This window comes from Pieris rapae, chromosome 19 (genome assembly GCF_905147795.1).
Source record: "Pieris rapae chromosome 19, ilPieRapa1.1, whole genome shotgun sequence".
Taxonomy (NCBI): Eukaryota; Metazoa; Arthropoda; class Insecta; order Lepidoptera; family Pieridae; genus Pieris; species Pieris rapae.
Window position 1 is genome coordinate 7,786,506 of NC_059527.1, and position 144,179 is coordinate 7,930,684.

The window sequence follows — 144,179 nt, forward strand, 5'->3', positions numbered from 1 at the left end:
TAAATAACCACGTAGACTTATGAACGTCACTAGAAAAGATTCAAGGACGTAGAACAGGCAAGAACTGGCAGGAAACTCTTCACCTACTTTTTTTTAATTTCAACATTTTTTTTATAAAACTTATTGGTTTATTATTTTGTACATTTAAGGATATATATGGTCTTTGAAAATAAATTCCAGGTTTTTTTTAATATGCTATATATATAGCATATTAAAAAAAATATATATAACCAAATATTTGCGATAAAAGTGTTCTTGAATACAATATTCTTCTTAGAAGTTTAATACTTATTTAGCAGACTCTAGCACGTAATACTATGAATAAATTTTAGTACATATAAGAATATTTTATATTTATCGAAACATCTATTTGCCAATAAATTTAACAGAATAAATTCAATAGAATCATTACGCAAAGACTTAATTTAAAACAGTACTTAATTTATTACTTAGTAATCTTACAGCTAACATACATATTATAAAACAAAACATCTCACAACTAAAACAATATACAAAACCCAAACAGATAACATTGATAAACAATATAAATGAATCAGATAAATATAATAGTCCGATCATTATGACCAAAAAGTGAGTAAAAGGTACATAAAATGCCAACAAGCGGAAAATTTGTATAATTGATCAAAACATAATTATAAATTATAGAATTAAACAAATGATAAAATTTTTCAACATATAATATATAACAACTCTAAAGATGTTTATATACGTGGCGTACTCGCACATATTATAACGATCGCAACTTTTACAACTTTTTGAATCTCAGAAACGATGGCTCGTAAAAAAGTATTAATACATTTCTATATATAATTCTATGATCTACAAATACAAGGTACATGTATGATAAAACTTACTGTTTTGGTAAAAATTACGAATAAAAAAAAACCATACACGGGGACAATGAGGAACTTTTAAACATAATATTTATTATTAAGTTTTGAACAATTTTACTACTTTCATCGGTGGATCAAGCAAGAAATTTATTCATATGCACATATTGTCTAGTGAAATTTATCTGTATGTTTAAAATTTTGTTTTTAATTTAATTTTACATTTTCCATACAATCCTTAATATAACGGCCCGAAAACTACTATGAAACGATGCACACGCTTTAGACATCTCTTTTAAGGAAGCCTAAAAAGAAATATTTCATAAATTGAAGTTAGTTGCAATCCATAAGAAACAAAGTAGCCTTTGTTAACACAGCATTTCTACGTCATATAAACACAAAATGTACGAGTTTCTAACGCTTTGGCTTGCAAATTCTACCCCACTTAAGCAAGTTCTCAGAAGGTCCCATTAAACTATTGCAAGTAAGTATTGTATCTAATTTCCGACCCTCAAAGGGATTAAGCAGTCAAAGTATAAGAGCATATTACAAAGACGGAAAGACAATGTTACTTTTAGTTAAAATGGTAATGGAAACGGAATATAATCGAGTATGGAACTTGAAATACATGTTATCCACATGATAAATGATTGTGTTTGAAGTCACATCACAATTCGTTAGAGTAAAATAGGGTTTTGATAATTTAGTTTTACATTTGTTTGTTGTTCATTTAATGCTCTTTTCTCGGATCCGAGTGGAGCGGGGTCATAGCAGCGGTGCCATCCACTCGGATCCGTGCGAGCGTCCTGTACATTTTTTAAAGCATAACCATCCCTAGCTCTGGGATCCGAGTATTCAGCACCCAATGTGCTGTATGCTGACCACTCGGATCAGAAAAATGTTTTAAAAAATATATATATACATTCATACATATTTTCAAACATTCATATTTACTTCATTTTTTTTTCGCATATCATAGACATTTCATGGCATAGCGTTGTAGGCTAAGTGATTTTAACGTGGGACTATCTTGGGGTGGTATTTTGTGCACTAATGATCTGAATTTTCTACCTATGTGCCTTTTACGTACGATGAACATGGCATTGGGAGAAAACGCAAAAAATATAGTGTTTTTTTATAGAACAGGGGGCAAGAGGCTCATCTAATGCTCGGCTAATGTTAAGTGATTCCGCCGCCCATGGAGACTGTTGTGCCTTTTGTCCATTGTTTCATAGTTGTTGTGTGTCGGACATTGTTGGTTACCTACTTGTCTATTAGAAAAAAAAATGATCCCGAGAAATATGTATGATACAAATGGTTTCAGCGGTACTGGTATTAGCCATTGATATAAATGTTTCAGACAATGACTATGAAAATCAAAGCAAATTTTGTATTTTGTCTAAAATCTAGATCAAGAATTTATACATACGGAATTCCTATATATTTTTCTTCTTGGCCCTTTGAGGACCATAAACTTAATATATTCAAAAATCCCTTTCGATCCTTATCCGTAAAACGAAGGGGGCGCAAGTAATGATATCGTAAACATACCGTGAAGAGAGAATATATAATATATAGTATATCTGAGCAAGAAAATAAAAAAGGGAAACTGGTGAAAGAAGAAAAACATATTATATTTGTTTACTCATTTATATTTACTTCTGTTTATTTTTAAGATTTCAGAAATTTTCGTATACGTAATGTACACACATGTTACGCGAAGTGTATTGTCTCGCCTCGCCCTCGCCATATTTTAGGGAATTTGTCTCTCTCCCTAAAATATAGCAAGGGGGCCGATGGCTGGCCATGCGTCATACTCGTGAACGGGTGCTACTTGTGGTGACTGGTCGTACTTGAATTCATACGTATTTGCGTGTTGTTCTCACGAGTATGTAAGTACGTGCTCCTATTTCACCATGCCTCCTGCTGATAGAAGATGTTTTTAATTTATTTTTTTATTCTTTATTACTCAATATGTCATATGGAACATGGTGTAGCGGTTGCAGCTCCTTACAAACACTGTGTAAAAAAACTTGGCGATTAAAAAGAGTGGCGGAGAGTTTATTGCCAGTTCATCTCTTCCGTTCTGCGCCCTTGATTTGAGAACTGGCAGTAAATGTAAAATTAGATTCCTATATGTTCCTATATGATCAAATAAATTTTGACTTTGACTTTGATTACAGTATCAACCACGCATGTAACATAAAAATTTATAAAGTCATAATATTATACAGTATACAGAAATTCCTACAGAACCTTTCGGATTAACCTAGAGGCCATCCATAGAGACGAGAAACTATCTCATTACTATTGTAGTTGAGTCTATGAGTCACATTCTCTTGCAAATGGAAAACAAATGCATTTAGAAGCGGTTGCGTCTCGCCGTACGACAAATTGTTTTAAAGGACCTTGTTTGAAGAACTCTCTAGATGCTCTTTAGACGTGCCCAGAGTGCCTACACTCGGGGAAAATGTGATATTTTTACTGAAACAATGCAACATGGATCAAGTGATATAGTGTTCTATGTTTGGCTTAATTGTGAAGCAGACTTTGAAAAGTTTTATTGTTTAAAAGTCTTTGTCTTAATATGACTTATGCAAATATTAATTTAAACATTTTTAATAACTTTAACGTTTTCTGTTTTATATACATAAATTGTTTAACTATATTTATTTAATACAGAAAGCCAAAACAGATTGTAATCTGTTTTGGCTTTCTGTATTGTCTTAGTGTTTTGTATTATATGTATAAGTATAAGCTGTTAGATTACTGAGAATTAAATGAACTGTTAAATCTATACGGAGAATAGATATTTAATATAAACTTGTAGTATTACTCGCAAATCTAGCTGTTGTTTAAATATTATTTTTTAATTGACTTTATTAATTAATAATAAGGTGTATTTAACATGAAATTGATTTTAAAGTAAGATAGTTCCACTCTACGCCCTTGACTTGTGAACTGGTAGTATTTTTTTTATAGAACAGACTCATCTGATGTTAAGTGATACCGACGCCCATGGAAACTCAATGCCAGACTATTTATTATCAAATTATAATCTTTTCTGTATGAGTCTACTAGTTTAACTATATGAATAAAATTATTTTTTAGTTCGAGTAATGTCCATACTAGCTCTGAACAAAATTAAATGATAATTTAAATTAAACATTGTTTAAGAATGTCTGTTAATAATTATGGCGCATTACAAACTAATCAAGAACTTAGATACTAATTAAGATTGTTCTAATCAAGACTTAAATCAATAGTTGAAACTTCTTGTCTATGATTATGAAATGTTTGAGAGTTTGTAAGTAAATACTGTTTTGCAAAGTAATAAAGCTATATTTAAACCACATTTTGTTTCAAGAAATTCGCATGACAAATCACGAAGATTATCTTCATAAGCTCAAAGCATATTTGTGACAATGGTTCGAACAATGAATCATTCAAAACTTTATATGGTTAAACTTTTTACGGTTAATGCACAAAAATAATAAAGCTCTCATATATAAGAGAATTTTCACCAAAATCGATTTTGATCTCTTTGCATTTTGGGCTGTGGCCATCTGTATTTAGTTCCCCGGAGTTGATAACGACTAAAATTTAAAATTATCTAAAATAATTATATCAATAATAATACAAAGCTTCAAACCGTTAAAAAGTTTTTTTTAAGTTAGTGTTTTATTTAAATTTGTAAAAGTTATGTTAATAAAAGACAATAGTATTGTAAGATATTTACTTCCATCTTGCTCCTAGAAACCTAGAATGAAACATAATGATAAATACATTTACATATATATATATGTATAAATATAATAATTAGTAGGCATGACGAAGTAGAAGCTCGCACTGATTATAGTGAGAACAAAAGTCCAACAGCTAGGTATTACGTATATAAAGTCGACAAAATATTACGATTCGTAGAATATCGCCAACACAATGTCTTCAGAGACTGAAATTGAAATAAACACTGGATATCATGTTATTCAATTTCACGCGAACATGCGCATTATTGCGGCATGTCCCTTGTCGAAAGTAACTGCAGTATTGTCAATAAGACAAGGTAAATATGTTATATGTTGGTATAATAGCACTAGATTTATTGTCTATTTAAACACACCGTGTATACAAAGACGTTTATTTAAAGTTAGTTCCATTTATTAAATATGATCTTTTAATGCAACGACGCTGGCTTGGTTTTTTTTTTGAAGTCGTGGTGTCGACATACAAGAATCGCGACTAGAGTGCCTGTAGCCGGATATGGGAGGCGGCACAACGAAGACAACGCTGGCGTAGGTCATACATAGTCGGATGCATGATACAGATTATAATACGTTTTTACTTCGTAAATATAAAACGTGTGTCATGAAGACATAATTCAAGAGAACAGGAAAAGAAATAGAACAGCGCCTCACAGTACAATTATGTATCACTTTAATAAGGGCTAGAAACCATACCGAACAAGGGAGTGGCAATAACAAAACGACATCGGGATCCGATTGATTGTGATTAGTCAATAGCGGCTCTACTTCAATACGTGTTGACACGCGATATGATACATATCTGTTTGTCCAATAACAACCAAACGTCTCTTTCACCTGTCCACAATTAACAGGCAATTCTTTATTTACCTTCTTTTGTTTTTAATGTAGATGTTTTACGTAATAGTCTCCTCTCATTTTTTCATAAAACAGGAGACTCATCTGAACAGATACATGGACGCTCATTCTGCCTCGACAAGGGGTGAGAGGCGAGAAGGCTCGCAAATGCGTTGCTAGTCTTTAAATAGGTATGCTCTTTTGTTGAAGAGACCAATTAATTGTCTTCCAACAATACGAAATTCGAGCGTACTCGAAAGACCGGCAACGCACCCACTAAAAATGGGTTTCTATGGGCTGCGATAAGCTACAAAGACGCCCAAGCATCTCCATATATTGTATTATCTTTTATTTATGAAATAATCAGTAGACAATTCCACTTAAAATGTGGAAGAAATCCCAAATAATTGAACCGATCAACTGTAATCTTTTCATTACGGGCGCTTCTCAAACAAGGTAAAACCGCATATTAACCCCCAAAAACTCAACTAACGCACGTAAAATAAACAGTGAAATAGCTACACTTACGGGGCACGGATTTTCGCTTTAAACTTGAACAATTCCAATAATCCCGAAAGCCGTCTTCAACCTTTGGTAGGGTTCACTAATTTCCGTGCGTCAGGCAAATTTACATGCCCACATTAATAAGACCTCTGGTACTCGGTGGGTCTCAGGGGTATGTATGGGCCTAAAAGGGAACGTGGGTCATGATATACTGGGGACTAGGTCTACATCGATATCACCTGTTTCCTGTTTAACGATAGATTGAGTTACGTTAGTTAGAGATGTATATGGATCTTGAATTACGTTTTAGTGAATATTGGTTGGGGCACGGGTTTAGAATTTTAGCGTCTATTAAAATGTGGTTATGGGAAATCTTACTCAATAGTATAAGAGACATTATACGCTGTTTTAGAAGTACAGTTTGTGGCATTTTCAATTAGCCTTCAATCACAATAAGTGCCTCTAATCTAATATATAAAATTCTCCGGTGTTTGTAATTAAACTCGTCCAAAATGGCTCGACCGATTTTCGTTTTGTTCGCATACAACATTTCTTTTTCATGTTAAGGGTGCAAAAATACATACTACCCTTTTCACCCCTCTATGATGAACCCCTATTTTTTATATGTGAAATAAATACTTATGACTTGAACTCTGAGTTAATATAGAAAAAAAATGACGGGAAAACCTTAAAAGTTTTCATTCCAAAACCAGTTTCTGGGGTAGCATAGAAAAATGTTCCATGCTGGTATGTACTAAAGAGGTAGGTTACTTTTTTTTGTAATAGAACAGGGGGCAAACGGGCAGGAGGCTCACCTGATGTTAAGTCATACCACCGCCCATGGACACTCTCAATGCCAGAGGGCTCGCGAGTGCATTGCCGTAAAATCATAATAAGAGAAACGAAGTTCGCGGGGCATTTAGTCATTAATATACAACTACATAGTAACAATAAGAATAAATAAGAAAATTAAAAAAAAAATTTCGTCCCGTAGCCGAGAACCTTTATCGGCATCATTTTCATTACGATACTTTTTTCTTTAAGCGAGGAAAGCTATGGGGTCACCAATATTTATTACGATAAAGCTAATAAGTAGATGGTATAATAATTCATTATTTTACCATATTAGATCGAAATGATGGCAATTTATTCCATTGCTATTGTCAGATGGGACGATAGGTCTGCACCAGTCTGTGGTGGGACTAGACCATTCAAGCAAATCGGGGTATGACTTGGCATTTTCCCATTGTTCCCTTACATTTTTAAACCCCCCCCCCCCCCCCCTATTCATCCGTTTTCCAAATAAAAAGTAAAATCGCCGCCTCCCATCCAACAAAGCGTCGTCAAAGCGATTAGTTTTAATCGACGCATATTACTCTAAACAAATTGCGAACCATTTTAGCCGCGGTAAGCCAATTTGGCATTTTACCTCCCTCTGCCCGTTACACGTTGCACATAAATCTATTCTATAAATTATTTATTCCCACAAAGTGCATATTATTTTATGCTGTAATATTTCATAAAATTTTATGCTCACGCGTAAATAACACTTATTGCAAGGGTTAGAAATAACTTTATGTGATACGTTTTCTATTTTATTTGTCGTTACTAATTTATTGGATTTCTGGAGAGGTGATTGTATTTTTAAAAAAACGTGTGTCTGTAAAGTCGGTTTACTGACAAAAGAACATTTTAATTTTATTTGTTTGATAGATATTTTGTATAAATGGAAATCACAACTGAATTGATCTCTACTTTACTAAATACATTTATGTAAATTTTTTAACGAACATTCCTTGTCGCTCATTCCGCGCTCTCGCTTGCACTTCAAGCCCTAAACTGAACAGAGGTAACGCCGCACGCCTCATAAGCGAGGTAACGCCGCATACGTTATGTTTTTTCATGCCTGCAGCCGGCTCCATCGAATGATAAGACGATGTCACGCCAAAAATAGATGCATAATATATTTTATATCGATAACGAATTACTTGCCTACGTTTCATAAACACAGCATCAGTCTTTTGTTTTAATACTTGTCTATTGTTCTTCTAATGAATGCACGCTGTAATGAAAACAGATAACTTCAAATAGTTTTTAAAGACATGTTTTTTATAGAAACTGTAAACGGCCTCCTGGATCATTTGATATTAAATGAAGTTGAAGGTCCTTCAAGAAAAGAGCGAACCAATTTTTAAAAGGCCGGCAGCGCGCATGCAAGCCTCCTGGCGTTCGAATGTGCATGGTCGGCGGTATCAATTTTTTTTCTTTTAGGAGGTATCTCTAATCCATACGGGTGGCATTTTTATGTTATTCTTACACAAGCACTGAAGCTATAAAATTGTTCTGATAGTGTCGCACAACCATCTGAAGTAAATAGAGAAGTGAGGTATTAACACTTATATAAATAAAGCACGTGGTAACAGGCTGATGCTACTTCTCTTTAAAGAAAAATGATCACTCAAATGGATGCCAAAACCATCATTCAGGCTTATAGAACAATTGTTTTAATATCTTAAAATATGTTAATTACTTGTCACGTTATTTGTACACTATGGACTCCTAAACTACTTAACCGATTTTAACAAAATAAGCACAGCCTGTGCAGCTTGACTTAGGATAGCTTATATATAAAATTGTACTGTGCGTGTGTATGTCACTGAACTCCTCTTAAACGGCAGGACCTATTTGAATATAGTTTTTTATGCGTTTCGGTGGCTCCGTGGATGGTATTGCATTTACAAATCAGCCCGGCAGATGGCGCTGAAGTTCGTACTTTCATACTATGTTTGATATCCTTATCGCTTGAAATGTCATGCAGGGCAACGTCTATCGGGTCCACTAGTTATTTATATAGAGCTGGTTCTATGTAAACACGAACTAAAATAGATTGAATCCTTTTAACCCTCGGGGATTAAAAGTGTTTTGAATTTGGAATGTGGATTTCGTTAGTAAATTACCAAAGATCGAACCGATCAAACATTTTATGAAAACTGGCTATAATATGTTACCAGCTGTCAAAAAATAATCCGAACACAGAACAAATTTTAAAAACGTTTCGGTAAACGTTAACGCTCGTTTATTTGTTTGTTTGAATTCGAATTTCGAACACTTGTTAAATATCCATTGCACTCCCTTTGCCCCGCAAAACTAATACCGGTACCCCTCTGACACAATACCGAATAAGGACATGTACAACATATTATACCAGTAGCTTTGATCGGATACCTAACATCGGACCAGCCAAATCTCAAGTAGTATTAAGTATAATAAAGATAATTGTCGTGCACCTACTATCGGGCCGACTTAATTGTCATATTTAGTTAAGTTATTAATTATTGTAGAAATTTAATTAAAATATTTAAATACATTTTTTTTGGGATCCACCGCTGGCCCTCACTTAATTCACTCGATAATGAAAATAGAAACTGTATGTAAATAAATAAACATTTTTACATCATCAGTAATTTTTTAATCCCTGTGATCGTAATTCAAACCCGACTGTGCACCAATATACTTTTATCTAATGTGAGCATTTAACACTTGCTTGCTGAAGGAAAACATCGTGAGGAAACTTGTCGGAAAATCGGCTTGCCTTAGACCCAAAAAGTCGACGGCGTATGTCAGGCACAGGGGGCTACTACTTGCCTATTAGATTGGCAAATGGTGTTTTAACAGATATAAAAATGTGGTCCAGATCTAAAAGGGTTTTAGCACCACTGATTTTTATAGAGATGATAAAAATTACGGGATTGTCTACAAATTTTTCATAGCTTACTCTAGATTCAAAATACCCTTAATAGTGTAAGAAATGGAATGGTTAAACTTGTTATTTTTACACAAATGCAGCAAAAACTAGAGTAATATGAAAGAAGAAAATCTATACGTCTTCTATGTGACAAGTATCGTTTTGTAAGATAAATCTGTTACTGTTACTCCAACTCCCCAGTTTGTTATAAGAAAATTATGTGATTAAAAAGCAATTGGGTTAAAATGCTTCCGAGGAATCACAGGAATCGCTAATACTGAATTTGCTCTTCTGTAAGGGTTGTCATCTGTTTTTCCTAATTCATAGTAAATGCGGATCAAATCCTTAAACTCCCCAATTCACGAGATTTAGCTGAATATGTTGGGATATTACTGTATTTGAACTCTTTCAAATATTCAATAGGTAGGTACTGCCATTGCAAAATTTGCGATCTTTGTTTAGGGCATTCGATTTTTTCCCCTAACTCATAGGTAACGTGTTTTTTTCCTTCTATTGTATTTGTAATATGTATTTTTGTCCTTCTTGCCTACCGTATGTTCTTTAATCCATGTTTTTTTTCCTTCCTTCACAGTGGTTGCCTGGAAGAAATCGCGCGAAAGCGATAAGGCCGCCAGTTGCTTTTCAATAAATTATGTTTCATATTATTTTTCTTTTATGTAATGCAACGAAGTGTTAATAAATAAATAAATAAAATAACGTAACCCAGAGCACCACGCGATAGAGTATTATATAAAAATCCACCATCAGCCCCGTCCGTTTTCACCAATATCTAGAATGATTCAATGTTTACGCATTATCGCTGCCTAATCCCTATGCGTTAGAGGTTAAGAAACAAATCGGAGATACATGATTGTACTTTATTTGCTCGACACACTCCTACAAAATTAACTATTAAAAACGTACATCGTTTCTGTGTATTTCTATCCACCTCAAAGTTTCTTTGTTGACCTTTTGTTGGAGTATAAAAGCAACACAAAATACTCTGAGTACTTTTGTAGGTTGGCAGCGCTAATGTGATTAGATACTGCCACTTCCAACCATTAGCACTGAGAGATATGACTCGAGTTGAGACTTCGAAGTTTTTAAAAGTTTAAGCTGACTCTTTAAACAAATATTCTGTATAAAATTTACTTATATTTAAGTTAATTTAAATTATTTTAGTACCTGGGTACAGAAAACAAGATTTTAATCTAAAATATTTGTAACTATGCCGATCGTCATATTTGATACTAATTTTTTTACGGGTTTTGCTAGATGCGAGTTGAGTTGCTTTTATATTTTTAGCAAATATATTTATTAGTTACGCCCTCAATTATATTATGTTCTTAGTGCGTAAACTGAACGTGAACTATTTTGAGGCAAAGTATTTGTATAGTATTATGTATAGTATATTATAAGTCTAACCTCTTACTGTTTTCATACCAATTTCCTCGTTATCTGAGCATTGTAAAAAAATATACCAACCGTCACCGAACCATCCCAAAGGATTCCATCAAACCTGAAGGACATCCCATTCCACAAATGGTACAGTGAAACATAGTTCACTCGCCGAAGAAAACTTATTTGAAATTAGAATATTAAAAATAAAATACTGTATATTAAAATCTTCTTGTTCTGGTTAAATTTTTAAATTTAATATTTTTGTGCCCTATATCAGATAAACCAAATAATTCGTTGAATTGAAAAGTCAGACTGAACTCAGTGTACAGTCTGATAATACAAAACTCATCAGATACTAAAGTCAAAATCAACAAATTACGTACAAAATAAATAATATGCCAATGAAATTGCTTATTAAACTATACAGCTTTATAAAATTCCATAAAAAACTTGAAAATACTCCACAATCCTTAAGTGAACCGACAAATTCACGAAATAGATTTCGATTCACGGAAAGTTACTCTTATAATCATTATGAAACTCATTTCGGCAAAAATTGAGAAATTCACGTTACGCAAAAATTGCTTATTTCGCGTAGTCGAGGTGAAATAACAGTTCCCGGGCCTCTTGTACTGTTAAATTAAACCGTTATGCCTCAAATATACGATTTTCGGTCTTTAAATGCTAGCCGTTTGTTACAGAGCGTGTGATGGAAATGTACGCAGTTTGTGTTTTAAATTTAAACTGTATTTTACATGTAAAATGGTGTGTTTTAACGATGCTGTTTTTAGCATATCGCACTGATAAAATGTTTTGTTGCGCGTTCCATTCATATTCAAATATTTAAATTTCGAATATTACCAAGAAATTCATAAATAAAGACATGTATTGTATGCAAGTGTGTGTACGCAATAGAGGCACAAATTTACATATTATTAATTTATTGGTTTTGTTTTTTATTACACATACTGATTTCATAGACACTCATACCTGAGGTCGTAGATTCGATCCCCAGCTGTGCACCAATGGACTTGCTTTCTATGTGCGCATTTGACATTTGCTCGAACGGTGAAGGAAAACATCGTGAGGAAACTGACATAATATCTTAGACCCAAAAAGTCGACGATGTATGTCAGGCACTGCAGGCTGATCACCTACTTGCCTATTACATTTAAAAAAAAATATCATGAAACAGATTCAGGAGTCTGAGGCCAAGGCCTAAAAAGAGGTTGTAATGCCCCTGATTTAATTTTCTTTTGATTTCATAGATGAAGTGTTGTTAATTTAAAATATGAACTGTCTTTAACCCATGCCGACGTTGACAGAACTTTCCATTTTAGCTAATGTAATACATTTATTTTCGTAATTTTAAAATCTAATTATATTCTAAAGGTGATATTTGAAACCATTTTGATTTAAATAGTCACTACATCTCACAGAAATGAAAGAAAATTTTAGCTAGGATTTTACATTGTAAGCAAAATTGTAATAACAGTTAAGATACTTCGTTCTACTTAACACTGCGGCTTTAATTTGATCCCATGAAACACAGGTGTAGGAACTCGTAAATAAAGCCTTTTCACACGTATCGGGTTTCCGCTTAATATAGCACGTACTATTATTATTATATTTATTTTTACTTTTAGTTATTATTGTTTTTGTTATTTATTTTGTGGTTGCTTGTTTAAGTTTCCTACCTTGTCTTTGTTCTAATATAATTGATGATGTGTATGTGTCTAATATATGTGATGTCATATTTTCTTATATAATAATATAACAAGAAATTAAAAAAAGTAATAACAAAAAGTTTCAGAACTTATAAATAAACTAGCAGACTTGGCCAACCGTTGCTGTGGCTAAGGTTTTTGTTAATTAACATAGTTGTAAATTATGTAATTATTAAATGCAATAGGTATATACCAACTGTTTCGATATAAACCAACCATAAATATAAATATTTATTATGGTAAAAGTAGCAACGTATTCATTTTATAATTTTAGAAACCCTCTGAAACTGTGATCTCTGATTTTTAATATATTTTCACTACAGTTTATCTCGGACTTCAGTGTGACTCTTGTCAACAGTCTCCTCTAACCTATGTCATAGTTCACTTTCCTGCCATCTTTTGCGTTTTCGTCCTATTATTTAGTTTTCGTCTCTAGGGTAATATTTTATCAATATTATGATATCATAAATAAATACTTATATAAGAAGTTTTTGGTGAACAAAATCAGCCTTCATGTCATTTGACATCAATTAGCTTAGAAGATAAAATAACTTCGCCAAGGAACATTTCTATAAAACCGCGGCGTACATAAACGGCCTCTTATCTGACGTATCCTTACTCCAAACTCCATAACTGCTTGAGTGTTTCATCCATTATGATATAAAGGTGCGGAGTTGGACAATTTCGTGGCTTCATTTATGCCAACTAATTAAAATGGTGTTAAACTTAGGCCCTTGGGCGTCGTAAAAACTTCTGTGAATACTTAAAGTGAGAGTGCAAGAGAAGGTTTTGATTTAGTTCTGTGTTGAAGTATGTTGGCTGTCGTATTAGTTACTTGGATTGCACCTAAGGGCTTCGTGAAAGTTTGAAGAAGTTTACGTAGAATTAGCTTTAAAGCAAATTGGCTTTCTTTTTTAAAAGTTACAAGTGAATCAAAGCTTCGTTTCGCCGAACATAACGTATGTTTAAAATGTTCTTAGTAAGTAAGAGGTAAGTTGCGCCGAAGTTATTAAAGCTATTTTGATTGGTGTGTTTTGTTCATTTGGTCTCGTTCTCTAAGATGATTTAGTGAATATTAAAACATCGTCGCTATAGATAGTGTTTAAATATACGTTTTAATAGACTAGAATATCTATGTTTTTTAATATAAAGGCGGCAAACAGGCAGGACGTTCACCTGATGCTAAGTGATATCGCCGCCGATGGACACTCAATGCCAGAGGACTTGCGAATGCGTTGCCGGCATTTTAAGAATTATTATTATTGATTAGGGTGTACATGTTCTCTAAGATGAATCAGCCAATATGAAAATATTGTAGCTGGAGGATTTTAATATGATATTTCAATAGACTTTGATAAATCTGTCATCCTTTTGTATCAGTCTTTTGTTTATACTTTTTAGTCTTTTGATATTTTTAATACTAAGAATTTTAGCATTTTATTACGCTACTCTATGTATCGTAGTTTACGGTATTTCAAATGTGGATACTTATAAACCATTGATATGTTAATTTATATAGATTTTACTAGCATATTGTTAGTTATTTTATATCAATAGTTAAAATAACCCTGATTTTTGCAAGGTTATTAGACTCCAGTGCCTAATGAACAAAGCATCCATTTGTTTCTTCCAAAGTTTCTAAAAAGAACCTTACCTTCAGTCATCGAATAACAGCTAACAATATGTCTGAGTAATATATAAGGTTTCTTGTAACCAATAATATAATCTAGAAAAATCAAACTCTGCACCTACACAGACTTGTGTAAAGACAGCAGTCTTTATTATTTTGTTCGTAGCATTAATATTGATCCTTTTGATGTATGTAGATCTGGTATTGAATTGTATGTTAAACCGTGGGTTTTCGGTACAAAAACGCAATATAGAAGTCATAGCCGGGTCTATTCTTGTAAAAATAAATCAGTGGCACTACCCTTAGGTCTGGGCCTATGATTGGAAATAATTTGTCAATCGAATACGCAGTAGGTGATGCCTCCTCTGACACGCCATCTACTTTTTCTCTCTAAGGAAAGTTGGTTTCCTCACGATATTTTTCACTATTTGAGCTAATGTTAAATGCAGACAGAATGTTCATTAGTGCACAGCAGGGAATCAAACCTACGACATCAGGGATTAGTGTCGCTCGCTGAAACTCGCCCTTATCTGTATGTGTGAATCTGTTCTCTGTTTTGGTAGGTTAGGTGTTTTGGTAGGTCGTTATAAATAAAACAAACTCTTCTTAACATCAACCTTTATTTAAATTTATAGAATACATTATACGAGTCATACCGTATGCCACAATATACATTATAACTAAATTAATATGTAAAATAATATGCGAAACAAATTTAAATAACAATATTAATAAGCCGTATTATCGCTAGCCGTAATATTATGTACGAATCGTTAAGTGGTTTACTGTTAATTTTTCCGCTTAATCATTGTATAAAAGCAACAATAAAATGAATTAAAATTGCGTAACATGTGATTAATAACTCTATTAACCTAGGTACTGTAAACTGATGTTCCATCATCTCTATTTGGTGATGAAAGAGTATCTCCTACACCAATGTATAGCAAGATTACCGTCAACGTTATATCTCTGTCCCTGTGGAATTATAGTGTAGCTTTTATATTTCTTCTTAAGTCAATAAGAGGAAACGTCTAGTTTAATAAATATTGTAATGAAAGCTTTTATTAAATTTATTTATTAACATTGACGAAGGTTGATAGCCGAGCTTTTCCATTGAAAATTCTCAGTAATTGCAAAGAAAAGTCCTACGCATTAATGGCTAATCCCCAGCAATAAACAGTTGAGTGAATTTTATTACGCGGCCATATTTTAACACACAATGTTCGTTTCGTAAAAATGTTAGCAAGGAAGGTTAGTTGCCATGGTAACCATTAGACGTCGATTAGGTCGTCAAAGACAGAGACGGTCGTGTTCAAAATGTGGAATGACAGTTCTTTGGTATTTGCTGCGCTTACGACATTTTATTCCATAAATAAAATGATTGTAATTATTATTATTAATAGAGCATTGTAATTATCTGTGGCAAAATTCTTATAAACGTCTTCATTTTTCGTCAACGGCGTCGTTTGATGATACATTTTATAATACTGGGTGTATTATAAATGTTTATTTATTTATGTTTAATCATCCGTGTTAGTTACAGTTTAAATAATATTAAATTTGAAAATCGAATTAAAATAGGTGAACCTAAAATATATTGTAAAATATTCAAACTATTCTAAACTCTCAGTTAAGTGACATATTCGAATGGACAAAATTTTAATTTTGAATAGTCTAAGTTGAAAATAACTACGAAGAGGATTTGAAATGAAAAAGCGATTGTGCATTCACTGATGGAAAATTTATTCTAAAATTACCACAACCACAGAAACGTTAATTAAAATTCAAGTTTAATTTGTAATGGACGTTTTGCGATCGTTTTTGCGGATTGAAATAACATTTTACTAATACTGTTTCTATCATTGAATATTTAAAATTGTTTTGAAAGTCTTTTAAAACTTGATAAAACATAAATAATCTTACTTAGCGGCCATCTTTTTTTTTTTGTTTGTTTCGGTAGTTAATTATAGCCAAAAATTAAATTAAAGACTCAATGGTATACTCAGATTTGTGTCTTAAATTTCTTAGCGTCCAATGAAAAAAGTATCTTTGTAACCCTCTTTACTTGGGTTAATTATATCTTAATCAATAATTCCCAGGGCAGATGTCAGACTCCTTTTTGATACATGTTTGATTTGAATTTCAAGTTTTGAAATAAATCCACTCTCTATGCTAAAATAGTACAACATAACTTTTCCCGTTTTGTAGGTTGTAGTGTGAAAAGTTTTTTTCATCACGAGGTCAAATGGCAAATAAAATCAGGAGTTACGAGAGCTCCGTTTGCCAGATATTTTGTTATTTGAGATAAAATCTCTAAGCGTCGGGAGGGCCTTTTAGTTAAAATTGCCTGCTCCCTAGGAGGTCACGCATCTCTCATTATCATCACTAACTGCGATAGTTTGTCCTTTAATTTGGTCCCCTTAATTCTCTTCATAAGGGTACGGGTTAAAACTATTACGATGAAGAGACATTTTTGAAATTCGTGCCGAAATATTCGCTTTAATTATGAACTGACGAACATTGAACGAAATATGTAAGTAATTAAGAATCCTTTAGATAAAAATTGTTTAACACATACAAACAAAATGTTTTTGGCTATCGTCTTCAGAAAATCACAGTAATAAACGATTGAAATCGTGTAATATCGTAAAAAAAGTCACCGTCATATCCGACATAGAATTTGAATGTAAAGTGCGTTTACCTATAAGGTATTTTACTTATTATGAATAGAATTAAATTTAAAGAAAAACACTTTTTTAACGGATTATGTTAGTAAGACAATACTATAGAAATAAATAGTTTTTTTCGGAGTCATTTGATACATTACATAGAATTTAAAAATAATTAATTACTGTATGCTGTCTAAGTAGACAATAATAAGACGCGTATTATATTTCAAATCTAAGTTACGCTATTCCATAGATAATAATTATTTATAATTTGATAGACAACTCTAAAGACGACTGTTGCATACAGATGACTCAAAATATAACATTATATGATATATTTACAATAACTATGCTTAAGAATTTATTAAGTCTTAGTACACATCTATTATTTACAAAACGAATCTATAACAAGAAAGATAAATGTTGAAGTTTCTAATAAAAATAACATCCATGATAAAACAAATATATCTTACATTTATATCACATTTCTTTACAAAATCTCTATATTATATTTACAAAAGATATACATACAGATAGATTAAAATATCGATTATGTACATTTTCACAAAGGGCAATTTGTAAGGAACAGAGCACAAAGAATCTCATTTATAACTTAATCTATACAATAATGCGGTGAACGCAAATGACAGGCTATTTAATTCACAAAGCCATTCAAGTTATTGAAACTATAATTTTTCCACCTTTAATAAAATATTATAAACCAGTGAAATACAATGCAACAAGAATCTATCGCGGAAACGTAACAAATATCTTTACCCTAACAATAAAAGTAATGATAGGAGGAAAACTGAAATATTTACGCCGATCGTCGATATAGACGATGTTGTGATGAGATTCCTATAATCCTTCGCTTCGTTTTGAGACGGGTAAGTGTAGGTTCTATCGGTTACGCTCTTAACCTCGGCGGGACAAGGCAATAATTCCACAGGAATTTGTAATAACGTTCTTTCGTTATCACCTCTCACTTTCTTGGGTTCGTCTAAGTAACTTTCATCGATTTCATCGTGAAACTCTTCTGTATTTTCGGCATCGTCTTTTATTTTATCGCTATCTACATTATTTTTCGTATCAATTCTCTCGTAGTACGTAAAATGGGAATTGGGTAATAGAGTTAAGTTGAATTTACAGAGAAAATTTTCTAAAGACGTTCTCACTTTAATACTTTTTGCCTCATTACGTAATTTGTGCATCCAAGCCAGGTGGCAGTCGCAATCAAAATCGTTACCTGTAACAGATAATTTCGTTTTAATTTTTTCTCCTCTAACAAGCATTAAATTACTATTTCCTTTACAAATTAAACATTACAGTTGGAAAAAATTTCACATTTTAATTTTTTAAATTGCCTACTGAAGTACCAATAGACGCTACAAAATATAAATTGAAAATTTACTTCGTTGATTTACTTTTTTATAGTACTGTATTAAATAAAATTCATTCGTTTATAATTCTGTCTTACCTTCCAAAGAAATTTCACTTTTCTGTAATTTGATGTTGTCATAAATTGGACGTAGATTATCAAATGTGAATCTCTTTAATTTATTATGACGCAAGTTGAGTGCTGATAATCCCCGTACTCCTTCAAACAGCCCATCAGCTAAGGTTATTAATCTGTTATAACTTAAGCTTAACTTTTTCAACTGAGATAAACCATCAAAAGTCCTCTGAGCTAGTTCATAAATATCATTATAATCTAATAAGAGCTCCTGTAGATTCCATAATTCGATAAATGTAAATGAATTCAATATAGCTATCTTATTTCTTCTTAAATCTAATCTTTTTAAATTAGCAAGTCCGTCGAAACATTCCTTTTTCAAATCGCTTATATTATTTCTATCGAGTTCTAATTCTAATAAATTAACTAGATGTTTGAATGCACCATCCTCTATTACAGTGATATTGTTACTAGTTAAGAAAAGTTTTTGTAGTGCTGGTAGTTCGTAGAAGGTTTCTGTCTCTAGTTTTTTAATTTTGTTTTCATCTAATGTTAGAACTGTTAGATTTGGTAGGTTGTAAAATGCGTGTCTATTCAAAACGACAATTTGATTTTTTGTTAGCGTCATCTCGTGTATGGATGTTATGTTAGTGAATGTGTAACTTTCTATTCTAGGTATTGAGCTATATTTAATGCTAAATTGTGTTAACTTTCGGAGGTATCTCATAACTCGGGTAGGTACAAAGCTCAAGCCGCCATCTGCGCGTACATTGAATGCGAGAACTTCGATATTCATTTGCGATGTGAAACTTGCCCACAAAGGGTCCGTTTTCTCTATTCCACCATTGAACACCCAACATTCTGTTTTTGTTGCTTCGTTGATATCGGGACTGTGTTCGCAGTAGCAGTGTACTTTTGAATCTCTGTCGCTGATATCGCAAATATTTATTGAGGTTTGAATGACTTTTTCTTTTTGCTTTCTTCTATTTGCGTGCAGAGAATCGATTGCGATGAGCAATAGTAGCAAGGCAGCGGGTATCCTTTGAGCCCGCATACCTTCTATCTGAAACAAGAGAATTTGAAATGTAAAACACATCAGCGTCGAATGTTTCTATACATATTGTGTGTGTTAATTTTGTTACATTGTTTTTTATCTGACATTAAAAAATGACGTCCAAAATTTACAGAATTATGTAAATAAATAAAAATAAAACAAAGCAAGTAGTTAATTAAAACATAAAAATAAATCACTCCCTTTCATTGTTTAACTTTAGTTTACTGACTGGTCCAATTTAATACAGCGTAAATATAATATTCAGAGAAAGAAATCTAAGCTAAAACAGGATATTAAGACTATGTTTACATACAACAGATTCAGATTATAGAATAATTGATAAATAAGATTTTGAAATTCCTTTCAATGAATTAGAAAACTCTTTATTAAAAAAGAAATAAAGCTAAATGTGGTTTAGAGACCGAAATAACTATAAAAAGTATTAAAATGATCCCTGTTTGTGTTAAATGATTCCTTTTCACGTTTAATAGATTTGTATTCGGATGGATAATTGCATTAAGATTTGTTTAGATTTTTATTTTGACTATTAACATCTAATTAAGGTAAATTAAATAGGTACATTAGAGGAAATTAAAAACATAAATTAACAACTAGGGTCACAAGACTGAGCTGAATTTTAATTGCAAAAAGGTTTAACCAGAGTTAGATGGACTACAAGGGGTCTCTAAGTAGCTTTAATTAAAACCCTAATTGAAAATGAAATTTAGTGTTTTTATTAAAGTGGGATTTAGTGGAATTAAAATATCTACGCTTTAGTAAAAATAGCATTTAATTACAATCCTTAAACAAACATTTAAGGTAATTCAATTAGCTAAAACTAATTTCAATCTGATAAATATAATTAGAATAGTGCGATTTTATATGCAACAATAACAATTTTTTTCTTATTTGATGAAGATTATAAACCTCAAGTATAATTTTGTTCCTTTTGGAGTAGACTCCTGGGCCGTAGGGTTCAAGTGCACAGGCGTTAATTAAAAATTAAAGTTGGTGCCTGGTAGATAGTATCAATGACCACAGCTGGCACATTCCTCGCTCAACAAATAATAAATAATAAATATTAATAATTTTTTTTATTGTTTCTCAAATTTTTTTACATCATTAAATGAGTATGAGACAACCCCCGTAAGTAGTCAAGAGACACTTGTGTTGGGGTTGGCTCGCTACTTCCCTTAACTAAACAAACTTTAACTAAATCTAAATTAACTTAATCTATGAATGCGTGTATGTGTGTGTATGTGTGCATGTGTGTGTATGTGTGCATGTGTGTGCTATGTGTGAGCGAGTGTGCACGCTGTTAATTACACAATTCGGCCCGCCTCCAACTAGCGAATTCGCTAAAATAGGTATCAATACAGCGAGGAAATGCTGCCAGCGTTAAAGGACAGCACTACCACAGAGACCAAATTTTTTAAATTTGTTTTGATTTTCGTTTTAATTATTTCTATTATTACTTTGTGGGTTAGGAACATTGTAAATACTCTTTTTACAAAGAGAAATTAATGAGACGTTAACATTAAAATCACACATTTTGGAGAAGATATATGTACGATAGTTGATAGGACTGTCTAAAATCGTTCCGAAATTTATTATAATATACAAAAATATAAAAGTGTAAAATAATAATTTTGATGTATTTTATGTAATAGATAATGTCTATAGATTCATGATGATGTTGTAATGTATTAGCCATTGGACCATATCATCTTGTATGTTTCCGTATATAGCTCGTTTTAGCCGACACCCTTGGGTCAGGCTGAGTGGTTTTGTTAAGCCTAATAGACCGGCCTACGAGCAATTTGATAAAAACAACGCCTCGCTGGTTTAAAAATTCTTGCTTCAATTTAATTTTTTTATTTCAATTTTTTAATGGTAACAAAGTCGTAACTTTTTTGCGTTTAATTACATTGGATTATAGAAATTTAATTTAAAATTAACGAAATAAAAATCTGTTAAAAAACTGAATGAATTCATAAATTCAGTTTTATATGTTAAATTTTATTATTGTTCTAAGGAATTAGATTTAAATTAAATACTAAGTTAAAAGGTTTACGTGCAGTACTTTTGTGTTAATCCGATTTTTTAAAATTCTTAAACTTAAAAACAGTCTAATTGCGGTACAATTCGACTGTTTTAACTATTTAACTTTCTTTATTCTTCACAGCATGAGAAGAATAGTGAAACACAAAGGCGTACTTAATATATAACTTTGTTTCCTTTTATGAATTAAGTGTGACTATTAATACCACGAAAAGTGTCCTCTTAATACGTTTTCAAAGATAATACCAGTAGGTAGACTATTTTTATTTTATTTCTAATGTGCATTTCCTTAATTATTAAAAAAACTTGAAGCATGCATGCTTCGGCGATCTGATCAATTTGAAACTGGTTTACGATTATTAATAATTCATTTGCGCTATATCGTTGTTTTAAGAAACATAGATCAGTGGCGCTACAACCTGAGGTCGAGGCCTCGGAATTTGTGTATTTGTTTCATGATCCTGTCTTATACGTGATCAGCCTTATGTGCCTGACATATGACATCGTGTTGGGTCTAAGGTAAGCCCGTTTCCATAAGATGTTTTCCTTTACTGTTCGAGCTCACATTGACAACATTTTAACATTAGTTAAAACGAAAATTCCATTGATGCACAGCCGGGAATCGAACCTACGAGTTTAGGATATCGTTTTACTACTATAATAATAATAATAATCAGTGGCGCTACAACCTCTTTCAGATCTTGGGCTCAGATTTCTGAATCTAAAAAAATAAAATACGTTTATTTTGGAACATAGGATCATAATGGTATCATGTATTCCACGTCATGAAATTCGAGCCTGTTGGCATTCCTACTCATCGGCAAAGAAGACAGAAGCTGTTGGCCGAGAGAAAAAGCCGGCGTAAAAAACTCTCGGTACTAAATCTGTTTCATGATCGTTTATAAATCTAATAGGCAAGTAGGTGATCAGCCTCCAGTGCCTGACACACGTCGTCGACTTTTTAGGTCTATGACATGTTGGTTTCCTCGTTGTGTTCCTTCACCGTTCGGGCAAATGTTAAATGCGCACATAGAAAGAAAATCCATATACTAACTCACTCATAATTTAAACTGTTTGCAAGGTTCACCCAGTTTTTCCGCCTGTCACAACATTTTATTTCACCGAACGAGTAAAAATGCAATCTTTACAGTAATATCAAAGCTATAAATGACTCACTAATTACCGTTTGAAAACTGCACAATGTCAATTCCTTTGTAGTCAACCCCTCGGAGTTGTGGAGTTAATTAAGGGGCCATTCCCAAGTTAAATAGTTAGCTGATGCGCAAATTGGTTAGATTTCATAATAAATTGTGTTAGCGCTGACGCCGGCTAACTGTATTACGTGGAAATTGTTGGGTTTGTCGGGATGTTTTATTTTGTTGAGTCCGTTTTACTGCTACTGACCGGGAAGCTTAAAAAATACCTGGCTCGGTCTTTTCCTAATATTTGAGGTAACGTCGTATTCAAAAAGAAGGTTTTACTGATGGTATTTTTATTACTTTGTATTTTTTTTGCATGATGTATTAAATGTGGGCTGGTTACATAAACGCTCTTTGACTTAAAAAACAAAAGATGGGTTTGACTTGTTTATTGTACGTTATGCATTTGTATCGTTCTTGATTTAAATGGTCAAATATTTATAATTTATTTTTCAAATAATCAAAAAAAAAATTTTATTATATGCTTATGAATGTCAAAAACACTACGCCATCCGTTTGCAAAACTCCCAGGCGGCCTTGTTCTGAGAAGAACGGGCAAGAAACTCGGCAAAATTTTACCCTCCCTCTACATTACAATTATTTAAAGGAAAATATCATAAACCACAACGTCCTTAAAGTACATAAGTAAAAAATAAAATAAAAATCTGTTCTGTGATTTACCCAATCACCATTACACACATTTTTACCTTTACACATTAATGTTTTGTTCATTACGCTTTTGTATACATCTTAAATTATGGCTTATTTCTTGTGTTGATATATTTCAAATCGGATATCAAAATTTAAAATTCCCAAATAATTGAGAATATCGATAATGAACGTCTTGATTTTACGCCATATCTAATCGCCAAGCTTTTTGACCACTTGTATATTTTCACCAACCCGAAAAAACCATTGATTAAACTTATATTCAATGAATTTATTAGTGCAATCCTAAACCATTAAAAAAAGTTTTTAAAAGTCTCGCGTTTCACTGTACTGCATAATTTGTTAGTATCCTGTCGCTGCCTGGTAGGCTTAGCCAGGATCAACTAAATGAAATATTCAAAGCGTACACAACTAGGTAAAGAAACTGTCAGATATAAGAGGCATGGACGTCGTATCGTAAAATCGCATGAGGCTAAGCTTCACTGCAGGCAAAATGGCTGCCATGTGTTGGTATTTCAGTTTTAGATTATACAGGAGGCACACGACAGGCGCAGTTTAAATATTTTTTTATACATGATGTGTATGATTCGTTTCTTTAGTTTATTATAATACTAGCTGCCCCTGCGAACTTTGTTTCTGCTGGCCTACCTTTTTACTACATACCAACATGAACATTTTGCTATGCTGCCCCAGAGACTCTTCGGTTTTCCGGAATGAAAACTTTTTAGGTTGTTTTGGGAATTTTACTATATGAACCTCAGAGTTCATGTCATAAGCTTTTAATTACCAAATTAAAATAGAGGTTTATTGTAGAGAGGTGAAAATTAAGGGTTGTATTTTTGTAAGCCGTATCAAAAAAAAAATTAAAACAATTTTTTTAAGTACACAATTCGTCTTTTGACCAATGACAGCTCAACGAAACGCAACATTGTGTCGTTTTATTTTACGTTCCCATTTCTACAAATTTTTACCACGATGAACGTCAATAAAATTATAAGATTTTTACTTTAGTTCTGTATACAAAAACCCACCCTGTAGTTAAGGCATATAGAAAGGTATTCTACGGTTATTGCTACAATTTAATGTGAATCGACGTAGCGAAATATATAGAGCCTACAGTCTAGACTTTAAGGGTGGAGAGCTGAATTTGCCTTTTATATGTGATGTCGTTTGTAGTACTTATTATTAAGTAAGAATGTTTTTTGACTGTGTTTTGGAGCTATACTAGTGAATACGACAATTTTAAAATGTATTTTCACACATCGCCTGTTTCATGTCGGTTGTAGTATTTATAATTAACTTAGAATGTTTTTTGACTGTGTTTTAGAGCTATAATAGTATTCACAATTTTAAAATGGCACGATTTCGTACCATACATATTAGATATTTTTTACAGTAAGTATATCTGTCTGTATCTGTAATATATCGTGCATATAACAGCCACAAAATAATTATTCTATTGTTTAAAATCGAACCTTCACAAATAACTGTTAAGCACCGATAATCGTATCGTATTATAGATATAAAGTATATCAATCGTCAAATGCAGCAGCCAGTCTACTTAAATGAAAATCAAAGCTTTCAATAATTGAAATATAGCCGGACATTTGATTCGGCATCGAGCGCAAGCTTTCCTTTACGGTTTCATGAAACAAATCAAATCCGTATACGCAGTGTCGCAAAAGAATAAAAAAGCGAACGGGCTGCAAATTATTTTTTTCGAATCGAAAAACCCGAGCACAAACGCTTCACTTTGCTCCGTGTTTTCTGGAACGTTTGAAATCGAAACGCTTTTGAGGAATGCTTTATATTAGTTCCGTGCCAAACTGGAACTAGGAATTATTCTTACGATGACTCGATTATTTGAATTCATCTGTTTAATTGATTTCTATTTACATTATTTTAATCAATTAAAGTACTTTGCTGCCACACTATTAACGAGGCCTAAGGACGACTCTCCATTCCTCAATTTCCATCTGAATCTTTAAACTTTTTCATATCTTTATTTATTTATTTAATATATCTTATTTATATTTATTATATCTTTAAAGGAACTGCCACTCACATCACTCTTGGCGAATCTTTCAGGATAGATAGTAAGAATATTTTGTTCGCAACCGCTTAACACGTAAGTACTCTATTTTTGACGTGACAACGTTTTATAATTCGATGGAGTCTGCACGCACGAAAAAACATAGCGCATGCGGCGTTACCTCGTTCTGAGGCATTCCATTTAAGGCTTGAAGTGCAAGCGAGAGCGTGGAATGAGTGACAAAGAGGCACAATCGGCCTCCGCATTTGTTCGTTAAAAATGGACATAATTGTATTTATGCGTACAAATAAATGCAACTTGATTAATTCAATTAAAATTAATTTATCACTTAACATCAGGTGAGCCTCCTGCCCGTTTGCCCCCTGTTCTATAAAAAAATTGTGATTCCCATTTACCTCCTTCTCTATATCAATACAAAATATCTATCAAAGAAATAAAATCAAAATTTACTTTTGAAAAAATGCAACCTCAGTATTTTTTATGACGTTGTCACGTTCAACTATTGCAGTAAACTGACTTTTTTCCATAATTTATTTTAATTCAATTAGCACTACTTATACATATAACATTCATGATTCATATTCATTTTATACATGTTTTAGTATTTAGTTTCGCACTTCTTGCACTTTACCAAAGTATGTCCACGGTTTGAGGCTGATAGTTATAATCTAAGCCAAAATTGGTAATGTGCAAACAACTTAAACTGGTTGATTATAGAAAAGAATAATGGGGTTTAAAAATAAAACTTTAGGTTTAAATATTGAACAACAACTACTATTATGCCCAGTAGTTTAATTCTGTCTACAATAATAGCACAAAGGAAGATCCCTTCTACCCAAGGAGCTTCGGCAAACTACTAGGAAATTGCTTGCTTGTTGGAGACCAAATCAAGGCACGCTTGATTTCCTTGCAATATACGTACTCTACCAAACTGCCCTTTATGTGGCAAGACAATTGCCTTATAAAATTCGTCATGAGAGGTTTGACTATTCCGCCAGACAATTAAAACTCATAAAGGTTACAAATAAACAATATTTATTATAATCTGCGCTGCGATTAATGCTGCGGGCATAGAACCTATATTGTGAGAGGAGAATACAATAGCAAGTTGTTCAGTGCCTGAATAGTTAATAGATATGTTTTCTGTTATACCAGCTTGATAGCTGTGAATGATTTCCTGTATCAGCTTGGTGAATCAAATAAACAATTAGGTAGCGAACCTTTTTGTTTTACGTAATATATTTATAGATATAATCGAAATAAAAGGATTTTTTTTCACCGGTGCAACCAGTCAACTCCGTTCCCAGTGAGAGTGCCATGCTGTTGCTTTCGTACTCCATTAAAAGGGTAGATCTCAATTATTAACTATATTTTCTTAAAACCATAGAAGAAAAAAATACATTAAAACATATTTATTTATTGATCTTTATAGCTTTTTTTTATAGAATGGGGGCGAACAGGCAGGAGGCCTGATGTTCAGTGATACCGCCGCCCATGGACACTCTCGATGCTAGAGGGCTCGCGTGTGCGTTGCCGGCCTTTTAAGAATTTGTACGCTCTTTTCTTGAAGAACCCTAAGATTATTATTATTTTATCTATGTGATCCTTATTTAGTCTAGAAATAATTGCAAATATTATGGTAATATTATGCCAGAGATTAACTATTAAATAAGGTGTTAATATTTGTTTGTACATAAAGCCAAGACGGCAAAGGCTTGGTATAATCTGGGAATAATTTATGAATATTCAACATTTCAGTTTTGACAGTACCAATTCATACTACGTATAATATAATCTTCAATGACACATAAATTATTTTGAATAACTTTAAAATTTTGGCATCTTAGAGCGTGAAATACCTTTCATCGTCCGCCATTCTATTCAATGGTCTCTAATGGTCTCTTACATATCGACAACATTACTAGGAAAAGCTTTAAAACTCTAGTTTTCGTCCAATGCAACTAAAAAGTTTTCAAAAACCCCAGCACTTTTGCTGCTGTTTCCTGTATACAATGCTCTTGTGTAAAGTGAGTGTAGGTACTCTGGGATATTGTAGAGTTGTGTACACTTGTATATACAATATGCAAAAAAAAATGTGTGGCACTCGGGGACGCCCGCGGTAAAGCATCGCGTTCTTTATCAACTTGTGCAATTATAATTATCAATTATTTATTTTTTATTTATGCAGTATTCTTTTTCTTTGATATTAATTCAATCTACCACTCGTTTACAACACGTTTATATAGTACCTATGTCTCAATCTAACGCATACCGGCCGCGCTTACGCTACGTCACCGATCTCGTCAGAGAAATGCGAATACACAGTACGCGTCCTGTCCCACTCTCACACACCTGTGCTACATCACCGATTACGCTAGTCCGATCTGAGAAACAGTATGCATTCTGTCCCGCTCTAACGCGTATTGGGCGCGCCTATATTAAGTCATCGTGTGGTAGATTTATTTTCGGTATATAATTAATAGGTTTAAGAAGATAATAAATGTTAGAACAAAATATAGCATAGCAAGTGATAACAGAATTTCGTTCTTGTAATCGGATGGGTGATATGAAAAAATAACAAGATTGTATACCCTGCACACGATTGCACATTCTAGCCATTTTGTTAAGTCGAGTGTACAACCCCAAATTAATGTGCTCCATGGAAATAAAGATATCCGCTCTTTTTGCAACGTATCAAACCTTAAACAAACGGTGATTCCGCCATATTATTGCACAGTTTATAAAGCAACAGAGTATCCAGTGAATAAATAAGAGACTAACTGTTAATGAATTGTATCTCTTTCTTTGATTGTAATTTAATTAATAATATTTCTTATTATTTGATTCACTAGAACATTTTTGATATTCACAATTAGTAACATTAAAATATACAATCATTACAATTAAAAGTTTATAAACAAAAATTAAATAATAATAATTTATCTAATGCAAGAATATGGTACAAAATGTTACGTTGGTACAATCGTATATCGCATATCTGCCACACACAATGGCCCGCAAATTTATCTTAATATGTATACATTTTTAGTCAAAGTCAATTCTTATATTATCTGTACCGTACATAATATCTTCGTTCAAGTTCTTTTTATGTAATGTATGTTTATATTCAAGTTTAAATGCATTCATTATTTGTTTATAGAGTAAGGAAAGTTTGTATATAAAGCAGAAATGTAAATGTAATATAAATTTCAAATGTATACGAAATGTATGCATGCGACATGACAAAAAGCCAAACCCATTCAGTTAAAAGCAAGTTGTGGTTAGCCAGTCTCCGGATGACATACATCAAATGCATATTCAATTATTAAAATCATTGACTTGGCGAAACTCCAGCGAGATGTTACTCACAACTTATATTTTAAATTATTTTGATTTGTTTGAGTTTGCAAAATATATGTAAAGTACAAGGATACTTTGCAGTGGAGATAAGTTATTTATTTAAGTAGATGTATTTTAAATTACATAATTATATATATTGAAATTGACGTTGCAACCAGATTAAAAATTAATCATTTTGTCGTAGCTTGTATAGTATACACGACTTGTATTTGAGGAACGCGCGTACATCGTGTACAAGGGTTAAAGTTTTCGATGTTTTTGTATATATACACACACTGGCTGTTATCTCAAACATATAATGATTTCCAGAATTGCAATTTTTAAGGCATGTTTTGCCGCGCATCGCCACTATGTGGAACCAGCTGGACACTGTATTTTTAAAAGTCCGGCGACGCACTCGCGAGCCTTCTGGCATTGAGTGTCCATGGAGGTCATCGGTATCATCAGATGAGCCTCCTGCCCGTTTGCCCCTGTTAATAAAAAATATCTAAAGCATCGCTCTGACTTTACGCTTGTAAAAGGCTTTTCCAGTCGCAATTTTTTTTTAAGAATAAAAAATAGTACAAAAGAAATTTAGGTAATTTTAGCAATCGTTTATTACCTTAATAATTCAAAAGAATACAATCTCACTGTACACGCGTTAGAAGTTATACTTCTTCGGCGTAAACAGGATAAAAATATAAAAAAAAAATATTCTACGTTAGTAGAAAAATGACACTAACGGTAGAAAAAATGTATTTAATACATACATATTTAAATATCACAAAAGAACTAAAATGTTCACTATAGCTAACTTCAGAGTGTCGGGTTTTAATGACGGTATGCGCGCGCATCGTAAAAATTACCTCCTATAATTTTTCCTTAATGCGCCAAAAAAAGTAGACTAACTTAAGAAAGGTTTTATGTTTATATTAATCTATACGGCACGTATTGCACACTTCTTGGTCACACACATTAGTTATTAACTTTGGAAGTTGAAAAATACGTGGTTTGGTTTAGTTTAGTATAAGTTTCTAGTTTGATACTTTGTTTCTGAATTGAATGGCGGAATTAATAAGACTAATTATTTTAAACCAAAAATAAATTAATCTACAGCAAATAAAAAATATATGATTTAAGCTAAGCATGGATTTACGGAAACGTTTTTGAATTTATACTTCTTTTGGCCCGATAGAGAAAAAGAAGACAGTGAATTTTTACGATGCCCGCACACCGACACCGTTATAAAGTTAGTAGACCGAAAATCGATTACTATGTTCAAATTGTATATAATAGTAATTTTATATTTAGGACACGTGTTTCGTAAAAGGACAATTAAACAGTGTGAATAACTAAATATTATTTTGGATGTTTTTAAATCAATTTCATTTACGACGGTGATAGTATTAACTAATATGTAATTTATTTATTTAAATAAAATCTTTTTGATTAATTTTAATATTTATCTTTAAGCACCACTGCATTTTAGTTTTTTTTCCATACACCAAAGAAGTATAACTTTTAACGCGTGTACATAAGTACACACACTCTTTTTGTGTGTTATTGATTTATTGCAGTCAATTCGCATAACATACAAAAAAATAACCCTACTCCTGTTACACTATCCAGTTCATAAAGGCAGAAGCAGCCATTTGGAGGACTTGTTATATGATGTGTAGGCGTTATACGATACTTCTTGTTGCATTCTAGTAGTATGCAACAGAAAGATATTATTCATTTTATTTCGTTATTTCTTAACGTTGACTTTTCTCGTGTTCTTTCGTATTTTTGTATATTATTGTTGTTTGTTTCTCCTTAATGTGATTTTACTTAGCTCATCTTTTTAGTATATACCAACAAGAAAATTTTGCTATGCTACACCAGAAACTTCGGTTTTCCGGAATTAAAACTTTTTAGGCTTTTCCATTAATTTTTCTCTGTAGAATATTAGGGTTGCCTGGAAGAAATCGCTTGTAAGCGATAAGGCCGCCCTTTGCCTTATATCTTTTGTTACTGTTTTTTTTATTTTTTATTTTTTATTTTTTTTGTTATGTGTGTTTTGTATAAGGCAATAAAGGATAAATAAATAAATAAAATAAATATAATCCTTAGAGCTCAAGTCTTTAAATAAAAAATAGGGGTTGATCGTTGAGTGTTGAAAATTAAGTGTATATAATATATTTGTATGTTATATCATTAAAAAAAAATTAGGGATGGATCGGATCACTTTTAGGCCTAACCAATTACATATTTCACGAAAATTATTCGAGCCAATTTTTAATTACAATCACCGTGCTCAAACTGCAGAATATATATAATTTTTTTTACTAATATCCTTAGTTATGAAAAATTATTCAGGCCGAATCAAGGATGCGAACATAAAGCATGAAGGATGTGATTTACAATCTCATTTGTGAGTGGGCCAGACGTTTTAGAAATGCTGCCTCGGTGCCTGCCCCATGTCTGTGAAAACAATAAAATTGAATGATAGCCGAAGCAATAAACTCTAAAATTATTATAATAACATCTGGAATGACCATTGAATACAGTTGGAATCGATAAAGTTTTGTTTTATTATTCAAAGTAAGTTGGGAATCGGCAAAATGCAGTTGGCGCGCACTGTGGGTGAATTTTAGCTAGTGATACAAATATTGATAGTAAAAACCTATATATTCTTCATTTTTAACTGTAGTTTGACTATTTTCTTAAACTTCAATCATTAATTAGCTGAAGTGTAACTTATAGTGACTGATGGTACTTGACTTCGTGTATTATTTTGGTTATGTCCACTATGTATTTGCATGTTGTTCCCACGAGAATATATGTACGTTCTCCTATTTCACCATACTGCTGATAGAGGATAAATCTTTTTTTTTAATTAGTATAGTTAATTACTTATAGATGTCACGTGGAACAAGGTTTGTTAACCCTAGTAGGTGAGATTTGTGTTAGGATTAGGGAAACTAGTAGGATTATAAGTTAGGAAGTTAAACATAAGTAAAGTTGGTTCAAGTAAATGTTAAATTCAAGTGGGCTTTTGTCATATGCTGTAATGATAAATGATGATCGGAAATTAAGATTTGAGTTCCTTGGCTTATTACTCTCAACGCTTCTGAGTACTTTTTTATCTCTCTCTGATAAATTGAGTTTACGCTGTGATGAACAGAGACAGATTATATTTTAGATGTTGCTGAATAATATAATGTATGGTTAGTTTTAAGCTTGTGATTAAATGATTAAATATTTTGATTTTGATCGAATTTGGTCCTTTGGAGTAGTTTGCTACGTAACACGTAAAAATGCAGTGCGTGCTAAACCTGTAGTTGGCAAATCGGACCGGGTAACTTTTGGCGCGACCCATCTAAGTCAGGAATGGGTATAGTTGACTGACTTGAATAATTTATGACTTGGTACGCCACTAGTCTTGGTTAAGTCGAAACAATCTGTTGTATATAATAATGTCGTTATGTAAAGCTGCTTGTGGCGATTGTGCTTTGTTTTTTGATATTTAAACATAAATCTGATGTAGTTAAAATTTCATTTTTAGATTTCTTAGTATATTTACATTTATTATGATAACCAACACTTGATAAGCAAATGAGTATTCCTTGATGATTCCTTGATTAACGATTATTGCCTAAAAAGTTATTTTTTCAATTTAAAATCAATGAAACTTCTAATCTATTATTATTAAGGTTTGGAATTAAAGGCTATTATTTTTGTGATATGATATTTGATGGATACATTTGTACATGATAACATTTTACATGGATTTCTAATCGTCTCAAGTCTCGGATACAAAAAATTGTATTGAAATAATTATGTTTCTTCAGCTTAATATACAAATCTCATTGGAGTATAGTGACGGCTACGTTGTAGTTTCCATCACTTTGATGGCATACCCTCAACACGCTGACAAAGTTATTCCGTCCACGAAGAATACAGCTTCTCGAAATTTGCCACTGGACCTTCAGGCCATTCACTGATCAAGGTCTGCCTTTTAGGTCAGAGAAGCACCTTCCTTTCTCTACAAGCGCATTAGATTTCTACTTATAATAAGTCAGAATTATGTTTGACCATCTTTTTCTATGTATTTTACTAAATACGTTCTTACGGAAAGAAGGCTAATAATCATCTGGAGTAGATATTCTTGTGCCGCGAATCGTGATGTTTAAGCACACAGGCGATAGCTAAAGATTTAAATTACCACCTGGTAGATTGTGCTGGTGACAAAAGAGCTCGTGCTTTCCTTGCTCAATATATAAGTATTGCACATGAATGGAGCGTATCGATTAAAAGAGGAAACGCTGCCTGAATTAAAGAAATACTGCTACAAGGCCAAACGTTTAAAATGTTTGAAAACTTTAGGTTTCCAATTCATTTATGTTTAATTATTATTATAACTCATCAGGTAAAGACTGTATCATCTTTTTATCTTTAAACATCAAACAGTTAAACCATAATTCCATACATAAATGAAGTCAACCGTCACAATTTTTCGACATTATAATTCAAGCTAAAATAGCTAGTAATATTCCCGATACACTATCAATAGTGGTTTGCCAAAATAGCTTCTGTTTAGACCTGCGGGAACCACTGATTTGTGGTCTGGGACGTACCGTCTTCACCGATCATCTATTGATGTTAACTGAACCGGAACTAACTGGTTATTTAGTAAGTTTCATTTTAATAGTTCAGTGATTTTAATGGCTTACATCTTTGTAGTATAAATTAATAAATGACTCAGTGATGCCTTATAGATGTTGTGTCGAAGGCGCTTATATCAGAAACTATTTTGAATTTATAACTTTAGTGGAGATTGTTTTATTACATTCTAGGTATGGCATGGATTTGATTTAATGTAATTTATCGAAGGCAGCATAAATAAACGATTAAATCAGTAAATTAATGAAATGATAACGTGATTTCCTAAAACGCGCTAAGTAATTTCGCTCATGATATATACTTTAGCTACTGGTCAGGAAAACAGCCATCATAGCCCAATGGATAAAGATCCTCACGCCACTTCGACATGGCTAAACACCATCCCAACCCATTGCTGTGTAAAAGCATCAACTACTGCCCCATCCCGAACAAAAAGGCTCGAAAGGACTAACGGATCCGGCAATCACCGTAGCTAATAATAAATTAAAACGCGGCCTATAATAATTATAGCGAAAAACAGATTAGGGTACACCGGGGAACGCGAGAATTTTACTGCGTTACTCGCCAGTGAGCGTCCATCCTGCTCTTCAGGCGATTGACCACCCCATCCAAGCTGAGGTTCGAGTCTAACAGAAGACGGCCATGTGCAGGAAAAAGTCTGCTTCGGCCGAGTTACGCTCAGTAACCTGTAAGGCTGAGTTGTCCGCCACCTTCTGACCAGTGAGAGTGGGAAGAGTAGTCGAGAATTCTCTTTTTAGGTTTGAAGAACTGTTTCCTTCCACCGCATCATTGATATGTTAAATTTGTTTATAAATAAATCCTATTAATTATAGATGTATGTATAATGAAAATCGCGCACCTAAGTCAGGTGTCATAATAGCTGGCAACATTCGAGAGCCTTTTGATATTCGATAAACGACAAAATGAAGAACTGAAATCTTTAATGTTTTACTAGAACCATTTATAATAATAACAAATGCATTTCATATTGAAATAATGCATTTACTAATAGTATATTAAAAATAGTTCCAATACCTGTATCCATTTCGATACACTCAAGAAAAATGAATAACTTTTTCACTAAAGTACAAAATTGAATAAAAGTATTCACATTGTTGCAGCGGAATAATGTTGAGCTTTCTCTGGTCTGATTCGCGAAATGTTATTCTAAGCACGTACATGCTGTTGAGAGAGACATTAGTTAAATTGTTACTGAAATTACAGACTACTAAAACTTTTCGAAATATGCTTATTTTCAATTTTATTATTTTTATTGATTGTTAGCTCCATTCAACCTATTATGAATTTCTTGATTGATGGGAAATCAAACGAATAGTATAATATCTAAAAATATGAATCATGGGGTGAATTTAATATATATATATTTATTAAACTGTTAATATTTATTTGATAAACAGTGGTAAATCACAATAGTACTTAGTCACATTATAATTTTTACGTACATACGTTGTACGATTTTATTTTTATTTCATTAAATTTGTATTTTGGGTTTGTTATTTCCCAGGGAAAGAAAACTTGTTTTTAATAAAAGGTAACGTACATTTCTTTAATATCAAACACGTAAATGCAAGTTTAAAAAAGTAAAATAGCTGTTTACACTACGTTTTAAAAAACAAAAGAGAAATAAAATAATGTTTTATTAATAGTTCATCATCACCTTCGTCAATCTCTTTTGTAAAATATAAAAAATGGTTGTCCCTACTGCATTTCAGAAAAGTATTGATACTAAAAAAACAACAAAACCACAACGTAAAACAATACAAACCACAGCGCGTGGCTAGAGCTACAGCTAATTTCAGTTAATTAGTTCTAAACGTATACAGCTTTCAGCGATAAATGTACTATTAAATTAGGGAATTTGATTCAAAATAGCAGTTCATGGTCAATCTAACCAGACCTTTAACATTCATAAAAACTCAGGGTCATCAACATCAAAAAAGCTGTACACCGCTTGTGGGCCTTAGAATCTTTAAGTCGTCCCAAGTTCGTACCCCTTTGGAGGTCCATTTCCACCTATGAAGCCTAGAATCTGACGCCCACCATCGGTGGAGAACGTTGGCATCGTCAAGGATGTTATAAAGTTCTTCCCTGTAGCGAATACGCCAAACACTGTCGTGGCAAAAACTTCGTCTATTGCATCATTGCTGAAGTACCTACCCTCTCGTCTTTTCCATCAACATTTTGATCTCGTAACGAAAAGAGATAGGTGCAAACTTAAAAATAGTTCGATATTCAAATTATTATAGGTCTAAACTTTCCAGTAAATATCGCCGTTTCAGCACATGTTGAGTATGCTTAGCTTTTATTGAATCGTACACGAAAAATAGAGCTGTGAATTCAGTTCGCAGTTTATATAATGTTTTGTTTTTTGTTTGTGTTTGCGTGAGTTATGTAACATTAGTTAAGTTGCATATATTTTAGTTAATAATTAGGTACAAGTGCAAACCCAATGTTAGCATCTTACACTTGCAGCCAAGAAATTATAAAATGTCAGTTTTGCTAGTAGCAAATGTTTACATACATTCATAAATTATAATGTAACATTCTCGTTTCTGAGAATGCCTAATACCTCGACTACACTTATATTCTTTATAGGTAACAGATGTGTAACCTAGATTTAAGAATCAGAACTGGATTCAAGTCAGTTTTTTGTAAGTCTAGCGGCCAACCCCAGCTTTATGTTACTTGCAGCTTGTTTCAAACAATATAAAGCAGTTGACATTTAGCTTCAAAAATGTGTTTCATTTATTTGAAAATCTGTCCAACAATCGCCACGGAATTTGTGTCGTGTTAGAAAAAAGCAAATTTTCAAACTTTTGAATTCACACCTTGTGTGGGAGAGTATTTAGGCCATTAGGTAATGACATTATGATATTTATGGTCTGTTTCACAATGTCCGGATAAGTTCCAAATAAGTTATTTATCACTTATTGGTAGGATTAACTAGTGTTTGTTGCGTTTCACGACTGTCTGATAGCGCTATTCGTCATGAAACGCAAGTTTCTTATTTGGAACTTTTATCTTACATCTATGTGTTGCATAGCTATTTGGTACTTTATCCGTAGGTACATTGTGAAACAGACCCTTAATATGATGTTAGTATGCCTAGGTTTTTTATAATTTATCAATCTGAATTACCACTTTCTTTGCAAATATACGATATATTTTATATATCTATTTTGTTTTAATACAAGCTGTATGCTGTATTTCGCTATACTTAACTGTATAATAAAAACTGGGCAAATAGAAAATAGTGGAATTTCTTTACAGTTCATCATGCTCGTTATACGACGCCCTTGATTAAAGAACTGTGAACGTAAATTCTGAAAGCAGGACAGTCGAGATATTCTGAACTTCTTGAATTTATACATAAATGTAACTGAACGAATTCAACTTAGGGTCCTTCAAAAAAGGGGGGTACCAATTCTTAAAAGAGGCAAAGAGAGCTGGTAGGACTTGAAGCGAGGTGAAAGATGAGGCCCAAGACAGAATGCGATGGAGACTCACTGTGGACGCCCTCTGCCCCACCTAGGGGTTAGGTATAGGACTAATTCTTAAAAGGCCTGCTGCACTCGCAGCCCTCTAGCATTGTGAGTCTCCTGCCCGTTTGTCTCCTGTTCTATAAAAAAAAACAGAATGTTTTAACCCATTCAATGACGTCAATTTCACAATTTCATTCTTCAAAAATAGTTGCTAAACACTCACAATAATAGCGTACTATTCGCAAATGATAAAACACTATATTTTTTTTGGCGGATATTTGGTCAGACATTCACAGTATAATTGAAACCGCGTTGAAATTGTCGGTAAACTAATTGCAGTTTTCATGTTTCAAATAGTGGTTTGTTTGTAATCCGGTATTTATTCAATTAATTATTGGGTTGTTTTAAGAAAAATGTTAACAATACTTTAAGGAAATGATGTCTGAGTTTTTGAATATTACACTCATAAAATACTTTTCTAGGCAGTTTTTGCCGCGCACCACCACTTTGTGGAACCAGCTGCCCACTGTGGTATTTCCGAACCAATTCGACTTAGGGTCCTTGGTCCTTAAGAGCGTACCAATTCTTAAAAGGCCGGCAATGCACTCGCGAGCCCTCTGGCATCGAGAGTGCCCATGGGTGGCGGTGTCACTTAACATCAGGTGAGCCTCCTGCCCGTTTGCCCCCTGTTCGATAAAAAAAACTTAGCAATCTTTCCTCTATCGCTCTTGCGAGCCTTTTGGCTGTGTAAATGCTGCCCTGTTTAATAAAAGAAGCAACTAAATTAGAAATTCTATACAATAAAAACACATTCAAAATAATAAAACTTCAACCAACTCCATTAAAACACGTGGATACATTAAGTTTTTCCTATATCACTAAAATGTTGAGCATTTAGTCTTAAGTGCTACGCTCCACATTCAGACGGAATACGAAATACTTCCAGACTAACTGAGCAACGATTATAATTCTAAAAGGCACCCTGTTTACTTTAATGAGATGAAAAACTTTCACAAGACGACTGAGTTAAAGTTGAAAGTACATAAACGTGTTTTTTTTGTATTAACATGTATAAGACCTATCAAGCATTAGAATCTTACTTTTAGGACCAAAGAGTAAAATAGTGGTACATTCATAGGCCATATACTATTTAAGATAGCTCGTAAAAAATTAAACCAATTTTCATGAGTCACACAATTAGGATAATAAGACTTGTAAAATAAAATATGAAACTCTGTGTTTAGTTGTGATTCGAATCATGTCGCCATAGAAAGAAACCGCTGTTCACGACCCAGTTTATAGGTGTATTGCAGGCATTTGAGGGAAGAGTATGGTCTTTCTTAAACAATGTTTAACTTTGGACGATTAAATGGAATGCACCGTCATTCTGATTTATATTCTCACCGTGAGTTTAATATTCATACAAACGTCTTAACGTCGCCGTTACATATACATATGAAATATCTCACACTATATTTTTCATATAAATATGAATAAAAAGTTGTAGACTACTAAGATTATTACAGAATTTCATTAATTGTAATAAGTAAAATTTTTACAATCATTGTTATCCCTACTATATATTTTTGTAATTAATAGCTTATGGTAACTGAAATATGAAATATATTGTTTACAATACAAAGAGTTTAGTAACCAAGCAAAAACTCCATCAATTGTGCCGGATTTTGTCAAACAAATACCACAATCACACCTAAGTATTAGAAAGAGAGATATAATAAAAAAAATTTCCGAAATTTACTGGACTTACAATTATTTTTTACAATAAATACAATTATATTCAAATAACAACTACATCAGTGTAATTGTACAGTTTTAACTGGAGTCCTCATCAATATCACAACATTAACACAATGTGACAAAAAGTGAGAAAATATTTTTTTTAAGGTTACTTACTACCTGTCTCTATAACACTGGATCTAATATACAAATATCTATTTACATTTAGAATTAATTTATACAATTTATGAAGTCATGAATTACATTTTCTTTTAAGTAAATACAAGTATATTTGCATACCTTAGAGATTTAGGACAAGTTCACAAATTACTTCAGAGTATATCTCCATAAGAAGACAATAACTCAATATCATATTCTTCAGGTTTATCCACTTCCACATTAGAAACTGTGAATGGTGAAAAGTGGCAGGTCCCATTTATAATAATCTCACTAATTGCTGATGATGGGGGTGCTTGCATCACCAACATGGTAATGCTTCATTATTGTTTATAACAGGTACAATATTTTTTCATTCTGCACTGGCTCAGCTTGAGAAAAGGCTGTTGTGAAGACATTGGTAGGTTTCAGACTAAATTCACTTAACATGTTTATTTTAACATTAAATATTACATCTTGTATTCTCTTTTACGCAAGTATAATCCAATATATTATCAGTTCTTGTCTTGATTAATTTAAGTGGTGGCGATAAGGCATAAGTTTTTGCCTCATCAGATGATTATTATCAGTAGATGTATTGTTCAATGTATAAATATCCTGAAAAGTAATAGGAGATAAAGTTGTCTTTAAAATGTCACATATTTCAATTGGGCAATAGCATATCTATTATTATACTATTAAAATACAAACTATTACTAATTACCTAAACTTAATTACAATTTAGGCCAATTAGCCTATATAAATACAATTGTATAATTGCTGTGGCAGTAATATGTTTCGTATAATTTGTATAGAAATACACCTTACCTAAGAAACAAGTCTGTATGGCTTATTTGAGCCCTTTAAAAAGTGTAAGTAATCATAAACATACATTTTATGGTTTCAGGTTATCATTTGGATCTTGAATGCCTCTCGAGCTGATTCTCTGTTATATTGAGTCCTCAAATGCTGTAGGTATTTTTTGTTATACCGAAAACCGATATTCTAAATGCATTTGTAATCGAACGAAGCTCTTGTTTGCGTTTTTGTTTTTCGCGCCTACTTTCACAATTCCTCGCCTTCATTTACTTGAGGTAATCCGACTAATTTCAAGGTTTCCTCTCGAGACCATTCCATTTCAAAACATTCAATAAAACATCTGATTCAACCTGCGATCTATCAAGTAATGTGTACCTAGTCGTTATTAAATAATTTTAGTTTAAATTGCACAACACAGTTTGACAACTTGATTCTGCGTCCTGCTATTTCGGATAAACTGGTATACTGGTTATTGATTGGTTGCAAGATTTGTTGTTTGTGAAGTTTGCCTAACTCAGATTATCATTGCACTGAGTAGTTTGAGTTTTTACAAAATGTCATTAATTGTAATAGATTACTATATTAATTGTTATCGTTAATATATAAATATTTTCTTTTTGTTAATATAAATATAGAAGAAAAAGATGGTGCGTAACCAAAAAATGTGACGGTAATTTTTTTCCAACGCCGCCGATAAAGAAGTTTCACTACAATGAACACGGTAGTTTCGCTAAATGTGTAATTTAATTTTTAGAGAAGAGAACAACATTTAAATAATATTCGGCCAGGCTGAATCTTCAAACCATACCGCCTTGTCTTACGTATATTTTTGCTTGCAAACTCTATAATCGCGTTGGAAAATATTTAACAAAAGCCTTAATGCAGAAGTGATTAAGTTTTCTTTTTGTTCTTATTGTTAAAAGCTTTGTCACAGACTATATAGTTTTATAGAATCGCGACAGACTATAAATATTCTTTTCCAGACAACCTGATTAAAATAAAACCAGCGATACAAAAAAAGTTAAGATGTTCAAATACTATCTAACATTAAGATATAATCCAATCAAAAAAGTTACTTAAAAAAACTTACTAATTATTATTTAGCTAGATATTCTTGCTTATTAATACCTCAAAAGCAGTTCAATGGAGATTATTCCATAAAACTCAACGAGGTTTAATCTCTTTTTACGGTTAAATATATTAAAATTAATTTACTAATTTTTAATTTCAGTAAAAGTATTAGATTCATTAAATACCATGAAGAATTATGGCGGAATCAAAACGACAGTTTAACAAAGGAATTGGATTCCGTTCTAGATTTGTGGCTGGGATATAAGACAATTTCTAGGAAAAATCACGACGTGGAAGAGAAAGATTCGGAGAAGCTTAATGGGTGAAATTGTAACGTTATCTGTGTTATTCCTATTGATCGCTTTGTCTATCTTTATTATCCCCGATTAGTTTCCTATATCTACTTTGGCAATTCGGCAATCGTACCTACTACCTGATACATATAGATTTGGTGAAATTAGTGATGTAATGTACTAGGCGGAATATAAGCAATGTTTTACTTGACGTGTTAGGCGACAAATATGAAAATAACATGATTTTGTAACATTGGGCTTCTAAAAGTAAATATAAAATAAATTTTATAGAATCTAATTCAAGAAATCTTAAATTTCCAAACACTCGTAGTTTACGGCTTTCCGGGTGCATGCTGGCAAAGATTATATTATATAAGACGTTCTCTTTCAAAAACACAATAAAATTCTGGAGGAAAAGAGAGAGTTATGTTAATTACAAAAATATCAGCTACATACTAGGTGATGTTTTTGTTTTATATTAATCCTATGAATTTTTTATTAGAACTGTTTATGCGAGGCTGTCTGCAGTTTCTTCTTTCTTTTTTATAGAATAGGGGGCAATTGGCAAACGGATAAAAGGCTCACCTGGTGTTAAGTGATACCGTCCATGGACACTCTCAATGCCAGAGTAGTCGCGAGCGCGTGTAACACTTGCTTGTAAAGTGACGAAAAACTTTTCACTGCCAAGTCATAAAGCCAAAAATCACAGATAAAACTCATGAATTATTAAAAAAACGTCGTACATAGCTACGTCCTACTAACCAAACTTAGTCAGATAATCGGTGATTTTATGCGATACAAAAATAATTTTCTAAATTAACGTTATTAGACCCAAAAATTGATATAGAATGCTAGTCACCTTCTTGCTTATTGTCAAAATCTACTGTTGCTGCTGGCATATTAATTATTATATATAAACAAGTAATTAATACAGCGCTTGATAGTGTAATCAAACCACATTAAACAGATTACAATAAAACGGTTTAATGGTCATTTAATTCGAGATACAATCCTAAATGCCTTATCTGGGTCGAGTCGATTAATCTTTGACCTTTTCAACCCTCAGGGCAGAGAATAGCGCGATACAAACAATTTGATACTTTAAACCTCACACACGTACCAAATAAATGCGTTTCATTTAAAGAGAAGAACAAAAGAAAAGAGGCCATAATTCAAACACTGTTTGCGCTATATCGCTGACAGTCAAAAAGGTTGATTATTGTTTGTCAGATTTTGACACACATAAGTCCAAGTGACTGACAGTTGACATCCCAGTTACGAAAGACGTCGTTACTGAGCACGTGCACAATTTTCGTTGTATCATTTTTTAGTGTGTATCACAATACCTTGTCAAGGAAAATTGGGTTCGGATCACTCTTGGTTATCACCATCGCCACCTAAGCTTAGTAAATCATATTTTCATCGCCATTCCTTTGTATTTTTATAGCACAAGAGGCAAAAGAATAAAAGGCTCACCTGATGTTAAGTGATAGCGTCGCCTATAGACACACAAAGCCTTTCTTGTTTAAATACGGTTAGCGATTAAACTGCTTCCTTTCATAATAGTGTAAACACACTTTGACAGATACATATAATATTAGCGGATCCGACAGACGTTGTCCTGTCTATACGTCTTTAATTTGAAAATTTCAAACTTTTTTTAATAAGCTAAAACATTCTGGACCATTTTGATGAAAATTATTATTTAAATGTTATGACAATATCTAACGATCCAGCACATGGTCTACAATAACACAATGATAACAAAACTTTTTTTTAATTTGATCGCAGCGCTAACTGTCGGGACAGACTAAAATTAAAATTCGAATATTATTTAAAATTTGACAGTGCGATGGTAGCGCCGCCTGTCGGATCCAATGTAAAACATTCCAAAATCAACAACTACTAATTAATTAAAAAAAACATTGTCCAGCGGACAAAATTGTGAATCTAAACCATTCTCGAATCTCCACGAACACACACAAAAAATTTCATCAAAATTGGTCCAGTCGTTTAGGAAGAGTTCAGTCACACACACGCACACAAGAAATATATATATTAAGATAGAGCAATTTGTGAGTAGCTCCTTTGAATAAATTTTTTTACGAACTAAAGTTTTTGTAAATACCCCCTTCCATATTCCAGGTTAAATATAATGTCTGAGTAATATCTAAATTTTTATACCCAAAAGGTTTAAACATTTATAATATGCGATAAGTATGTACATTACGCGGGTAAAAAGTAACACTAATGTTTCATTTATAATATGAATATAATTAAATAAATAAATTCGTGCATAAAACATAGTCTAAGTAAGATGTTGTTAAGGTAGTTTTGTTGTATTACAATTCTTTTTGTATAAAAATATATTGTAACCATATCAGACCATTCTAATTTACATTTCAAGGTGTAAAGGTCTTGGCCTGGGATAACGTTGGTTTTCTAACATTAATTTCGCAAATAAAGAAACATTCAATAATCCCCAACCGTGATTCGAAGGCATGCCCTCAGAGTGAAGGGTCCATTAAACCACTAGGGTTACTATGATATGTCTAGTCCTGGGCTAAAGTATTCACACAAACTATTTAAATTAATATCAAGATGGCGTCGGGAACGAACTTTTCAGAGATGAAATAAGAACTGCTTTTTAAGCAACAAAAAAATTTAATAAAGTTGTTTAAAGCCGTTTCGAGTATTCCTATCTCGAATAATAAGAAATTGGAATCTGAGGCCACAGTTGCGCCATCCAACCCAATAAGCAATTCGATTAAATCGCCTAAATTGCAAATATGATTCAGATATCTAGAAACGCACATGTAAGTGAATTCGAATGTAGATACGGTAACACTAATATTATTCATATGAAGCGGGTTTGATGCTAAATCTGGCCAAGGTAGATCTAGATATTGTTTAATTGAAATGATTACAAAATCTATATCGACTTACTCACAAAGTATAAAGAGTATAAATCTAGATTTTTAAAGTTTTCGAACGCTAGCATCCTTGTTCCGGCAGTTTAGTCAAATACAAAATATATATAATTCGGAGGAAGTATAAGCATTCTTAAAATATCCGACCAAAAACGATCATACGAGAGAAAATACGGTTGTTTTCTTGTGGGCAATAAATATAAACAAATATTTTTTTTAAATTAAAATAAAAAATAATCACACTTAATTTTCTGTATGGATCCATAATAAAAGACTTTAAATATTATCTTAAATATCATACATATGTTGTCTTAATTGACGCGAGTATACCTGTAAAATAAACTTACCTGAACGGATAAAAACACAAACTTATTAGATTTTATATACAACATTATAACCACTAATCCCACCAGAGGCGATACCACCATGTGGTCTGGATCTCACAGGACTTTAATCTTCAAAGCATCAGTTTTCGTCATCTTTGACCTAAAGGCTGGTTTCACATATGGATAAGCCGAAAAGGTGATTTTGGTGAAGTGACTTCTGTGCTTCTGGAAGGAGCTAGGCTGACTTGAGTGAGCCAGGACTTTACATAACGGACTAGGTACGAGTCTAAGTGCGAAAACTACGTCACCATACCATACCATGGCACACAGCTGGGAACCGAACATAGGACCTCAGGGTTATCCCTTCTCTTCTATCCTACTCTTATGAGTCGCACTGTTGCCCACAACCTCGAGGTATGTAAATAAATAAATAAATTCCTGTTTATCAATGTATCATGTTCAAAATTTATTAAACCCATACAAGGGTGAAACTTTTAAGCAAACGTAATAAACACAATTTATTGAATGGACATTCTACGCTCTCATTACATATACCCAATATTAGATTTTACCGTGCGATAAATACTAATAATGTCATAATATGGAGCGAACGTTTTCGGTTTAATGAGGGTCTTCATATTTACCAAAATTGTCACATTATGTTAAATAAATACGCGGTATTCCCAATGTTTGTAAATATCTACTTTTGTGGACGAAATGTGATTTTTGTCGGATTTCATCTTGTTTTATTTTTTTATGTCAAGTAGATATAAATGTTTCCTACGTGCACCTTTTAAATAACTCCTCTTTCTTTTGCATTACGAATAGATGTTTTTCATTCATAATTCATTAAAATCTATTTTAAATTAATTCAGTTTTGTTATTTAGACAAGACAAGATAGTTTTGTTGTCAATAATCATAATTCGAAATTATGACATTATTATATAATTTTAATTTATTTTATAATTATTATATTAATATATATATATAATTAATTTTCAACAAAAATAACTATCTTGTCTTGTTGACAAAACGGACGCACGATAACAATATACTCAAGTCATACACAATTCTTTTACATACAAGCATATTAATATATACATCCATTACGTATATATTTAAATTATATCGTTTTTATTAAATTTTCTGGCACACGAGTTTGTTAATAAATACTATTTTGATGAAACAGTATGAGTTACAGTTTTTAATAAAAAAAATTCATGTAAATATTATATTTCACCCAAATTGAGAGTAAATAATTAATACCCAGATAATATTGTTTGTTTTATACTGCGTAATGATCGTAGTGATAGCTATAATATTTAATTACCCTTCTGTGAATCATGTAAAGAGTTTTGAGTAAGAATAAATTGACTCGGATAGAGTTTGGTTTGAAGTTTAACTTCAATAGGGGCAAAAGTTAGAATGTATACAACCAAATATCTTTCTAAATGTATTCTGAGGATGTCGTGAAAGCCTTCTTACGTGAAAGAGCGACGTATTGAGCTTACACAGACTAAAATGAACAGCTTAGCTGGAATCTTAAACGAGTCCATTCACTGGAATAGGAACCGGAAATGGATTAGTAGATTGTATAAACAATACTAAATTCTATGCAATTTACGTGTCATTTTTATATTACTCTTTACAAGTTCAAAAACAAGAACATGACTTCTGTCGATATTTTATTAAGTTAACCGTAATTAGTGCTTGGTTGCATTAAAATCATTATCAATATGTATACATCATATTGATAATGATTTTTGTATAATTTGTTAATGATTTTGTATATTAAAATTGATGAACGTATGTTTGGTTTATATTCATAGGTTTGGTATCTTTGTATAGTTCTTTAAATAATCTTAAGAGAATAGTGTCTTCAATGACTTAATTTGCATTATATGTATTTTATAACGATTGTAGGCGCAATCAAGTTTGGAACATTGCTTCTTAATCAAATTCAAATATTATTTATTCATATAGGAACGTCAGAAAAATACATTAAATGATTCTAATTTTACATTTACTGCCAGTTCTCAAATCAAGGGCGTAGAACGGAAGAGAACTGGCAATAAACTCTTAACAATCACTTATCTATTTACCGCAATTGAAATTAAAACACCTGCCACAATTGTTTAAACTAAATATTTAATATCAAACCAAATTATGTACGCTACAATGAATATAAGTTTGATTACCGATATAATATTACCTAATAAATAGATTGTATTGAAACCCATATAAATTAGGGACCTATTCAACTGCCTCACATTAATCGAACGCAAAGGAATTGCTATCAAAGGCTACCTGGCTATTATTCAACAGTATCCTCAAGAACGGGACACGGTTTTGCTCTTGACATGCTTTTGAACGCTTCGATTTAACTTACGATCCATTATAAATTGGTATACCTGAATAGATGAGGGCCAAATGGAATCCTAATTGAGATATGTGCCATTGAATGTTATATATACAGGTTGGACGTTATTGAGTATTTTTTTAGTAAATTAATCAAATTTAGTAATTTAAAGTAACAGAAAGGAACTCGTTAGTGGAAAGACAACACGATTTTTTACCGATTTTTAAAAGTAAAAAATATATTTAACAATAGTTAGAGTCGTGAAAAATTTTTTGGTCTGGAACTCAGATTTCAGTGTATGTTTCATGATCATATGTCAGCCTCCTATGCCTGACACACGCCGGTGACTTTTTGAGTCTAAGGCAAGATGTTTTTCTTCACAGTTCGAGCGAATGTTTAATGCGAAGATTGAAATAATGTCCATTGGTGCACAGCCGGGGAAAGAACCTACGACCTCAGGGATGACTGAATCCACAAGGCCAACGCTTCTCCAAGATTATAATAATGATATTATAAAATTGAACAATTAAATAACTCTTGAAATTAAATTATTATAATTATATTACTTTAAAAGTTAAATTAGAGGAATTACATTGATTTTAATTCTAACTCTAACATGTAATCTCTAGTATATATGGAGTAAATCTAGCGTGAGCAGTGAGTGTATTTAGTTTTCTTTTTTTATACATACGGCATGAAACATCTCGTTTAGCCATCTTCTTTTTCTAATCACTACATAGTATAAAACAAAGTCGCTTTCCTGTCCCTATGTCCCTATGTCCATTTGTATGCTTAAATCTTTGAAACTACGCAACGGATTTTGATGCGGTTTTTTTTAATAGATAGAGTGATTCGAGCTTTATAGGTATAATAATATCCATTAAATAGTGGAGAAGTACTGTTATTTTTGAGGGTTCTAATGTGATGTCGTAAATAATTACATTTTTTCCGCTTACATTGCAAACGCAGGCTGAACCCTACGAGTTTTATCAAAATAATGTACCTACTAAGTATTGTACACAGTTTTTCTGTAGTGTATTTAGTATCAGCATTGCACCTGTGCGAAGCTGGGGCGGGTAGCTAGTCTATACTAATATTATAAAGAGGAAAGGTTTGATTTTTTGTTTGTTTGTATGAATTGAATAGGCTCCGAAACTACTTGGCAGATTTGAAAAATTCTTTCACTGTTGGAAAGCTACATCATTCCTGAGTGACATAGGCTATATTTCATTTTCAAAAAAAATAGGCATCCTTACTAAAATTACGATAACATTAACATTTGTTTATTATTTGATACAATTCTAACAGATGGCGCTGAGTTAAAGGTAGTTTAGTTTAGGTCCGTGTCGTGGTACCAACGTTTCATATAAGTTCTCCTACGGTTTCCCTTGATTAATTTACTACTATGTAATATAACAAAAACCTTAGCCACAGCAACGCTTGGCCGAGTCTGCTAGTTATAGATATAACTGTAGTGTGAAAAGGCTGCAGTGAATTTATCATACTCGGTGTCCCATATTGGTATATTATATATCATTTTGTTTTAAGACTTCCTCTTCCGGTTCATGTTCCCGTTCTCGCCTACGATGTAATGACTTATGTGTGACCCTAATAAATTTGTACTTACTAAATTTATAGTCATGTGTTTAATCATGGTTGATTAACAATGGAAACTTCCTCATATATACACAATAAACATATGTTTTGAGGGAACTGGCTGGGTCAAAAATTAACTTTACATGTTAGGCACAGGAGGCCTTTTATCCATTTAGACTCTAACCTAGCATATTTCTTTCCCTTCTCTTCCTCTCACTGTTCCGAGGATTTCTGCAAATTGTTTAGCCAAAGCCGTGCCTTCGACTACGTGGGTGACAGATTCCTCTGCGATGAAACAACCTCTGCACATATCCATCTGTTTATAGATACTAGAAAACACCAAAGAGAAAACTAATTATTATTAACTGCGATCTAAATCGACTACATTTTAAAACAAATGACGAACGAACAAAACCATTTCACGCAAATGTTTACCGGAGAGTGCAAGTGGCCCGATCACAAATCGGTTGTTCAAGTAGCAACCTAAACGAAATCCCAAGTACACGTTATTCTGTTGCACGGCCACGTACTAACTTGGTTACGATGGTAGCTTTGAATTTGACAATTTGTTTGAGTTTGCGCCCGTTTCGCATTTCACAAACGAACTTGACGATGTTTGGCGACTGCAAATTGTACGAACAATGTATTCAAGTGGAGAGTTCTGTTGTTATTTAAAGAAAGTTAGTACTTTAATATTGTTACAGGATTCTGGATTTTCTGTAATAATTAGCTTTTTTTCGGGGAACTTTATATATATTTTTTAAATTTCTAAAAAACACAGCCTTTGTCGCTACTCCTCTTTTAGCTCTTAAAGCCACAGCTAGCATCGGAATACTTAGCGTTGATATCGAACACGTTCAGTTTCGCATTCATTTCGAGAGTTAAATTAGCTTCTAAAAAGTACAGCAAGGTAAGAAGGTACTTCTCTCCAGCTCTTTTTCGGTAAAGTTATTATATATATTTTTTTTAAATTTGTAAACTACAAAAATACAGCCTTTGCCGCTACTCCTATCCTAGCTCATTAATCCACAGCCAGCATCGGAATACTTAGCGTTTATATCGAACTACCGTCAGTTTCGCATTTATTTCGAGAGTTTAATTAGCTTCCAAATAGTACAGCAAGGTAAGACGGTACCCTCCAGGCCACCGCTTGCATCTGTGTAGAGCGCAAGTTCTGTATTACAGTTTCCGTATTCACTGAAGAGCGGTTCGAATCGTCGACGACCAATTCGTCTCCGAGCGGCTTGATCCCTCGGCATTGCGTAAAAATGTGGGGTCACTCTGCTTCTTCAACCACATTTACCATGGAGGGTGTTCAGAGGAGTTGTTCGTATTAATATTATTAAATTCGGCTTAGGGTCCTCCAAGAAAAAAGCGTACCATATCTTAAAAGAAACACAAACGCGAACCATCTGGCATTGAGAGTGTCCATGGGAGGCGGTATCACTTAACATCAGATAAGCTACTTGTTTGTTTGCCCCAGTTAAAAAAAAACTACGTAATTTCAAAATTTGGTAGAAATTCCATTAAATCTTTTATCTGACCATGAGTAGGACTCAATATTTATAATAAGCACAACTAATCTTTTAATCATATCCTATAAAGTATCATGAAAATATTTTTAAATTGTACATAAATTTGTAAAACAAAAGAGAACGTTTTCTCTACAATTGAAGAATTTTTTACAAATGGGAAAAACCTCAAAGGCGAGGAGACAAGACCGTAGTAGCTATGACAAACTGAAATACCGTTGTTTAATTTCTCATGCCTCTCCCGCAATATTCTTTTCTATCTTTTCTTTTGCTCGGACGCTCACCATCTTGTATTTGTCTCTTTTGTGTGGTTGAGTTGAAAATGTTTTATGTCGTACCGTGTGTGCCGCTGATTAAATTCTGTCAGCGCTCGAGAAGGTAAATAAATTACTGTCCCACAAAATTATCGAATTATTCGTTCGAAACAACCTTTAATGCAATTACTAGAGATAAACAACTTATATACAATTTAAAATGCATATGGAAACAATTAATCTAGAATTTACATTTCACCTGATAACAATACATATATACGCTTTTAAACTGATATGAATAGTTCATTATTCCAAACAAAATTCCAAATTCAACTTTTCATCCACATTTCGCACAATGCCTGATGTTATCACAAAAAAAAAACAAAAGAATTCTTTTCATTACTAATGACGTTTACCTATTTACCCCGTTCTCCCCTAATGATACGCACGTATGAGCATTAAAAACGTTCGTAATAATAATTCATGGAGAACAATAGCAAGTGATCCGCGTTATTGCTAAGATACTTCATTATCTAGCGGAGACAAACAAAGAGGCTTTTATAGAGAGAGCAATAATGGCTCGATAGTGCCGCCCTCTATAACGATTGTCTTATAACAGAGCGTTTTAAAGATAAAAAATGAATTGTCAGCGCTTGTGACGTTATTTCATTTAATTGAGTCTCTTTGTTTCGAATGTTTGACTTGCTTTAACAACTTGATATTTACTGTTTAAAATTATTTATTGAACATTTTTTTGATAAATTGTCGATATGCGATCATTTTGACCCAAATTGATTTTAACAACGCGTTACATGACGTGAATTATGGTTTTGTTTAAGTATTCTTTTGTAAGTGAAGCATAATTTATTATATTCACGTTATAAAATTCCAATAATATGAATCAAACAGAACACCTACTCTATTTGAGGCGTGGGTGTATTCGTAACAATCAGTAGAGATACCTGACATATTACTACCTTTTTTGCGTTTTGTTCGCATGGTTCAAGGCAGCAATTCAATTATGAAGGATAATCTTTAGGACGACGTGCTACACTATTTTGGAAATGTAAAAGCGTAGATATAGTTATTATTGCCTACAGAAATATACAGTATTTACAATTTTCACCGATTTCGTCACAGAGATGTTTAAGCCGTATGTTTTCTGTCCCACTCTAACGCACTTGCACTACGTCACCGATTACGCCAGACCGATGTGAGACGCCATATGCATCCTGTCGCGCTCTAACGCGTATTGGCTGCAACTATATTACGTCATGGTGTGTTAGGTATATCTTCGTCACGAAATTTCTTGATTTGGTTGCCGCGGTCAAAGCCAAATAAAGCCAAATAAAATCTATGCAATAGATTAAAAACACGATTGATAACTAGACTGGAATACTGTAGATAAAGAAAAAATTAATGAGACAGTATTATGCAGCTTCCCATTAATTATTTCATCATAGAAAATAAATACACCTATTTCCTTACACTGAGTTGTAATTAACAAAACAAAAGGGGTGTATTTGCTGAAATAATATAGAACAGTCGTGAAGTGGCTGTGAATGTTAATTAAATTCTAATTTCTACTAGGGTATAATTTAGATAGAGCTACTGGGATCATGTTCCATGGTTAACAATTCCCTTTAGCAGTTGCTTCTCTAGGTATTAACACACAAAGTCTATTACAAGATTGGAACAATATATCAACTACCTACGATTTCTGCGTCTTCATCCGCATTTACCATAAAAAGTGTTAGAGGAGTGGCAGAATATAAAAATTCCACACAGTGCGTCGATTTTTAAGGAATTCTAGTTGCGTACAATGTTATGTAGATTCTTCTGCCAGTCTAGGTATATCTGAACCAATACGTTGAAGAAGCAAGAAAAGAGCTTTATCATAGACAATTATAGGCAAGCAAGTGTCCATGGGCATGCTTGTATAAGTCTGTTCGTAAACAAATATGACTGACACTAACGTTATAATTTAATTTAACTTTTATTTAATAATTACAGGTTTAGAATCCTATTGTACATATTTCTAAAGAAATAAAGAATTTTGTATTTGTATATTTTTGTATTAGTTCTTGAAGTCTAAGGTATAGAATTAACATTCTAAATTCGAATTTTTAATCATCTTTGAAATAAACTCATGATATATTGGTTCTTTGATCTTAATTGCAATACAGATCTTCAGAATAGCTTACGGCCATTAATTCAAGTATTACTCACGGGACTATTCAGGCGGCGTTCACGTCATTAAATTGTTACGGAAACGTTCAAATTGCTTCAACGATCATTATATTGTACCACAAGAACGTATATTAAACTCGTAATATAGGAGATACCGCACATATTAAACATTTTTGTGATATTAAAAATTTTATTGCTTTGAACATATTGAATGTTTTGCATACTTTAAGTATTAATTTAGTACAAGTGAGTTTTTTGTTTAGCAGCTTAATAAAGGCAAATCCATTGCATATATTTATGTAATTTCCTAAGCTTTTAACTGTGTTAATTTACTTTTAGCTTGTAACTGTTTCAAATGTATGAATTATTATTAATTGTACTTGGATGAGCTTTGCTCGGTTTTTTTTAAATTGTGTTTTTTGGAAATTATATAAGTACGAATTACATACTAATAAAATGATGAAATATGAATAATATTTTTTTCATCTTACCGACAGAATAATAAAAAAATATAAACTGGTTATTTAAAAAGAAATCATCATCATTCCTCGATTATTTATTTTATTTTAGATCGATTTATCGCCCCCGAAACCTCCCGTATACTAAATTTCATGAAAATCGTTGGAGCCGATTCCGAGATTCCAATTATATATATATTATACTAGCAGACTCGGCCAAGCGTTGCTGTGGCTAAGGTTTTTGTTATATTACATAGTAGTAAGCTATTCAAGGAAAACTGTAGGAGAACCGATAAAAAAGGTAGATAGCTTATGTGAAACGTTTGTACTTTTAACGCAGCTCCATCTGTTAGAATTGTATCAAATAATAAACAAATAATTTGTAATAAAATAAAATTGCGACTAAAATTAAAGATCTAAGCTATCCTATCTCTTAAGTTGGACCAGACTGCACACGGTGTGAAAATTTGATTGATATAGGTTCTATAGTTTTGGAGTCCATCGCGGACAAACATCGTGACATGAGATTTATATATATTAAGATATACAAGAATTGCTTGTTCAAAGATATAAGATAATATGTGTCATAAATGAGCTATAGGAAACAAACAAAATACATATAATGTAATGTGTTATTTCATGATAATTTGCAAATCTAATAGGCAAGTAGGTGATCTGCCTCCTGTGCCTGACTCACGCTGACGACGTGTTGGGTCAAAGGAAACAGGTTTCCTCGCGATGTTTTCCTTCACCGAAACTGGCGAAGCAAGTTAATACAGTAAAGCATGACAATTATAATTGGAAGAATGGAAAGATATGTTATTCGATATGCATTACAGCGAACATAATACGCCAACAAAACTCCAAAATGAATTATTCTAGAACCATCGACACAATTTTGATATCTATGTGAACGACGACTGCCTTTTACAATAATTATTGCATTCATTCCGAGTTGCTTTTAAAATAATAAAAGTCATAATACGATGTATTCATATTTACCTACTTTCATAAACAAAAGACTATCAGTTAAAACTCATACATTTAATATGAAACCTTAAATTTATAGATGGCAGGTATAAAATGAAATGCATCAAGCTCAACGTTGCATTAAACGAAGTGGTTGACGTAAGTACTGACATTTTTGTACATACATCGAGGTAAATAGATTCAAAGGATACTGCGGTTTCATAATTTATCATTAAACATGTATGCGGAAATGTAAATTTTAATTTAGCTTCGTAAAAAGGAATATGTAAAAGTTAGAAAATATTAATTAACAACTTTTGGCATTACCACGGGAACATTTCAGTATATTTGAATGATTATATTAAGAAACTAGCGGAACCGACAGACGTTGTCCTGTCTTAGCCCTGTGAATATTGATTTCGAATGGGTATAATTAACTAAAAAAATATTTCAGATGCAAAGTGCTTATGATATACAACATTCTTTGTTTGTTATAAATAGTTTTGTTGGTATTTAATAACTCTGATCGAAGCATTTGTTTTAAACGATTTTTTACGATATTTGCAGCATACATTATGTCAATGCATAAGGTGTTATCAAAAAAGTTTGAATTGTAAAATAGTGCATAGCACATGCGCTGAAAAAAAAATTGCTATCGCAACAAAAGCCAGGATTCATATGGTGGTTAAGGCTTCTTAAATTTTCTAATATTCCGCGCAATTTTCTTAATTTTTCTTTCATTATCACCTTTTCCTAACAATAACAAACAAAAAAAAAGAATTAGCGAAATCGGTCCAGCTGTTCACGCGTAATGCCGTGTCCAATGGAAATAGGAATTCATTTATATATATATATAGATTACATTTATGTATTTATTTGTTCACTGTTCAATTTTCTTCATCAACTCTCCATGATCCTGGTTGCATATGCCAAAAGCCGCATAAGCACGGGTTTTATGGACTATTATCCTGTAGGAATTTGTGACCTATGTAGTCAAAGGCATAACTGTAGTCAGCGAAGGCTAAGAACAAAGCTTTGCCGTCTTCTTGACATTTTTAATTACCTGCTATGTGAATGTGATTGACAGTCAAAAAACCTTTTCTAAAGCTAGCCTGTTCTCTTTGTTGTCGTTCATTTAATAATAATCTGTCTGTTTAGTATTAATTTGAAGAAAACCTTGTAAACATTTGACATCATAATTATAGGTCTATAATTATCGATCCTTTTTATGCAGACGTATAACAATTCCATGGGAAATACATAATTTCACTGGTTTTACTTGTTAACTGATTTTTCCTTATGTTGTGTCTTTTTTTCCTGGCTGTTGATTTGAAACCCTAGTATGTTCTTTAATTCATTGTCCCTATGCTTAGTTCCTCCTTCAGCTTGTCATTCCGATAGGTTATTGTAAAAGTTGCTTTCTTTAATGATGGATATTCGTATTATCTCTATTTTTTGACTTTTGGTATTCAGTTAACTGTTTTACCCATTTCATTAGTATTATTATTTGTAGTTTTGTATAAGTTAAGTACTTTTGTTCTCGTCTTAAGTCAATTTTTATTTTTATTTTGTGTTCGTTTATTTAATTAAATGTACTGTCACTCCTTTGTTTTTCTATTTTTGAGTTGTTCAATACTAATAGTTTGACAGAAAAATCTTTGTTTTTCAATTGTACAGTTTATAATTTCAGGGCATAAAAATATATAACAAATGTTTCTATGTCATCGTATAGAAAATAGGAATTTAGAAATACAATACTGCAAGTTGCTTTCTACTGGATTTATTTTGTTTTCTAAGATAACAAGCTGCATGTTATAAAGTTACTTGGCTTAACAATATTTTAGATTACTCTTTGTTCATGTTTGCTCATATACACCTATAAAGATGTATGAAGCTAAGTATCTGTTGTAGAATAAGTTCACCGGTACTACAAAAAAAATCATGAACCTTACTTATTTTATTACTTACCTAATGGTAACTAAGAGAAATACTATAGAAGACAAACGTGTATACGGCTTTTAACATTTAAATACTAGAATACATTTAGTGTTCATAATTTATGTCTTTAGGTGGTTATGAGAAAGTCTTTTTTAAATAAGTAATTTAGTAGATTAAGTTTTTTAACAAGTCTATTTAAGTATCAAACTATACTTACAAACGTTAATTTCAGATTTTGACTTAAATTATAATTAAATGCGATTACATTAGAACGTTTCGTTCATTTCCAAATACGCAGCGCTTTAGGGATTTGCTTACAATAAACTGTCGTTACTTTCTGTACATATATAATTTACGTTCCATCTAAGCCAGCTAAGCTAAGGATGGTGAATAAAGGTAGCAGGTGATTGAGTCTTAATTTCTACAGACATATGAGTTAATACCCCATATCTAGTAATCTACATTTCGTATTTCCTGGTATTTTATAAAACATACAAACTTAAAAAACAGCAATAAAAAATCTACTTATTGAAATAATCAATAATAAATGATCTAAAGTTAAATTCTGTTTTATTAAGTCGCGTTCATAAACTTCTATTTATAACAAATCACTGTTATCTACAATGTTTATAGAAAAAAGTTGCCGCTCCATTTATTTACAGAACTCATTAAATATTGTTTAAATTGAAACAGATGTTCACATATTGGAGTTTTACTTCATAATAGTGTTACTACCGCGGCAAATGTTTCAGACGGCAAACTGAAAAGTTTGTGAAGTGTTTATTCGGCGCGCAATTCACGAACAATGTGTCTTGTGAGTTGTGAAATTTAAGTCTGTTGTCTGTCGATAAAATTGTGTTTCGAATTAAGATGTTGTAGGATCTGATAAACACTTGTTGTAAAAAGATTTAATCAAAATTGACCGTAAACATTTTATTTATTACTAAGTACTTGTATTTTTTTTTCAGACTTAACATTTTAATTTGAAATTTTCTTATATACGTATATCAAAGTAAGTACAATAAGTATCTGTTAAACTAAGTTTGTTGTGGCCAAAATGTAATGTAAATACTTATTGTATACAGTATTCAACAAGCTGTAAAAATATAAAAACAAAATTAATGTAATTAATGTATATACGATAGTAGCATGATATAATTCAGGTAGGTTGAAAACTAACTCTATTTCATCCACAAATATTCGTAAAAATTTACGTAAATAATTCATTTCTTTACAGTAGATTTGATCTAAATTCCTTTGTCTCGAAATTCATCGAGAGCAAAATAGCAATTACAAAGATAAGAAATGCTACGGAATGTATAAAAACTCTAATTTCTTCGTCTTAAGGTCTTACAGTTTGAACTGTAAAAAGCGAAAAATTATACTTTTAAAGAACTATTTTCGAGCGCTGGGATAAAGCTGCGTGAAGAGAGAATTTTTGCAATTAAAATTGTCTGACTTTAAAAACACTATTCAAGTAGAACAACTTGAGTTGCTCAAAGTTTGGAGTAATTGCGTTTATTGAATATAGATGGAGCACCTTGTTATAACGGCGGTTTTAATTGATAATATTTTGTACGTTACTTAAGTGTGTACGTTAGTTATATGGAGCAGTGTCGGCTCAGCTGCCACACCGTCCTGAGGTCGTAGCTTCAATCTTCAGGTGCGCTTTTGACAATCGTATAGCGAAGTATAACATCGTGTGGAAGGCATGCTATGGACTGATCAACTATGTTATGATGTGGTGTTAGTTATTTCGACTATGTGTTTACGTGTTGTTCCCACGAGAATATAAGTGCGTGCTCCTATTTCACCATGCCTCCTTCTAATAGAGGATCTTTAACAATCCGGGACGAATCTTTGTTTTTAATTTAAATTATTATTTATTACTTAAGACGTCATGTCGAACATTGTGTATTGGTTGCAGCTCCTTACAAACGTTGTGTTAAACAAAAAAATTGGCGATAAAAAAGAGTGGCGAAGAGTTTATTAATTGTTCTTCTCTTTCTTTCTACGTCATTCTATATATAAAATTAATTTTTAAATTAAAATTATTTTGAGTGAACTTACTTTAATTAAATAAATGATTTTTGACATTGACTACGTGCCTATTAGAAAAAAAAGAACACGCAACAGATACATAAATGATATATAGACTAGATACAGAGATGAAGCTCAGATCTAAAATGTGATGAAGACTGTGATTAAGCTCAGATCTAAGCACCCCTGTTTTTGCCACTATGTGATAAATAGGAATTTAACATGATGTTAAACATTTTCATTATAGGCGATTAAATTTTTGTAATAATAGAACCCAAATTCAAATTAAATGTAGTGTGAATATAATTTACAAAAACCTGCTCACCTGTCTCGTTTCGTCACATTGTAAACACAATTCAACAGAATAAGACAAAAGCGTACTTTGGTTAAAACGATGTAATTAGATTGATTTAGTTACGATCAATAAGGGGGCACCCAAAATGAAACAACATTATGATAAGTTGTCTGCCCTTAATTTTGCCGCAATGCAGTAAGTTTACTAATTCTCTGTGAAACCCGACCGTCTAATGAAAACTTCATCTTACTTCATACGAACTACGATTATACAAACAAATAAAATATACCAAAAGTTTCGTAAATACAGTTTTGATGTCGCATACTTTATGAGCTGAACACACGTGAATACATTGATTACCTATTTGAGTTTTATAATGCTTTTCTGAGCGCTAAAATACTCTATACTCTTAAATAAATATATAACTATCACTTAACATCAGGTGAGCCTCCTGCCCGTTTGCCCCCTGTTCTATTAAAGAAACAGAGTTATATTACATATATTTAGTTAACTTGCACCTACATATTTGGAAAATAAGAAGCATAAACAAAATGTTAACAATCGTCACACACTTGAAGCCAGTATTGAGCCCTTTAGTTTTTACCAAACTAAACATACATAAATTGTATTTTAACAATCACGTTTCCGATACTGTCCATAACCTTTGTGTTATTTCGATATATTATGTTGCCTTAGATAAGCCAAGTTAGTTTTTGTTGTCGTTAGCCACATACACCCCCAACACACATATTTTAAATCATTAAAGTCAGCTGTAACATAATTCCAGTTAGAGCACAAAATGTAAATATTTTTTGTATTTTTCGTACCAGATCTAAGTAGCCAGATTTCTTGGCATATTCTACCTTATTAAGGAAAAACGTTACAGTTTAGTTTATGATTTGACTTGAACAAGATAAATAATAGTAATGAAGTTTTATTCATACATATAAAACCCATAATTTCATAGAAATTAATTCGAAATGATATTTTAAATACGCAATGCACGATCACAATCAAAAATTCTATATTTCTTTAGCAATTATACAATAGGATTCAGATTGAGGCCTCCCTAATAAGTTAGAGACCTGTGACAGGGAAGCTTCGCTCTTCTTTAAATTTACAAAGTTTCAACAAGTCGTAATCAATACAATTGTTGTAAAAAAACGAGATTACTTTAAAAATAATTAATATATGAATATATATGATTAATGTGTACTTGTGTATATGTGTGGAAGATGAAAAAGGAAAAAAAAGAAATCTAAGCGGTAGTGTGCATGAAAAGATGTATAAAGGAAAAAAATTATCTTAAAGGATTTAACAATGCTTCTGTTTTGTTATAATTGAGTGTACCGAGCTAATGTTTTACAGTTGTTTTACATTTGTGGTATGTAAGATTATGCAAGTTAAGGATTTTATGTAAACTATTGCAGATTAGCGATTATTGAATTGATTACGTCATTGTCATAAACTAACGATTGACCATAAGCGTAGCAAGGAGTTTTAATTAAATTAATTCGCACAAATTGTCTATAAGGTAGGACCTATTACCAGTATGACAGGTTGCTGGCTGTAATAAGTAATGTCATCAACATTTCAGCAATAAAGAGAGCTTTATGAAAGAATATTAATATCGTGGTCGCGTGGTTGATGGGTACGTGTCAACGAGGTTCCGCTGTAATTACTTTGCACAGAATATTATGTTTTTTGACGTGAGGCTACGAAGCTAATAAACATTTTTTACTGTTTATAAGTTAACTGTAAAATAGGTAAGGTTTTATATATTTAAAAGGAGTTAAAGGAAGGGTGTATGTGAGAATTTTAAGTTATATTCCTTAGTGATTAGTCTGTCAGCTAGCGGCTGAAAGGGTTAGTAGTAATTCTTGTGTTTAATAAGTGTTGTTATGATTGATTATGGCTTCATACGCCTTTGCCCTTTTAACGTGGACACGCATATAACGTATGAACATATTCCCCTTTTAAATCATTACATACACATTTTAGTTTAGTATTTTTGTTCCTGTTCCGTCTTAATAACTATATTTTTGCATTTTTTGCTAACTTTATCTAATTTATTTATTTTTTCACAGTGGTTGCCTGGAACACATCGCTCGAAACCAATAAGGCTGCCAGTTGCACTCCTTCACATTTAATTATGTCAATTATAATATGTTAATTCGACGAAGTTTTATAAATACATAAACATTTTAGGTGGCAATTAATCTAATGTTTATACAGATTTATTGCGTTTAGATATATAGAATAACCGTTTCGTTCGGTAATGTATACCGATACGGCTTAGTAGTAATAAACAGCCCTATATTTGATTTATGACATCAAAATCGACATTTAATTGCAATAATTTGAGTTTTATTCACAATGAACACAGCTGTGAAACTGTTACCAAACTGTGTGTCAGCTTCACTCAATGGATTTTTAAATCCTCGTAAAATAAATATTTTCGAAGGTTCGAATATATAAAATGAAGTGATTTTATTTGAAACATAAATAAAATAGTTTATATGGGACCAGCTGACCCCTGGAGCCAATTATTTCAGATTTTAAATCTTTTAAAATATTACAGCACTTTTTAAAAAGCCGGCAACGCACTCGCAAGCCTTCTAGCATTGAAAGTGTTCATGGGCGGTGGACCCGTTTGTGCCCTGTTGAATACTATTTTTTGTTGCAGTCGCGTTTCTCAACTTTGAGCATTTATATTCTAGTCCTGACTTTCACAGCACACTCAATGGATTTTTCTATCTATGTTTGCTAATTATACATAGGAAAAGTTACATACCTAAGATACGAAAATCAAAAGCATGTCTCAACAACCTTTTAGAAGAAACAAATGATTACGTAACTTATACATAAATCCCATTTTGTGGAGTTTTTTGTGACTTATCCTAAGACTGTTCTTAACTTTTTGAAGTGAAACTTCTTTAGACGCATGAGGTAAAATTTTAACAGATGAAATGTCACGACAATTGAGAGAGCGATTGAGACCGACTGAGAAAGAGTGAGAAAGAGTGAGAAAGAGAGATCGTAAAAATACACGCTATTGGTTGATCTATTCGTTTAGTTGTTACATATTAGAACTTAAGATGGCAATTCTGTCGCATAACGAAATATGCAGTACACGCAGATTTTTTATTTATATATATATTATCATTAGCACGTATAGAGTGTGAATATAAATTAACAAGTACATGGAGGGATCAAATCGAAATCGAAATCATACCTACACCTGGCTGCGAAGAGTAAAAATCAATAATCAATAATTTAATTAAAATCAAGAGGCCAAATTTTGATACGCAACTTATTCTCCTAATTATATCATTTATTATACTATATTATATAGTATAATACTGTTTGTTCTGTAAATACAAATGGGTATCAAGTTTTGCACTACCAGGTACTTAAATATAATATTTTGGTCGTGTACAGGCTTCTTAATTACATAATAAACATGAAGTAATGACATTTTGATGGTAGTATTATTTTTATGTTTCATCAGTAGGGTTCCCATAATTAAATTAAATTTGATGATGATTTAGATTTATAGTTCGTAATATTCAGAAAGTCTATAACAATCTTTTTGTAATTTCACAATACGTTTTTGTAATGTCTCTTTCAAGCAGTCGACGTCTAATGAAACAAAATTAAAATCAACTTTTGTTTTTACCCGTCGTAAGAACTCAAAGGAGTTATACGTAAAATGACCTAGCTACCTTTGCATGGGTAAGGGTCGATTGTGGATAAATAGATAAATTTGCGCGCAATTATGTGTGGCAGAATATGTGAAGTAGATTGTACCACTATAATAATATGTTTGTACCATATTCTTGCAATTAAGTCATTTTTACTTAGCATTTGTATCATGTTTCTGTGACTGTAACCTCTTATTAAACCTACCAGGCGAACTACAATAAACATATTTTGTTTATATAAACATACTAGCGGATCCGACAGACGTTGTCCTGTCTACACGTCTTTAATTTCAAAATTTCAATTTTTAATAAGCCATTTTGATGAAAATTATTATTCAAATGTTATGACAATATCTTACGATCCAGCACATGGTCACACACGATATAACACAATGATAACAAAACTTTTCTTTAAATTTCGGGACAGACTAAAATTAAAATTCGAATATTATTTAAAATTTGACACTGCGATGGTAGCGCCATCTGTCGGATCCAATGTAAAACATTCCAAAATCAACAACAACTAATAAATTGAAAATTAATTAAAAAAACAAATTTGTCCAGCGGACAAAATTGTGAATCTAAACCATTCCCATATCCCCTTGAACACACACAAAAAATTTCGTCTAAATCGGTCCAGTCGTTTAGGAGGAGTTCAGTCACATACACACGCACACAAGAAATATATATATTAAGATACGTATATTGACAACAATGTTTTATCATTTTGTATTGGAAATTCCTTTATCTGTATAGCAATAATGGTTTCCCTACATACATAAAAGGTATTAGCAATACTAAAAGCTAAGCCATGTTGTGTGAACGGGAAAAATCTCCCATTTATTGTTTTATTTTACTCTGGAAGCATTCTAATTGCAATATGAAAATATTATTTATGTATTTATTAAATGTATATTTCATGTATCCATATCTGGTATAAAGTATGTACTGTGGGTTGTAAAATATTTTTATATTTATATATATTAATTTATATTCTGTACATATTTGATATTAGAATGTTCTTTTAAAGAATTGAAAATAAAACTTAATTAATATTTTTTTAGCAAATAGCTATTGGGAATTTGGGAGTGGTTTTATTATGATAAGTTTAAAGTAATTATTTTTACTCTTCTTTTCTGTTTTCTAAAATATACTGTGGATTCCTTTCTGTAATATGGCGTATTTTTCAATGCTCCATTTTCCTTAAGGACATTTATTCTTAGACCCAGAGTTACTATTATTGGTCAGGTCTTTCGCAATATATTTTACACAATTTTCAGAAACCGTTTTATAGAAAACTAAGTTGATTAAGTAAAACTAAACTAGTTGCTGGGTTAATGTTTATAAATCATTAAAAAGTAATAAATAAAACCACATTGTTTCCTTTCTTCTATTCAATGTCCCTGTGTGAATGTAAGTTTTTTTTTGTTTATACATATTTATTTAAATTTCTTAATTTCTTAATTACTACTTGTAGTATACTGTATCGCCAAGCAATGTTGTATATGTAATATTTGTGTAAGTTTTTAGAATGGCATTGTTATATTTATACCTACATCTTATTTTATTAATAATATACATAAATAGAAAGTAAAATGAGCTAAACTCAGCCATAGGTTGTGGTCAACAAGCACACTGATTTCCAGTGGGGTCAAAAAAGCGAAGTTTAAGAATTTATTTGGGTATTCAATTCTGAAATTAATCTATTTTGTACTTTCCGTGTATACCATATTACGTAGACATCAAAGTGTATCGATAAAACAATTTATTCATGAGTTGTAGACGTGACCCGACTCCGAAGAAATATCGCTTTAATAATTTTGTTTACTATCCTCGCGGTACTTAAGATATTGCTCGGTATAAAGATAAATTTCAAAACAAACAGGAAAACTCTTTACAAATCAACCGGCGGAAAACATAAATCGGGTAAGGTATCGATTGAATTTATTGTTTTTACTAAAGAAAATCAATTACACGTGCAAGTTAATTATAGGCTTTCAGCAGTACTTGTTATTATTTAAACGACTTCGAAATTCAATAACATTTTCGTTTTGTTTACACACAGGAGTATTGCTAAGATTTTTGAGGATTTCTGTATCTATTGTGAAATTTATGTGGCTTGACATTGCTGTCAGTTATCAGTGTCATTATGTTATAAACCTTATAAATTAACAACATCAGAGTCAAATCATGTTATACTAGTGATTTGTGTTGTCTATAACTTAGCGGCTATTTAGTCATCGATGGTAGTAGAGATTCCATATTTCCTGTTCTTTTGTAACTAGGGGCCAACTGGCAGAAGTCTGACAGATGTTGAGTTCCACCGCCCATGGATACTCACATTGCCTGAAGGCTCGCAAGTGCGTAGCCGTTCTTTTAAGATTTTATACGCTCTTTTTGCTGTCTTTTTCCAAGTCAATTAGTTCGAAAATACATCTGTGGGCGACACGTTCCACGTAGTAGTGGGCGGCAAAAGCTTATTTAAGAAACGCTCAGAAGGTATTAATAAGATTAAGCCGCTCAGAAAGTGACTGGTCGTCCAGGATTCGAATCTCTGGTACTGGGGAGATCCTGCCTAACCGTATATTTTTACTGTTCCGTCGTCCAGTATTCGATGACAAAACGGAATGTAATTTTTTTACGGAACGATATTTTTTACTGTATACAGAATACTGTGCCATGTGTGAAGTCGCTCATACAACTACATACGCCATCGACGAAAAAAAAACGTACACGATAAAACGGAACAGTAAAACGGAGACATGTGTGAACCGGCCGTAAAGATGAGATCAGTACTCCATGTGGCACCAAATTTGCACTTAATAGAGTTGCAAGTAGTGTAAAGACCTGCCTTGCTGAGTGTCCCTTCCTTAATGTTTAACCTACTTCCCTGTCAAAGACTAGGTCGTATTCCGACAATAGTTCTGGTTTGCTATTGTCCAAACCCATAATTTCTTCATATATAATCAATACATGATATAATATGTTATTATCATCACATCGTACTGAAAGAATGTCAGTTATAAAATATGACAGCTAAGTAATTATTTTTCTTAAAAATATTAGTCTCGATTATTCATAAGATTTCAACTGTTAACTAATGTAATTCGTTTCTTATTATCATAGCGTAAACACAATTTCACTGGGAGAGATTCATATTATCATATTTGATTTAAAATAGTGCAATTAGTTTATTATGAATTTGGGTAATATAGCAACAAAGTATTCGTAGAAATTATAATATCACATATGAAAATTATTCCCATGGAGCAAACTAATTAAACCAGAAATAAAATTAATAATATAACATTGTTAATTGGGTCACTGGGAGAAAATACTGGTGTTAATTCCGACTTTGTATGCACGTTGTTTTTATTTGCAATTGAGAATATAAAATGATATGGTTAGGAACTATTTCATAATGAAAATCTTTTTAATTAAAATGACTTATTAGGTTTAGATTTATAGATTTTGTAAAAGATATTAATCGATTTTGTAAGACTTAAATCCATTAAAATTAATGAATTACTGTGTAAAAGTACACAACAGAATGTCTTCCTCCTAATAGAGACTGTAAGTAGAGTTATTGTAGACTTTCTTATGGAAAATATATTTTTAGTAGTTTTAAATTACTTTAATAGTATTATGTTAGGCTAGATAGTAATGTTAAATTGTGTCTTTGTACAGAGACAGTATATAAAAAATAAATAAAATGAAGATTAAAGGCTTTATTTAAAAACCATTTTAACGTGAAACAATAAATAAAAATGTTATACTTTGACTTTTTTGTTTTGAATTTAATCCCTCCAAACCGTTTGAGTCACCGTAACTCTCATACACCGATGGAGATGTTCTAAACTATCCGAGTTAGACCGCAAGTTGTTTTTGTATTTATCAGTCCCATAAGAGAAGCGAACACCATTCGGAATTGGATAGCTCTCGTATACACTCACAGTAATACATATAGTATTGATGAAATTGCAATTCCTATGATTCCACGTGTATAAAATACGTTTTATCTTATGTAGTTTGTGGCTTTATTAGCATAATAATAACCTTTATTGCGGTGAAATGCTTATTTTAGTATATAAAATGTGAATTAATTGTTATAGCGTGTCCTTGGTCATAGACCTCTTTTAAGAGCTTTCTTCTCGGTGTCTAGCTTTATGTAGCCATATGGGGCCAGCTGCTCTTACATCATATTTTTCTTGTCTTCCTCGTTTTCTTTTGTTATAGCAAGGAAGCCATCATATCGCTTTTTTGTCTATTCATCTCTGTCTCCTCTCATAATGTGTCCTGCCAATCTAATCTTTTACTAGAAACGGCATTTCTAAACTTAGATATGTCGTTTATTTCTTCAAGTATTACTCTATCTTTCCCTAAAATACTTAGACCTTTACCTTTCGACACCATTAACATTAAGAAAAAAATATTTTTTAACAGTTTTAAAATTTTTAACAGAAGTTTGTAAAATAAACATATAGAAAGGCAATATCAAAGTACCATAATATTATTATGCCATAACCAAGAACCAAACTCGATAGTATTCAAAAGGAAAATAGGTGAAAGCTTTGTTCGTTTGCACAATCATTGAGCGTTGAATAAAGCTTGGACCGAGCAAGTTTTAAGGTGCACTGCGAGTTAGAATAGTCAAGTTGAGCAAGCGTTGTGGCTTAACCAGTAGTTTGCAGTGATCTGTTACATTTTACAACGCTATTTCCTAACTTGTTAGGGCAATATTCGTAATCGAACTAATCAGTGATGATAAATATTAAAGAGTTTCATTTCGCAACTGAAAATTGTCTATACTTTGTTTTCACTCGTTGGGGCATTGGTTATATTAGATTCTTACGAGATCCATGACAATTTGATATGTGAGATGCATATCAAATTGTCATCTCTCTTTTTAATCGGCAGCTCATGTCTGAGCATCGGTCAGTAAGGAAGCTTCAAGAGTGGACAGCCTGTTTCAACGGGTTTCTGTCCAGTGCCTCTCTAATGGCAGTTTTGAGGACGTGTCTTTCAATTGATCGGTCCATCTCTTTAGTTAACAGCCTCTTGATTGCCTTCTGTGCATTGTATAGTAAAGAGATGCATCTTCATAATCAAGTATAAAATAAATTAACACATTGCATAATCACTATATATATAAATTGACACATTGTGATGTCAGATAGAGATTATTTTGTGAGTTCTGGAAACTAGATCTTGTTTTGACTTCAGAACTAAGTCTAGTTTATTAAAAATAACTTTTTACTTCTACGCTTGTCGTGTTTCAATAAATGGCTTTAATACTATGTTACTAATGTTACGAGGTGTAGTTTATTGAATTCACCCATTTTAGTAGTAGCACCAATAAATTGTTTAGGTATTTCTTATTTTTCAATAGTACTGATCATAGTAAGTGTGAAATACGATTTGAATTTACAGGAGTAATAATAAAGTCCCGAGTATCTTCCCCTTTAAGTACATATAATATGTGTAATATCGAAAAAGAGTATGAATGCGCCAATATTTGTAATAAATAATTGACATCATCAGCCTCTTTTTTAGATTTTTCATTCAAATAATAGACTGGCTGTCATTAAAAATATCAAGAAATTCGCGTATCGATTAATTGAATTAAATGTATTTGTGCGTAAATATAATTCATTTTTTATCACATAACAATGTTAACTGAAACAAAAGCCAAGTTGAACTCTGACAAGACAACAAAACTTGTCAACTTTCCCCTGAGTACGCTTAATGATGCGGAAACTAGAAGCGACACTTTCGGATTTTCTTGTTTTTCGTCTCCTGAATGCCTCTTTTTATAAGACGCTTCATTGTGACAAGAATAGAATTGTATCATTAGAGCATTTTCCTTAACCTTACAAGACATTAATGTGTTCAATTAAAATACAAACAATGGAGAATATTAATTTTTAATTCAGATATTTTAATGAATATTTGTTCATATAATAACAACTATTGCTTGAAAAATAAAATGTTTTTATCATTAAAATACTATTCAGGAAATAAAAGTCTGAAAAGTATCGTATCGAGACAGAAAATGCGTTTTTAATGAGTCCATAGTATGGAAGTGAAAGTAAACTATATTTGATCATTTCGAGAGATATTTACTATGTATATAGTATATATCTCTCGAAATGATCAAATATAGTTACTAAGATAGATTACTAAGTATACAAGTATATTATGCAGTAGTTACATACTAAAGAAAACTTGTACAACTCAAAACATGGCGATAATTTAATATTTATATCTTAAATTTTTTGAATATCAGGAGTGATTGTACATTTAATTTATTCGTAATACTACAGTTAACAAAAATAATACATAAAACCGAATGAATGCTCCGTGTATTATTATGTGTAACCATATTCCGCGATAGCTTAAACAAGCGAAGGCTTTAAATATTGGTAATTGTAAGTCCGGGCTGCGCGATACAAAACTGAGTTTTGGAAGCTTTGTTGTTTATTGATAAATTTAAATGAGCAATGAATTATATTTTTCAATTAATTATGAATTATTGAAGATAAAAGAGTAGAACTAGATGACTAGAACTTTGTAGCGTATTATAAAACAAGTCCTGAAGGTAGGTGATTATCGTCGGTATGGATATGTCCTAAATCAATTCATTTCAATTAAAAATCATAACGATGATCAAAATGCTTTTTTGTTGCGATACGCAAGTTAAAAGCACTATCCATACCCATGAAAAAATTTTGATGGAAGAACACTATGATCGTCATATCATATTACGGTAAACAATATTATAACAATACGTAATTAAATAATCAAATAAAATAGTCGAGAGCTTAAATTTGCTAATTATTATGTACTGTAATTTTTGGAAAATGTAAATTGAGCTGGAATATAAAATTATAATTTTTACTACTAAAGTATTGACGCACATGTCAATACTTTTGACAGGTATTTCATCAGCTCGAATACCTTTTTTATAATTCTTATTTTAACAACGTGTTACTTAAACATGATTAAAGTAAATTGCCTTGAAAGAAAGTCATTTACAAAAATCTATCATAGTGTAATTTTTTTCAAATCGCATCATAAAACAGAATACCCTACTAATGTTTTGTTATAAGCTTAATTTTATTTCTTCATTCTATTGTTGGTTAGTTAATATTTCTGATTACATCCGCCAACGACGTCTTGACGAAGACATTAAAAAAATCTATTATAGTGTAAAATTTTCCAGATCATATCATAAAACAAAATACGTTGCTAATGTTTTGTTAAAAAAATAAAAATATATTTGTTATAAGTTTTTGTTTTGTTTTATTTCTTCATTCTATTGTTGGTTAGTTAATGTTTCTGATAACATCCGCCAACGACGGTAAACGACTCGCTGTTGTCACTCAACTTGATTTCAGCATTGCCTTCAATAATGCGGTTACTGAAATTTTCTTATTTTTTGTACTGCATTTTGACTGATTCATGGACCGAAAGATCAGATTTTATTGTAGATTAAGTTTGCTAATTTTATAATTAAGTGTTCTTTGTAATTTTTTTTTGTTTTATTGCTGCCTGGATGATATCGCTTCCAATCAACAGGGCTGCTTGATTCATCCACGCCTTTGTATTTGAGAAAGACAAAGGATTTTGTAAAGCGGTTCTGGGGCTGATGTTAAGTATACCGTTAACCGCTTAACGCACCAATGCATGGATGCATACTCATCTCCATATTAAAACCCGTTTACCAACCATATGCCGACAACGTTATCATTTTGTACGCATAATGCGTAGCGATGACGAAACCGTAGAGGTCATCGTGATTGGCAACATCGAAGGTAAAAGATTGTTAGAGATGGACTGATCCAGTCACAGATATAACCATAAAAGAATACAAAGTTGTATAATTCTGTCACGGCGCAGAGCCGAAATTGGTGGTGGATAATAATTCGCGCCAGATCCTACTATACAGCTAACCACGATTTTCAGATATGATTTACAGACTCAAAGAGAGAAATTAGTAATTGGTTTAACGCGATGAAAGCACTACTAACTAGGTTAGATTGCAATATGGACCTTGCAAATGCTTTCTTTAATTACAGTTATAAGATGCTGTACGAATAAAACAGATGATTATGAGTTGTTAATTACAAATAAATGCAAAAACGTTTTACTTTATAACACACTTAGGGCCTGTTTCACAATGTATGGATAAATAATATATATATATAAATAGCGCATTCGTCTTTTATCTTTCAAATATATTTCAAAATTTATGTGTTGCATAGCTATTTGGAACTTTATCCATACATTGTGAAACAGGCCCTAAGTGTGTTATAAAGTAAAACGTTTTATCAGACAGTCGTGAAACGCAACAAACACTAGTTAATAAGTACCAATAAGTAATAAATAGCTTATTTGGAATTTATTCGGACATTGTGAAACAGGCTCTTAGTGAAACAACTTAATTCATTGTAGGTGAATGCTTTAGTGAACAGTTTGGACTCAGAACCCGCATCAAACTATTTTATCAATTAACTGCGGCTAAATGGAGTCATCAACATGAACCAACATACAATTAGTCAAATAATTTTTTCTTCTTCCGACGTGAATGCTGCTATTGTTACTAGAAATCACAGTAGTTTTCAAAAGTTATATTTTATTATTTGTGATATTCAGTAAACTAAATAAATCTTAAAATATTTTTTAAGACTTTGCCTTGTCGGGAGCTAAATTATGATATCGAATCGAACCCATCTTGTGCACAATATTAGCCACTGACGTAATTTATTTATTTTAGTTTAGTGTGTTATATTTATTTAACGTTCACTCGAAAGATGAAGGAAGCATCGTGGAAAACCGGCTTGTATAAGCCCAAAAAATTGACGGCATCCTACCTGTTCATCTACTTACCTATTAGATTGACAAATGATCCTAGATATTAGAAGGTTTTAGGTTTATATTATTCTAATATAATATTTAAACTTAATTCTGTAGTTAATTGAAATAAATACGTAAATTATATTTGGTGCAATATAGTCACATAATAGAGATAGTCTGTAACAATTTTTTGTGCATTCAATACATCAGTATATCTTCGTAGAACCATAAAGATAAAATTAAAACTATTATGTGCCGCGAAAAACGAGTTAAATGCAGAGTATTAAATTACACGGAGACTGCAAAAGTTATTACTCGTGATATATATTGCAGATGTTACTTCTCTACCGCATTCGATTTAAATAAGGTTCGCGAACTTGGTAATAATAAAAGGCATTATACGACAATCGGGTCAAGGGTAGACATATTTTTAGATAGTGTATGTCCATGAAATCATCAAATAATAGTACTACATAAAGATCATGGGTATGCCATGCACGTATAGTTTGGAAGACTCAAGGGAAATACTCCTGGAAAAGTATTTTGTTTTTGAACACTGTTTTATCAGTGTAGGCATGTTATTTATATATTGACACATATGGAATGCTAACATACTACAGATGTATTTAGAGTCAATGTGTTTCTCGAATCTATATACTCAATATGTTATTAGAATATCAATTCAAGATTTTCTGCATGTATATTGTCATCAAAACATGTTGTTATCTCGAATTAATTCATAACTTACATATTTCACATTCATAACTTTTTAGATATGTTTTTCTGTATTCTCAATAATTGATGTGACTTAATGAAATTTGTAATGCCATATATTTTATTTTTTTATCTTATAATCATGACATCGTCGGAGAAGAAGCCCTGCTGCAGCTGAAAGCCAGTAGTTGGTAAGAGGTGCCACAGGTCAGGGTGAGCTGGAAGATTCTTATTTCGAAGGCTAAAATAAAAATACAGTGCATATTTACGTCACAGTAATATTTCACACGGATATTAGGAAGCCCCTAGTATCCATTACAATCAGCTAATGGAGTTTTTTCGGAACAAAGGTGATAAAACAACCTTCCAGAGGGCCTGTGGGTCACAAATGAGGTCACAGGATGCATGGCACATATCCAAACGTTCGTAAATGGATACTGTCGGGTGGCTTTGCTCATATTCTCTAATGTTCACACTACGAATGAATTAGGAGTGATTTTTCTTCATTGCTTTTGTATAACTGTTCAAATGCTTTTAAAAAGATCTGTATTGTTTATTTATAAACCTTTTTCCTTGACAAAATCAGTTGGTTGCGGATCTAATTTTACGTATTTTTGTTTTTTGTTAAATAATACTACAAACGCATTATTTTAGGTTTATCACACATATTGTTTTATTGTTTTTTATTACTCTTTAATGTATATTCTACAGTTTCGATATTTGTAAATATGTGAGTATACTAACATTACAACAATAGAACTGTATAGTAATGTTATTCTGGGAGAACATTTTCTTTACATATAATTATTTAACTAATGTACACAAATATTGTTCATCCTATTTTAAAAGAGCAAGTGTGTGTGTTTCTTGTCCATTCCCCTCCACACAAAACTATCTTTGGAAGGGGCAACTAGAATCATTTTTATATTTTATTTAACGTTCAAAAGTGCCATTTTAAGTGGTCTAATTGTATTTGTAATATAATAATTGCAGTAATTTATACATCATTAGTGCGGATTTTATCCACGGCAAAGATGTCTTCCATCACGATAATGCACTCTTCAAAGGGGACTAGCAAATTGCAGACAAGTCGCAGTACGATTACTGATATGACTCACACTTCTGTCTTTAATATAGTATTAAAAACTTGGCGATTGAAAAGAGAGGCGGAAAGTTTCTTGCCAGTTCTTCTTACCCGCTCTACGCCCTTGACTTGCGAACTGGTAGTAAATGTAAATTTACGATTAATTTAATTTGTTTTTCTTGACGTTCATAAGTGTACATGTTTACCTAAATGAATAAAGATATTATGACTATGACTATGACTATTCATATTTTTCGTCTCTTTATTAATTTATTTTAAAATTACTGTTGATTAATGAAATGAATATTGTGATTACATATGGAAAGGCTTTAAGAGATATCGTTGATTACAATATATTCGATAATTTTAATTTTTATATTTATGGCGGATGAACGAATTGAACTTTTGCCTAAAGGATCGCGAGTGCGTTGCCGGCCTTTTGAGAATTGGTACGCTCTTTTATCAAAGGACCGTAAGGATCCTTCAAGAAAAGAGCGCACCAATTTTTAAAAGGCCGGCAACGCACTCGCGAGCCCTCTGGCATTGAGAGTGTCCATGAGTGGCGTTAACTTAACTTCATGTGAGCCTCCTGCCCGTTTTCCCCGTGTTCTATAAAAAAAACAAAAAAAAATCGTATTCTGCCTCGACGTCCGATGATTAAACTCAGCAGCCGGACAACTCCTCTGAACACTCTCCATGGTAAATACGGTATAAGATACAGAGTGACACCACATCTCTACGCAACGCCAAAGAATCAAGTCATGCAGCTGCTTTGTATATGATGTCTACCAAAATTTCACAATTCTAATAAAATGACCATCGATTGAAATGGCTAAATAAATTTGGCGTGTCTCCAAGTTTACGCGATGCATAGAGCAAGATTTATAGATCTTAATTCAAATTGTATTCACTTTAAAATAAAAAAGCACATTCTTAAACCCTAGCCTAGATTAACAAATGTCTCAGAAAAATACATGGCGACTAAATAAGAAAAGTGCTGAACATTTTTCATACATCAAGCTGGCACTTTTCCGCTGAGTGTAGCCAAAGGCGCTCGCCCCTAAAATGGATCATATTATTGGAGATGACTAGCTTCTTTGGATTTATGATTATAAATTTGAGGCGATTCTTCACTTTTGGATATTGCCTTGTTTTTGAGATAGGTAAGTGGACTTGTTATATGTTTGTTACGACAAATTATTGTTCGTGTACTATTTTACTGTTTCTTTGGTAGTTTTAATAAGATTATATACTGTTTCAACTTGATTGGATGACTTTTGTTTTATAGAACATTTATAATAATATATTTTATTGCTGTGAAGTTATTTTCAATATATAATCTTAATTTGTTTGTTTGTTTGTTCCCTTTTAAAAATCTTTTTGTTATAATGTATCATATTGTATTCCATCTGTGGCTATGTTCTCGGTGTATTTGTTTGCTATTATATGTATTTTGTGTTAGCTGTAGGAGTACAAAATAAATAAATAAATAATCAATATTGTTTTTTCTTCGTGAATTAAAATATACAATTCAATATGGCGGTCAGCCACGCGTATCTAACTCGCGTCGTTGATGTTTGGAGCTAATACCAGTAATCGTTAAATAATAATAATAATTTTTATTTTATTTTTCTCCCAAATAACATTTACAACAATAATTAACAATGCGCACACTAATCCACAATCGGGGATTAAACATACGATTCTCTCGTTATTCTTCAACTTAATACTAAGGTATATTTATGAGAGCGATTTATGATAATAATCGAGTGAAAGCTATTTTTTTAAATAGCTTGATAAAACAATTTTTTTATCTTTTTAGAAAGTAAGTATATATTTTAAATGAATTCTTTAGAAGCTTCTGCCACACATTGAAAATGACAAAATCCTTGCTCGTGGTTGCTTCGCTTAATATCCGGCGCCGAGTACGAATGTACTGAGTTCGGAGACAAATCGACTTTTAATGATATAAGACATTTTTCAAGTTACTAAGGTAATAAGTGAAAAGTTTTAAACATTTCCGTTGAATGTTTGATGAACAATTGCATAACTACCGCAAGGTAATAAAAGAAGTACTTTCCTTAAAAATAATTTAAAAAAATTGATGTCTTCGTTGATGAGAAAAATACAACCAAATCATACATGATAAAAACTTTATTTCAAAAGTAGTCGATTTGAATGATACATTATGTAACGTTGAAATATCGTCAACATAAAATCAATTTGGTAACATCTCGATTGATATGGAGTCATGACAGGAGAGGCAGGCAATTAATCAGAATTGCTCATGTCAACATTGCGCTGATAGTAATTTACTTGTGATAAATTGACATGTCGATGTTAACAACGACATCTAGTGGGCAGTTTTCGTACCTGCTTTATGACGGTTAATACTTATTTATTTTATACTAACACTTAGAGGTGTATTAGCAAAATGACTTAGCATATTTTCAGCAGACTTTTGGAGTTAAGGAGTTCGAGCCAGAATTGACATTTCGTACGTATGGAAAAATATTTAATACGTGAACTCCATTTCGCCGTATATTTTTTAACGTAAAACGTATATTTTTTAAAATATATTTTTAAAATTTCCTCCTCCATAAAAAACTATGTCAAAGTTAAAGGCATACCTAAATAACAAAATTATTTTACTTCTTATCATCAAGATTTTAAATAATTATTTTTACTCTCAAATAAACCATTCTAAGTGTATAGTATTCTGCTTATTTTGCCGTCAACAATGTTGGATTTATTTTATTGCATACGTTAATTTTGTTGCATGTGCCAGCCACACCTAATGGAGATTACAAATAACTTATTTATTTATTTATATCCACGTCATAATTCTATCTAAACAGTTACTCCTAATGCGATAGAACGACACAATAATAAATACACCAAATATCCTACAACTAAATAATCTAAAAAAATATATACCTATGCCTAGATCTTATTACTAATAATATAGCAAGCAACATATGAACTTAGGATGTTTTTAAAAATCATACGCTTTACGATGAAATATCGGAGTAGAGTAGAAAAATCTTTACCTAACTGAAAGAGACTCGTTAAATAGAGCCTTATTCCATTAATCGTAGACTAGAGATTGTCTCAACTTATAGTTCAACTTGGACTAGATAAAACTTTTGACTTAAACTAATGTTCGTTAAAAAAGTCTGGAGTTCGGATCGTTACAAAGTTGTAATTAATTTGTGTTTTAATCATAATCTTATATAGCATGTTCATTTCCTTAACGTAACTAGAAATATATATAACAAAATATATTAGAATTTATTGTATTTGATGCAAAAATTTAACACATTTAAAAAATTTAACACATTTGCGTCTATTATAAAATAATACTTCTGGTTTACTACAGCTGGTTCCACAACGTGCCCACTGAAGTATTTCCGAACCAATTCGACTTAGAGTCCTTCAAGAAAAGAGCGTAAAAATTCTTAAAAGGCCGACGCGCTCGCGAGCCCTCTAGCATCGAGAGTGTCCATAGGCGACGGTATCACTTAACATCAGGTGAGCCTCCTGCCCGTTTGCCCCCTGTTCTATAAAAAAAAGGAATTATTTTTTTTACCTATATAAAGTCTAACCTATATTTAAGTGGTGGCATTGTTAACGCCGGAAGCATTACCTCGCTGTTTTGCGATACTTATTCGTTGAGCGATAAAAGCACCAGGTCTGGGGTCACCCTTACTACTACTACCAGGTACTGGTACTACTGGTACAGGCGCCAACTTAAATTAGTATTTACATTAAGTAGCACTTAAACCTCACAGCTCAAGGATTTTTACTCCAAAGGGAACAAAGTGGAAGTTGGAGGAAAGACTGCAGCTGCCCAAGCATTTTTTCTTGTCCAATGGAATGAAGACGTGTCCACAAACTAACATCCCATACCAACGCCCGACTCATCTTCCAAAGGACCAAATGCAATCCAGCCGCTTGCCAAAAAATGTTGTAATATATTTACGATAACTTTACTTTTAACTTAAGAAAGGCTGTTTATAATTTTAAGTCTTATCATAATATTATGACAATAGTGAATTGCTCGTTATATTTTCATTTATTAAAGATATGTCAAGGACCAAAAATGTCATTCAAAGCTTCATAGCTTCAGCAAAGGTTGTGGAGTAATAAACGAAATATCAGTATAACGTATCAAATTGTACGAGAGAGCTCAATGTTTTGGAATGAAATATATCGACTAAACTGGAGCTGATTTCTTGATTGTTTCACTTTAATTATATATATTATATGTTTCTGCATATGGTGTTTCCTAATAAAATTAAGCTATATAGTATATATTTTAAACAACTTACTTATCATAAAATTTCAATACATCTAATAAAAACAATCGCTTTTTTCTGCTTCACAAACATTTCTGGTAATTTTATTATATGTATTTTGTAAAATGTATGTTTCCTACTATATATTAGGATTAATTTCCGATAAATGATTCCGACAATTTTTTTTTTTCAAAATCATTTATTTATTTAGATTACACAATTTACACGCATGAATGTTAAAAAAAGACATATAAACTAATAATGCATTAATTGCCAGTTCTCAAATAAAGGGCGTAGAACGTACCAGAATAACTGGCAATATTTGCTCAGGCACTATTTAATCGCTAAGTGTTTTGTTTGTACAATATTTGTAATCTGAAGCTGCAACCATTATACCATGTTCCACATGACATCTGTATTTCTATTCCACGATGTCGATCTCCGATGAGGAACCAATACTGGCCAAGAGTAACCGATACTATATCAGTAGTTTGCTTTAAATGTCATTTCTAAACGTTGTCATTATTACTTTTATCGGATATATTTGTAAATTTAACTATATTAAAGTTTTATTCGGCCTAGAAATTTTGATATTGTTTCCACCTGATTAAGTCGTATTGTAGTTAAATAAGAGATATCAATCAAGCTTTCTCGTAATATAAAATAGAATTATCCCGAATTCTCTCATAGCCTTAAATTGGAAAAATTTAAATTGTCTCCGTATAATAGAATTTCTCATCTGCTACGAAATTGAGTAAAGAATTGTAATATAATATAAATAGCTATTAAATTTGACAATTGGTTTTACTTGATTAAAATTTCTCCCGTTGGAACGTGGAAGTTTCCCGGCAAATTAATATTTACGTATAAAGGAATGTAATATTATTTGTACTCTACTTCTACTTACTCTAGTGGAATTAATATTTTAATAAGTCAGCAATACTTAATATTTTTACACGGTTTCGGGATTTTTCTAATTAGAACAATAAGTATGAGGATTATATTTTCCTCCTCACTAAAGAGGACGTGAGGAAATATTTGAAGAGGCGGGAAGACTTATTTTTGTCCATGTATCAAATATATTTTTTATATGTAAACCGTTTTGATAATGATAATGATAATATTTATTTGCAAGAATACGATACAATGGTGGTACAAACTTGCTTTAGATTAATTATTATTAATTTGGCTTTGTATATTGTTTAACTGTTTTGTTTTATAATATATATGTTAATAAATTAATATAGTTAATCACAACTGCTGTATGCAGCTTGAAATGTCGAGTGTAAATAATTATAAAATGTGTTATATTTATTTATATAACAGAGCACAAACGGGCGCGGCTGGCTCGCCTGATATTAAGTGATAACATGCATTGACACTCTTAATAAGAGTGATTGCGTTGCCGGCCTATTACGAAATAGTACCATCTTTTCTTGAAGGATTACAAGTCTATATTGCGTATTACCAGGTGAACAACAACAATACAAAATTATAGATTTTTACACAATGTATATAAATGGTTCGTAGAGTTTAATAAATAATTAGATTCGGCCATAGAATCTCTATTAGGACCGTCAATCTACTTGGTGATTTCCCAAAAAAATACAGACTTGTTTCATCGTAAACTAGTGTAATTTTTTATTACCTGGGCTATTCTTGCTAAGAAATAAATTTGTTGTTCACCTTTTGTATGACTATGGTATAAAATAAAGTAAAGTATCAGTGTTGCTAGAATTTTTTTATGTTTGGGCCTCAGATTTCTGTATGAGTGACAAATGATGATGAAAACAGCATCATCATTTGTCAATCTAAAGCAAGATGATCAGTCATATACCTGACACACGCCATCGAATTTTTCTGTCTGAGGCAAGCCGATTGCCTCACGACGTATTTTTACCTTCATTTTTACCTTCTTTACCGTCCATTGGTGCACAGCTGAGGATCGAACCTACAAGGATGAAGCCATTAGGCCCGCTCTGCTATTGTTATAATGGTATACTCAGACTAAATCATACGATGTAATGACAATATACTGTCAATACATACAATTAGCAGACAAATGAATGCCCTTTGAGCCTGTTGTAGAGAGCAAACACACATTGTTTCATTAGCGATTCTCTATGTCGACTTGATGGATTTACACTCGCTAATTATCCGGGTTTTATGTATTTAGCTTAGATATATTTATGTGAACGAGCTGTATAGGCGTGGGAAATTCACAGCCGTGTATTCTGTTGACATATTTTCAACGAAATTATTCATAACTTTAATTTCTCTTAAATCAAAGACGTTGCACTGAGCTGAAAAAAGTATAGTTATACAATATAATGCTTTGATATTTTTCCCTGTGGGTAAATTATAACTGTTGTATAATAAAGGAAATAATGGGAGGTAGCCAACACGTTCAGGGAACAGAATACGTAAGACACAAAACTATCAGACCTAGTTGGTGATGAAGCATCTTTTTGATAAATTCAAAGAAGATGCAAAATTAAAAAATATGTATACTTTGAGGTTCAGGGTAAAATACGGAAACGAATCCTAGCTAGGAGATGTCATACTTCGCACAGTCGCGTTCCTGTCTCACCCCTGGAGCAAGGGTTAGTATGTTAAGATCTTTAATATATATTGAACTATGTAAAGAGGTCTATCCATTGTTTATGAAATCTGGTAAAAAGTTTTATATGTGTGAAAAGTTCTATATACTTCCTAATTACTCGCGTAATAAAGTATTTTTATTACGTAGTATATTAATACTTAGTATATATAACAAGTCAGGCCATAAATACTGTTACATAAAAACTTTTATTAAAAAAAAAATATATTTGAATCTGGAACACGTCATTTCAAATACTTTTTGGAACAAACAGTGGCGACATTTCCCATGGAAACAGTGCGTTAATCCATAGATTCGTGGAAAACAGATTAAAGCTTTGGCTTCGTGTTAAAAAATTTGTTGAGATTTTAATAAATATGTAGGTATAAATTTTAATACTATTGTAATATAACATCATTAAAAAAATGCATTTTAATTTGTAACAAAACTTATGGCCAGGTATGTAACATTTTCAGTGAACGCACGATTATCGTAAATATAAAAGGGATGACAGACGCGAAGGAAAAATGTCTTTAACCTTCCGGAAAACCGGTACTGTGTATATTCGGTGGCGAAATATCCGTAATCCTTTCAGTTTGGGATTAATCTTGAATATTCACTGAGAAATTCTTAACTACCTACTTACGTAATAAAAATATGTATAAATAAACCCATTAAACTGATTTTAGAAAATTATGACAATAATAGGAATACAGTTAGCGCTTTATTTTGAACCAATTTAAATTAACTTTCGATTAATTGATTGATAACTAAGAGCACAACAGTTTGAAGCTATACAAGAATTTTCATAAAAATAAACACCGTGACCAAACTAACATTGTCCTAGGTTCGGTGATGTCGATGGTTGTCAGGCTGAGAATGGTCTAATAATAAATTATTTCCTCTGTACGGGTTCTGGGTCATCGGAGTTTTAAATACTAGAGGATTTATTTTACTGTATATTAACTACTCGCATACAACAATAGAATATGAGTGAAATAATGAAATATTAATGGCTATGTAACAAATGAATGCGTCTATACGCAGGCACTCTCTTCATCGTTATAGAATATAAATGATATTCGCCTACATCTAGATCTCTTCTCTCGAGGTGTTACTGTGACGATTTTGAAATAGCCACGCTTTTAAAACTAAGAAGGCAGACTCGGAAATGTGTATTAATCTATGGTGGGACATTAATAAATATATTTGTGAGGTAGATAAATTAATCACAATTTTTAAATTAATTTAATTTTACGTTTTGCAACAATTCACTTATAATATGTAGTCGACCATAAACAAATGTGCATCTCATAACAAGGTCTAAAGCGCACTCACTACGTACCACCCTTTACCTGCGTTCACACACACAGACTAGTTTTTCTGTAGGTAAGTGTGTGTCGATGAAGTGATATCGATGTAAGTGTGGATAAGAAATGATATCGATGTGTCAATAAAAATACAGTACATGTATATGCTACATATTAACACCTAATTAAAGCGCAAGGAATATGATATTACGTACCCTAACAAGCCTTTATAAGGCTCATTTGCAGCTAATTATTATTACAATTACCTATCATTTTACTAATTAATAGCCTATGAAATGCATATTGTGAAATTGTAACATTACAGACCATAGAATGAAAATATGCTTTTATTTCTTATATATGCCATAGGGAATGGATCTACTATACATTTTTATTTTAGAATACATAAAAATTTGTTGATATTTTTCTTGCCATAAAATAAGAATATATTAGAATAATTGCGTAAAAACATCTTTTAATACTATCGAAAAAGTATAGACAAATGATTATGTAAAGTTATAAGCAGATTGTCAACTTATACGTACTCCTATACAAGTAATATAATAGCTACATTATCAGTCACATAGTCTGTATAATACTTTCAGTATGTCATTTAAGGAAAAGTATTCTGTTACGGACGGTTAAAACTAAAAATATTTTCATAAAAAAATCAATATTATATTAATTATATATTATATAATATTTGTCTTATTAAATGTCCTAAGTGTCCTGGGAAATTAATATTTTATCACATTTCTTTAGTAGCATGGGACATAGGTGTGCTTTAATTTACAATTTTTCGTTTAATGTATATTTGGAGAACCTAAGTTTTTGGTTTACTGTTGTCTGTTACCGTGTCCTGCGATGTCTGGTGGCGCCGTGGGGTTTTAGTGGGTATGAACAGTAGCGGGTCCCATATAACCGTCAACAACATATATATATATATATATAATATGTCATATTGCCGTTAACAAGAGACGAAAAAACATTAGGAAAAACGGATACATTTAGGGTAATCTATTGTTTCTAGATAATATTTATTATTAAATTTATATAGAAAGATTTACAGCAATAAATATAATACAACAAGGTACGAAAATATGCGGCAAAGCAATTGCCTAGAAAATCTTTTATGGAATATTTTACCCACGTAAGTAACTTAAGCATTCTTGTCTTATTTGAAAAAGAAATAGGATTGAGATTGTGAGATCTTCGACGTTCGGGTAATATTATTTTTCTTTTGACATGTCTCTCTGACCTAATATCTAATTTCTAGATCTAACAAATAAATTTGTCTGGCTTCTTTATTATAAATTAGGGAACATTTATCGTCGTTATCGCTCTCTTAAGAGTAGTGTTCTTCCTTTTAAACCTGTAAATATTCGTATATTTGTTATTATTTCGCAAGATTTAATTATCTATGTACGCAATTAATTAATAAATTGGTGACAACATAAACTGATCTATGTATTACTAGTATATAGATAATATTTATATTATATAAAATAAATACAGAAACCCTTGCAAATTTGCAGCAGCACGATTTTCATTTCTATTTATTTTATTTATTTATTTATATATTAATTTCTTCCAGGCAACCACTGTGAGTAAAGGAATAAAATTTATTAAATTACATAAGGTAGGAAAGAAGTGCAAAAATACATATTACATATACAATAAGAAGAATTTATTTATTTATTTATGTAACACAATGTACGCTTATGAACTTCAATAAAGAAATAGGTACATACTAAATGCCAATTTATTTTTTTGCCAGTTCACAAATCAAGGGAATAGAACGAACGAGAAGAGCAGAGAATAAAATACTCCACCACTAATTTCGATTTGTTTAACAATTACTATATACGTGAGAAAATAAAAAAGGTGATTGAGTAAAATCAATTACGACCGAAGATAGTTATAATATATTAAGTAAAAAAATATTGATCAAAATCTTTAGTGAAATTGACAACTTATATAATATGCGATACTGTATCAATTAAATGTGATACTGACAGCGTTGTGGCCGCACACGGAAGCAATCACATCACACACATATCCGGAGATTTGACAAATATCTATTATTAACTAATTTTGTTTATTTTTATTATGGCGGCTTGTTTCAGGACCCACCCGATGCTTGCTGCTATATATATATAGGCTGTCACAATTTATTTAGAATATTTTGACTGTCCTTTCTTTTTATTAAACTTTTGTTGTGTTACCTACATTAAAAAAATATTTTAGAATTTGAATTGATTTATTCATAAGACACAATAATATACATATATGTAGACTCCGAAAATATTACACAAAATACCATCATAACACGCATGCAGGTACATCATTGCAACAATCACAAGTTACAATTGAAAAACAAAGAAATAAAAATAAACCTTTGCGATGTTATTTTAATTTCAGTGTATCGGTGTAGGAATAGCTAAGGACAGCATCCTAATGACATAGAGGCTTTTGCTAACTGAATCACCAGGTCGCTTAAAAAAATATATATTTTGGAACATAAGTTTATCAAGGTATCAGTTATTCCATGTCATTCAATTCGAACCTGTAGGCATCCCTACTCATCGGCAAAGACAGAGGGTGTAGGCCGAGAGAAAAAGCCGGCGTAAAAAACTCTCGGTACTCTTTTAAAAAAGCAAATCATCAAACAATACTCATTTTAAAACAAATAAATAATTTTCAATGTATCGTTAATAATATACACCTCATATTGCATTAGAAATACATGAAATTACTATAATTCTATTGAATTAAGAAAACCAATAGAAACTTTAACAAATTAAATCAGATCCAATATTTAAACTTAGCGTTATCTCCGTAGTCAGAAAACTAGAAAAAACTTCATTTATTTTGTAAGGATTTGTACAAGTTCTAGTTTAAGTTAGTTCCAGCAAAGTTATCAGGAAGAGGGGATTAATTTGAGATTTAGTCTCGGATACTTTAGAGACGGGGTATATAAACAGATTGAATTTACACTTTACACACTTTTTAATACTGATAATGTGAATATATGTCAGAGATATGTCAGGGATGTCTATATTTACGTATAACTTTTTTGTTTAAATCAATTCTTCGTTAATTAAATTAAATCACTAATCGTAAAATCAAATATAGAGTAAAATTTTTCTTAACCTTCATAGTAATAATAAAAAATAAAAATCTGGCAGCGTTTCCTCACTGTATTGCGAAACTTATTCGTTAAGCAAGGAAAAACCATCTCTGGAATTACCGGTACTATCTACCAATTAGCACCTGTGCACTTTGACTCCACGGCCTAAGACTCTACTCCAAAGGGAAAAAATTATTTAGTCATTTTTTTTTTCAGAATTTTCTGAAACAACTTTGTCGCTGTCGCTTACTAAAACCTTTTGAAAGCAATTAATTTGGACTTAGAGGGATTTATCATAACTTAATTTTCTAGAATGTAAAACCCATTCATTTTAAATAACTTTGAAACCATTTTTAATGACATAGTGCTGACGACGAGATATGGAAATTACATAATAATATTACAAAATAAAAAGTTAAAAAAAGTAAAAAAGTTCACCGAAAATTTCATTATCTCTATGATATACTTGTAAATCCAGATCAGTTTCCCGGAAAAACAATTATGGTTAAAAGTCTGTTAACATTTGTTTACAAGGAAGATGAAATTATTTGTAACCATATTTCATAATTGTTAATAACGGATGAATTTTCTGTAAAAATATTACCAATTATATTTCAACCGACAATACATAATACTCGCCGAGCCCTTTCCCGTTCATTTTTCGGAACATAAAAGTCGTCATTTCTATACGTCTCTCTAAATGATAGGAAATGAGGAAAAATACTTCTAAAACTTAGTTCTAAGGCCTCTTTTGGGTGAAAGTTACTTTGCGTAATTGATTTTGTTTTCTATGTCAACGTGATTACTAGAACGATTAATCCTTTGTAGAAGAAGTGTAATGGCGCCAAACTCTTACAAGTAACATTTACGACGTCTAAAAAGGTTGTGATTAAGTTACTGGTGGTTGAAAGCCTTTTATGAGTACCTATGTATAATACGTTTTGCCAAGAATTTTCTAAATATAATTACTTATATCAACTATAGCGCCATCGTAAACATTTCGACATTTTAAGTAAAATTGTGTTTTAGCTAGTTTTAGTGAAAAAAATATTATGTTATTAGAGTTTAACTAACTTATCTCCTATTTACTATTATATACGGTGTTAGGTGACGGACGAGCACGGAAAAATTTGGATAAAATAATTATTTAAAATTAAGTATTTCTTTGCACTTAACTATCTGTGTTGCTGTTAGCATCGATGGCTCGAAAGAGATCCATTATAAGCGATTAGGTCACCCGTTTTAACCTTTAGATTAATTATTAAGTTTTTTGTTTACTGGTTTATTTTATTCATAACGACGTGTGAAATAAAATGCTATTGGTATTTGTAACAACCAATTTTCGAATTTAATTTAGTTTAATAGTCGGTTTGAAAGATGGACATTCGATACAATATAATATATTGTATCCTGTATAAATATTATATGTATTATATTAGATTATAGATTTACGTCTTTCACTTTATCTTTGAAACTAAACTAAGCTAACTACTTGTCAGATGTGTTCAAAGTTTGTTGAAGAACATTAAGGCTTTATATATTATTTTAAAGTTTCTGCATAGAATTAAAATAATATAACGAGGATTTTTGTGCCTCTACGACTAGCAGCCTCTTGCCTCTCTGCCTTTAATTACGTTTATAGAACCGGAAATAAAGGCCACAGGCTGATCTGATGTTAAGTAATACTGTGACCCATGGACACTAATACTATTCGTGAGTGTGTAGCTGTCATTTGAAAACCAATTCGGACTTTTATTGTACGATCCGATTTTGCATGTTTGAAGAAATCATAAATCAGAGAAAATATTATACGTATTAGGAATTCTATAATATCCACACAGACACCCTCACTTTTTAGTCTTATTAACATGCAAGAGCAGACTTACCATGTTAGCATACATTTCATTACGAACAGTAAATATTATATGCAATATATATGCCAGTACTCTAGTACGCTTTGACGTTATTTGCATCAAAAAGGATCAACTCGAACGCTTACGACATAGCTTTGGTTCGTACTTTATGTTTTAACTGCCGAAACCTAGAGTACATTTTGATGGTGGAATTGTGAATTTGCGTATTTGTAATAGTGAATAATTTTCTGAAATAGTATACAGTGTGCAATTGGCCGCTTTTAGATGTTATATTTTGGCTGTAAAAATCAATTTGGAATAGAATGTTAATTTTTAAAATACTTGGTGTAACGGTTGCATCAAATATTGTGTAAAACAAAAATCTTTGCGATTAAATAGGTGGAGAGTTTATTGCCATTTCTTCACTTCTGTTCTACGCCCAATGTTTGAGAACTGGCAGTTAACGTCAAATTAGAAGCATTACAATTATATTTTTTTTACCTATATTGCCTATAAAATAAACAATTTTTGAATTTGATGAAAGTATTATTTTCATTTAATTATGTAATAACCTACCTATTTACATAAAGCATTTACTTTTGTCCAGCATTAAATAAATATAAAGCATCAAATAGCTGACGTGACCGCATCGTAATCTTAAAGTGTGTTTTTTTAAATATTCTAGCATTTACATTTGTACATACTGCTAGAAATTAAATTATTTCCATTAAAAAGAGACCAATCATTATGTAATCACATTTCGTTCTATTAACATATATTCATCATACAGCTATAATAATTAAAGATTCTCTAAGATTACTAACCACATTATCAAAGCCATGATTAACAAATTATGGTAAAAATCATCGCTAAAAATCAGGACTTTAATACGAGATTAAAGCATTTTGTAACAAAAAAGTTTTCATTATTTTTATTGTACCTTCTGTAGAACATCGATCAGGCTTAGTATCAGATGATACTCATCAACTTATTGAGTGGGACTAATTGAAACAAAGAAGAAACAATTGACGGTATAACGTTATCTGTTGTTCAGTGAAGTGAATAGTTTGTTCTTGTATGTCCTTTATAAATCGAGAAATCCAATGTATTAAGTTCAATTTATGTACCAAATTAGATCCCATTGTATCTTGTTAAGCGTAATTGCACTTTAGAGTAATTATTGAATAGCAATGTTATCAATTTAATAGCACTCGGAATGAATTTAATTGATATAATAAAGCACTTTTACTATGATTTATATGAAAACGTATCAATATATTTAATTAAAAATGTGTAATTAAATAACATCTATGAAAGATTTCGGTACATGTGAAAGGAAGGTATTTAAGGATTTTTGTTATTTTCTCAAATATTCTTATTTAGATTTTTACAATGCCACTCAATAATTAGGTATGGTTTATTAAAACGTATAAAACATGAAAAACCTGTATTTAACATTTCTTACCTTTTATTGTAAAGCAATCTAAATTGTACTTAACTAACATAATCATTTATAAGAAAACTTAAATTTTCTTTGATTGATCCAAATCATATAATGGTCACCAGAATTAAATTTATAAAATTATTGTCTTTTGGAAATCGTAACTCAAACCAAAAATTGTATAATGGTGTAAATAATTAAAATAGTAAGATTTTAGATAAAACTAACAAGTATTTAATTAAGCTTAATTTTTTTAACTGTTACTTTTATTTCTATGTATTTTCTTCCCATTAAAAATGTTTTTATAATTAGGTTTAAAGGTTTTCATATTGAAAATAACATATTAAAATTCTATAATTTAATAAGTTAATTTGCTTTATACGGTTTAGTAAAAAAGATAAAGACAACTGTTAAAAACTCAAATAGAAAATTTTATCAGTCGTTGTAAAATACCTATATTAATTAAAGGAATAAATAGTCGAGAAGATATTTTTATGTATTTAAAAGTAAAAAGCGACATAATAAGCCGCATTTAGTGTATTTGAAAGTTAACAAAAACACGATAATCTTAAGAGTTTAGCACCTTTAACAATCTCTTGTAGAAAATTTTTGCAAAACTATATACGATTAAATAAAATTATCTTACCAAAACCACTTGCCATAAATCACAAAAATCACTCACGTATCCGTCACCGGTTAAAATCACATCAGTTACGTCAAACGAGGTTTAAACCACAGTTAAAAACTGTAAAGGACACTCACTCACAACAAAGGCTAGAGTTAAACTGACGGGGCGCGCAGGCTCCGAAATTATACCGCTCGTAGCGCCGTAGCTCTCGGCTCTATGAGCGTAGCACCGTAGCTATAAACAGAGATAAATGACGTTTAATTAAGGTAACTTTTCCAAAGCAGGTAAGTATTAATAACTCGTAAAGTGAAGTACTAATTGATTATCTTAGAACAGTTATGTTATTTTATACATTTTGTAATGAGTACTTTTAAGTTAAATTTAAGTATAATTTATTATATTTAGTACAAATTAAAAATGCCCGTGACCCTAAGCTACAATTGAGGGGAAGTTTCATTTTTGCATGTGCTCAGCCCGGTTTCATACGCACGATCTCTGGGACTTTTAAATTTCAATTGTATTTCTGTAACTAATTTCAAAATCCACAACAAAGATGTAATTGTAGGGATTCTGAAGAAATTACTTTTTGACATCAAAGAAAATAATGTTATTTACGATAGCGATTTACAAAGGATGTTCAATTATAGGAAAAAAGTTTCAATCTTAAAATATGTAGATATAAAGAAAAGTATAATTTTTAGTGATTGACGGGCTTTGATTCAAAATGCCTTTTCTTTATAAATTAAACAAATAGTTAAATACATGTTAAATACATTTAGAATGCAAAACTCAAGTTACTTCTAACTCATTTGGCAATTAACACACTTCACACAATCACGCTCTTGACGTATGCTTATTGAAAGTTGCAATTGTTATATTTACAACCACCATGAGTTACCTACTGGAGTGTATCTCTTAGAACGGTCTTTAAAGTGTATTCAATTATTTTCGTTACAACACTTTTATAAAAATTACAATAGCAAATGTATAATAACAAAGAATTGATATGAACAGCAGGCAGTAATGTGTGTATGAGAGAGTGAGATGTTATTTGGTACATAAGTTTTTAGGAGGCCTGTTTTAAAAAATGTCAGGTTCCGAGGAAAAATACTGGGCACAAATTCTATTCATGTGAATTACGAGAAATGTTTATTGGTCACCTTGACCTCTTGACAGAATTTGTTCTTTACTTGATTCTCTGTCTAATGGCGACATGTTTCTAACTTCTGTACAAATTAAAATAGTCATTTTCTTTCCAGTCGTTTTGTTTTTAATTTTTAAGTTCATAAGAAGAATATTAATATTTATTAATATTATATTAATAATAATTATAATATAATTAATATTTCTTCATATGTTTGATCGTAAAAACAAAACTAAAATTAATAAGTTTAACTGTCATGTTTATATATTAGTTGTTTTTTATCTATATGTATAAAACCTTTTGTATATTTTATTTGACTTCTTTTTTGTTTCTAACTAAAGTGATAATAAAACAAAAGTTCTTATATTTTTTCTAATTCTAATTTATTCGAACTGTGTTTTGCACCAGAGAAAATAAATTATAGCAATCTCTAGTATCTATACTCACTACTTTATATATCTGTGAAGTTATGTTATGAGTTAGAAATAACATAAAAAATAATAGGTAAGCAATAAGTTAAAAACTGAATATGCTGAATGCTGCATATATATTGTAGTGGTTAACATACTTAGTATGTATCTTAGGTTCAAGCAATGAGCAATTATATTTCCGGATTGGTAGGCCTAAGTGACATATAACTTGTTTTTGATTGTCTGCCTATAATACTATATTTCCTATGAATGTATAAACCGTGAGCTAAAGACATTATATATATACTAGCTCTTATAAAGAGATTACGTTTTATGACATTGAAACACTGTGCATAAGGGGTAGAATACATAGTTGGACAAAAAATATACTATAGAAATATAATATGTTTTCCAGGGATTCTTCTTACAATATATTAACGATATATTCATAATATATTAACCAAGCAAAAAAAATATACATAATATAATTTTTTTTGGAAAAAAATAACTATATTCATTTAGTTTTCATTATAATATATTCTATAACTTTGCAAGGCATTCTTCTGCCCCATTTCAGACAAAGTTAGATTTCAAATAATACAAAATGTTATCTTTTACAGTTTCAAATAAGTTATTCTCATTTAAAATCAGAAGAGAAACCGATTCATGTATATGTTGTAAGCGTGTTTAAAAGAACTGCGTTTCAACGGGCGTTGCTTTCCTCACTAGATTATAGATAATCACTTGTTTCTGTTATCCTAACTCAAGTATAGTCTGCCATCCTTCAAGAGTCTTCCAGCTTCTGTTTCAAACTTCGAACGAGCAAGCTCATTGAGATATGATTGATTTAGGAGCTAAGTTAATTTTATAGATTAATCAATTATATACATAATAAGATACGCTCATCACAGACGTTAAGAATATGGTTTATAGGTTAATTAGATTAATGCAGACATAGTCGTAAATATTGAGAAAACCTATATATATATACAATACCTTGTGCGAGGGTTTGTTCTTATTATTTCTATAGCATGTTTGTAACTATGTTGGTTTAGATTGTAATACACAACTATTATTGTTTCTTAATTTTCAATATATTACAATTTCTGGATATAAATGAATATGAAGAATGTCAATAAAGGATTATGATTATGATATGAAGATATTAAATGCTTCCAATTTTATATTTACTGCCAGTCAAATCAAGGGCGTAGAAAGGAAAAGCAGAACTGGCAGTAAACTCTCCACCACTCATTTTAATCGTGAAGTTTTGTGTTTCTCACAATGTTTATAAGAAGCTGCAATCATTATACCATGTTTCACGTGGTATTTTAAGTAATTAAAAATAAAAATTTATAAAAAACATATTTGTGATCTATATCTGTATGGTGAAATAGAAGCACTTACATTCCCAAGGGAACAACACACAAGATGCCACGTTTCGCATTAAATAAATAAGCTTCACAAACATGTTTATTTATTATAAAACAATATTTGTAAATAATTCTTGGTAAAATGAGTATGTACAAGGACTAATTCTCCATATTAAGTCCCGTATTATTCATACCGAGATACGCATTAATTGGGGCGTTACGTCTGTTAATTTGGCGCAGGTGCGTCGCTTGTGTGCCGAATTTATTATCTTACAATTTACTTAGCTCATGCATATGTCTCATTACAATGCGTGAGTTATGTTTATGGAATTCAGAGATTTTCTTTGATACCCACAAGACAGATATTACAATTTTATAAAGCGTAAACTAAATATTTGCATGATATACCTGTAAGGGACCAATTCGATACTTCGTAAATTTATTACTCAATATGTCATATGGAACATGGTGTAGTGGTTGCAGCTTCTTACAAACATTGTTAAGAAAATTTGGCGATTAAAAAGAGTGGCGGAGAGTTTATTAACAGTTCTTCTCTTCCGTTCTACGCCCTTGATATGAGAACTGGCAGTAAATGTAAAATTAGATTCATTAATTTTTTTTTGACGTTCATTAGTGCACATTGTGTTACTTATATGAATAAATGAATTTTGACTTGACTTGAATTAGGTATTTCTGAAGTTATACTTCTTTTGGCGCGTTAGGGAAAAATTATGAGGGTAAATTTTTAGGATGCGCGCGCACACCAACAAAAAACCGACACCCTGTGAAGTTAGCATAGTCAACATTTGAACATAAAAAATGTCCATTTCTTTAAAATTTTTTTGTGATATTTACAGTAATTGCTTCAGCTATTTCAGTTATGGCAAAAAGCACCTAAACCTAACTTCACATACACAAGCGAGTGTAATTTATTCCATTATGTTATAAACAAACAAAATTATATAAAATGTGTTAACTTTTGATAATTAAACCCACACTTGCGCATACAAACGAATCACAGTTAACTTAACGTAAATACAGTTAAACACGAGTTCAACTCAAGTTCATACAACTAAGGTGCAACTACTTACTGCAAATAGAGTTTGTAAAAAACTTTGGAGTTGTATGCAATATTTTATAAAGTTTTTCTTGAACTTTGACAGCGTATCGTACTAATAATATAGTAAATGATGTTTATTACTTTCTAATGTAAAAATTACGAGTTTCTCATGTATTATATACATTTAGGAATAATTTTAAATTATTGTGTTAAGAAGTCAGCAGTCAATAATAGACGATTTGTACTGTATAAAATCCTGAAGCAATATTAAAAACCTATTTTCTCTTACCTTATGAATTAAACGACGATTGATACACGGCCTATGAAGGTCCATTTTGGCTATCTTTGGAAGTCGGTACCGAGTCATAATTCGTTAGACATAGACGTCTTTATGCTTCTGAATGGTCATCAAGCCAAGTTTTATTATGAAAGACCGTCAATGATTGTAATCGTTATACACATTGATTTATGACACCAATAAATATCGTTCAGACGTAGGAGGTTTGCTTGAACAAAATAGAAACACGAGTCAGTTTTTTTAATTAATGTAGAAATCGGTATGGTTAATAATGGCATTAAAAGACATACATACATAATTCTTTCTGGAGTTTTACTGTAATTTTCTATGACATGGCCTGTTTAAAAGTGGACAGGTAGTGAGAAGTTTATGGCAACCTTCCAGTTTTTTAAAGTTACTGTATTTGGTCAGTTGTTGATTTGACAAGTTGCCAATCGAATGTCGCTCTGTTGGTTTTTCCAAAATTATTATAGAACTAATTTGAATACAACAATTGGAATACTATGATTTGTTTACTATGTACACTTTTGACATGACAACGTCTTATAATTCGATGGAGCCGGCTGCATGCACGAAAAAACATGACTCATGCAGCGACAGCGTTACCTCGCGGCGCGTCGTTACCTCTGATGCCTTCCATTTAAAGCTTGAAGTGCCAGTGTAATTATGCGTACAAATAAATACTTGATCAATGCAATTGTGATTTCCATTTACCTTTTCTGTCCATTTTCATACAAAATATCTATCAAACAAATAAATTTAAATTTTCTTTTAAAAATGCAATCATTCCATCAGTATTTTCTTATGACGTTGTCACGTCAACTACCGTCAGTAAACCGACTTTACAGACAACGGATTTTTAAAAAATTATAGTTAATTCATTAAACAGTGTAGAACATATTATTTCACACATGTCTAATCGTTGACACGATTCCAAACATTGTCTTAGCAATTGGACAATAATTTATACAACCTAAGTATATGAAAACAGCTAAATCATCGGATAATATCGACACTCGTGATGTATCGGAAACGAGCTCTTATCTCCGCGTTTGTCCTAAATGCCGTCATGATTTATTACATTGTAATACGTTTTATTTTCGATTTTCATAATCGCTTGAAGCTAATGGCTCAACTTTGCTTCAATCTAATAATGTCTTAATATCAATTATAAATAATAAAACTTTATTCATGACAAATAGATTATGACAACATTCATTTATAACATTCATATTATATAGTAACAAAATTCATATATAACAGCTAGTCGCCACTCTAGGGAGTCCCTGAGTTGTGGGTAACTAAATAACAATTAGTCAGATGCTCATGATACATGTTAAAACAGTTTTTTCAGAGTCATACTACGAGCGTTACACGCAGTAAGGCCTCTTTCAAAATCCATTTCAGCTAGCATAATTTTTATGTTATTTGTCTATTGGTATTTGTATTGTTTGACTACTTCAGAATCCATAGATTGGGAAAGCTTATTATAATGAAATATTAAAAAACAAAAATTGCCTTATCTCTACTATTACTGTTAACAACTACACCGTGGAGGATTGATGTCTTTTAGACCTGTATGACTAAGATTGTTTTAAACACATCAAACTTTCCAATAAAACTATTTATGTTCTAGTAGTGCTGAGATGAATAATATATACAAACTATTGTACTGATTTTCACGACTAATTAGATAGACGTAACGCTAAAATGAACACATTACTTGTAGCTTCCAAGTTCCTAATTTGTATGTCAGCGGGATGTGAAATTATCGCCTTTGAACGCAACCCTCGCCCTGATAGCTGACTAATAGTTCTAGTTGTAGACAAAGTTCGCTATAGACGTCACAAATGCCTTTTAAAAGTTGCGTCGCTGTTTATACACTTAATAGTTTAAAACGCATACATTGTGGCTCAAGTTGGATAACTTTTGTTCTAACGTTTAGAAATTTAGTTCTTAACGTTGTGTCTATTAGGAAATTTTTTTCATTTAAGTTAAATAGTGCTTGTGATATTTTTTTTCAATTACTATATGAAATTGCTCTCTTAGCAGACAGTTAGTAGGGGTGTTACAGACAAACCAAGACTTAAAAGTAACAAATATATCGAATTAACTTTAATTACTTTATTTTATTCTTTCTAGGTGCGTTTTTTTACTGTTTGTGATAAAAAGTGACCTAATTATCACTCGCCGGTACAATTTAAATATGTAAAGACTTAATAAAATAGATACATACACTAACAAATAAAATGTATGTAATTTAAAAATGGCCCCTGTCAAAAATTTTGGTAATCTCTGAAGTGTCAAAAAATTTTAACTGACAGAATTTTACGGAATTAAAAACCTGAGTATAGTTTATTGTGAATAACAGTACTTATAAATTCATAATATTTTCCTACTATCAATACAGTTTTTAATAAAAAAATTAACTTTAAATATGAGAACATTTTGCCACAAGAATGAAAATTCAGTAGAGAAAAATAAGTTTCGATTAAACGTGAACTTGAACCTAAGGTTTTTTGTTTGAATTCCGCCGGGACCAATGTATCTCTTTTCAGTTTTCAGTGTGTATGTGCATTAATCGTTCAGTAAAAAAATAATATCAAATGCCGCACTGTTTATAATATGTCTGGGTATGTGTGGATGGAATTTCCACACTTAGACCCATTTGGTTCGTGAGTCCTGGATAATTAAGACAGCCTAGCACCTTCTTAACTTCCAAGTTCCAAGACTTAGCAGGCTTCACAAAGCAACCAAAATCCTCGGTGCACTGACCGACTATTTCCGTTCTTTGAGAAGCCACAGCTGCACTTCAGAACTACGTTGGTGATATATAAAACAAATGCTTAGTATTTACGTATTAAATATAACAAATTTATGATGCCTTTTATGTATAATAAATTAAAATCGATAATCTTACCAATGTGCTACCAAGACGCAATTTGCTAAAAGCGTTTACCTAAATCCCGAATTTACAAAGTCACCTGCTTCATAAAAATTTCATCAACGTTTCCCAATATCCGAGGTAAACCCTATAAATAAGTCAAAAACTTGTTATACGAATCGATTAAGGGATTGGAGTGGAAAAATGGTATAAAATTAATAGGGGTCAGAGAGACCCTACCAACAGTTAACGTAAACGTACCGATTCGGTTAATTAATTAAACGGCCTTTTGCCTCCGAGATTACACAGGATGTGCCGTCATGAGCATACTGTGGGAATCACGCTTGGGTTATTGTGAATAAATTTTTATGTAACTGTATACTAAACAATTTGTTTAGTAATAATAAAAAATAAATTTTTAACATTTTATATACATTCCCAAGGTTTTAAAATCGGCAGATTTTCAAATTCGTTTGCAATCTAGGAGTTCAGGCATCACTTACGAATCCTCTCCGAATATAAGAGAATAAACTCTACTTTATTATTATTTATTACAATTAAATAAAAACGGAATTATTTGCCTATCAAATTTCACTGTTTTAAAATATAAAATTGGAAATAAAATATTTGTATTTTATTAACATTTATGTATACGTTAGTGATGTTTATAATTGAGATATATTTTAGTATAGATAGCTGGTAATATGTACTGTATATAGCCTTGTGTATAATGTGGTGAACTTTATATATAGAAATCTTAGCATTTTTTTTTACAATATTTCTATTGATCGGTATTGATGTATTTTTTAATAATTATAGTGAAGTAGTCGGAAGTAGGAGGAAAATATGTTCCACGCCATCGACTTTTTGGGTCTCAGACAAGCCTCACAATGTTTTCCTTCACTGTTTGACCAAATTTTACACAAAGAAAGAAAGACGTATATTATACAAATATGTATAATCTACCTTAAACAAAGAGAAAATAAGCAGGAATTAAGAACTATCATGGTTTTCTAACTTGTTTAAGAAACTGTATAAGTAAAATCATTATCTATAAAATGTATAGGGTTTAAAATTACAAATATTATGTTTAATCCATTTTTATAACTGGAGTTTAAAGGCACATACTGTAGTTGATTTTTGCGAACCTTCATCTTTTTGCTGAGACAATTTGAATCCTATAATTTTGCCCTTTCATTATAGTGAGTCTTTGTTGACTTAAGATTTTTCAGAAAAGATTATGGTAATCCGTTGAAACTTTTAACAATTCCGTATTCAAGATTGAATTAATTTACATAGACTATTTTTCTAATATACAATATCTGTCTATGAATAAAACTTAAACATAACCACCATGTATAATAATAAAAATTATAATACAGAAAATAAAACATATTTTAAAACTTTGGTCAATGTGGCAGTGTACCTTTAACAGATAGATTATCTATGTGTTTCTCAATTATATTACATTATAGATACATAAGGTATGTTAATATTAAGCATATTGCTTCAAAAGTACACATAACAAGTATATACATCCTTCTCCTTTTTTTTCAAGTTGGTAAACAAATAGTGAATATTTATATTAATGTTATTTTTACATTACAAGGTTTAAAATATACAAGTTTAATTCAGTTCCACAAAACCAGTGGCGCTATTCATCTTGCCCTCACATTCTGTATGCTCTGTAGTGTTTTTTATTAGTTATTAAAGACTTGTGTATAACGAGTGTATGAGTGTATCCAAATCAAAAATCAAATTTTCATCAAAAATCATTTATTCTTATAGGTAACATAATGAACGTCAAAAGAAAAGAAATATACATTAAATGATTCTAATTTTACATTTACTGCCAATTCTCAAATCAAGGGCGTAGAACGGAAGAGAAGAACTGGCAATAAACTCTCCGCCACTCTTTATAATCGCCAAGTTTTTGTTACACAATTAGTTTGTAAGGAACTGCAACCATTACACCATATTCCATATGACATCTTGATATTTTTATCCATCCAATCAAGATATTTTTATTATCTGTACGTTCTTCACGTACCAGCGATTGTTAATTATACAAAAAATTGAATACACGACGCCGTTTAGGGTAGCCAAACCGGAATCAGCCAACTCAGTTCTAAAAAATGGATGGAAAATAGATAAAGGCTTTGGATGGCATTAATTATTTACACAAAAAGGCTTCAGCAACTTACAAACTATATTCAAAATATGATGTATGAATTGAAACTAATTAAATTGGTATAAAAGGGAGGAAAAATGTGAAGGAAGGTTTTTGTTGGGTTGATGTATTGTCCCTATGTTACAAAAAACACACGTTTTCATAGGTTTTGTACGAACGTAATTAATTACCCACTTCCTGATGTGAGCTTATTGTATATTGTTCATATAGAATATGTTCTTTGTTTGATTCTCACACTAATAATAAACTGCTTTTGCACTTCTCTACTACTGCATTTAAGAATAAATTTTAAAAAAAAGTTTTGACCCTTGTAATTTTTTCATTGTTAGATTTATTAGCTTCTTGTCGTCTTAAGAGTATTCTCCAAAATTGTTAATTAACTTTTCGTTCTGTTATCATGTTTTAATAGATTTTGATTTTGCCTTTCTGATTTAGGTTTAAATTTTAAGGATATATTTTATTTTATTTTTTGTATGTATGTGCTTGATATGGATTTACCGCAAACATGGGGATACGAATTGGCGGTATTTAACAGTTATTAATAATACAGTACCGCAGTTGTACGCTGGAACTTCCAGTAGTAATAGTTATTGAAATAGCTAATTAAATATTGACTTTTTGCGACTCAAGATTGCGACATCAGGACCAAGAGAATTCAGAGTACTACATAAAAAAATCATACATCTATATCTATCAATCGTTATTGGAAGTTTATACCATTGCACAGACCACTTAGGGTGTGCCAAAAAAAATTATAAGGCCAGCAACGTATCGCCGAGCTTTCTGGAAGTCCTACTGCTCTATGTAGTTATTTAGTTATAAACAAATGTTAGTGTATTTGTTAAAAACTAAATCATAATCAAAGAAAAAAGTAGTTTTGTTTACCAAACCAGCAAGCGAACAGAGTTTCCATTGTATTAATTAAAAAAATTTCTTCATCCCTCTTATGTTCGATTTTTAACAAAGCGTCTAATAACTTAATGTATTTTGTATCCAATGTTCAACCAGTATATTTTTTAACAACAGATGCCTGAAGAGAACAAAAGCTATATGAATCCTTATATGCAGATAAAACTGTAGACATCAGCCAATTTCGATAAAAACAGCAAAGGAACTTCGAAAATATATCGAACATTATCAGCGGTTAGAGTTACACTGGCTGTCAAAGCAATATTGCTACAAGAAAAGAGGAATAAAAGAGCGCTTGGCGTCCAAGGTATAGTCTTAAAGCGCTTTCAGTCAACGCTTCAAATTCATGAAGTCCGGTAGATAGTACTGGTGACCTGGTGGTGAGCCGGCAAAGGTATACTGCCATAGGAACCGAACTTTGTAAATTGGTTTTATTTATAACTTTTTAATTATTATTGTAATATAGTCTGTAGGAATATTGTAAACTTGTATGTTGGTAATAAATGTATTCAATTAATATGTGTGATACTTTACATTGAACACAAATTAAATACCTAATAATGTTTGTTTCATATAATAGGATTTTACCTATATTATGTAGAAATATTTTTTTTATATTGTATTCCAATATATTATCCAATAATACAAACTTAAATAAGGTAAAAGATAATTTTTTAAAAAAGATTTTATCTTGTTGACCCAAAGAAGTATAACCTCTAACCCATGTACATAAGTAGATACATATGTTTTCTTCCATTACCTTAGATTAAGGCGATGATATAAAAAGGATAAGGCCACACGTTGCATCGCTTATAATTTTTTATGTAATGTAGTGTGAGTAAATATATATATAAGAAACGTACGAAAAAGCCAATGTCAAATATACATTCTGTTAAAAAATAGTGCCTGAAGATTTCGCAGTTGTGTCGAAACAAAAAATACAATCAAACCAAATTAAAATTTAAAGTGTTTATATATTAAAATGGGACGAATAACTTGGCCCACACCCCAGCACATTTTTACGATATATTCAAATGAAATCCACGACCTCAAGACTGGGTGTCATTAGTGGTGCAAAATAAAAGGAGACTGACTCGACAGCTTTTATCAACGTTGCACATTGTTATGAAGTTTGACAAGTCGGATTTTACTTTGGGAAAAAGCGAAAGTTTTAATCGGTAAAAATGTTAGGCGTTGGTTTTATTTCCCCGGTAGAATTCTAAGCGGTCGGCGGTTTTAAACTAAACATTTGTTTTTCTATACTACAAATCAGTAAAGTGTGTGTGTTGAACAAGCTTGAGTCAACAAAAAAGAATACAAAAGTAAGCAACAAACAGTTAAATTAAAGTGAAGTTTGTGTAGTCTATAAAAAGTATTTTTTCCTAGTGATAACTTTTTTTTTAGTTTAGGCATCTGCATCCTAGCTTCCACCAATGGTTTTCTGTGTATATGAAAATAGAAACTTGCAAAAAATAAAAATCTACTTACAGCAAAAACAAATACGTAACAAACCACCAGAATATATATAGTAAATATTTTTACTAATATAAAAGGCAACATTTATAATCGAAGTCAATTTTTTTACCAAACTCTGACCCCACTCTGAGACCGGCCCTTAATTAAAGAGTTTCATTTAATTCCGAGAGGAATTCCATAAATTTAATTATTCAAATTTTAACGTTAATGTTTAGCTTTTATTCAGTGAGCGCTTCAAAGTTGACTTTGTATTGTTTATAATTTAATAAGTGTTTTGAATACCTAAACGAGTTTTGATCTCAGAAAAGAAAGCTTAGTTCTGTTCTTAAGGATCTAATTATAAAGTATCAATAAAATGCGCAAGAATTGGTGTCATAATAAGTGGCATTCACTTATAAAAAAACAGGTATTTAGGTAACGCAGTCCAGGAGATGACGTGACTCGCCTAAAAAGATAGCAAATACCTAGACCAAAGAAACTAATCAAAAATCTAGTTTCTACAAAATATACGGTGTCCTTCAATAGAATCGCACCCAACCCAAATTAACCTCAGAAAATATCTCATTATGGCTGATAGCCGATTGCAGATGAACGAAAAAAATAGGTAACGGGTTATTTAAGTCTAAATATTATAACATCTATTTTGTGTACATTGTGCATGTTCCTTAAAGTACGTCAAAAAGCTTTAAATTAATATATAATTAAATATTAACGTCCTTAACTCGAAAGAAATATAAATAATACTTTTTGCTTTATATATAATTCCGAGCAATAAAAATATAATTTACTATGTAAATTAAGTAGCTTACGTATATAGTACATACATAATGTCACTACAGCAGTATGACAAAGCCTGAAATAGATTCTATAATATCAACAGTCCCTCAAGAACTACTATTAGAATAACGGAATACATACATATGACATAAAAGATGTAATTAATTGTGGGAATTCAGGTGCGCGCATACTCCAATAGCGTATCTTTCGACAAATTATATTTATTTAGAAAAAAAAACAATATTATTATCTATTTATTCAAAACAAATAACATAATACATAAAAATACCTTAAAATTTAATAATTAAAACATATTATTAAAAGGAGTCCCTTTAGGCAAGGTTCCGAAAATACTGGCAGGTTTCCCCCTTTGAATAGCTAGACTAATTCTTTGTGCGAGCTAGCTGCCAGCTCTTCGTTCTCCAGTAATGTCGATTCACCTTTTTGATAATTCCCTAAAAAGCAATAAAATAAATAAAACAATATTATTTACAATTAAACATTAAATTTTCTGTGGGACCCAAAAAGCTGATGTCAAATGTGATAATTACCCAGAAACGGGCTTATTCTGCAAAAATGTCACATTGATAACATAAGACACGTACAGTTTCGACTCATTTTCGCATGATTGGAGTAGATTCCTTTTCATTTTTTCTATGATATTGTTACGAGATTTTTCCTTCACAACACAGGGTAAAAAAGAAATGGCCGAGGCTCAAAGGTCAAGACAAAGGGCTAGTCGTGACTTCCGTGTTAATAAATCAGGCGGAATCTCGACACAATTAAAAAAAATCACACGCCTTAATTGTATGAAAGGGCTCTAAACTGAGATTTATTTATTTATTTATTCATAAGAAGATTCACAGCACAATACAAAAATTGATAAATATATACATAACAACATGGGCCAATTATAAATCTTCACAAATAGTTCATTTTATATAAATATATAAAACAAGAAGGTACCTAATTACAAATTTTTTTAGTGTTAAACAAAACAATAACAATAAACAGAAAAACAGAATTTTATTTGAGATATTTATTTAATCATTATTCTTGGTAAAATATATGGAAAATCATACATTTATGTAAGCCATTGTTGGCTTCAGAAAAACACAAATACAATTCAAAAAATAACCAAGTATAACGCCAATGGAGAAAAAATGCAAAACCTTTGCAGACCTAGAATGGACTAGACTGCGTGGTTCGGACATGAGTTAATTTTTGAACTGACGATACAAATCTTCATAGTAAATTTCAATTTTGGTTCACGGTGCGAATCTCATCCTTAAAATCATATATTTCTTTATGTACAACTTATAATATATAAAGATATTATGAATTTAGTTGATTTTTGTATAGTTACCAGAAATTATATTATATAATTATTACCATCCATTAATATTTTCCTACATTTAAAAATGTAGCCAGTGCCTATCTCCGCATTTGACACTCGCTTGCTTTAGATGCTGAAGGCGTGTGACAGACAGAATGACAGGCTGATTACCTTCTTACCTATTACAGAAAACAAATTATCTTTTATGTCGATATGATGTCACCGTTCTTTTTAATTAATTGTTAGTATATTCTTAACTATTGGAATTGCTGATATATTGAAAATATATCACGTATCGGATAAGAAGTGATAATGAATTGTCAGATTATAATATTATATAAAAACAAAGACTAACACGTTAGTGACAACCACTTATAACTCAAGATTGACTGAACCGATGTAAGTTATCTCATTTTTGGTGGATTGTTTTCCGCTCCGAATCACAGAATAAGTATTAAAATATTGAATAAGTTATCGAATAAATGAGTAAATTAATTATACGAATGCAAACAGCATGTGGTGCCATCTGTTGACCAAACTGCGCATCATTTCACAACTTGGTTTGATCTTGATCGAAGAACTGTGTTACCTCATCTAAAAATGTTGTAAGTACTTTAAAGTATCATAGCAATATTGCCGCTTGAGAAAATGCCTAATGTGTAAAACTGCCAAAGCAAGCAAAAAATAGTATTTACAAAAAAAGTTGTAATAATGTTAATTAAATCTTAAAATAAATTTATCAACAGTAGCAACGATATCATTAGGCTTTAAGATGGAACGAAGTTAGCCGTGTCAGCTAGTATTATTATAAAATGCATTAACAATATTCTGACTACAAAAAAACTTACATAGAATATACGTCATGCGCTGTCCACGAGCTCTATAACACTCGATGAAGCTCACTCTATGTTCATTCCACGTAGTTTGCCTCATACATTGTTGAGGGCACCCTTTTTATGAGGTCCGGTCAATTGTGCGATTCAGGTCAACATGGATTTGTTTTTGTCACCTTTATTTGGGGATTAGAAGGAAAGTGTCGTTAAATTCTTTATGTGCGACACTTAATGGGCACTATACGCGACCGATGTTACTAGTTTACGGCTTTTGCGTATTTTCAAGGAGTTTTCACGTTTATTTAATTTATTTACTGAAGTAAAGTATAAATATTTCATATTCTTTTAACATATTTAATTGAATTTATTATTATTAGAGCAGTGATAGACTGGCTTCTGTGTGCGACACTCATCCCTGAGGTAGTTGGTTCGATCCACGGCTATGCACCATTTCTATGTGCGCATTTAACATTCGCCCAAACGGTGAAAACATCGTGAGGCCTAAGGCCCAAAAGGTCTTCAGGCACAAGAGGCTGATCGTTTGCATATTGATTGATAATCGATTATCAAACAGATACAAAAAATGAGGCCTAGACCTAAAAAGGTTAAAGTGCCACTGATTAGTTTTATTTTATTATTGTTACTTTGTTTTTTGTACGGCATCATTAATGTATATCTGAACTAAATAAATTAGATAAAATAACTAGTTTCTGTATGTTGTCATTTCCGGTCAAAGAATTTATAATTATTTCCGGTCCAATTGGTTGTATCTCATAGTCATACACTTCTATATGTATTTAGATTTTCTCTTGTTCACACGTTAATTTTTCTTAATACAAATTTTATTTATGTTTTTAATATTATCTTAAGCTTGTTCACAAGATAAAAATGTAGGTTATCTGTAATTAGAAAGCCTTACCGATAAGGTAAACCTTTTTATGCTGTCTATTTTAAAGAAATAATAATTAAATATAGGATTCTAAATATTCTTTTGTTTTCAGGAAAAATTGTGTGCGTCAGGGAACACCCAATAGAAATGATAACTTATCCAAGTTGAACTATTTAATATTAAAATTGTAGGAAAAAAAGCAAAGGTTATTCCTAAAATTCTTATATTAATACAGTCAAAACCATTTACGACGACATCGTTTAGAACAACATACCGGTTATATTGACCAAAGTCAAAGGTCTCGGCTGAATTCTATTATATTAACTATCAGGTTATTAATAATAACGTCATCGGCTGCTACTACTAACGGTTTCTACGACCAAATGCTAGTAGTCCTTTGGATGTCGTTTTAACAGATTTTAACTGTATATATAGATATATATATTTTTGTACGAAATACGACTAGGGCTAGGGTTTAGCGTAGGGCTTGCTTGTTTACCGCTGTCTTAAGTGTGAGAGAAAGGAAAGCTATACAGACTGGCGACGTAACGCGTTACGTAACGAAGCGGTTTACCTGGGAGGGTAAGATTTTTTTTATCAAAATATAAAGAAAAATCGACTACGAGCTTTCATCTAAACCCAATTACATATTCGTAAATGTAAACATTACATATTTACCAACGTCGTTCATAAGCAATGTTAAAGTGAACAGTGGAAAATTATTATTTAAAAATCATATTTAATCCCGAAGATGTTGGAGTAGGCAAATTTTGCGTAAAATTAACGCTGCCTAATTATAGAGTCCTCCAACATAGATATATTAAACTAGAAGTATCTTGTTTCGTTTTGTTGTAAGTCTTACATAATTAAAATTAAAATACAGTAGCCTTCACCTAGGTACAGAATATAGATTGTCATTAAGTAAAAATTATAATACGCATTTATATATATGAGGGAAAAGGATAATATTAATAACAAAGACAGCTACTGGTAAACAGAGTTATACGGATAAACTGAAAGTGGAAAGAGGACTTGGCACAATAACGAGAAAGCACAACCTGAATTTTAACAAAATCAGGACCACATGCACATTCAAAAAAATGACGTCAGCGTAGATTTAAAGTTGTTATACATTACTTTTAATAGTGACTTTGGAATCACTATTATGATCGACCGATAAATATTTAATTAATAGATCTAGCGACATTTACAAATTAAATAAACACTAATATTAACGGTTTTCAATTAATTTTACATTGACGTTATAAAATTATAATGATAATGGCAGCTGACAGAAACACCATTGCTCCGACATAATAAATTATATTTAATAATGGCTATGGAGTCACTACTAGAGAGTATGTTTAGTAATTTTGGAAAATCGAAAGAACTACCAGTGTTGATTATAAACTAATTTGACTTTGGCGTTGTTAATTTATGAGGTCTGTGACATTTAGTGACATTTACAGCTGACAGTGACGCCATTGCTTCGACTGATATATATTTATAAACATCACATACAGATTATAGTTTCACGATTGTAATTTGTTTATTTATGCCAAATGAAACAGTAAGGGTAATTTTGAAGTTATCTAGGTAATCAAAGATGGGCTGTTGGATGCTTGCATCACTTAATTCTAGGTAAACGCTGATATGGGACACCAAAATACCTGTAATATTCATTGGACAAGGTGATGAAATTTATCTAGTATTCTAAGATCTATGTAGGTAGCTTGCTAATTGCTTGCCGTGCGCTCCCGTAGAAATTTCGCAATTTATTCTCCTTCGTTTCTGTCATGTTCCTTATTCAGCTTAAGTTTTTCCTTGTCTAAAAGGCATACAAAAATAATTATAAAAATTGTTTTCTGAGAATTATTCTATCCCCAACAATCCTGTACAAGTAGGATTCATTCAAAAATAATTTGAAACAAACCCTCTTTGTTCTACTGTTTTTAAAGGCGTATGTATTTTCATAAGTTATTTTATACAATGTACGGTTATGATATACAGTCAGGCCATGGAATACAAAATAAATTAGAAAAAGCTTTATAAACGCACCAGTGTTGCCGCTTTACACATGCCGTATAAAATAAACACGTCTATGACGTCAAAAATTAATTACAAAATAGTCGCTTGAATACACGGCATAACTTTGAAATGGGATTTTTCTATAACGTTAAAGAGCTATAGAGAAAACATTGATGAATCGTATCGTCCAAATTTGTCTACTTAATATGGAAGTACTATTAAAAAACAGCTATCCGAATTTACTATATATATTAGAATCTTCTTAAACATTGAAGTGCTATTACATATAATACCGAAATGCAAACGCAATTACCTGCAAAACAGTATATTTTCGTGCAAACGGTATTTCAAGGTAATCTAGGATCCGGTGTGTAATGTAATTTTCATTAGACAACAGGACGTACCATGTGCTCAGTGGCGCGTCGATGTCAACATTTTCATGCAAACGCCTCAGTATTAAGCCACAAGTATGCTTTAACATAGAACTTGTAAAACTTAGATGAGGCGAATTAAAATAAAATAAAATAAAAAAATTAATAAAAAAAGCCTTTTATTTCCTACAAATATAACTTTTTACATTGGTCCATCTCCAAACGCTTACTTATTTAATTAAAATTAATACCTTCTTATTTTTATTTATTTTCTATATTATTTATAACTATTTTTTTTACTGTTATTAATATACTACTTATATAATATTTGCTACTATATATATCATATTTACTACTAGATAATATTTACTATTACATTATTTTATTGTATTGTATTATTAGCTAGCTTGGTTAGATTTTAGGAGTTAAAAATAATAAATTAAAAATAAATAAATAAAAAGTTTTCACGAACAATATTTCTTATTGGCAAATTCTTAATATTTTCAGTGTTACCCATGCCAGTCTTATAAACTGCGCCGATGGACTTGTGTTAATATATCGAAGGTTAATGTGTGGTTATTGGCCTGTACACACATAATGCATACGTCTTGACTTCATCAAGACAATTAATATTGAAGCGAGTATTAATTGCGTGCATACAGCAATGTTAGTCGAATCAATCACTACTAAGGTCGGTTGGTTGGAATAATATGGGAGGAGTTGTGAATAAAATAGCATAGCATCTCTAGACCTACTCTAGATGGTGTGGCGTTTCTCAGCAGCGCTTTCCGAGGCACTGTATGCCTTAACCACCTACTTCTGAAACCAGGTGCCAGTAGAGATATTCAATCAATAATACTAAGGAGTTTTCAAGAAGCGTATCAATTTCTCAAATATCACGCCTCCCAGAGGTATCCGCGGGAGGTGGTAAGCAGATTATTATACAGCCTGCTCGTTTGCCTCTTACCATAAAAAGAGCAGACACAATATGTGGTTTTGTTAGCAGCGGTAATAAATAATAAAATAAAACTTTCTGAATGCCATATCAAAATTTCCCTAGTGAATGCTATAATTGGAATTCCTTTGTATTTCGCACGGTGCATACTCCAAGTGCATAACATAACTTGTGAAAATTGTAGGGCAACCAGCTAGAATAGCATCATTAGCGATATTTTATTGTTTTTAACACCTCGTAAAGGATTTCACTGAATTGTATGTGACCAACGTTGAAATGAACAATGTATTTATAACATTTATATTACTTAATTACGCGCACATTGACTGGGGTTATTCTAGTAATAAAGTAAATGTGCAAACTGTAATGTGTAGTTATAAAAAAAATCAATTGATTTGTTTGTTTTCTAGTGTACTTACATATATTAACTTATGCACAGTTACCATTGCAGTTTAAGTTTTAGAAATATATATTTAAGGATTCCTAGTTATTTAGTTTAGTTTATAAATTGCGGAAAAGAGGTCGAGGGAAAATTTACAAAATCTTAACGTATGTAAATCCTTCAGCTTACATAAATTAATATAACAAAAACAATAACTCACGTTAAAAAATAATTACTAAAATATATTATTAAAGGGAGTCCCTTTAAGCAAGATTATAATAGGAGGAAAGCACGCTGCCGACTATTAAGAATTGGTGTGTTCGTTTCTTGAATGACTCTAAGCCAAATTGGTTCGGAAATACAGCAGATTCCACATAGTGGTGGTGTGTGGCAGACATTGTCTTAAGAACCGCTCAGTTGCAGAACGACGGACATCAAGGTGATACGGATGAAAATATCTTATATTAATCATACAGACAAAAAAATGCATATTTAAATATGAAATGACATGAATTGAGACCAAATACCTTAAAGTCTTTATTTGTTTTGTTATTCCAAACCATATACATATATAACTCGTAAGCTGTAAAATATATTTATAGTATAAAAATACTGCAATTCAATGCCTAATAAAAACGCTACATACAAAGTAAGAGGATCAAACCTACGACCTCAGGGATAAGAGTCATACGCTGAAGCGACTTCTTCTCAATGAGTAGTTGAAGAAGTTCTAATTGTTTGGTGTTAATTTGTTGTTTGTTTGTTGTTAAAAACCGGCATGTAAATAGCACAATAGTGTACTTAAAAGATACTTAATTTTTAACTAAGTATACACACATGCACGTTGCTGAGGCATTGTGTATGTGTGTATACTTAGTTTAAAATTAAGAAACATCGAATTGCGTCTACTCCTATAAGTTTCGGTGTAAGTAATCTAGTAAACACGTCCATCTCGTATGATATATCTCGTATATCACTTGATAATAAGAATACATTTCTCTCATAGACTAAAGCGCTACATATACGTATATTATAAGAATCTTATTTTATACTGAAACCATACCCCAAACAGGACTTACTGATAGAGTAAATAGAAAGCTATGCTAGTTTTACCACAACAAATAATAAAATTAACACCAATAAACTTGCGTCCATTCATTTAAATGTTATTGCATTTCCGATTGTGTTGACTAATTTATGCAAAATGGATAAAAACAAATTTAACTTATCGAAGAATTCATGCATTTAATTATTTTTAAATAATTTTAAACTTCGTTTTAAAAATGTAGTATCGGGTCATTTCATTGTTAAATTTCAATTTGTTTCCATTAAAGTTTTAATTTTCTTATAGCAACGTTGTTAAGGTAGATTATTATAATAATTAAAATGAGTACGCATTTTTTGTTGAATCGTAACACTTAAATAATTGTTATGTTCCAATCATAATAAAAAAATACGTTTATTATGGAACATAAGATAAAAAGGTATCTCATTCCAAGTCATTAAATTTGAACCTGTATCCCTACTCATCGGAAAAGAAGACAGAGGGTGTAGACCGAGAGAAAAAGCCGACGAAAAAAACTCTCGGCACTCTTTTAAAAAAAATCATCTCACTCATCTCTCAAATCATCAAACAACACATATTTTAAAACAAATATAGCAAAATAATTAGAATAATTCAGAGTAAATCGTGAAATCTATCAAGTTCTTGACATCAACATGTGTCAGGCACAGAAGGCTGATCACCTACTTGCCTATTAGATTAACAAAAATCTGAGGCCCAGGCTTAAAAAGGTTTTAGCACCGCTTATTTATTTCTTATTATTACTATTTGAAAGTGTCAAATATTTATCTATGTATTATTATTTAGTCAATAATATTATTAAACTAATGCAGTTCGTATGTTTTACTAGATGTTATTATTAAAGTGATAAAATGGATTATTTAACATTTTATTAAAAACAATTATTTTAAACGACTATTGTCTAACAATTGTTGTATTGTTTAGAATATTTGAAGATACGTCGCTTTGTGCGAATATAAAGTTCATTTTTAATTTAGAATTCTTAAAACTCTTGTATTATGCAAGTGCAGTGGCGCAACACATTTCAACATAATCCTCGAAAGAATATCTTATCAAAGCGTACTATACTATATATAATATGCTAACTTGATGATTATATTTAAAGTGTCAAAAAAATTACTGTTATAACAAATAACAACCTTAATAATATTATCGGTTAGGAATAATCCTTAATCCAGAAAAAAAAGTAATATTTGAGTAAAATAATTCCTCACTGTTATTTAGATGTTTTTGCAAAAATTGTAAAAAGATATAATCAGCTTATGTCTTAACAAATCTCTTATCTACGTTTTATCTCAAAACTCTTCTCAAGATTTTTCCTTAAAGGCAGCCACATGAAATAAGATTAGTTTGTCAATTTTAATATCTTTATCGAAATAAAAATATCTTCAAATAGACGAGCAAATAATTATTTATTAAATATATATTTTTTTATAAAAAACCTAAATGTTCATTTTAGATCACAGATTCGATGCGATTAATATTTGCCAAGTTGTCCAAATCGTCATCCGACATTTTTATTTAAAAGTAAGTCCGGCGCAGGCGCTGATCAAAGATCAACTAAACTCAACGATCCATTTTACGCTTTTGACCTGTAAGATGTTTCTTTAAAACCATACTCTAAGAAATCCTCTACTATCATTTTTTTATAGAACAGGGAGCAAACGGGCAGGAGGCTCTCCTGATGTTAAGTGATACCGCCGCCCATGGACACTCCCAATGCCAGAAGGATCGCGAATGCATTGCCAGCCGTATAAGAATTGGTACGCTCTTTTCTTGAAGGACTCTAAGTCAAATTGGTTGGGAAATACTTTAGTGGGCAGCTGGTCAACGTTGCGCGTCTAAAACTGTCTTGAAAAATGCTCATTTGTGGAATGGCGGACGTCGTAGTGATACGGGTGGGTCGTTAACCGTTCTAGTCGATCTCAGCTGCAGGTATTAATGCGAACAACTCCTCTGAACACTCCATGGTAACAGATTTGTTTGTTGGTCACAAAACCAATACAAGGTTTGAATACCTGATCATGATGTATATTTATTTATTTATTTATTGTATACATAAATTAAATAGAAGAAGTTGGTGTGGTGGAAACACAAACTGTCCACAGTTTTTCTGTCCACCCGGACGTCGAAAATATTTAGATAATTAACTTATATACATACTCAGACCAGTGACATAATATACAAGAATACATTTTTACCATCAAACCATCAAAAATTGCACAAACAACGTTATAAACCAATTGAAACATTGTCGCTTCATAGATATATCTTCATACAAGGGACATCATAGGTATAATACAAGTTTTTAAAAGCGGAAACTTTGTAGGACATGTACGTAGTCGCCCAGAGTCGAGTGACATTTTAAAATGTTTGTGAATGCTTTATACAGCATCAGAATATCTTTCTTATGAAATCTTAAAATATTCTTTGTATTCGAAACAAAGGCAATTTTAATAACAGAACAATACCTGGATAGAAATCGTATGGACTTTGTGAAACACTAACTTGTATGTAAAGATTTCTTTATTCAGCAGTAGTTTCAGTCGTATATTATTAATGTGGAGACTTAAAATGTTTCTTTATTTAGAAAAGTTATGTACGAAGTATAGTAGTGAAATCTAGCTCAATTTTAAAATGAATACTACTTTGAAACTGACGTTTGCTGGTGTGATAACGTATCAGTACGTAGATATTTCCACGTCTCCGTAAAAAGCTATAAGTATTTTTTTTTGGTTATTGTTTTAGAATAATTGGAGTATGACTTTGAAAAAAATGCAATGCAAACAGCCAAGGCCAATATCGCGGCGCACATAGTTCGCAGCAGCTGACCGTGTAGTATATAGACATTTGTGCCAGTGCTCCACGCTATTTTAATATGTGTATATAATCTAAATAATTGTTAAGTATTATGTATGTCGTACTATCTAAGACACAGAATTCAATAAAAATATTAGTTGGAGACTTAGTCTACTTTTATTAATCCCATTATCATTCCAATTTTCCAAGTATAAAATTAAGATTGATAAAGCGGTTAATTAAATGTCTATAATGTGAAAAACATTTCACTTATACCGTGGTTTCATAAAACCACACAACATTTTTTTGTATAACTTTTTTTTATAAACACAATAATATAACATTCCTTTTTTTCTTTAGGCGCATGACGGTAATTTTGCTCTCTCATGAAACGGCACGAAGATGTGCAGCGTTTTTGTCGAAGAAATGGGAGAGAACGAGTGAGAGAGAGAGAAAATATAAAAGAGAGATCGAGAAAAAATAGAGGCTATTGGTTGATGTATTCGTTTAATATAAAATACTAGCGGATCCGACAGACGTTGTCCTGTCTATACGTCTTTAATTTGAAAATTTCAAACTTTTTTTAATAAGCTAAAACATTCTGGACCATTTTGATGAAAATTATTATTCAAATGTTATGACAATATCTAACGATCCAGCACATGGTCTACAATAACACAATGATAACAAAACTTTTTTTTTAATTTGATCGCAGCGCTAACTGTCGGGACAGACTAAAATTAAAATTCGAATATTATTTAAAATTTGACAGTGCGATGGTAGCGCCGTCTGTCGGATCCTATGTAAAACATTCCAAAATCAACAACTACTAATTAATTTAAAAAAACATTGTCCAGCGGACAAAATTGTGAATCTAAACCATTCTCGAATCTCTACGAACACACACAAAAAATTTCATCAAAATTGGTCCAGTCGTTTAGGAGGAGTTCAGTCACATACACACGCACACAAGAAATATATATATTAAGATTAGAACTCCATATGTCAATTCTGTCGCATAACGTCTTGTGCAGTAAACGCAGATTTTTATTTTTTTATATTATATAGTATATTATATAGTGCGTAAACAAATAGATGGAGTGACTAAATATGTACCTGTACGGTTCCTGGGTCATCAGGTGGTAGAAATAATAGAAGATTTGTAGATTGCCTTATATTCACCACTTCCGTATAACAATAGACTATGAGCGATATAATAAAATTATAATGAAATTATAATTAATCAATCGAAGAGAGTGCCGACGTCTGACTATGCTCTCGGGTGTAACTCCCATGACTTAGTAAATTGCAGAAGAAGAGAGTGCCTGCGGTCGGCTATCCTCTCGGCGCGTGACTCCGACGATTTCGGAAATCGTCCTGCTTATAAGAGATCCAAATGTACAACCATGGCACGTACATACATTGGAAATCTTCACGTTTTTAGCTGAGCATGATGTATGAGCCTTGGCATGTACATAGGGAAACATCACGCTTACAAGACTAAGAAAGCTAAGTGAGAAAAGTGTACAGCCTTGGCTCGTACAGTACCAGACATGATCATCTATTGGGGCTTGTAGTTATGATTCATTTACAAGGAAGTTTCACTTCTGACGTGTGTACTTTTTTTTAAATTGAGACATCCATTCACAATTACCCGCAGTTATGTTTCACATGAAAATATGTTTGTACTAAAAGTTTTATGTTGTAAATTTTGATAGTTTCGGTTGATACCGAGTAGGACATACATAGACCCTAGGATGATTCCTGGTATTCTTAGCGGCGCCATAATAATTTTCTTTACCGACAGGATAAAATGGCTAGTCAAAGTAATAAAAAACAGCGTATAAAATTTGTACTGGCTTATCTTGTTAAAATAAAAAGTACATTGTTCAATATCTTTCGGATTGATTTTAAACGAAATTTAATATAAACAGTGTCGAGTTCGTTGTTCAGTAGGCTCTATAGAAATTCGTGTAACATAATTTACAATCCAATCTTTTGTCTAAGCAGAATTGTTTACGGAATTAATTGGAAACGGTTACCCAAAAATATGATGCTATCGATAGACTTTGTAATTAAATTTTGCTTAAATATCTTATGGTTCAACAGTCATTAAACCATATGTCTGCTTATAAAGATATCTATTTCTATATAAACATCTTTTACTTTCCTGGAACACTGACAAATACATTATATTTTCTTACAGTTCAAAAGTAGTGTTAGCCTAGTGGGTTTAGTGTGCGGCTTTAACTACTGAGGTCGTCGGTTCGATCATCGGCAGTGCGCCAATAGATTTTGTTTCTATGTGCGGTGAAATGCTACGGCGAAGAAATCGTGAGGAAACCAGCCAGCCTAAGACTCAAAAAGTCAATGGCGTGTGTCAAGCTCTTAAAGCTGATCACCGAAGTGCGATTCGAATCGTCTACGACTAGTCACTTTAGAAGACGACGAATCTGTGGATGACCACAGGTTGGTCGCTTAGAGTTGCGTAGTGATGTGCATCTTCTACCCTAGGGAGTATTCAGAGAAATTGTTTGGACTAATACCGGCAACTGTGTTTCATTACCGAACGTCAAGGCAGAGTACAAAATACCATCTGTATCACCTTACCGCCCGTCGTTCTACAACTGAGCGTTTCTTAAGGCAGTTTTTGCAACACCACTAATATGAACCAGCTGCCCACTGAAGTATTTCCAAACCAATTCAACTTAGTATCCTAAGTAAAAAAACGTACCTATACTTTAAAATACGACCAACGCACTTGCGAGCCTTCTTATTACATAAAAAACGATACTTCGATCAAATCATCACGAACCAGACATAGGTGGTATTTACCACTGGTATTTTTAAGTTTAATCTTAAAAGTTACATCAAAATCTCAAAAGAAAGAATACATATAATGTTTTCCTTTCACAAGAAAAGCTGCGTTCATAATGTTGTTTCGAACATAAGTGCAACTATTAACATGCATAAATTATTTGAGTTGCAAGGAGCACGCTAAGTACATAACTTTTCATCGTATGCGCTAAAACCAACGCGACAATTTCGCTGTCTCGAATGCTTACAAACTTGTGAGCTTTGTTTTAAATAGTCGTAAGTCTCACTAGGAGTGTCACAAGCGGCGTTAACGGTATACTGCCACAGGGACAGAACTTTTTACATTTGTTTAAATTTTCTATTTATAATTTTTTTACTATAAATACTAATATATTTTACATATTATCATACAACGTGGTTTAAGAATTTTGTTAATATTTAGTTATATTTTACATTGTGCTAATGTTAAAGTAAATTACCTAATATTTTATTAACGTAACTACTTTAATAAATCAATTGATTTCAAACGAGATTATAAAGTATAATTGTCTTGGGTAAAAAGTTATATTACTCACAATATAGCAACAAAATAGTAATTTGGTAGTTGTGTAGCTACTTGTCGGTGGACTATGTAACTTTGCTTTGCCTTGTATTTTCCAAAGCACCACCACTTCATACATATAATTTGCAATACAAATATGTGAGGGTGTTAATTGTTATAAGTCATTTAAGCCCTTTCGTGTTACGCACACTAAGTAGCGACAACAAGAACACTACAAAGTTCACAAATGAAAGCTTCAAAATGTTAAGCTGCATTTTATAATATGGAAAATTCTTTGATAATAAATAGAATGTATGGTTTGTTTACATGTAGCAAATATATATTGTGTTTAAGTACTGGTAAACTGTTCTTTTACCAACTATGTAGGAAGTTGATGGTATTTTTTGTGTAATAGGACGCAAACGGGCATGTTATATAATATAATGGTTGACTAAATAAGACCAAAGTAGTTAAAGATAATCCCAATTCAAATTAGTTAGTACTTTTTCCAGTTACTTATTTTTTTATACATAATTGCACAGACGATTGGCCACAATCCTGATACTTGAGCGGCCTATTGAAGAACACGCCTGTCCAAGATGTGCCTATTTAGCTTGAATGAACAAATGTTATACTCTTTATAAAATATTTTTCTTTTTGTTTTGAGTTTTACTTCTTTCTTTAATTTATAAAACTTTTTTAATTTTTTTTAAAGTAAATTAATTAATAAAGCCTTTTATAAATGTGACGAATACTTAAATGATCCTAATCCTTGGGATTGATTTGCTCCAGTTCAAACAATTTGTACTAAAAACTTGGCGATTGAAAAGAGTGGCGGAAAGTTTTTTGCCAGTTCTTCTTACCCGCTCTACGCTCTTGACTTGCGAACTGGTTGTAAATTTACAATTAATTTAATTTGTTTTTTTTGACGTTCACAGGTGTATATGTTTACCTATATGAATAAAGATATTTTTGAGTTTTTGAGTTTTGAAACGCGTCATGCATACCTACATTAGGAACTAATACTATGAAACGTTAATTGTTTCATCTTGAAGAACTTTATATATTGAGACACTTATAATTAAGCTGCATAGAAAGCCACCTAAGCTGTAGGTCAAAGTTGAAAAGTCGCCAATAAAAGAGTGCTCATAACTAACGGATTTGGGCTAAACCCGGCTAGCAATATTGCAATGTACAATGTGAGAATTGTCCGTTCTGACCTAGTCCCCAAATGCTTGAGATTTTGAGATGTAATTGTATTTTGATTCTACTACTTATTATTTTAATAAAACCGTGAAATTGCCTTATATTTTATAATACTAAATCCTAAAATAAAGTCAGCACCAATGACTTTTTTTCTATATGTGCATTTAGTATCACTTAACATCAGGTGAGCCTTCTGCCGTTTGCCCCGTGTTCTATGAAAAAAACGGTAAAGGAAAACCTCGCAAGGATCCGGCTTGCTTCAGACCAAAAAGTCGACGGGGTGTGTTAGGCACAGGAAGCTGATCTCCGACTTGCCTATTAGAAACCAATGGACATGGAGCAAATACAGAAATATGAATCCATGAATCCCAGGCCTAATCTTAAAAAAATTATATGAACATAACAGACAGACAGTTATTTTTGGAAAAAGTAATACTCTGCTTTGGTAAACTCCAGAGGCTCTTTTATCTATGCCTTTTAATATATTTAAGAAATTTATTAAAGCTGTGTAAAAGGCTTACTATAAAGTTAACGGTTAGATATTTGATAAAAGGGCCTTACTACAAAGTCAACGATTAGATATTTGATAAAAGGGCCTGGTACTAGTGCTAGGCAGGCTACTTATAATTAATTTGCGATATTTGTTTTAAAATAATTCTTGTTTGATGATTTGCTTTTTTAAAAGAGTACCGAGAGTTTATTACGCTGGCTTTTTCTCTCGGCCTACACCCTCTGTCTTCTTTGCTGATGAGAAAGGATGCCTATGCATGTTTTAATTTATTATTACAACAAATTCTTAAAGTTTTATGCTTTAATATTTAAAAATATTTTTTTCTGTAAAAAGGATAGGGAGAAAACGAGCCTACGAGCTGCCTAAAAAGGGCATTCATAGCAGCTCAGGGATGGACTAGTGGGTGCGTTGCCGGCCTTTGAGAAAATGAGTATGCTCTTTTACATAACACACAATATGCTTAAAAACAACCACACCACCACTAATATACTTATATCCTGTACAATAAAGATTACTTAACAATATCTTTGGGCGCTTTTAATATTAATAATCTAATTTGATAATTAGTTGAATAGTAATTTGTTTGTTTAGGGGTATGAATATAAATTTGATTGCGCGTTCTCACAGTTTGAGATTGTCTTCAAAGTTAAACCGTATTTGCATATTAATTCTAAGGGGAGAATTCAAAAATTCAAATTCAAAAATCATTTATTCATATAGGTAACATAATGTATACTTATGAACGTTAAACAAAAGAATCTAGGTTTTATAAAAAAAAAACTTTGTAGACGTATTTACACATGTTACAATTACACATTTACATTGAAAAATAATTAAATTTTATGCAAAAAAATTTACGTAGTACAATGAATAAAAGATGGGTTGCGACAGTGAATATTTTGACTTTTGTTCGTCAGAAAGCGACATCCTTCGCCGTTACTTCGTATGCCCACAGCTATGTCTATACTTCTGCAAAAAAATATTCGGTTTATTAATTAACTTAACGAAATACATACCTTTTTTATTATCCGTTGATGTGAGCTGGCAAAAGTTATATTATTTGTAAGTGCCTAATAGTAAATTAGTTAGTAAATTTCTTGTAATTTTTATTATGTAATTTCATGTTTTTTTTTGTTTCCTCTCTAAATTATATTCCTGTTCATTCGTGTCAATTAACGATCACAGGAGTGTTTTTATAAATAAACTAGCCGACCTGGAAGACGTCGTTTTGCCATGTATATACATCATTTATAATAAAAAATAGGGGTTGATCGTAAAGTGGTAATTAGGGGTTATATGTAATTACTAATGCTGTATCATAAAAAAATATATTTTTTTTAACTAAGATTGAAAAAAAAATTAGGGGAGGATTACCCATTTAGGGGGATGAAAAATAGATGTTGAATTTCATGAGAATCGAGAAAGCCGTTTCGGAGGAGTTTAACCACAAACACCGCGACATGAGAATTTTATATATAAGATAAATAAAATAAACACTGACCTGAACAACTTAAATAGCTTGAAACATGGAAATTCGTATTTTTTATGCCTATTTATTCTTTCATCTGGAGTCATAACCCTCGATTTTATATCATATGATACCTACCAAAGCCATGGAGGCTATATTAAACTACGTAATGTTTATTTCGTCGGGTTTAGTTTCTTGTTCATTAAAGTCGCAAGCAGATTTTATTTTACTTAAAAAATATTAATTAAAACTAAGGTCTCTTGTTTAAAATAATCAATATATCATTTCCAGTCTGAATATTGTACATTAAAATATATTTCACTCCTAAACTACGTATACAACCTTCGCAGTTTCGCCTACTTCTTAGTTTCAAGCAAAAACTCTAGATGGCGCTAAATTTAAATAAATATCGTTTCCGGATACGCAAATGAAAACTGCAATCGCGTCTTATGAAGGGTTACCTTACCATTACCTTCAGAACATCAGCTATTCAGTATAATTCCTGCCTAGAAAGTTCACGAGCATCGTTCAATTATATGGGATATAAGCGAGTCGAAAGGAGACCCATGACTTTAGTTTCGAATTATATTCCAGTAACATTGAAGAGATAAAGTACTAATTAATTAAAATAAAGCAGGTATACGACCCTAGCCACGCAGACAATTGAATGAGAGACAGATGTTGCTGAAGGTTACACTGGCGTAGAAAATAAAGGTCTGGGTTTTTTTTTACCCGAAATTTTCATATTTTATATGTGTAAGTCACACTGACCGATAGAACGATATTTTTGCTTGTATTACGGCTTCGGTGATGTATATACGTGGTGTACTTATACATATTATGACGATTACAACTCTTTCAACTTTTTGAATCGTTATATCTCAAAAACGGTGGCTCTTAGGAAAAAAAGTATTTAGACATTTTTTATAGATAATTATCTGATATACAATTTTTGTCTGAGATAATTTTATGATAAAACTTACCATTTTGCTGAAAATCGCGAAAAACCCGTTTTTGTGACCTTTGACCCCGAGTAAATTTTTTTGCACGTGCCGGATCGATGAGGACTTTTCACATTTCCTTTATAATAGTGCATTGAGCAATCCTACCAATATTCAGCCAAGTGGGAATTTTTGTAACCTTGGATGTCTAAATTGACCGGAGTATTAAATAAAATTTTAACTAAAAACAATGAAAAACTTAAAACTTCAACCTTTTATCACTAATAATAAATAATGTAATTCTGGTGAATTAAGCCAATGTGCAACTAAATACATCTGTCTTACACGCAATAATATTCAGAGTGCGCAAGACACGCGTATCTGGTGCTTCTCTGAGTAAATATGTACGCGCCCTAGGCACTTCAAGCAATTGCAACCGCTTACCACACCTACTGTGATTATTTTGCACACGCGCACAGTCTATACAACAAATCCGCATCATATATTTAACCTCTAAGTATGTATGACTATAGACCTTTATGAGTATATCTATCTATGGATAGATATACTTATAAAGGTCTATAGTCTAATTCGTATCTCAAATCACAATATCGTTTTCAGCGCTGTCTAATATTTAAACTTCATAATATATAAAAAGTGGTTTTAAAGCTCTTGAAACTAAATTGAAGTTTGATTGACCTAAATTCCACTGAATCGTTGGTTAACCAACTCAATCATGTGGCTCATTCCTATTGTGTATATTAAATTAAGCCAGTGCATTTGCCATCAACAAATAAACAGCTCTAAGCAAACAGTTCGGCTTCCGTTATCGGTGTCAAATGTCTGCAATGTACTTTGCAGTGAATAGAAGCTGGGGCCACGAAAATAGCGGGTAATTATGCTTTGCATACGTTACTTTAACATTTACATATTTTTCATTGAAAATATATGTCACAGATTGGAAACGATTAGTAGTCACTGGTTTACTGTAGATACTGATTTACTGATAATGAGAGATGTAAATACGTTATGAGGCTGTATATTATACACAGTTCTCATTCACATTTTACGTTATACACGTAATAAGAGAACGTTTATAGTAATCATTCATCTAGATCTTGAGCTTCGAGTTTTATCTCGGTTCATATATTTCCAGATCTCTTTGCCTCATCTGCAAATATCGCCAGATTTGTTTAGGACTACAACGTTTACTTAAGAATTCCAGACATGCGCCTGGTTGAGAATTCATTCAGTCTATCGCGTTCCAAATGAGGTTTGACTTGCAAGCGGGAAGTACGGAGAAGCCGCTAGTTTAAGGCCACGATTCTCTTGGCCCCGTAGTAGTTAATTGTATTCGTCGCAGCGGTCGCCGTGTGATCAAATCTGACCGTTATCAATACGCTACGTCAATGCCGTTATCAATTACAATCTTGACTTGTCAAGTGAATTCAATATTACTCACTACTGCCTGTAATCTCCTGTTACAAATTATCCTGGCTTCGATTGATAGGCTTGTGTCGGGTATATTAATCGAAGTTAGGAGTTGGGTTTCATTTCGGCTTATTTTATTTCATAACATTTAGAATTTTTTATTTTATTTATATATGTATGTTTCGTGAAAAATTATTTACGATAATTAGATTTATGTTTATAATTAAGACTAATAGTAGATTACTGTGAAATATATTAGGATGAGATTTACAGGCATTTACTATTTTCAAAATAGACATTAGTCACTTATGTGCTAACGTTACAATTTGAAAAAAAAGTTAGTACTTGGATGAACTTTTATTTCCGTAGATTGGGATCATCAATAGATGGGTTTTTATATATTATATTAAGTATATAAATTTAATATTATTTTTATATATAGTAACCTCTATGTGAGAATCCTTTTGTTATAGACTACATGGGATAGAGACAAGTTTTGTAGATGACACTCTTGGGACTGTCAACAACGATGAGTGAAGTCCTGCATGCTTATAGATAAGGTAGAAAATTAACGAAGGAAGTAGATTGTGCATCTCCATAGCATTCTCCGGAGTGTATTCTACAGACAACTGAAAAACAGCAACTGAACGGGGTAGTCAAGACTTATGAGTTGAGATTCAATGGGTTCGTCGTGTATACTCCACTTAGCCCTCCTCGAAATAGCATCCAAGGCACCCAGATGACATTCGCACCGGCCCAGTGATGACTGCGGTACTTCACACACGAATGGACTTGATAAAGAAGCCTAAATTGCTAACCAAGATACGTATTTCGTTTTCATCAAAGACTCAATGAAATGTTATTTATGTTAGGATTATACAACATAAATAAATAATAAAAGGTTACATGAAAGTGGAATTAAAATGACAGATAAAGCAAGAAAATAAATCTCTCAATAAATCTGTCGTTGCTTAAGTTTCGGGATTAGGCAAGTACTTTGAATTATCTCAAACTCGATGTTTCAATAAGCTGTATACAAATTCTTTAAACTTGCATTCGAATTTACGCCGTATGTGCAGTTAACTAAAGTGTATTTTAATTTGAATATTCAATATCTTCTGCGCTTTTTCGTTAAGGCAATATGAACTGTAATATCCTGATATAGGGTAGCAAATTGTTTGTACGAAATGTCGCGTAAGGTTTGCGTAAGCAGCGCAATTTAAAGATTGCCTCTGGGTAGAGGTACCGGATAATGTCAATCATGTTGTTCAAAGATAAAAATATCTTTTTGACATTCATATCGCACGCGTTTACCGAAAAGGTTATGAAAATTTCTTCTGTAACACGCGTGGGACATACTCAACCCTTTATTTAAAATAGCTACCTGAATACTAATGCGATATATTTTATTCTCAGCAGTATTTTGCTTGATATTGAATCTTATGTAAATAGTAGGTGGAAATTTATCGCGTTCAGGGACTTTTAATAAGATGACGATTTTTTATTCTAATGTAATTTATCTTTTTGAGCTCAACCTTAGCATATATAAAATTCTTATGCCCTTATGTAAAATCTATATTTTATATATAAAAAATGATTAGTTCACATAATAAATTTAAATTATACTTTTTTTGAAGAAATGACTAGGATATTGCTAACGATACAATAAGTAAATTTTCAAAATAAATGAAACAGCTGAATATCAAATTCCCAATAATTTTAATAAATCGTTTTCTATACATGGGTAACACTGAAAACTGATCTGACTGTTGTAAACATTGCTAATGAAAACTTTTTGGAATTTTCAATTTTAGAACTCTTTGGTAACCTAATGCTATATCTTCAGATGTTAACAGATCAGTACTGCTGCTTGGTCAGAAAGGTTATTCCGCGAAAGTTATGCTAGAAGATGAAAAGACTTCAGACTGGTATGTCAATTGCTGTTTACCTGTCTTGGAAAAAATTCGACAGCAGCGTCCTCGAAGCACCTACACTACGACAATGCTTCAGCACACTCTGGAAAACGGACTGTTGATGCATGCAATGATGTTGTGCATTTGATAATGGCAGGTGTCGAGATAATGACTTTGTAGATAGAAAGGATCAAATGCTAATAAATAAAATCTTTACTCTTTCTATCTATAAAATTAATAACAACAAACAGACTAATATTCAAATTCCCAAAGGTTACATGCAATCAATATGCGCTATACATCATCATAAATTACTGGTTCATAAAATCAAAAGATACGTAAGCGAAAAGCGTTAGCAAGCAACAAATTACCATATTTACCCTCTGTGAGGACCTCTCTTGTCGTGCGTAAATCATTTCTGAGTTAAGTAGCTGTGTATAAACAACTGTGTATGACACCGGTGCCGAAATTTTGTTAGGTTAAAGTAGCAACATTTTACTAAGAAAATACGTATACATATTAGAATTACTATTACATCAATACAAAATAAATGTTCTTCTTCCGTTTTCTGCGATGACGTATGTCGGAATTGCATTATACAGGCTTATAATAAAGCGTTAAAATTTAAAACGGTATAGTAACTACTAAGGCTCGTCGTTTTTAACTTATTAAACGATTTCAAATCTGCATCGAGTTCGATCAGTTACTGCATTGGAGTTTCTTGGATATTTATCTCAATGCGTATTTAAATTACCTTTAAATGGCTTGAGAGATAGTAAATAGGAGAAAATATCAGTGATACATTAAAACGATTTTTTTTACTTTCTCAAAAACTTCAACCCCGACTTGCTGACCCGTGTCGGCGGGCGACGGGCAATAACGCAAGCATGGCTCTTAGTAAGTTCCTTTGCTTACTCCATGATGAGATTTAAGAGAACGACAGTAAGTGAAAGAGGTAATGTTGGCTAACGATAATGATGCGACCGTTACCTGTTTGTTCCTAAACTTGATTACTCTTATATTTTAATCTACATTATTTTCAGAAAATACAGTGCTAGTAAGTTTAAAAGTTAAATGTTTTTTTTAAGAGAAGTTTAAGTTTTCGATATGGTACAGAATATATTAATATTTAATTATTCTTCACTGTATAGAGCGAAGTCGTTCTTAATTTAGATTTAAAATGTTTAAAAACAGTCTCATGTCAATTATGGCAAAAAATTACTACGACTATATTAATTATAGTTTTTTTCTAAGTAATTATAAAAAATTAAGAATTCATATACATTTGTTTTATTATTAACCGTAATACACACACAATTTTATATTTTCCACATGCAATTTTGACAAATTATTAGTTTTGAAGTAAAAGAGTTCCTGTGAGAAGCCATGTCCAAAGTATGTTAATTCTGTATTCAGTTTATAAAAACATGTTAAGGACAAATTTAGTTTAATCGAATAAAAATATTTGGAATACTAAAAATTTAATCTCTAAAGAAAAAAGAGAAATAAAAGAATCTTCTTCAAATAAATAAAATAATTTAAACTTATTATCGATATTCAGGCGACAGAATTCTCAGTTTACAAAACAAATGAAAAATGTAAGCCGGTTATAAAAATTTAATTCTATAATTGGAAAATATGCAGCATCCAAATTGAATTGCACGGAAAAAGTTATGGCGAATTCCCTCAACAGAGACTTATATTTCATACAATTATGGGTGAAATAATTTTATCTTCAAATTCATATTAAAATGTTTCGTCTGCTCGCTTCCAAGTAATAATTTACATACAGATGTCAAGGAGGCGGTAATAAATTGTGTGAACGCACGCCGATGCTTCCTGTATTAAACATGCGACTTGCGAAATATTTTATTACATATGTTACGTAATAATTATCCTCCAAGAAAAACGTATTTTATGCAAATGTAATCGAGTTTTTTTAATTGAATATTGTATTTTAATTTGAGAAACAAAAATAAGGTTTTATATTAATATTTAACCCCTTCCTGCATGATTTTTTGTTTTCGAGCCAAAAAAATATATGTTACGTAAAAAAATAAATAAAAAGACACGTATTTTAAGAAATTAAAATTTATTAAAAAATACGTAAGAAAATCAGGTTTTTCCACTTTGGTCTAAATATGGCACAATGAGCAGAAATTGCAAAAAAAAAGTATTAAAAAGTATGAAACAGCAAGAAACAATTCCTCTTCTCATTCAAGCATAAGTTGACTTGACATTTCCTGCATAGCACGTGGGATCTACCATTGCACTCAGGAACTTTGCAACGCTGCCTGGATGACCAGATAGGTACGTGATCCAGCTGGTCAAGACGAACATCCTGTGATGGCATTATTGCAATAGCTCCTCTAGACTTCTTCTCTTGGATTGCATTTTCGATTAGATTGGAGGATGGCCGTCCGCGTTTGGCGACTGTGCTGGGCTTATTGGTCATAGTGAGGGCTTCCGCCACAGCTACTTTGAAATCGCTAAGGGGCAACCATGCATCAGCGTCAGCATTTCTGCGTTTATATAACAGCCAAGCATTGACTGTCATCATATCTATAAGATGAAAGAATATGCGGTGATAAAATTTGTGTGATCTGATCTGGATCCTGTAATAACCAAGAAGTGCATCTAACAGATCCACACCTCCCATATGACTGTTGTATGTCGTGACAACCTTTGGACAAGGAACAGCTTGGTACACTTTTTCTTTTTTATCATAGCGTCTCACTTCTGTTATGGGTTTGCTACCAACGTAGGTCGATGCCAAGTTTACTACTCTCTTGTCATACCATGTTGTCACAGATATGTCAACATTGTCCACGGTTGAAATTTTTTCAACTGTAGCACCCCGTCCTTTCTTTTTCAACTCCTTTTCGAGTGGAACTTTATATCCTGGAACGCGGTTGGCTTTGATTGTACCCAGGGGCAAAATACCCTGTTTTGTTAAGTAAACTAAAAGTGGTAGTGATGTGTACCAATTGTCAAAGAAAAGTCGGTAGTTCATGTTATGTGGAATGGTTCTTGCAAGCCGGATGACAACATTGCTTGAAGTGCTGATGTTCGGGAAATTGCCATCTACAGTTTCAGAAACATGAGCACCTGTGTACAGCTCAAAGTCGTAGCTGAAACCAGAACTGCCGCTCAAGACAAAGTTCTTGTATCCCCACTTATGTGGTTTTTTTGGGTTGTACTGCTTCATTGTAGACCGGCTTTTAGTTGGTATTATTTGTTCGTCGACGGCCATATATTCCTCTTTGGGAATAGTCAATAGTCGTTCTCTAACTTGGACAAGAAATGGCCTAAGTTTATGGAGAGGATCATAGCCAACCTGACCTTTTGGAATTTGGGTTGAGTTATCATTGAAATGTAAGAAACGTTTTATTTCTTCAAAGCGATTACAGGACATAAACGAATTCACTTTAGGGTGTCCTAATGCCGAACTCCAGTAGTCTCTGGTCGAAGGCAGCTGAATAATGGACATCATAAGGCATATACCAACAAACTTTTCTATATCCGTACTGGTAACTATCATCAGCTTTTCGGGGCGTTTTTCAACTGCATATTTGAGAGTTTCTTGTGCAATGTAGAGAAACATATCATCGGTGAACAAATATTTGAAAAAATGAATGGGTGTCTCTAATTCCATTATATCAGCAGGCAAGCTGGTATTGCCTAAGAACTGAATTTCTGTTTCCGTTTTCTCTAAAAAACCGTCCCTCCATCTAGGTTTTGCGTTCCTATTAGCACGTGAACTGGTACTGGGGAGTTCTGATAATGGAATGTCGCCTTCCGTGTCAGAATCTGATTCAGGTATTATTATAGGTGGCCGAACACTAGCCCGTTTTCTATAGTTATCATCATCAGAAAGCTCTTCATCGGTGCTGCCGTTAGGAAACTCTTGAATGATGGTGTGTACACCACCATAAAATTTTCTTGGGTCCATTATACTACAACAAAACAATATACATCTAAAAATTGGGTCTCTTAGTATTCCATCCGAATGGATTGTTGTTCATATAAATTGCATTTAGCCTGAATCACTTAGGTATTTATTGACGTTAAAAATAAATTTCTTCTTAATCTAATCTTTAATTATTAAAACTTAAAAAAAAATGTTTTTCATGCGATAATCGAACCCACTGCCTTTCATTGAAATAAAAAACCACAGTCCGCAAGTATTACGTTAATGCATGATGTACCAAATATAAACCAACAGTAAAAAGAATATTTCTGCATGTTGGCTCATATTTAGTCCAAACCTAAAAATAACATTTTCGCAGAGTAAAATCATAAAAATACAGAAAACCTTACCTTGTCCTGATCAGTTACAATATTTCACCAAAGATACGTATTTTTACTTATAGAAATTGCGTTGATAACTATTTTTAAACCAATTTCAAAAACACATGTACGCGGGGCAACGGTCGAAGTATGTCCTTCTAACTTGCAACTAATTTTTAGTGCAGTTATTCACTCAGAGATGGTGTTGTTAGTATTTAGTATGGAGGCGTACGTACCGTTTATGATCCTTCTTGCAGAAAACAAAGATTTATTTATACGGACAGGAAATATTGATCAAAGAACGGTTTGGATCATATTTGTACCAAAATGCAGGAAGGGGTTAAGCTTAAGATTTAAGCACATTAAGATGTTCTAAACTAGTATAACAATGTTAAAGACATTAAAACAATAAAAAAAATAACAATATACGAATTTTGGGTATTATTGACATACTAAGTTTTACGCAAATAATTATTTCGGATCAAAATTATAAAAATATCACGACTAATTAATAGTCCGAGCAGTGTTGGCCTAGTGGCTTCAGCGTGCGACTCTCATACCTGAGGTCGTAGGTTCGATCCCGGGCTGTGCACCAACGGACTTTCTTTTTATGTGCGCATATAACATTTGCTCGAACGGTGAAGGAAAACATCGTGAGGAAATCGACATGTCTTAGACCCCAAAAATTCCACGACGTGTGTCAGGCATTGAAGGCTGATCACCTACTTGCCTATTACATTTAAAAAATGATCATGAAACAGATTCAGAAACCTGAGGCCAAGACCTAAAGAGGTTGTAGCGCCACTGATTATTATTATTTATTAATAATATACGCTTCTTTATTCAAGAATAAACTGTTAAAAAATAGTCGACAGTTAATTTGTTTTTATTCAGAGTGAACCCATATAGGTCGAAAGCTCGCGACCTATTCAAGTTTTGCGTGGTTTTGTAGTGTTTTTCTGCTAGTGATAAATTTATGTTCTTACGTAACCGAAACAACTCAGTGCCCTCATTTCCGAAAGACTATTTCGTGAAATGTGTTTTGTTTTGTTTATTTCTGATTTTCACGTTTTTCTTTTGGTAACTTTCTAGTGATTTATTTATTTATTTTTTAACACTTCGTTGCATTACATAAAAATACTAAACATAATGAAAAGCAACTGGCGGCCTTATCGATTTCTTCCTTCCACTGTGAGTAAAGGAAAAAAACCATGGATTTAATTACATAAGGTAGTCAAGAAGTGCAAACATACCTATTACAAATACAATAAGAAGGAAAAACATACTTAACAGATCCAAAAAAAATTAAAATAAACTAAAAATAAACTGATATAGGATACATAAATTATGATAATCTAATTCATGTAATCGGTCTGTGATAAAGAAAGTCTAAATAGGATTTCAGAGTAGCGATTGCCCCTTAATTATTTAAAAATAATAATTTCAGTACCATTATTAAGTATATGTAGTTATTATATTTAAAACTATATTAACATGACCTCTGAGAGAAACGGTCTTCCCAAATTCTCCCACTTCTCTCTTAACTTCATTACTATTTCCAATTTTTTATCGTGTTCTCTTTAATTTTATCTTCCTGTTTCTGGTAGGCGTTATCTTCCTTTTCTTCCCACTGTGTTATACCAAGTAAGATCCTATCTGAACCATCCAGCCAAAAAGATTATTACTTGTAAAACATTCAAAATATGTTTGTTTGATATTAATAATTCAATATACTCAGTATTTAAAGGCCCAAAGCAAACCAATTTTCCATACTCTTCACGTTAATTGAATTGAAGGCTTTATAATTACATCAACATTCGATAAAGCATTTAAAAGCCTCTTTTGGTACTATGTACCACTTACAATTTTAATCAATTGTATTAATTGCATTTGCTGTTCAACCTGCGTCCTTGTTGAGAAATTCATTGAGGAATGTTTGAATTTTGGAAAAACAACTTTAATGTGCCGGTGTAGGGTCGATTTTGTATTGGCAAAATCAGTGTTTTAAAGACAATTTTATTTTAATCACTCGTATCGAACAATCGCTGGCTACCACACACAATGAGGTGTAATTACATCGTTTTCTCTTTGACGGTGCGTTTTTTATTCTATTTGGCTTGCACAACCTTTGTGTTATTTATACGGATACTAATTAATTTTCTCTTTAGAGTCATTCGTACTCACAGACGTTCACTAAACTATTAAGCTGAGATTTAAAGTCCACTGAAGAGTTGTTAATTAAAATAGCCTTATACTTTAAACCGACTTTAAAAAAGGAGGTTGTCAGTTAGGAAGAGATGAGTGAGCGTTTATTAAGGCAATTTTTACCAGGCACCACCAGCTGCCTACTAAAGTATTTTCGAATCAATTCGACTGATGGACCTTCAAGAAAAGACCATACGAATTCTTGAAATGCCGGCAACACATTTGCGAGACTCACTTAACAGAAGTGAGCCTACCCGTTCAATAAAAATGAATTAATCAATTGGCTCGTTGCACTATCTTTTACTTATGTAATCTGTTATTAGTGGTAATTTTTATCTACTGAGAGTGGATTAATTTTGCATAAGCAGTAACTTAGCACTACCTCTAAAGCCTTATACCGGATAATTATTACTGAAAATTTGAATGTTTCAATTGTACTTGACGTATTGTAAACTATTCAAATTGCACAAATTTAATTACCAAAGTACTCAGTGATTTTAATTTGTATGCTTATTGGCGATCAACAGATTATTAATATTAGATTTTGATTACTACTACTTATTATGATATAAATAATGATGTATAATTTATAGATAAATATTTGTATTTTATATTTTCGCAATACTAGTGACACAGATTGAATAATTTGAAATCGAATTATTAATACCAAAAAATCAAGAATCTTCGTACTGCGCACTACGGAAGCTGTTTTTTTGTATATATTTTATTGTTTCTATATCTATAAAGTTAACATCTGTCTTTTTATGTAAACAAAACAAGTTGATGTGTATTTGATTAATATAAATAGCTCAAAACTACGTAGCGCTACGCCGTAGCCGTTCTACGTTCTACACAATAATGTCTATGTTTTAATCTCAGAGGTATTTGTTACCCCAAACCTTTTACGAAGTAAGCTGACTCCAATTTATTACAAGCTGGACCTGCCTTCAGCGATATATTTTTTACGGGCGTTTGACCGGTCTAGACTTGATAGGAAATATTTTATACCACTACTCTTTGTTATACGTTTTATTAGATCGATGTATTTTGATAATATACTCATTAGTAATACGTCTGACCTCTTTTGATGTAAATCTATATCTGTGGTTTTAAATCAAATGTATATTATATATTTAAATCATTTGATGGCAAGCTTGGTTATTTAAACGTTTGATTATTGTCATTCTTATATATACACATAACTTTAAAACAAATACTTGCAGCATAGGACCACGTAAAATTTTATTATAACTGATAAATCCATCAGACAAGAGGTGTATAGAAACGATTGCTGTATACCAAAACCCTGTGTAAAAAATAGTTATGTTTTATTTAATGTTTTTTATTTTGTGGTTGTTTGTTTAATTTTTTTGTTCATAGATTGATAGATTGCTTATATTCTATTGTAATTGATATGTTTGTGTGTTAAATTTGTGATGTCATATTTTCTTAAATTTTTAGGGATACTTATTGTTGTAGAATGTATAAATAAAAAAAAAGTATATTTATTAAAAGGCCGGCAATTCGCGAGCCTTCGAGAGTGTCCATGGGCAGCGGTATCACTTAACATGAGGTGATCCCCCTGGTCTATAATAAAAAATAGTAAGTTACTGTGCATAAAATTACATAGGGCATGTGACGTTATTTCACGTATAAATTCAGTGTATTTTTCCGCTGTAACATTTTGCATTTAATTAAAGTGTATTATGTGAACAAAGTGAGTCGTAAATTAATAGTAAGAGCCGTTTTCCGACAGAATACGTAATAAAGAAAAATTTTTGCCGCTCGCTTTGTGTTGTACGTGAGCCAGTGTTTTTATTTGCTTCATAATTTTCAATTGTATGTGTTAATGAGCCCCCTAGAGATTAAATGCATTATTCAAAAGCTACAGTATTTTGTAACTTTATGCCTTTTTTAAAGGATTACAATGTACGACGGTGTTTATATAACGAACTTCTATTAAAAATATTGCGATAAAGAGATTTTTGAAATTTATATGTATTACAAAACTTAATTTTCTTACCTACTATATAAAATTATTTTTAACCTTTACCTGTTACCAATCAGGGTTTTGAAAGATAGATAGTAGCTGCTTCTCAGACTTACTGAATATGCATAAAAAAATCATAAGAATTGGTCAAGGCGTTTCGGTCCAATATGGGAACGAACACGAGAATTTTAGATATATAGAGATATTACTCACGTATATGACCTTGTAAATATCATAAATTATTTTCATTATTTTAGATAATAAATTTCCAAATAGAAATATAATTATAACCCATTCAGACAACCAAGTCCACTTACATACACCACATTTTTAACACTATTCAGAACGTTGACAATATTGTGGTCTGACTGCACTGAATATTACATTTGGAACATCTTGAAAAATATCACAATGCAAGCACGTGATTTAACGGTGTGTGCAGATCCTGTCACGTTCAAATGCATAATGTCCGACACACGTGGCCCTGCATTATGAGTTATGACTCTATTACTCTTGCAATCATATGTCGCTCTTTTAACACTGTGTTTTGTATTGTATTGTGCATTTCTGTTATATATTTGACGAGTAGAGAGGCATCAGCTATATCAATGAATGTTCTAAACGCATACAAATGCTCCAGTTAAGAAAAAATACTGTGAAAATCAAAGATAATATAGTACAGATGATGAGAAAAAATAGTTCGCGGTGGCAGCTAGTACGTATATATAATTGCAAAAGCCTATATATATCTGAAATCCTATGCTTTATAATACGCGAAAATAATAAAGTTTTAATCCATTTAAGAAATAAAAGAAAATTCATATAAAATTAGCTTCTACTTCAATAAAAACTTTTTTGCTTATAACGCAATGGAAATAGTAACGATAAATCTACAGACTTAAAACTTCTATTACTAGAACTGTGAAATAGCTATTCCAATCAGCTCAGAGTAGCAACTTCAAGCTACTTAAGGCTAAGCCCCAGGAAGTAGTTAGTCGGGTAATTGTTTTCATCAGTAACTCACTGAAACTTTTACCGCACCCGTAAATTGGCGGGAATTCTCAACAAAAAGTATTTTATGGATATTAAAAATTTGTGGTCTGGTTTTTGCTGAGTTTTGAACAGATATTTTATGGGTTTCCATGTTTTAGTTGTTTGTATTGCTTAGTCTTTTAGTTATGTGTTTCAATTTGTTTACGCACTCCTCTGGGTGTAAGTGTGAGAATTGCGTAAATCATATATAGTTTAGATTCACAAATTAGCCCGGCAGGTGGCGCTGCAGTCGGTAATTTCATAATTAGTTTAATATCCTTATCGCTTGAAATATCATGCAGCAACGTCTGACAATAAAACTATGACTATTCCCTTAGTTGTAGTTTATTTCATTAAAAGATCTCTATCTATTCTATATATCTGGTAATAGTAGTCTACTATTCCAACAAATTTTGTTAATGATATATTTAAATTTCGTAATTTAGCACAATTTCTTGGAAGCTTTTTTCACTCAGATATTTCAACAATAAAACCTACATATCAAACCGAAAATCCTTCTTTAGAAGTCGGTTAATAGAGCAGTTTATTTTATATTTTCCTACTAATACAACTAATTTGTTTAATAAAAAAAAATCATAAAGAAATATTGATCAATTTCTTTAAAACAACCAAGGACTAATTACAAAAAACTTAATACTATAATCTATCAAGGCGGAATACGAATTCATAAAAAAACATCAACGAAGGCACTTCTAGAATTTACTAGAATTTAATTATATCTGTAAACGACCGTCTAAGAAATTATTTGCTATTCATTAGTCATATAATGTCTTTTAAAACGTTGATGCCATCTACCTGCATTTTTGTAAAAATATTGTACATAATATATTAGCAACTAAAATTTTTATTTTATAAAGCTTATTTTTAAATAATTTCATTACACGATATACATAACTAACCTACTCTAAATTTTCTCACTAAGTGAAAACAAACAAATTCTTTGAGAAATAAATCTTGGAACCGAATAAAGCAGATCAATGTCTTCTTCCGTTAAATCATCGAAAATTAAGTACGTAATAGCATAGCAACAGAAATTAATCTTTGTAAGCAAAGACTCAGTAAATAATAGAACTTTAAGTGTAGTGAGATAGTTTACTTTAAACAGTTGAATAAGAAGACGTTTATAAAATGCACGCACTTACATACTCGTGGGAACAACACGTACAATGTTCTTAAAATACCTTAACGTTAAGTTAAAATAATTATTATCAAATTTTAAACAACTACACAAATTTACAGTAGAATAACATGTTTTTAAAGAAATCGTTTATAAATCCTTTATAAATATAAACTGAGATAAAATAAATATTTTTACTTGATAATTGGTTTTATTTGAGAACTTTGGCCATTGCGGGTGATACAAATTGTTATAGAAAATAACATCCAGAACAGTGTTAGCCTAGTGGCTCTAGCGTTCGACTCTCGTACTTGAGGTCGTAGGTTCGATCCCCGGCTGTGCACCAATAGACTTTCTTTCTATGTGCGCATTTAACATTTGCTCGAACGATGAAGAAAAACATCGTGAGGAAACCGACGTCATGTCCTAGAAAGTCGACGACGTGTGTCAGGCACTGAAGGCTGATCACCTACTTGCCTATTAGATTTAAAAATTGATCATGAAACAGATTCAGAATTCTGAGGCCAAGACCTGAAGAGGTTGTAGTGCCACTGTTTTTTTTTTAAATTAACACCAAGGAATGCAGTGATCCACGCCGTTATCAACGTATAACGTATCAAAAATTTTTATCAGGTGATAAATTCGTTTTTTTTAAATAAAATATAGCAAACTTTTGCAACTGAATGTTTTAAACTGTAAACGTTACAGGTTCAACCGTCGACTACTTAAAGCCATTGGGGAAATTTACTTTTCTCCCGAGCGAGTCGCGGCACCGCCTAAGCCTTACCATAAGCCATAGTTCTAATAAGAACAGCAAAGGAAAGCCTAAGCCAATTTGTTGCTCTAAAATTGGTTGAGAAGATTTTGCTTTATTTCTTGAAGGATATGGGAAATTGTGAATATGGTTTTAAATTTTTATTTTTGTTTTTGTTGTTAACAGGCTTCTTGATATCTAGATTTTGGGATTGCTTGTAAAATTATCCTTTATGAATGCTATATTAAATAAATCAGTGGCGCTACAACCTCTTTAGGTCCTGGCCTTAGATTTCTGAATCTGTTTCATGATCATTTTTAAATCTAATAGGCAAGTGGGTGATCAGCCTCCAGTGACACACATCGTCGACTTTTTGGGTCTGAGACATGTCGGTTTTCTCACGATGTTTTCCTTCACCGTTCGAGCAAATGTTAAATGCGCACATAGAAAGAAAGTCCATTGGTGCACAGCGCGGGATCGAACCTGCGACCTCAGGTATGAGAGTCGCATGCTGAAGCCACTAGGCCAACACTGCTCACTGCAATGCTATATTAGTAGTTATTTTATAAAATACTCATAATTGTAATAGTCTGCTTGGCGCCCTTGCATTAAAAGGTTCTTAAGGAAATTTCAATAGATTTATGTTTGATTTATGATTGATTGGTTATGGACAACGAACAATATAGTTTTAGCCTTATATATACATATATATATTTTGTGATCATTCGCCAGCCTTCTATGCCTGTCACATATGTAATTTTTTTCACGATATTTTGCTTTATCAGAAAGTCTATTGAAGCACAGCCGGGGATCGAACCTTCGACCCCAGAGATGGGTCTCACCGTAAAGCCAAAAAACAGCTCATGTTATATCCAAATATTATTTTTAACAATTTAATTTACTATATACCAATTGCTATAATAATTATTTAGACGATTGGTATCAGTTTATATAATGCAATGTTTTATAATGTGATATTATTTAATGGAAGTAAAAAAGATATAAAGAAAAAATATTAGTTAATGAAAGAGCATGCTGGACATTCTAAATTAAACATTAAATCAGACCGCCTAACAGTTGACACATATGTATAACTACTTGAATCATGTAGCCCAACTAGTATTAAAGATCTTCATTAAACTGTAGAAATATTTTTTTATGTATCGTATCACCCTTTCGATTACATATATAATAATTATAATACCATAATGTTATAATTAATTGTTTTTATAATAATCACTTTGCTTTATAATATTTCATTATTACCTTACATATTTACCTTAACAATTATTGTGGAATATTCTTTCCAAGAGAATTAAAGCAGTCATCCTTTGTCGAAAAGTGGATATGTCTTATTGCACACTTTTTTTAGATTACATAAATCAAGTTAAGCATTACTGACAGACTTGATAGTGGTGGCCCAATGCGTTGAGAGCAAGCAACGTACATATATGGCGAAGCAACGTTGCGGTATTTGCTACCGCGGCTAATAAATGAATTACCCAGTCAGTAATTTGACAGCCGAACGCTTACCAACATAGAAAGTAAATTCAATATCTTAATCAACTTTTATATATATTTGTCTCCTAAACAAGACTCTTACGTACATACCTAAACCATATTATTTTTCCAATTTACATATACCTATCATGGTTTTACTGCATTATATTATAAGATATACGTAAATAAATTTAAAAAAACTAAAGTAAAGTTTTAGTTTCAAGTTATATTTACGAAGTGATGAAAAAACACAGATGATTTATTATATAATATTATGTAGTACAAATGTTCTAGATACATTTATAATTGTCTCGTTATACTATTTTCTAAATTGAAATACTAAACAAACTTTTTAAATAAAAAAAAAACATAATATTTAATAACAAAGTGTGGCTGTTCAATACTGCGTTTGTTTAATTCCTATGTAGATTATACCTAAATTCTAAGTAACGTATACTAAAATGTCAGTCTTCATTACACCATAACAACTTATACTAAGTATAACTAGCGATACACATAACAGAATTGACTACGATTTTAAAATTAATTATAAGCAATATAGAGGAAGGATTATGAACAGCTTAAACTAAAACTATATACACAGGGTGTGATCAATAAATTTTGTGTTTATTATTTACGTTAGATACGTTTTGTTTATTAGGTATAGAAGCAAGTTAGCATTGTAACGATATTAACTTTTTTACTTTAAAATTATGACACCGTACAATCGTATACAAAAAGCGTAACTCTCATGTAGAGTTGTTCGTGCAGACTGATTCAATATCCATGTTAATCCGTGACGGGAACTCGCAATCCTTTGTAACCAGTTTGTACGAGTTTCAGTACGTAGTGGAATTTAAAACGACATTCCCTTATCTGGAAAATCCTTTTGAAGCACTCGAATACATCGTTTGTTTCTTACACGAATATCTAAGTTAAATATGCTGAGTTATTAATGTTTTAAAATGAACACAACGTAAGTTACCATGTTGAAATTACAGTCCCATTACTGGAATCTACTTGTATCAGTTATTTTAAAATAGCCAGTAGTAACTCGCAGCAGTATTAGCCCAGTTCAGCGTGCGACTCTCATACTTAAGGTTGAAGGACCCAAATACGTCGACGGCGTGTGTCAGGCACATAAATACGGCTGATAATTTATTTGCCAATTAGATTGACACATGAGCATTACAGAAATTTGAGGCCCAAACGAAAAAAAAAAAATCACCTAAGAAGTTGCAATATTTAGTCCGTTATTTTATTTTTTAATTGATTTCATATTTAGTTTCCTATTTGTTCCCTTACCTTACCTTAGTTAGGTTTTTACTGAGCATTTTCCCCCCTTAAAAATATAATCTGACATTCCATCAACAAGTATTGTCGATGCTACAATTCTAAGAAGTAGTAGATCCATATTTGAATACAAAAAAGTGTTTGTTTGGCTATATTTCTTTTGTAAAAATTGCTCCTCAAATACAATACTAAGTTTTCAGGAAATAAATTAAATTTATAAAGTTCTAAAGAAGCAGTCGGTACAGTCAAGATTAGAAAAATTTACGTGATCACAACGTAGATACGTACGTTTGGAAGTATTTGGAACGGATATCCACTTATCTCTTGACAAGGGTGCAACGAGATTTATTTAGGAATGTAACTCGCACTCGATGTTAAGCTTTTCAATTTTGAAAGCTGTATAATTTGATGAATTACATTAACTGACATTTTTTGACAAAACAACATGCTATTTTCGGAGTATTTATCATAAAGATTGTACCCAATTGGTTGGTTTTGAACTAGATGCATATACAATCACAGCCCCTATATTTTTCTGCTATCTACGACTCTGTACTTGGCACTTTGCAAACAGGGTAAGTCTAATATCTTTCTGATGTGGTTTACGATGACTGATGTGTCTTTTAACCTGGTGTTTTATTTACTACAGACCTTTATAAAGTTTCATGGAAAGTAATCGGTACAATCAAGTTTTAATAAATTTGACAAATATTTAAAGATCCTAATCGCTCAGATTGATTTGCTCCAGTTAAAACTATTTGTATAACTAAAAACTTAGCGATTAAAAAGATTGATGGAGAGCTTCTTGCCAGTTCTTCATGCCCGCTCGAAAGATGTTCGCTTTAAGAGCGTTATTCCGGAGATTGTATAGTATAGTATACCTACCAATCAGTCTGAAAACTTATTATATTTATTATTACTATAGCGCTTCCGGTGTTTCTAATGCCACACCAACATACGGCGTTTTGTCGGGCCAGTTTCGTCCGTGACAACAGCCTTATAAAAATAATAATTTTATTTATTCATCGATTAATTTTGTTTTCTTGAATTCTACATTTTTTATGTTAAAAAAACTCAAAATGTTTCAATCAAATCTAATAATACCCTCAAGCATAAAAAAGATATCAGAATTAAAAATAGTTCATCTCAAAGAATACGCAGGTGTTTTAAATAAAGCAAATTTGAATTTTTAATTAAAATTCCCCAAAATATTCATAAAATCAAGTAAAAGATTTCTGCCAATGAAATACACTCCTTTAATTAAATAAAATCTAGTTACTCAGTTACTAGACAGGTTGTGTACAGAATTATTAATAAGCGATGGAAAATTCAGGTCAAATGGCGTACCTCGAGCAGGTCGGCAGCGGTTATAATTTAATAACCTTCGAAATTGATTAATTCTAAAGCAATTTTGTTTTTCAGTTACCGTGATAGCCTAGTAGATATAATAAACAAAAGCAAAAGCTTTCATTTTCCTACAATCATCAAGATATTCAAAGTTAAATGTCTTTATGTTTTAAAATATGGAAACAAGATTATTTCTTATATTTTGTAAATACATTATAATTATATTAAAAAAAAGCAGTGTTGGCCTAGTGCCTTCAGCGTTCAACCCTCATCGCTCGGTGTAGGAAATCAGCGAAGCGAAACTGCATACCTTGGGCAAATTATCACAAAACAGATACAAATATCTGAGGCCAAGACCTAAAAGGATGTAGCCACCGGCTTTATTCAGCTTAGCAGAAAAAAAATATTGCGAAGTTAATTTTCTAAGATAGCTCAACAACTAAAAATGAACCAGCTAGCGAAGCCTGCTTACTTAACGACAAAATAGGCAATATTTCAATTTCCCACATCTTAATAGCTTGTAGCAACGATGGCAAGTAGCTTTTCTTGACAAATGTGTCATTGAATAGTTGCTATTTTATCTGTCCCTTTTATTCATAATTGTAATTTGCTTTAAGAATAAGCTTAAACATAAAAATTTGGTAAAAACTAATAGACTTACTAGGTGCAACGATGTATTTTTTATCGTAAATGTATATCTGTCATGAATACCTGCATATATTTTTTACTGAATGATTAAATATAAGGTCTTTTTGTTAAAGACCTTATTGACATGGACATCGTTATGTCAAAATATGTAATTTACTGTAAACTCTAAAAATATGTGTTACTAATATGTCTTTTGTGCAGAAATGACGATATTGGCTAATGGCTGTTGAGTAAAATCATTCGTAAAGGTTTGTTTCCAATACTAAGAAAACTTAATAAAATTCTAATAGGCTACTAGCTCTAAAACCTTCTGTGCCTGAGTCATGCAATTTTTGTGTTCTCTGATTTTTTTATTTTTCTTTATCATACGGATGAGTTATAATAGTCCATTAATGTACTGCAAGGGTATAAACCTGTGTTCTCAGGGATGCAACCTAACCCACAAACAACAACTAATATATTTTTTTTATATATAGAAGTGTTATGTTAAGTTATCCCCCCCCCCCCCATGGACACTCTCTATGTATATTATATATTTAAACAAATTTTTAACGAAATAGTTTAAAATATCAATAACATCCAATTATAATATAACAATTCACTGGAGTGCACTTAATATAATTCGATTCACGTGTAAGTTCGTCAACAGTATCGAGTAAACAGAGTGGTTTAATTACTTCACGTTACATAAAAACTGATAAAACTGCCACAGACTAATTTTAACAGCAAGATCTGGATAAAACGCATATCAAAGAATTATATTTAATTATTTGCTGGAACGGTGAAAGAAAACATCGTGAGGAAGCCGACATGTTTTAGACCCAAAAAGCCGACGAGCCTGACACACAGGCACTGGAGGCTAATCACCTACTTGCCTATTAGATTTAAAAATGATCATGAAACAGATTCAGAAATCTGAGGCCAAGACCTAAAGAGGTTGTAGCGCCACTGATTTTTTTAAATTTAGTTCCTCTCTAGAGTAAAGAACTTCTCTTTTCATTCAGTTTGCTCTATTTATTATCAACACTCGAATACCAAAGCCAAAGTAGTTTATAATACAAAGTAGTTATATTTAAATACACAAAAACCTGATGAAAATCTGCTTTTAACGTATCTTTAGGTTTTTGATACCAATGGCAGCCGAAGCTATTACGTGTCTTAAAAGCACTTACGTACAAAACGTTACGTAAAGCACGTGTTTTAATTAATTATGTTATTAATTAGCGTGTTTTATTAATCCTACTGTTACATATAGTTTATGTAATAAAGAGCACATAAATTGTCAGTTCGGTAAACAAAGCTGAAAAATTACCTTTCTGGGAATATTTTTGAACACTCCGCTTAATAAATTGATTAATATCCACTTTATTGATGAACGAATAAAGTAATTTCAGATTTTTTGGGAGCTAGTTTTCATATAATAAAAGTTATGTAAACATTTTATGAAATATAACCAGAGTAAAAATCCTTGGTATCAGATTGTAGGTGTTTCTTGATACAAAGCATGGGACACTTCTGTGTCTGATATGTCATCGATTTTTGGTTCTAAGATATGCCGGTTTCTTCAAGATGCTTCTAATTTTAAATTTACTAACCCAGTTTTCGAGGAGGTAGAACAGATAAGAAGACCTTGCAAGACATTCTCCACAACTCTTTTCTTAATTCTTTCACGGTATGAGTTTATTAAAATTGCGCCAACTGAATGAAAAGTCCATTGGAGTACAGTCATGATTCAAATACGTCTCTACGTTCTGCAGATGCACCTACGCCATCAAGCCGACACTGCTAAAATAAGTGAACTTTTTCATTATCATTTAGAAACACGGCCCTAGTCAGAAGGCTGAAAAGGAAAAAACCATTTGAACTAGTGAATTAGTGAACGTAAATATTAAGTGTTAAACAGTGAGTTATAGAACACAAGAACAGAGTGTCTTTCCTTTAATAGAGACTGTAAGAAGCGTTATTGGACTCTTATACCTAATAAAAATCCTTATTAGTAAATTAGGTTAGACTTGAATTAGTTATTAGTTTTAAGTTGGGATAAATCGTAATGTTCCATAATGTGGACACATTTATTGTATAAAAAAATCGCAACTGCAGTACTGACTAAATAGGTAAAATATATAAACTTTTATTTGAACTTTGCGATTTAACCCAGGTTTTTTAAGATTCTTGCAGTTCAATTAAAACAATTAAGACTAAATGGTCTCCCGAATGAAGGTAAATTGTTCCAAGCAATATCGATAGCTTTTAAAAAGTTTTCCAATTTATTTTAAGTAAGTTTTAACTCCTAATAGAAAATATTTGAGAAGCTTTGAGGTCGTATTATTAACTTTTGAAGCGCTGAAGAAGTTCAGATAATACGTAGTGGAAATTTTTGAACCATTTTATGAATTCTTATAAATTGGTATTTTTTATTTACTTGTTCTTACCGTGACAAAAAATAGTGTCAATCAAAGCGATTCTGAAGCTATGGGTCGTGTATTTAAATCCAATTTTCCAATCAACTAAAGCACTCCTTTGAGTGCAATTTCAGTATTATTATTTTGTGAAAAATCTTCGAACATAATCGGAGTAATAATCAGAGATTTAAAAACCATTAATGTAACATTTTATACAAACGTGTTAAGAATGAAGGAATAAAGTATCCAAAGAATATTTGTTTCACAAAAGTTTATTTATTATTATTTTTATATGAATATTAACGTAGTCCAAATAAGAGTTCTTGTTCGTGTATACAAAGTTGAAGGGTCACCCAAAATAAAAAAATAAATGATATATTATGTTTATTAAATTAAATAAGATACATGTATTCTACTCAACGGCAAACAAGAGGGTACTGTTTTAAAATAGAAAATCTACATAAAAAATGCAAGCAACACTTATTTTAAAACAAATATCGCAAATGAATTAGAACTAGCCCTCTTAGCACTAGTCCCACGATTATTAACTATCTAGTTGATAATCGTGCATCGTAACTACAATAGATTTTCTTAATTTCTAAACAAATTATGAACCAATATGCCAACCAACACCCGCGCCGCGCTTTGTCTTGTCAATGTCAAAATTTGCTAAAAATTTGGATACATAATGTGTTTCGCATTATTTTTTGTAAATTTTAAATTATTCATTAGTCTTAACTGTAATTGTTCAATGACGTTTATGTTAGCTAATGTATTAAAAATATAATATAAAGTGCAGATATGTCTGTGTTGACTAAAACATCAGATCTCATAATAAATCACTGCAATTATAACGTTTACGAGTTGACTAATGTGCAACAAGGCTCATCCGTAATAACGTTAAGCATTATAAATTAACGTTATTATCATAACAATAACGTTACTAATCTTCGCTTGTTGTCACCTACTTACGCCGAATTACAGCCTGGAGCTGTGTCTATGTCACGTCAAAGATTAAATAATTTCTTACCTACAGATTATTTTTTTTTTTATAGAACAATAAAATAGATTAGAGGTGATACCGCCGCCCATGGACACTTTCAATTACCAGAGGGCTCGCGAGTGCCAGCCTTATAAGGATTGGTACGCTCTTTTCTTGAAGGACCCTAAGTAGAATTGGTTCGGAAATACTGGGCAGCACAGTTTATAGTCATAAAAATTTACAGTCTTGTACCACCACTTTCTGGAACCAGCTGCCGACTGAAGTATTTCCGAAAGCTGATTTGCACTCGCGAGCCCTCTGGTAATTGAGAGTGTCCATGGGCGTCGGTATCACTTAACATCAGGTGAGCCTCCTGCCCGTTTGTCCCCTGATCTATAACTTATTTTATCACATTACAGTTACAATATAATATAATTGTTTAATAATTATGTATTTTACATTTTAATAATATATGGATTAGATCTTAGTATATAGTTCTGATAGGTTTGATTAAAGCTTTATTAAAATCTAAATAGAAACGCCAGAGTCATTCTACCGTCACAAATATGTCCCATAAAAAATGCGTGTTATACTGTTTTAATGTTTTAATGAGTTTTAACAATTAGTAAATATATACTACAGGTATATGTTTGCTAAGTGATATATAATAGCAACCTGAACTAAGGGAAATTTTATGACTATGGTCAATTGACAATAGTAGCAAAAACACAAAAACAGCCTCTGAATACAAGGATAAAACGCCAGACGTAAAGACGTAACAAAAGCAAAAACCATAAAAATAAGATGCAATTGAAAATACAGTAATAAAACTTCCCAAGTCATAAATATTCACTTATACCAATACGATGTACTAAATAAAACTCGGAACAATTCTAAACTTTTGCTGTTCTGGTATTAAATTGCTTGTTTCGCGTTGTATCGCGATGTAATTGAGTTCCAGCGTAAAATTATAGTTTGATAGTAGTGGGAAATTTTATTGGAATAAGTTGCATCATCTGTGAGATCCATATTTAGGTAAAAAATAGTATTAAGCTGTGAATTAGACACGAACAGTGCCACCTACCGGCTGAAGTTAGTACTATCGTCGCTATTTTGAAATCTCAGACTGACATTGTTTATGAAAGAGCTGGAAACCCTGACGCAGGTATTTTATACTTAAAAGAGTTCTCAGTTTCCAAATCTTACACCTAGAAATGAAAATTTACCTACTTAACATGAATAAACAGTTATTTATTTATTTATTTCTGTAATTTCTTGTTGCGTACAAAGAATAATTTTACTATTTCCACTAGCACCTTAAGTATTTCTTTTTATTCCTTAATTTTTTATTAAAATGGCAAAGTTTTAATTATCGACTGTGATTGCCAGGTATCTCAAAGATGTTATATGAATATTACACATACAGTTGTGCCTAAGTTAGTATCACATATATTTAAGCATAAAATTGTATTTTCTAGTATAAATTGTTTTATTAAGACATTTAAATTAACTTTGTTCCATTTCTTGCATCGGTTATCTATGGAGCGACAATTCTTCAATTGGTTTATTACGGTGTTCGTTAAAATGTTATATTGTTTATTATGTTTTGTGTTTTTTTTATAGAACAGAGGGCTCCCGAATGCGTTGCGGGCCTTAAGTCAGTTAATTATGTAAATAAGTTAATAATTTAAATATCTTCGACGTCCTGGTGGACAGAAAACCTGTGCACAGTTTGTGTTTCCACCACACCAAGTTCCTATTTAAGATTCTGTATATAAAAAATAAATAAAAAAATAAGTCAGCCTGCATGATTTCAAATAATTCTCCTTATAAGAGTTAATTTTTATTTACTGGTAATACTTATATCCATGACAGCGACGCTTTTACTGACCAAGAGAAGTCTCATGATATCGTATGAAAGAATGGGAGTTGTACGATGGAATTTTATGTTCAGATGCTTACTTGTGATACCGCAGAGTGGACACATACAAGTCTAAAAGAATTGCTATCGTGTAATTCTTTGTGTAGCATAAATTATTAGGGAGCTGGCTAAAATCATCTCAGAATGAGATACTTAAGTTTTTCCCAGAGAGCCTCGGTTCTATTTCCGATGAAACGATTTGGACAACTTTGCTTAAATAAATCTCAAGGAGAAATGCACTTTGAACTGGACTTAAGATATTATCCAATGTTACATCTATAATAACATATTCTTTGACAAATAACGTCCTCACTTGCAGTACTCGGATCTATCTAATTAAGTGGCTGCAGTTAATGTCCGTGAAATTTATGGTCTGTGGAGAAGACTTAAACGGCGTTTGATTTAATCAGCGCTTAATTAACAAGCCGAAGCCGGAGTAAAACTCAAGTATCGAATTAAACTCAAAAATTACGTTTAATTTTTTCCTTATATTTTAGATTAAAATATGTATTTTGTTAAATTTTAAATTTTTGTGATCGTGATTTTGTACCGTGATATAAGATTAATTTTTAGGTTTCAAAACACAAAGTGTCAGATCGTCTGTATTTTTTAAGAGTTATTGCTTAAATAAAACTAAAGACGGTAGTTTATATTTTAAAATACCCTCATATTTCATTTTGTTATTTGTATCGTTGTAATTTGATTCTATATATATATTTGAAGGATTAGGCCTCAGATTTCTTTATCAGTTTGGTGATCATTTGTTAATCGAATAATCTGCCTCCTGTGCTGACACACACTGTCGACTTTTTGGGTCTAAAACAAGCCAGTCCTCCTGACATTCCTTCACCGTTCGAACGAAGATTTGATGCGCACATAGAAAGAAAGTCCATTGGTGTACAGCTGGGAATCGAACCTACGACCTCAGAGATAAGAGTCGCACGCTGA

General features: G+C 31.8%; 2 protein-coding genes across 2 annotated transcripts; both read right to left on the bottom strand.

The window, feature by feature from the left end:
• Positions 1–17,556: 17,556 nt before the first annotated feature.
• On the bottom strand, positions 17,557–87,832 carry LOC111004001 (connectin-like). The gene is made up of 3 exons (XM_022274803.2): positions 87,721–87,832; positions 18,603–19,641; positions 17,557–18,371 (listed from the first exon to the last, which is right to left on the bottom strand). The coding sequence occupies exons 2-3, from the start codon at positions 19,630–19,632 to the stop codon at positions 17,899–17,901; spliced, it is 1,503 nt and encodes a 500-aa protein (XP_022130495.1). The 5' UTR covers positions 19,633–19,641; positions 87,721–87,832; the 3' UTR covers positions 17,557–17,898.
• Positions 87,833–123,905: 36,073 nt separating this feature from the next.
• LOC123690028 (piggyBac transposable element-derived protein 3-like) lies at positions 123,906–125,681 on the bottom strand. Its single transcript, XM_045632483.1, has one exon. The coding sequence runs from the start codon at positions 125,679–125,681 to the stop codon at positions 123,906–123,908; it is 1,776 nt and encodes a 591-aa protein (XP_045488439.1).
• Between the last annotated feature and the right edge of the window lie 18,498 nt (positions 125,682–144,179).

What these genes read in the sequence shown, in the direction of transcription:
- LOC111004001 (XM_022274803.2), bottom strand. Translation starts at nt 19,632, where the DNA reads ATGCGGGCTCAAAGGATACCCGCTGCCTTGCTACTATTGCTCATCGCA. An exon ending in AAGTGAAATTTCTTTGGAAG is followed by an intron (nt 18,372 to 18,602) that starts GTAAGACAGAAT and finishes TATCTGTTACAG; the next exon opens with GTAACGATTTTGATTGCGAC.
- LOC123690028 (XM_045632483.1), bottom strand. Translation starts at nt 125,681, where the DNA reads ATGGACCCAAGAAAATTTTATGGTGGTGTACACACCATCATTCAAGAG.